This window comes from Vulpes lagopus, chromosome 21 (genome assembly GCF_018345385.1).
Source record: "Vulpes lagopus strain Blue_001 chromosome 21, ASM1834538v1, whole genome shotgun sequence".
In the NCBI taxonomy this organism is placed as follows: domain Eukaryota; kingdom Metazoa; phylum Chordata; class Mammalia; order Carnivora; family Canidae; genus Vulpes; species Vulpes lagopus.
Window position 1 is genome coordinate 30,393,039 of NC_054844.1, and position 144,179 is coordinate 30,537,217.

At 35.2% G+C, this 144,179-nt stretch overlaps 1 long non-coding RNA gene across 1 annotated transcript; it reads right to left on the reverse strand.

Moving 5' to 3' along the window:
* Positions 1–25,071: 25,071 nt before the first annotated feature.
* On the reverse strand, positions 25,072–110,642 carry LOC121480101. Its single transcript, XR_005984895.1, has 4 exons — positions 110,493–110,642; positions 65,430–65,560; positions 26,807–26,869; positions 25,072–26,228 (listed from the first exon to the last, which is right to left on the reverse strand). It is a non-coding gene; the product is annotated as an uncharacterized LOC121480101 (long non-coding RNA).
* Positions 110,643–144,179: the final 33,537 nt, after the last annotated feature.

Sequence of the window (144,179 nt, forward strand, 5' to 3'; positions counted from 1 at the left end):
TTTACACTGAGACATGTCAACATACTTGGGTATGTTTTATTTACATCTCTATCCAACCTTCTGTTTAACATAGTTACTGAGTTTTTTTTTTTTTTAATTTCGAGGATATATTTATTTTTAGAAATTCTAATTGATTTTTGTTAAACTAATTATTTAACTACTTATGCATCTTTGTAAGAGTTAAAGCAGCTGATTTGAGATCCATATGCTCTTTTTACTTGAGCGAATGCTCACAAAGGGAAAAAAAAGAAGGTAGATGACTCAATCTAATCTTGTCAAATGGACCTCTTGGTAACTAGATTAATGATGTTTGCCAAAAGAGAGAGACCTTATTTATTGAATGTCCTTAGTAGAATGTTCTTGGCTAAGAGATTACTTATAGCAAACAAATCCAGAATCTATGATTCATGAATCCCTGGAGAAAGTTAATATGGAATAAAATTCATTGGAGCATAAAAATTGGTAATATTTCATTATTTAAAAGTACTTTGTGCTGTAGAGAAAACCTTCTAAACCTCACTTGGTGATCTCCTGTATGATTGTAAGACAGAGTCTACATCCAATGCACGATGGAAGGACTGTGGGAATCATACAAGATGTCCTAGACAGAGATGTCTCTCTGTATTATGTTTCTTTTCCTGGTTGCCTGTTTCTTTAATAAAGCTTGATACTGGGTAATCAGTCTGATTTGATAATCCAATTTTGTATTTCAGCTTACCTCAGTATTTTCTTTTATTTTATAAACGTTTCATGCATACTTTATCTTAAAGTTTCTTTTGTATTGTTTGTGATATTGTGATTTATAATAAGATGCATATTTGGTCTTCATCCTGGCAAGATCTTAAGACCCTTGGAACTTCCTAAGTGATAAAGTGCATCTAGAAGGATTTCCTCTTTATTCATAGTAAGCACCTTTCAACCAAATCTGAGTTCATGTTAATGAGATGATTTTTGGAAAATTTTTAGATAAGCACTGAATGAGAGCTGGTTGCCAGGAAAACTAACCATGTGATGAAAGGGTTGGAACTTCCAGTTCTACCACTCTGGGAAGGAGAGTGGGACTAGAGGTTGAATTACTCCCCATTGGTCAATGATGAATGAAACATGCCTGTGCAATGAAGCCTCCATAAAAAAAATCTTAAAGGGTAGAGTTCAGAGAATTTCCAGTTGGCTGAATACATGAGGTACTAGAAGGATGGCATTCCTGGAGAGTGTGTGAAAGTTCCATATCCCTTCCCAAATATCTTGGCCTGTACACTTCTTCCATATGGCTACTTATTTGTATTCTTTGAAATAAAAGTAGTAAGTAAGCCATTTTCCTGAGTTTTGTGAGCCCTTCTAGCAAATGATTAAACCCAAGGAGGAGGTTGTGGGAATATTTGATTTATAGGTAGTTAGTCTGAAGCACAGGTAAAATAGATTAGTGTCTGAAGTCTGGGAAAGAAGATGGAAAGATCCATCTTGTGGATCTGATCTGAATCCTTAACCTGGGGGATCTGGTCAGAATTTGACTAAATTGTAGAACATTTAGCCAGGTTCTGCCAAAAAGTTGGAAAATTGATTGGTGTTGTGAGGAAACCCATACATTAGGAGTATAGAGTATTCCATGTAGCATGTAAACAAAAAATAGAGGAATTTTCCCTTTAAATGTTGTTTTTGATGTTATAAAGTTATAATGCTACTCTTCTTGTGTGGATAATTTTCTGAAGCACTGTGTCATATTTGTGCATAAGCCAAGCAAATCTTTACTAAATAGAGAGATAAACAGTTTATGATTTCTTAGATACACCAAAAGTATAATCCATAAAAGAAAAAAAGATAAATTGTTTTTATCAAAACCAACAACCTTTGTATTTCAAAAGCTACCATTATGAAAATGAAGACAAAGACAAACCACACATTGCAGAAGATATTTGCAACTGATATATCTGATAAAGGACAATGCACCCAAAATATAATAGAAGACAAACAAAATGGCCAAACTATTTAAGGGATATTTTACTACAGAAGATGTTTGAATGGCAATAAGCAAGTTAAACAATATTCAGCATCATTAGCAATTACAGAAATTAATTAAACTAAAATTGCAGCAAGATACCACCAAAATGTCTCTAATCAAAAAGACAAAATACCAAGTGTTGGTTAGGATATGGAGAAACTGCATCCCTTATACGAGATGGCCAGGAAAGTAGGATGATACAGTCACTTTGGAAAAGGATTTGACAATTTCTTAAAAAGGTAAACATAAACCTACCATATGATGCAACAATTTCACTTCTAGGAATTTATTGAAGAGAAACAAAAACAAATACAAATATATGGCCAGGAACGTTCATAGCAGTATTTTTCATAATATTCCCAAACTGGGAACAATCTAAATGTCCATCAAGCAGTGAGTGAATAAACAAATGCGGTATAGCTATACAATCGAAGAGTATTTTATAATAAAGAAGGAACAAACTGCTGACATGTGCTACAGCATTATGCTAAGCATTATGAAAAAAGACAAATGCATAAAGACTACATAATGCATGATTCCTTTTATATGAAATGATCAGAAAAGGCAAATTTATAGAAACAGGAAGCAAATCAATGCTTGCCTTGGCCTTGGGAAGCTAGGATCCCTGCTTCCTTTCTCGCTCTCTTTTTTCTGCACGTGAGTAGCAGCCTGTGAGGCCAGCTGTGGGACATCTTGCTCCTTTCACTTAATAGGCTTGTAGGTATTTTCTTATTAGTGTGGACACAGAGTTGCTGTGTTCTTTTTGTTTTGCCTATCGAGGTATAACTTATATACGAGAAAACACACCCATAGTGTGGATTAAGTGCAAATAGCACAAAGAACATTTTAAGTGATGGAAATGTTCGAAAACTGGATAGCACAGATGGTTGCACAAGTCAATACATTTTCTAAAACTCACTGAATTGTGTACTTCCAATGGGGAATTTTATGGTATATAAATTGTATCCCAATAAAGCTGTTAGAAATGTTTGAAAAAAAATTTCTAATTTGATGGGCTAACGGACAAAATCATACGGTACGAACATAAATCACTGCCTAGGGGATGCTGTTTCCTCAGAGAAACTCTTAAATAAAAGCAGTGATTCTTTGAGAAACCAAAGCTGAGGATTTGCTCTTCAGGTTCAGTAGGATAAATTGGATTTTTTTCTTTTGTATTACATCTAGAAGTTTTTAAATCAAATTGACCTATTCACATTCATTAAAATTATATTACACTGAATTATGGACAAAAGCTAAAGTAAGGAAATACAGTTTCACTTACAAATGACAAAATATAAGAATCCTTTGTATTATAAACTGCTTTCCAATTTGTCTTTGCCATAAATAGTCAATTAACCAAGTGTATAGTGCTGAATATGAAATAGCAGATAGCATTTTTGGATTATATTCAGCGTGTAATAAAGATATATTTTATTGCATGTAGCTCTTTAGTAACTTCCATATGGTTTATGGCTTCCTACCATCCAATGTACCATCTCTTTGAAGCACTCATTTTATGGACTAAAGCAGTTTATGGTTATACACAAAATAATTTCTAATAGAGTAGCACCGTATGTGCAGTGCTTTCAGTTACATTTTAAGCATCAATTCATTTGTGTTTATTCCTTACACGTTTGGCATATAAGCCTTCTCTTCCTGCCATTATTCTTAATTATATAAAATAGCTTTTTTCCTGCCAATTCTTTTAGTTTCCTCCGATGCCGGCATGTCAGTTACTTGATTGCTAAAGATTGTAAGGTTCAAGCAAGTTCAGATCTTGCTGTAGATGCATCCCAAAGGATGTGCGTTTGTGTTTGTCCATTATTTCCCATATTCTTAAAACATTGGCTTCAGAATTGGAAGTTCTGAAGCTAAAGAAAACTAATCTTTCATTTAACAATTTAGTAATTTTAGTAATTTCTTATAGATATTTAACAGTTGCCTTAAAAGTAAATTTAAATAGTAATAGATGTATTGACATAAAATGACCTTGTATATTATATATTAAATACATACATATACATTCATATATATGTACATATGTAATACTATATATATATATACATATAAAACACACATTTATATACACAGATAATAGGCACTATTTAGCCAGAGCACCATTATTAGAGTTTCAATTCTTATTTTAAAAAGAATTATGGTACCATTTAATCAGTTCTATTTCTAGAAAGATCTATATGTAAACTAAAGCCAATGTACCAGGTTGTTAACTCCATTTATTCATTCCAAAATTCATTTTTCCCCAGTAGTATATATGGAGTTCTTATTATCTAGAGATTGCATCAGAAACACAGACATAAGTTGGATCTCATTCTTCCATCTAGAAGTTTTTTGTCTACCAGAGGAGACAAATGTACAAATATATTTATGTGTTAATATGTTATAGATTATGTGATATGTTAGGGGAACATAAGGAAAACCTAATAGAAGATTGCTTCTCTCATTATGTAACCCCTTTAGGGTTACAACATATGAGCAAAAGCTAGTAAGTGTAAGATAGCATGAAGAGGTTGAGAATAAGGGTAGTTAAGTAGCCAAATTTGGGAATTGGGAATAGAAGTTAATGTAAGCTAATAACTAGGTTAAGAAATGTTTTAAATGTCAAACTGAAGCATTGCATTAATCTGCTGAGCAGTGGGGAGACAGTAATTCATCTAAAAATGGAGAGTAACCAAATCTAATCTGTATGTAACATATAATTCCCAAGAATCCTATTTTTTTTTTTGCCTATAAAACTAGATTACATACCCACTCTGTATCCAATTCTTTAGACATAATCCTCCATTTGGTGCTGGAACTGCTTCCTAAAAGAGTCCTGCAGTTCTTTCCTAAACTGTTGTCTGCTAAGGTTCGAGAAGAAGCCCTAAGATTCATTATTTGTCAATCACTGTTCTGCTTTAGCTAACTAAGGGCAGAGGTGTCCCTGCTGAAACCTCACTTTCCCTTCAGCTCTACAGGGCATGTCACTGACCGCGCAGTGACTTCGGTTTGGGGCTAATAGAGGTACTGCACAGAAACAAAATCACAACCCCTTGAAGCAATGGCATTGAGCGTTTGTAGACCCAAATGCAATGCCAAAATCCCATCCTCCCTTTCTGCCTTTTTCCAGTGCTGTCTCCATGTAGCCAGAAGGAATGTATAATCACCAGGAAGAAAAACCCTTGTAGGCAGCTCTATGCTCAGAGTCCTGACTTCATTATCTCACCTCTTAGTCCAAGGTTAGCTTTATTAGCCTTTCCCAGGCGAATATCTCTCCAGGATATCTTTCCAGAATATATTCTGAAATTCAGCTTTTTCCTTTTAGGGAAACTCTTCATCCTTACCTCTCTGAGACAGATAAAACAGTAACAGAATTAATAGAAGTTTACAATCTAGCTTATTTGATATTAAGTAATAAAAATTGCTATCTCATTCTTATCTCCAGAGATCATTGATTTTGCATATTTTCTCCAACCTCTCTCATTTAAATATACATATCCATGCATAAATAAACACACAACAAATATTTTTTTTGCCAAACTTGAATCATTAATCTGCAACTTGCTTTTTTTCTATCTAGCAGTTTAGCGAAAAATATTTATATGTATATGTGTATATATACACACATACGTCATTCTTTTAAGTGGCTGCTAAGTATTCCAATATATTGATATGCCAATTTAAATTTAAATCTGACCTTATTGATGGGCATTTATTGTTTCCAAATATTCTGCTTTTATTTATAGTGTTTCCATAAGCAAACTTAATTTGTATTTAAATCTATTCATGCTATAATTTCTCTAGACTTATTTTTGAGATATGGAATTGCTTGCTCAAAGGATAGGCATATTGAATATTTGAATACAATGTTACCAATTGATTCTTCCATAATCGCTATATAAATTGCTTATTTTCTAACATTCCAATAAACACTGGATGTTATTAGCCTTTCATATTTTGTTTAAATTGACTTTTTTTTCACTATAGTCAAGCTGATCACCTTTTCATATTTTATTGGCCATATGAACTATAATTTATGATATTTGCATATGTTCATTCAAGTTGTCTTTTTAATTTTTTTTATAAAAGTGCTTTATATAAAAATAGTGACCAATTATCTGTTATTACATAGGAGAGTTTTATGTATAATAGCTGAAAGCTATATTCAGCCCACTGGCAATTTCTCCCTTTCTCTTATTTACTTCTTACTTTGTAGTGAATATCATTAAACTGTGTGTATATTTTGTGAGTGTAGTTGAATAGCCAAATACCAGTCTTATTCTCTATGATGACAGAGTTTTGTTTCTTGTTTAAGAAAGACCTCAGCATGAGATTCTAAAGAAAATCGTCTACTTTATTTCCTGGTTAAGTCATGATTTCTGTTCCACTTTTAGATCATTAAACTGAAAATTATTACATATATATTAGAAAATATTTTATTTGTATTTTTTTTAAACGGTTATGTAGCATTTTATTATGATTTTCCTGAGGCCTGGGAATCAAAGAAAAGAAAGAAAGTTTGCCCATTAATGAGGAGTTGTACATATACAGACACAGCTGAAATGGTGGGGAAATGGGAATGATTATATGGAAGACAGATTGCCAAAAGGTATAACAGAAAATTACCAAAATTTGGTTGAAAATTACCAAAGTGATAGCAAACCTGTAATGAGTGCTTATTTTGTGCCTGGCTGTGTATTAAGCATTTTTCGTTCATTTTAAAGAACTTCCCAATGACTCTATAAACCAGAATCTACAGATGTCCAAAAAAGAAATTGAAATTTTAAGAGATGAAATAATGTATCCAGGTCTTACTGAGCATAACGATCATACCTTAACCAATATGGCATTGGGTTTCTGGACATGGAAGTTTGTCTGACTGAATGAGTTTCTCTCATTAGGACAAAGGTCTAGGTGGAGGGGTGGTGAGTACAGCAAGGCTGTACTTGAAATCATGCTAATTCAGGCTTGTGGGGATTTATGTGCTCAGAGAATGGGAGAGCTGCTGGTTAAAAATCAACAAGAAAGAATGGACAAACTATTTCAATGTGCCAATATACATATTAAAAATTCACAAAAGTCTCCATCTTTTTGTCTCTATTAGCAATCTAATAGAACTGGAGCAGTAAAACTGAAATACCTGTTGGGGGTCAACATTGCTATCTGCTATCTGCTGAGGAATCCCTTCAAAAAAAAAAGGTGGAAAAAAGTTGTCGAAGGTGTTCTAATACAGGCTGGAGAAATTAGTGATGGAGTGCCGAGAGAGATAGAAATAAACAATATAATATAATAGTATGAAGAACGTCTCCACGGATGGTAGGAAAGTCATGGACAGATGGAGGAATGGGGAGCATGGTGGAGTAGCCTGGAGGGTACCTCCACATATACGTAAGACATAGTGGACAGATGCAAATACAAAGTGAAGGCAACATTCAGAGTGTCAAGATAACAGCTGGGAATACATGTGGAATCAAGGGAGAAGGCAATATTGTCCCCGCTAGGGTAGAGGTTAAGAGTTCGAAAACTTGTCCCAGTTAGTGATATGATAAAGTCAGAGTTCAAGAAATCTGTGGTCAGTGTACACCTGATCTGGCCCATAAATAATTAGTGAAGAGCAAGATCACCTGTTTTTTTTCTAAAAACTTTTGACCATCTAAGATCTATTGCACAGAATGAGTATTGTACATTATATTATTTTCAAAATTAAAGGTTTTGAAAGGTTTAATGTCAAATTATGACATTGCCAGTGATTTTAATAGGCCTTTCAAAGCACCCAGGAAATTGGCCCACTATTTTTACCTTTCTCTGTTTTCCAAAGAGCTAGCATTCCCGTCAGGGTTATTTCCAAAAATAAGCCCACAAGCAATACCTTACTGCCTTTCACTTCTCCTACCTTCAGACAGCAAAGGTTTAACTGTCTCCTCTGTATCTTTCAAAAGAGTAAAGAACACATCCAGAAAAATCTTACCAATATTGTAAGTGCTATTATCTACGGTATAGAGATGGACATAGCATTATCAAATAGATGTAAAATAAAACATGGAATTTAGTTAAATAAATGTCTGTAATTTAAGAAACTAACAAAATATTGTATAAGACATTTACCATTTGCATACATTATCACTGCATACAATTTTGCAAGAAATCTATTATCAAACAGCCAAAAAACTACGTAACAAGAAAGGGCCATGAGAAGTAATTGTTTTTATTATAGCAAGAAAAAAATATATAAAAATCTACCTCAGTCACTTAAACTGATTGTGAATACTAACTTATGAAATACCCCTTAGAAAATGTATATGTATATTTTTCAGTGTGTAGATAAAATAAAAAAAAATATCAGGGCTAGGAGAACCAGAGGATGTCGTTTTGTGCCACCTCTTTGCTTAGAAAGTGTTAACTGTTCTGACTTCCTAGCAGAAGCATTAGTATTAGCATATGTTAGTGAAAAAGCAGTCTTAGCAGTGATCAGCAAAGCAGGCAGGCTTCTCCACCCTGTTCTATCCCAAACTCAAGTTAACTGACTTTTATAAAAGTCAGTTAACCTCCCAGAGAGGCTTAAACTCAATCTCTTTGTCTGTTTCAAAAACAAAAAATGGCTTTACCTGTAAGGCTGTGTTTTGTCTTCTCTGGTTTCCATAGCAATCTTACTCAAGTTCTGTAGATTTTAATTGTGGAACATTTTTCTCAGCTGGTGGAGTTGGAAAATGTAACTTAGTTTCTGGTAGCTAAACAATTTTTATTCCTGTCAGTAAAGGAGAAGTATAAAAAAATTACCTGTACAGATCAATATTTATTTAGTTACATCAATATCTTTTTAAAATGAAAATGTGGCATTCAAAAATGAAAATTTAGTATTTGGTCAATCCATTAGAAATATAAAATATTGTTTTAAGGCTTTCAAAAGTAAAATTATCTGCTGCCTAAATTTTACCAAAAACACACTTCATAAAAGTTATATTTAAGTGTGATTTTTTTTTAATGATCATGCTATTTATATTTGAGGTAGTCGAAGTTCTGTGTTAATATAAAGGCAGATACCAGACTACTATCTTATCCTGTTATCCACAGAATCACCTTCAATAAATTGAAATTCATAATATTTGTCATTTATCAAGTACCATATACCAGAAACTATGACAGGTACCTTCTGATATTCCCTAACATAGGTATCACTATGAAACGTGTATTACAGATAAAAAAACTGAGGCTAGTATTAATTTTGCCCAAGGTCACACAGATCATAAGTCTGGGAATCAGAATGCAAACCCAGTACTGGGTGCTTTTAAGCCCATACTTTAACCACTACACCATATTTCCCTTCAAAAAAACAAACAAAAATATTTTTAATTCTATATACTTATTGTAAATCCCACATAATAAGTTTGTTTTTTAATTTAGCAAGAAGAAAAACATTTATTTATTCTAAGGGATTTTATGCTTCATTTAATAAGATAATAATGACTAACATTTTTTTTAAACACTGTGTGCCCACGAGTATTCTAAGTAATTTCCTCATTAACTCATTTAATCTTCATGGTTATTTAAGGAGGTATGTATGCATGTATGTATTATTATTATTATATATGTGGAAGATGAAGTTAATAACCTACTTAGTTATACTTATATGAAAAAATATTTGAAAATGTCATGGCAAACACATCATAAGAAATATAATAATAAATGACAAACCCAGAAAATATATCTGTAATTCATGAAGAGGATTGATGTCTATAATATATAAGAACATCTAAAACCTCACTCATGATTTTAAAAAGAAAAAATGAAAAAAGAAAAAATATATTGAGATGCTATTTCTCAAGACATCATACACTCAAGAATCTAAATGGTTGACACTTAACCTGTTGGTGAAACAAACACTCTAGTGCAATGATTATGGGAATGCAAGATTGCACGATTCCTATGAAATGGAATTTGGCAATATATAGAAAATGTACACATATACTTACTCTGTGAGTATGCAATTTTACTTGTAGGTATCTGAGAGAGGGAAAAAGAGAGAGAGAGAGAGAGAGAGAGAGAGAATGAAGAAAAGAAAACCAGTACTATTAGAAGTAGTTTGTTGATGATCAAATAGGCAATAGGAAAGACTCTTTCTGGGGATCCCTGGGTGGCTCAATGGTTTAACACCTGCCTTTGGACCAGGGGTGGTCCTGAAGTGACGGGATTGAGTCCCGCATCGGGCTCCCTGCATGGGGCCTGCTTCTCCCTCTGACTGTGTCTCTGACTCTCTATGTCTCTCATGATAAATAAACTCGTTAAAAAAAATTTAAAAAGAATAATCATTATAAAAAAAAAGACTTTTCAAAAAATTTGATGGGGAACAAGAGAAAAACCAGTAGCTTTGAGGATAAGGGAAAGAGTTTCAGCAGAGAATGAGAATATGTGATAAAAAGAAAAGAGATTATTCATTCATCAAGACTCCAAAGGAATAGGAAAGATCGGGGGTCAAAATAACTATGGGCAAGTAGAATAAAAGAACATAAACCCAAGAGTGCGTGCTGTGTGCATCATGTGTATAAAGTTAAAAAGAAAAAAAAATTAAATCTATGCTGTTAGAAATTAGGATAGTGATTACCATTGACAAAGGAGCAGTAACTGGGCTGGAGAATGAGAGGGATTTCTGAAATGCTGGGAATGTTCTGCTTCTTAACATGTAGGCTGATTATATAAGGGTGTTCATCTTGTAAAAACTTAGCTGTACAAGTATGACTTCTACTCTTTTCTGTATTTATGTTACAGTTCAATTTTAAAAGACCTCTGAATATTAGGAAGGAGTATTACAATTTAAATGGTGGGGCAAAGGGATGCCTGGGTGGCTCAGTTGGTTAAGTGTCTGACTCTTGGTTTTGGCTCAGGTCATGATCTTGCACTCATGGGATCTATCTAGCACTTCCTCAGACTCTGCACTCAACAGGGAGTCTGCTTTAGATTCTTTCTCCCTCTCCTTCTGCTTCTCTGCCTCCCACCCTCAGAGATCAGCTGTTGTATGAACTCTCATTCTCTCTTAAATAAATAAGTAATTTTTTAAAAAATTGGGACAAAAATGTAGAGAAAGTGAGAGGTAAATTGGATGTGACCTTGAGGGAGGTTTTCATCTATGGATTTTATTTGTAGGGAGATTTTGTTTATGGCTTTTATTTGTAAGAGAGAAGGCAAGTCATTTATTAAGATTTAGAGGACAGCTGGGGTTAGAGACTGGAATGCCAGAGTAGAGGTGGGGAAGGGTGCTGAATAGATGAGTTAAAGCTAATAGATTCTCCAACAGCAATGAAATCTCAAATTCAATGAATTAATAATTTCATACCTTATATCTTTCCAGTTAAGATTTGTACAAAAAGAAAAAAAAAAGATTTGTACAAAAAGGGCAGCCTGGGTGGCTCAGTGATTTAGTGCCACCTTCAGCTGAGGGCGTGATTCCTGGAGTCCTGGGATCAAGTCCCACATCAGGGTCCCTGCATGGAGCCTGCTTCTCCCTCTATCTGTGTCTGTATCTCTCTCTCTCTCTCTCTCTCTCTCTCTCTCTGTCTCTCATGAATAAATAAATAAAATCTTAAAAAAAAAGATTTGTACAAAAAGATGAACCTTATCTAAAGAAATTTTAAAAAACCAAAATCATGAAACAGTTTATATAATTGCTCTATTATATTTGAAAATATGACTATGAGCTCCTGATGACCTAAATTTAAAAGTTATAATGGTCATTTTCATGATTTCATTGTTCATGAGCAGAATACACACACATTTCTCAGGGACAACAACTCATAGCATTTCATTCTGATGGATATTTCTTATGTAAGCTTATATATAGGGATCCAAAGTGGAATGATGACTATATCCTCAAATGTATCCTTAAAAAATATACTATTCTGAGTTTCATAAAACTATGAGAGCTAAGGACACTTTGTCAAAAGCCAATAAAAACAATGAGTAAGATTGTGGAATGGAATATATTTATAAATGTTCAGGTTTCTAACAGTCCAGCTTAGTCTAGGGGTGAAAATCTGAATATATAGAATAATGTGTGCTTTCATGTTCTAAAAACAGACTTCCAGGCTTTTTATGAGTCAGAAAGTAATATATTTGTGACTTAACATATAGGCAGATTTTCTTTTTCATTTACAAGTCACCCGTATGTTTGATGACCAAACAAGCAGATGGCATTATTCCAAAGATATTTTGGGGAAAGCTAAATGATCTAAACAACATGCTGCTTGAACAATGACTGTGTTTTCCCATAGATAAGGGACTAAGAATGCCTACAAGGAAAATTGGAATTTAAAAAAAATATCTGTATTTTCTCTAGTCTTGTGAAGAACACAAGTTCATAACAGAACTAGTTGGAAAAGTTATGCCTCATTTTCCCCCTAGAATTCACCATCTAGAAGGGCTCAGTTAGAGAAAGTACATCTATGTTTACTTGGTATTGAGGAAGCTGGATAGGTAGCTATGGGAATAAAAGACGTAGAGGTGTTGGTAATGAGGGTGGTTTTAATGATGAACTATTGGGGCCATTTAGATCTTGTTGTAATCATAAGAGACTGAGAGCCTCTGAGAAAGATCAGAGAATTGATAGGTTCACTAGTGGCACAATAATGAAGGGAATATAAATATTCAGGCCCAAATAATGATGGCAATATCTTTTCGTACATCCACAATGATGCCTTGCATCATGTCTGAAAGAGGCCATATTGTATTAATTTAATAACTAATTTGATATTTATTGTTTTAAATATTTGTTATTCAGAATCTGGAAATCAAATGATTCCCTTTAGAGAAAGTCCAAATAATCTGAATTAGGATTTGTCTTAGAACATTTTGTGAAGGTCGGGGCACCCAGGTGGCTCAGTTGGATCAATATCCAACTCTTGATTTAGGCTCAGGTGGTGATCTCAGGGTTGTGGAAAGGAGCCCATTGTTAGGCTCCCCACTCAGTAAGGCGTCTGCCCATCTCCTTCTCCCTCCGCCACTTCCCTTGCTCACACTCTCTTTAAAATACATTTTTCAAAATAAAATTAAATTGAAAAAAAGAACATTATGTGAAGGCTAGACTGCAAAATGCAGGTTTTATCTCTAAGTTATAGAGCCAGTCTCTATATAACTTTGTCAAATTGTATAATATAGAACAAGCAATAATCAATTTAATATGCATCTGGATATTGGATAGACACCTTAAACATACATGGTCAAAATCCTGTTCCACCTAATGCCCATCTTGATTTCCCTTCTTGATTTTGCATCCTATTTAATCTTCCTTCTTGGAAGATTACATATTTCCACTCACTAGTATGACACTTGCAGTGTCTTCCTGTGGCAGGATTATACTTTTCCACCCAATTTATTTAGCAATAAAATGAAAGCATAAATTGACCTTTGCCAGTCTAAGAAGCCACCAATCCTCTTGTTCTCCTTCCTCTGTCACAAGAAAGTCATGACCTAAATAATGGCCATTCCTTCCTCTGGATGCCTGAGTGAAGAAGATACCAATTTTCTCCCATTAGTTTATTTAAAAGATCTATAATTGGTCTAAATAAAATACTATAATGCTCTATTCTGGATGTTATAATATATGTAGCTATAATATACATGAAAATAATAGCACAAATAATAGAGGATGAGATAAATGGAACAATATAACCACCAAATTCTTATATTCGATCCTTACATTTGATGTGTAATAATACAATAGCAAATCTACAGACTCTGATAAGTTAAAGATAGATATATATTGCAATCTATAGAGCAACCATTCAAAAAATAAGGCAAAGAATACAGCTAAAGTACCAGTAGAAGAATTAAAATAAAATATGAAAAATTTGATTAATTCAAATGAAGAGAGGAAAGGAGAATACTGAGTAGACGCCATACACAAAATAATTCATATTCAAAATGATAATAATAATAATAATTCATACTGGATGACTGCATTTATATGAGGTGATATAAAAGAAAATACTAAACAGTGGTTGAAAAAAAATCATTAAATGTGTTGCTCCTTATGAGAGCAGAGCCAGAGGAAAATTTCTGGAAAATGATGAAAATATTCTATATGCCTCTATGAGGACAGGGCACATGGGTGCGTGCATTTGTCGAAGTCATTCGATGTGCACTTAAGATTAGTGCATTTTACTGAATTGAAACTTGATACCTCAAAAAAGAACTATAAACAATACCGAACTTCAGGTAATAGCTTTTCATTTTGCGGTGATTAACAGTTTGGAATTAACAACCTGGTAACTATTTTCTGTGCTGTCTGGGCTTGAGCAAATGCAAAAACAATGGGATTAATAAGAGCCAAGTTTCTCATTATCAGAGAAGATAGGAACATAGAAAGAGGTCTGACAGACTGCAGATACACTACCTAGATACCCCTTTAAGAAAAAAATTAGCTACCCAGAAATGATGGATGTTACCAGCAGCCAGCCTAGCTGCAGAGAGCCACCTTGCTTGAAGTCACTCCTTTGTCCAAGTAGACCATATACAGTGACTGATGGAGGTGAGTATCTGAAGGCTAATCTTCTTGATCTGATGGGGACAATTTTCACAGACAGTATTTGTTCCAGAGGTCCTCTCTGTGTTGATTGGCATCATTGCCTGAGGCAAGGCATCACAACTGGACTTCTCCTTTTATTCAAACTTACACAGGAGCCTTCCTTTCACAGGTGTGAATTATTAAAAAAATATTTTGTACCCAGTAGTAATGAAATCACTTAGAGGCCAGATCGTGATTTCTAAAAAACAGTTTATAATAAGAGGAGCCAGGTCTCTGCAGAGAAATAGCCGACTCTAGGGTTGTGGTAGGAAAAGTATAAGATGAGCTTAGAACATCTTACAGCAGAAATATAGGATGTGCTTAAGTGTTGGTGGGGCCACTGCAAAAGAACAGAGGAACTTTGAAGGAATTTGAAGGAATTTTTACTAGAATATTAAAATATATAATAATAATTGTAATATATTGAATGAAATAAGATTCTGTGGGTCAAGTGGATCATAAGTAAAGGGGACAGATGGGAAGCTATAAAATAGAATGAAATAGAATGAAACTTATAAACATAGAATTATTGGTGGAGTTAGAAAATCATCAATGGATCCTAAAAGTAGTAGGTTGAAATTTTGATGAGGGATATTATATGTATATAGTCTCAATGTATTTCCCCACTAAATATATAGGCAAAAAAAAAAAAAAATAGAAGGAAGGAAGGAGAAAACAATGTATTGGAATCCCACATGATGAGTATTCAGTTACTATGAAAATTATGTTAACATCTTAAATATATATATATTTAAGATTTTTTTATTTATTCATGAGAGACAGAGAGAGAGAGATGCAGAGACACAGGCAGAGGGAGAAGCAGGCTCCATGCAGGGAGCCCGACGTGGGACTCGATCCTGGGTCTCCAGGATCAGGCCCTGGACTGAAGGCGGCGCTAAACCGCTGAGTCACCCGCGGTGCCCTCTCCACTAGATATTAATTAAAGACAGGAAAGCAGTTACTTTAGTTTGGTATTACTAAACTAAAGCAGTTTACTAAGCAGTAAAGCAGTTTACTTTAGTATTAATTCATGATATTAATTTTGATTACTTGGTTGAGGGGTGTACACTTGGTCTACACCCCTCAACCAAGTAATCAAAATTAATATCATGAATATTGAGACTAACTCAAGCATGTGTCATTTAATGTGATGGCCTGAGAAGGACATATGTTACTTTTATTTATATTTTTCCCCAAAGTGTATAATCTGAATTTAGTCATGTGGAATCATGAAACAAATTCAAATTGACAGGAGTTCTACAAAAACAATTGAACTATAGTCTTCAAAATACTAAGGTTAAAAAAGATAAAGCAAAGGCAGAGAAACTTTCTAATTAAATGAAACTAAAGAATATGGCAGCTAAATGCAATGCATGAGAAAAAATAGTCATAAGTAATAGGTGAAATTTGATTATGGAATGTGGATTAAGAATATACTGTATCATTTTAAATTTCCTAAATTTGAAATTACACTAAAGTCCCTTTCCCTCAGGAAATACAATCTGAATTATTTAGGGTTATTGGGGCACCTCAGGAAATACAATCTGAATTATTTAGGGTTATTGGGGCACAATGTCCAGAAAGTAAATGAATAAATACACACTCTCTGTATGTATGTGTCTATAGACATTATAGAAAGAATGAGACAGTAAATGTGCCAAATTTTCCAATTGGTAAATTTGGTAAATAGTATAATAGAGTTTATATTAAAATAAAATGTTACGAATATAAATTTTCATTTATTTAAAATATTCCATATTCCAATAGTTAACATAATTTTCTTTTTTTTTTTGTTAACATAGTTTTCATAGTAACCGACTACTCATCATGTGGGATTCCAATACATTGTTTTCTCCTTCCTTCCTTCCTTCCTTCCTTCCTTCCTTCCTTCCTTCCTTTTTTTTTTTTTTTTTTGCCAACCACTGTCCCATGTACCTTATGGTTGTCCCTCTAATTACCTAATTACAGTATTGTGATACAGAAATTACCATTCACATTTTACAGGTGAGAAAATTTACATTTAGAAAGGTTTGTCCAACATGAAACATCTAGCATATGGTATAGGGAAACACAAACCTGTGTTTAATTAAAAACTTCAGTGTGATGAGCACTGGGTGTTATATGCAACTGATGAATTATTGAAAACTATATCTGAAACTAATGATTTACTATATGTTTGATAAGTGAATTTAAATTTAAAAAATCAGTTTTACAATTATGCCACAGTAAGTATATGATTGCCATGGATGAATATGCCACAGAGGGGATAAATAAAAAAAAAAAAAAAAAAAAAACCTTCTTACTCTTACCCTCCAAAATGACTTTGGAATAAACTGAATCTTCTGCCTTTGAAGATATCTTTTCCATTCAGCCATAAGTACTAGTTCCAAACTTGGTGCTACACCTCAAGAAATCCTTCCATTAGCCCATTTGATTTCATTTAAATTTAATTGTAAAATTTATTTTTAACTTTCGTGTTTTGAAATAATCACATTCTTACAGAAAAAAAATACAAGTATGAAGAATATTTTTTTCTAAACTATTTGCAAGAAAGTTGTCAAGATATTTACTATAGTTATTAGACATAAGATACTCATCTTTGTCAGGAATATCACAGAACTGATGCTGTGCTCTTCTCATTGCATTCTATCAGGTGCATATGATTTTAATTCTGCTCCATTAATGGTGATGTTCAGTTTGGTCATTTGAATACAATGGTGTCCACCATGCTTCTCCACTTAAAATCACTCTTTTTTCTCTTTGAAATTATTAAGTTTATTGGGGGCAACAACTTTGAAGTTAAGTTAAAATCCTATTCTTCATCAAACTCCCCTTTCTTCTTTTATTAATTCATAAATATATGGGTATCTGGTTTCCTATTTTATTTCATGAGTCATAATGCATTACTATCATTATATATTTTGATGCTAAAGTTATCTTTTGTGGGTAGAAGGAGCCCATTCCAGCTAGCTTGTCTTTTCTTTTGATATAAAGCATTAATTCTTTAGCATATTTGCTTTCTGACAGATATTCCTGGTTCATCTTGTACTTCTCTTCCTCAGTCCTAGAATTGGCCATTATTTAAGAAGTCTTGCTTCCTTTTATGAAAGAATTCCATATGGTAACCCACATCTGAGTATTAGATATGCACATTGCTATTTGTTAGGTGTCATTACTCTCAAGCCTTTTATGTAGACAAAGCTAGGAAATATATGTATGCACACATCTATGAATGTATATTTTCACAGACACATTTACATTCCATAGTGATTTTTATTGTCATTAGTATTGGTGAAAACCATTAATTTATAATGATTCCTGCCATTACAATCCATCACTAAAGGGTTCACTCTATTTTTCTTCTATTTCAGATTTAAATTCCTTTTTCTGACAGTGAGAACCCTGGTTTATATATTCTTTGCAATACTTATTCAACCAGTTCCCTTGTAGGTAACCAATCTTCCATCTTCATTATCACCTTGTCCTCCATGCAGATGTCCTCCTCACCGCACTTAGGTTTCAACACCTGTGTCTTTACACTCAAGTGCAGACCCTTTCCTCACCATATTTGGAGTCTGACATTCTGTGCTTGGTTACCCCCGTGCGTAGATGCTCTCCTCACCCTGCCTAGACTCCACCACCCCATTCCAGTCTTTGCAGATGTCCTACTTACCGTGGTTAGTCTCTGACACTGCATGAAAACTGCTTCTTTGAGGATATGCCCTTATGAACCCACATAGACTTTAACAGGCTGTCCCTCTGCATGGAGTTCTGATGCCTCATACTGAGTTCCCCTAACCATACTCTCCTCTCTCCATGTGGGCTCAACATACCTTTCTAGGCCGTACTTGTCACAGTGACACCACATCATCCCATTAGGGAAACTCTTGTTTTACTACCTTTTCAATCAGCTGGCATTCTAACACTCTACTTATGAACATAATCCTCAATATACTTGGTCCCTGATACTTTATTCTAAGCAGCCTTCGTATGCAGACATCCTATTCACCCTGCTTGGACTTTTCTTGCCTCTCTAAGTCTTTGATACCTTGTACGAGGGTCTATCCTAAGCCGGTCTTCCTCATTGTGCTTGGGCTCAGACATCGTGTTCTGAGCAACCTTGATTCTCCTCCCTCTTCAACCCCTACAAACATCTGCTGTGCGCTGTCTCCCGTAATGATTTTAAGAATGAATTATTTAGAAAGGAAAGATAAGGGGAAGGAAAGCAAGTGAAGGGAAGAGGGGGAAATCAGAGGGTGAAAAAAGAGCAAGAGGAAGAAGAGAAATAATTCCAATATATTTTAAAGTATTAAAGATTTTCATACTCAAAAATATGTCCAAGTATTGTTACCATTTTAAACCATGGGTTAAAATAATAAAGCGTTGTAACTAAAATTTTTTAAAAGCTAAATGGAATAAATCTTTATATTTCTAAATCTAATTCCTGGAGGTTTCTACCAGTATACATAAGCTGGACTCTCTTGCCCAATTCCACACTTAAAGCAGCCTCTTTCCACCCTTCTAAGCTCAGTTCCATTTCCTGGCATCTTGCCATTCTCCATGAAAAGAATGAAAAGAGAAGACATTCTCTCTCTCTCTCTCTCTCTCTCTCTCTCTCTCTCTCTCTCTCCCCCCACCTTTTTCCTAAAGAACAGGCCCTAGGCAGGTTGCGACCCTTACACCAAGGTAGAAAGAAAAGGATGAGAAAAATATCTCCTAGTTTTTTCCCATACAATAAAAGGCTCTGGGCACTTTTCTTCTGTGGCTGTTGGGAAACAAGCTGAAGCAAGAGTCAAATACACATACGTAGCTACTAGAGGCCAAGTGACCTTGTTTACCCTGAAAGACTTGAAATTTGACTAAATGATTTCCTAACTTCTTTCTCATGGGTTTGATGCAATAGAAAGATTTATCTCCTCTCAGACACTCAAAGTAGATAGCAAGTGCCAGAACTTAGAGAACTCAGTCTCCAAATTGTATGAGCCAGATTCTTCTATGCCTTCTTGAGAGTAAGTAATCATATCTTATATGTAACAGAAATAATATTATTAGGGTTGTATTAAAATATACTCTCATAAAGGAAAACATCGTTTATAGAGTGCTTGAACGTGAAGAAAGTTGATATAAACTATTTATTTTGTTTAATATAAATGTGCTCTTGAATGCACATCAGTAACCACAGTAAAGGAAATTTTATACCATAATTAATTTTTATCTTTCTCTCTCAAAATGTATTTGCCTTTGATGAGTAAACGCTTCTGTTTTCAACATCAAATTTTAACACCTTGAAGTATATGTTTGCCTATACTATATGTATGTATATATATATAGAGAGAGAGAGAGAAAAGAGAGAAAGAGCTGAGTCCAGAAATATGAAAAAATGCAAAATTATTTTCTGAACAATTATAGTTTCATAAATGCTACTTTATTCCTTTAATAAAAATGTTTTGTAAGTAATGATCATCTACTTATTTGCAGTGTACATAAATCTGAATGTTAAATTATTTGATTCAGTAAAAGTAAGGTATTGAATTGTCATGAATTTTTTTTAAAGATTTTATATTTTTTATTTAGAGAGAGAGTGAGAGAGAGAAAGAGCATGATCAGTTGGGAGGGATTGAGAGAGAGAAGGAGCAGACTCCTTACTGAGCAGGGAGCCCGACATGGGACTCAGACCCAGGACCCTGAGATCATGGCCTGATCTGAAGGTGGACACTTAACCCCCTAAACCACCAGGGGCCAAACTGTCATGGAATTTTAGGTTTAGCCAAATCTTGGAGATCCAATTCTAGCCATTCAAAAAGCAAACCTAAAACAGAGTAAACCACAGCATTTTTCATCATGGGGCTACTTTGTATCTTCTGATGTCTTTTTTTTTTTTTTTTTTTTATTTATTTATTTATTTATTTATTTAGGAGAGAGAGTATGTGAGCAGGGGAAGGGGCAGAAGGAGGAAGAAAGAAAGGGAATCTCCAGCAGACTCTCCACTGAGCATGAGGTCATGACCTGAACGAAATTAGGAGTCGGAGCTTAACCAACTGAGCCACCCAGACACCCCAAAGTTCTTGATGTCTTTAAGTAAGTTCTTGAAATAACTGCTTGCTTAAATGAAAAACTGAATGTATCCCTATTCACAGATAAGTGCATAGATTCTCCTCTGTCTTACTTGAGTAAATATGACATTTGACAGTAATCCTCATCCAAATAATACCACTACAAGATTATGACTATATATTGATATTAATCATTAATAATGGAGAAGGACAATAACAAATTTTTATTAAAGTTGCAGTCACATTTCACAGATCTTTCTCTCTTTTCAAAGCAAGTCAGGAAAACTCTAATCCTGAGATTAAGTGAAGTTCATCAGAGAAAGGTATCTCCTGTCTCTGGGTTGAAGTTTGAAAGCTTGTTGAGAAAAAGGACCTTTACTTTCTACATAGGGCAAGGTATAAATCAGATGCTGAATAGTAAATGAATAGGTTGAATGAAGAACTCATGAGCTAGAAACAGTAATCTTGGGTTGTCTTTGTATTTTTATGGGAATGTGACAGTAGACTGAGGTTGTTGTCACTAGCCACTGTCTTTTTCTGCCTTTTGTTTATTTGTTTTTTTATTTTCCAGTGCTTTAACACATTTGGAAATTAAAGTCTGTGTTCTAACATGTGCAGTCAGGGCCAAGGATTTATTATTGAATAAATAATTTGATTGTAGATGTGGTACATTCGGGCATAAAGAGCACATTGAGACTCTTTAGGATTATATAGCCTACAGACTGCATCTGCACAGCCTATGCAATGTATGAATACAGAACAGGGAAGATTTCCCAGATGTCTTAGGGAGTAATTCTGCCAAACTCTAAAAATGGCTACATGGGTCATTTTACAATTACCCAACTCAAAACAAAAATAAATTCACAAGATGCAAAACAATGACCTTCCTTTCTCCTTGTTTCTTCCTTTCTCCTTATTTTCTATTGAGAAGAAAGTTGGGCAGTTACATATGTATATATATATATATATATATACCTTGCCTTTTATTATTCTTGTGACAACCTTAGTATGTTAGTAGACAAGTCTCTCTCAGTGACAAAGTATGGAAACTAGAATAAATACAATTTGGGAGAGGTGGGAGACGATGGCATCTTTTATAACAAATAATAGGAAATTCAAGATATAAGGTGACTCAAGACTCTATGAACTCAAATAATATCATCAGATCTTTCTCTTCCTCTCTTCCAGCTTCCATTCCTCATTCCCTCCTGAAGTTTCTTAAGTCTGTTTTTGCCTGGGTGTTTCCTTCATTCTTTACCACAATATGTGGGCTTCCCCCAGGCAGTTTGAACAAAGTAAGTGGAGCCACAGAAAACAGGATAATGGAACCACCAAATTTATCAGTCCTAAGGGAAAGAAAATATATCTTTCCCAACACCTGACTGAAAGTTCCACAGGTGTCTGAGTGAATTCTATGCTTCATAGGTTTATTTTTGGGCCAGTCATTGTGGAAAGGAGAATGCAGAATATTTAAATGCACAAACCATCTTCCATTACCAAGGAGTTAAATTTGCAGTGAGGAAGGACAGTTTCCACAAATCAAGTTGTAGGCTGTTGCCAAAACAGAGTGGGAAGATAAAAACAGGAATCTATAACTACATTCCTCCCATTAGTTGCCCACTCTTTTTCCATTCACATAATTCCACAAAGGTTCTTTTCTTATATTAAAAAAACACAAAAAGAAAGCCAACCCAGTCTTATCTCCAATGAGAAAAAAGCCATATTCCATTATAGCTTCCAGAAGCATATCCAGGATATTTGGAAGATAGTTTCCTTTCCTTGAGACCCAGATGGTCTTGCTATAACCAATTATAAAAATATCAATTTATCTACCCCTGATATCTGCAGCAATTAGTGGTAACAAACCCCACAGAATATCCTTAATAAAATCCCTTCCGTGCAATTGGACAGAGATGATGTAAGGAAATATGGCACTGAAGCCAGTCCTGTGGTCTCTTTTTCTTGCAGCCATAGTTTTGCCTCCTATTGGACCTTATCCATTGTCCTCTACGTTTACCTGTGAGAGGAATGTTGAAAAAGACTCCTCTGCTGAGGTCTGCCCAGTCTTAGTATTCTGTTGCTTTTTAGGGTAAATTCTGAAGCCTAGTTATTGACTTAGGAATTAGAGAGTAAAAGCCTTCTAACTGCCTGAGTGGAAATTCTCTATGACTTTCTTTCCTAATCCAAAGTGAGATGAAGTGACATGAGTCATTCATGAATGACAAAGGTCCACTCAATTCTCCATATTTTCTCCCCACTGCATTTTGAGATGCAATCTTCATTGCCCTGGATCCTTGCATAATTGCTATGAACCCAGGTTTCTGCTGACTCATGTTCAACATGTAAGATCATCAAGAAATGAATCTTTACTTAATAAGCTCCTGATCCTTGGGAGATTGTTTCTTTTTATGGCATAACCTAGGCTATTGTAACTGATTTGAAGTGTGTTAATATAAAAAAAGAGGGTGATCACATTAAGAGGACAAAATTAAACCTGTCCATAAAAAAAGTAATTCATGAATTCAACTTTACTGAAATTTAAAGACTTCTGTTCTCTGATAGACACTATTAGGAGAAAGAAAAGACAAATTACAGACCAGAAGAAATTTGTAATTCCTATATCTGATAAATAACTTGTATCTGAAATATATAGAGAACTCTCAAAATTCAATGATAAGAAAACAACCCAATATAAAAATGGTTAAAGATGTGAGTAGATATATCATCAAAGAAGATACATAGACAGCAAGTGAACACATAAAAGAATGCTCAATATCTTAGCCAATAGGAAAATTCAAATTATAACAAAATGAGAACATCATATCTTTAATAGAATGGCTAAAATTAAAAAGGCTGACCATGCCAAGCATTGGTGAGGAGGTAGAGGAGTCTCACTTCTAGGTATATTTAACCAAGAAAAATGAAATCATATTTCCATAAAAAGACTCAAGTGTGAATGTTCACGGCAGCTCTATAAAAAATGTTCATGTTGGTCAACCAGTGAACAGACCTTAGAATATCCATACAACAGACTGTCACTTAGCAATTAAAAGAAAGAACAATTGATAACTGCAACAATATGGATTAATTTCAAAATACTTATTCTGACTAAAAGAAACCAGAGCAAACAAAAAAATCACATAATGTGTGATTCCATTTATGTAAAATTCTAGAAAGTGCCAATTATAACAGGATACAGAGCAATGGTTTCCTGGAGACAGGAAGGGTAGGAGCACACAGGGACAAGCGAGAGATGCCAAAAAGTCATGAGTAAGCTTTTCAAAATGATGAATATGTTCATTATCTTGAATTTGGAGATGATTTCAATGATATATTCATGCCAAAACTTATCAGTTTGAACACTTTAAACACATGCTGTTTATTATATGTCAATTATGCCTCAGTAAATTTCATCCAACTATACACTTTTTTAAAGGAGTGAACTTTACTGAATGCAAATTATACTTCAAAAAAAGTATGTCACCTGAACATGAAAGCAATTATATATAAGTAATGAAAGAGTAATTTAAAATAGTAAAAGAAAAAAAGTGTTTAGAGGTTACCTAATAAAGTTGCTACTTCTGGACCTGGCAAACCACTTCACTGTTAGTCACATTGGCTTTCTGGTATAAAACTTGGTTTACCTGTTCCTAAGGAGTAAACAATGGTCATTTCTTTTATAAAGTGTTTGGATTAAGAAAAACACCCACAAACCAACACATTCTTTATCCTATGTTAAAATAAAAGTACAGATCTCAAAAGTGACCAGAAACTAGAAAAATCAGTTTTGTATCAGTTTTGGATATGCTCATGTTTGCTTCACAAAAGAGGGAAACAAAAACCATTTTCTCTTCCATTTCCAAGCATATGCTTTTTAATTCAAAGTGAAATCTATAGTTCATCACTATTCTGAGGACTTATCTGACTGCCGAGCTGATTGGTAGTTTCAATATCCAAGCATCGTTTGGTGAATGTATATAAAATAGCTTTGGGTTTTCTAACTAAAAGAAGAAAAAATAATGGAATGAGGAAGGATGGATCCTGTGAGGTATTTCCAAATTCACCACAGCTTTGTCATTCGGGTCACGATGCCAACCATAGCTCTTCAATCAAGTCTACTTGACTTAATGGAAATATGAATTAGACCAATTCCAGGAATCCAGATTTTTTCTGGGTGCCTTTGTGTTGGGAGAATTACCCGGTTTGAACTGAATCAAATTTAAATTAGCCTTATGATAAAAAAAACGTTATGAATTTATTTCCATATTCCAAATAAAATCACGTTATTCTTCTTAATTAACAATAATAATTATATTTTACCAGGCTTCAGTGTGAGGGAAAAGAGAATGAGACCATTTGCCGTGTTAACAATAGAGTGTATGGAAGGAATGCAGCTATAACACGGTCACAGGAAGAAAGGAAATTAGGTGAGCCGATAAAATATCCCTTATCCAGGGTTGACAAAAAGATTTTTATTTTGACCACAAGCTAGATGAAAATACTTATATTCTGGTTTTTAAACATAGTAAATACAAGAGTATTGCCTTTATTATCTGTAATAGTCTCGTCATTATACAAATTATAAAATATATACATTTTTGTGTATGTCAGTTATATCTATTTTGTAAAGCACATTTAAATGATCAGAGGCTGAATACTCTGAACTACATCTGAATTACATCTTTAGCAGAATTCTCAAAATTATTGTTTTGGAGCCACTGAAGGTCATAAAAAAATCACAATGAGGCAACTGGAAAAACAGCATCGGAGAACATCTTATCTTGCACTTTAACCCCAATTAATCCTCTTCACTTTCTTTTACTGTACATAATTATGAAACTATTTCCTGACTTCCTTTGACTCTACAATGGTTTCAATTCATAGACATAATTGAATCTTTCCTTAACTCTAAAAGGTCAATGACAGAGGTTTGCCTTAATATATTTTCAAAAGTATAGATCATGGCCAATTGGGAAAGTATTTTCTTTACAAATTACTCCTATGAAGGCAGTAGGAAAGGTTTGAAAACTTGCTTCTATTGTTTTTCTAACTCTTTGGTATTTTTGTATGCATTAAATTTCCTAGAAGACTGACTTTAGAATCATATTTTCAATTCTGTCTTCATTGTTGGATGGAGTTCCTAATCCCAATAATATCATAACTAGCTAGAGCTCTATAGAAACAAGACAGGGAATTTCCTTATCTCTGAAAAACTTGGAATGTACTACAAATTTAGTTCTTTTTGCATTCCCAATGACATAAAAAAGAATAGCACAAAGGAGAAAGAGACCCTTTGCATAACAACATCAAAAGTAGGCAAAATTTTCTGAATATCTTCTCATTTTCCTTCTGTTTCTTAAAACTAGAATCATACTTTAGCATAATGTTGTTAGATACTTATTGAATGATGTTTACAGGCCTGAATCTGGAAAAAAGTCTAGTGCTTTAGAACGTTCACCATTTATCATCAATATTTATGGTTCATAATTGCTGTTACTTATTCTCCTTCTTCTTTTTATTATTTTGATTCCATCTTTTTTGTTGAGCATTCTAACAGCCAAATAATGCTCCATGAATCCACCACACAGGATTGATTCACTTTATTTTCTCAAGGTCTTGTATGGTGCTGAAAACAAACAAAAAAACATGTATTAATGAATGCTTGGACAACATATTTATAGTTTTCATTTTGGTAGGAATCTCATCTAACTAAATCTTAATGAAATCTTAAGCTGAGAAATCTGTTAGGGAATCATTAACTTCTCAAAGGCAATGTTTTATTTATAATTACATGCAAAATATGAACTCAAATTAAACTGTAAATGATCTTTAAGTTTACTAACTTTACTTCCCCAAAAGAAAAAGTTCCTACTCATAGAATAACCAAGTTGTTTCCAAATAAGTCAAAACTCCCCTTTGGAAATTGGACTTGCCCAAACACGTAGAATCGCAGTGGAGTCAAAACGGGGTCTTAAGAACCTATAAGCTTTCTCTACAGAAATGACCAATGTCTTCACAAAAGGGACTTGAGGGGGGCACCCTCCTATAGGAATCTCTTCTGAGAAGAAGCCTAAGACCAGAAACCTCAACATTAGCATTTCACAGTACTCAAGCTGTGTACTCAAACAGGATTTTTGCTTAGGAGCTGAGGAATCTGTTAAGGAAACACTCCAGAGTATCAAAGGAGGAGGAGAAAACCCATACTTTGGCCTGCTTCTCAGCATCAGCTCTGCTTTTTCATTCTACTTTTCGGCGGCAAAATTCTTCCTACATGAGGGAGGAAAGGAAGAAAGTTACTTATAGAACATTCAGTGCTATGTCTGCTATGGTCATAGGTGGCTTTCAGGACCTGTTCCTCATGGAGGAGAAAGAGTATAGTCAGAGAGCAGCTGCCCTATGAAAAGGAGCAGCACCTTTTTTGTCACAAACTTTGAAGAAACTTAGCCCAGGTATTGAGGCTAACAGGCTCAACACAGCTACATATTCTACATGCATCTGTACTTTGCTTAAATAGCAAGATGTTGCACAAAGCAATAATGTATTTTGTGTATTTATTGCATAAAATGCTCTCTGTTTACTTCCATAAATCACCACTCACTGTGGCTATCCCAGAACTACCACTCACTTAGAACCATTAGATTAGAAGTAGCCATGGCCTTGGACAATTTTTCACAGCAGAACCAGAAAACAAGATACCACAGTCCCCTTGATATTTAAGCGTAGGGCAAGATAGGAAATATTTGGAAGAACATATTTTGTCTCACCTCCACCTAGACAGCATTCTCTAAGTGGAGGGAAAGGTTGGTAATGTAGAAAGAGTAAGATACTGGTATGATCTAGGGATCTCTGTGCCCCAGTCCTGACAGAGAGGCCATGGTATCATCTCCAGAAGTGTGTGCACATCTGAGAAGAGAATACTTTTGCTGGACTTTTTGTCTGAGACCATGGGGAGTAGGAGCCTTGAAGAAGTTTCCATCCCTCTGGGGATGGCTGTATAGGGAGTCAAGGATAGCCTCATCAAGTTTTCTCCCATATCACCCTTGACATGATATGGGAAAACAATGTAATTTTTCCATGCTCTTGAAAATGTTATGAAAGTGAGGTGAAAAGATCTGTGGACTTTGAAGAGGTTTCTCGATGATTAGAGAGCTGCTGCAGTGTAGAACAAGCAGCCAGAGACCGGCGGGCATATGGACACCTAGTGGATGTCAACAAAGAGAAAGAACTTTGCCCAAGGACCAGATGGGATTGTCAACCTCAACAGATACCAACACAAATACAAAGGACTGCCATGGAACAGACACCCTATCCACAGCTGCTGCCCCAAGAGTCTCTTAGAACATACATACTTTGGACAAGAGGCGAAAAGGAGGGCAAATCCAGAACTGATTGATAGTAAAATCTAAAAATTACTGGTTTTAACTTTCTACCAGTAACATAAACCATGTTCTCTGGCACTTCTAGTTTAAAAATATGTATATATCTGGCACAAACACATTTTTTATTACATTGGTGAGTACGTGGGAAATGAGGCAATTTCCAAGTACTCCTCCTCCACAAATTAAGATGTTTGTTAATACTTTTGGTGAAGAGATTATGAATCAAGAGAAATTGCTACAAAACCATTGCCAGAAGAGTAAGTTGGTAAGAACACTCAGGACAACAGTTGGCATCATTATATAAAGTTGGACATGTGTGCATCCTATGACTTAGTCCTCTTACACGAATACATCCCTGGAGAGAGCTTTTTAGAAAATCCATGTAAACATTATTCTTAATAACTCTAAACTGGTAAAAACCAAAATGATGATCATTAATGGTACACAATTTAGTATTTTTCACATAATATAATGTTAATAAAGCTCTTTCTATTCAGTAAAAGGCTTACAACTAGCATATAATCTAACTTAATTCAAATATATCATATTTATGGAAAAGTGTGCAACACATAAATATTCACTCCAATGAATTGTAGCAAAATGAATTCCTGGCCACCCAAATTAAGGAATAGAATACTGTCAGTACTACAGAATCTCCTTACCCACCCTCCCAAACATTCCTCCCCAAACATACTATTTTGATTGTTAATACCATAGCATAGTTTTGTTAAGGCTTATTTTGATACAGAAGAATATAAACAAAGAACTCCCATATGCCATTAACCTAGACACACTAAGTTTCTGAAAGAGTAATTGCTGGATCAAAGACAAATCCAAATACAGTTTTATCACATAAAGTCAAATTTCCTTCCTTAAGGGTTGCACCAAATTACATTCCTACCAGCAACTTATGGGAGTCCCGCTATCCTAAGCCTTGTGGAATAGAGTATATTGCCTGCTGGTCTTGAATTTTCGGCACTGTGATAGTTGAGAAATGGATCTTAGTGTTCTTTAATTTGCACTAAACCTGAACTTGAACACCATCTTACATGTTTAAGGCCCTTTTTATATCATTATTTTCCATGATTTTTTTTCCTTTGTCCCATTTCTCTCTCAGGTTTCTGATCTTTTTTTCTCCTCAAGTTTTAAGAGTTCTTTTAGGACACCTGGGTGGCTCAGTGGTTGAACCCCTCCCTTCTGTCCAGGGAGTGATCCTGGGGTCCCAGAATCAAGTCCCACATTGGGCTCCCTGCATGAAGCCTGCTTCTCTGTTTGCCTATGTCTCTGTCTCTATCTTTGTCTCTGTCTCTCTCTCTCTCTCTGTGTGTCTCTCGTGAATGAATAAATAAAATATTTTTAAAAATAAGTTATTTTATATTAGTTTTAATATTTCTCTATCTCTTTTATATGTTGCGCTTATTTACTTCCAGTGTGTCAGTTGTTTTTCAGCTTGGCTTATGGCAGTGTTTTTGCCATGCAGAAGCATTTATTTTTCAATGTAGTTCAATTTAACAAACTTTTTACTAATATCGATTTTGAACCCTTGTTAACCTTTTTCACACCTATCTTTACCCCAGCCCCTCTTATAAAATTTCAGCCTTTTTATTCTGGTTTATATCACTTTTTGATCTGGAGTTTATTCTTATATATGGCGTGAGGTTTATCTATCTGATTTTTTTTTCTATTTTACAAATGGCCATATAGTTATCCAAGTATCACGTATTTAAATGCTCATTTTTACCCTAGTGATTTGCAATGCTAGTCTTAATATGTACTCAATTTCCATATTATAGGCTATCTTATTTCATTAGACTATGTCTCTTTCCTTATATGAATACCAAACATTTTTAAGCATAAATACCTTATAGTCTACTTCCATATCTGGCAGGACTGTTCCCTCTCATTTATTTTAATTTTCAGATTCCTAGCTATTCCTGCATATTTACTTTTATGTGTGGGTTTTATTTTTTTTAAGATTTTATTTATTTGGGCAGCCACGGTGGCTCAGCAGTTGAGTGTCTGCCTTTGGCTCAGGGTGTGATCCTGGAGTCCAGGGATAGAGTCCCACATCAGGCTCCCTGCATGGAGCCTGCTTCTGCCTCTGACTGTGTCTCTGCCTCTCTCTCTCTCTCTCTGTCTCATGAATAAATAAACAAAATCTTAAAATTTTAATAATTTTTATTTCTAAAAATAAAAAATAAAAAAAATAATTTTTATTTCTTTAATAAATAAACAAAATCTTAAAATCCCCATGCAGGGAGCCCAATGTGGGACTCTATCCCTGAACTCCAGGATCACGCCCTGAGCCAAAGGCAGAGGCTCAACCACTGAGCCACCCAGGTGTCCCTATGTGTGGGTTTTAGTATCAGCTTCTCTAACTGTACTAAAAAAAAAGTGGACAAATGTCTTTAAGGTGATAATTTTTTTCTAATTATTGCTTTAAAAAATATCCAGTTAGTGGTTGCCAGAGTGGAGGGAAGGAGAAAGATAGCTGGCCACAAAAGGACAGCACAAGGGATCCTTGTAATGGGACTGTTCAATATCCTATTTGTATAACTTGTAGACACACTAATCTACACATGTGACAAATCAGTTTGATCACTTTATTATTTTTCAGACATGTAATATTCATTTCTATTCTTCCACTCTTAACACAACTTTTTAGTTCTACGATTAAGTATATTAAGTGCATCAGTTCTTTCGCCAGTTCCCTAGCAGTCTGTCTGTCAGGTGAAGTACCTCCTCTACTAGGTATGTAGTAAGGGCTCACAGGTAAAATACCCCTTCAGTTCATGCATGTTCAAGATTGTGTTTCTGTATCTTCGATGCTTGAAACATATCCTGGTTAGATGTAGAGTCTGATTTCCTTTATTTCATTTCTGGAAATTGCCTCATTTTGTGTCGGCATCTTCTACTTAACCTTTTATTTCTGAGTTTTATCTATACTACCACAGGTAAAAATTCACTTCATTGAAAGGTATTATTGCATTTTGTGAATGTATCATTTTATTCATGGACACCTGGTTTGTTTCCAGCTTTGAACTATTATGAATAATGCAGCCTTGTACAATTTTCTACATATCTCTTAGTGCCTGGGTTTACACATTTTTTTGGTGTATGACTTCTTTATACAACTTTGCAACTTCTTTGTGATAAAGTATATATATATTCAATTTTAGGAACTGAAAAACTCTTTTTCAACGTGTTTGCACACATTGATAGTGGATAACAGCAGTGCACAAGAATTCTCTTTGTTTATATACTTACCAACACCTGTTTTCAGCTTTCTTGTGGGTAGTCAGAGGTCTCTCACGCAGCTTTAATATATATTTTCCTGATTCCTAATGAGAACAAACACTTTTCATACATTTATCGGTCATTCCAATTTCTCTTTGGTGAAAGGTCTGTTAAAATTGCATGCTCATTTTTTTATTAGGTTGATGGTCTTCTTAATTTTGTTTATTTATTACCATTTGGTACTTGTTTTATGGTTATTTTTTCTAGTTCTTCTCTGTTCCTTTCTTTTCTTGCACTCTTCTCATGGTTTGCTGGCTTCTTTCAGTGATATACTTGGATTCTTTTCTCTTTATTTTTTGCATATCAATTACTGGTTTCTGATTCGTGGTTACCATTGGGTTTATATATAACATCTTCTGCATGTAGCAGTCTATATTAAGTTGATTCACTTCCCTGTATCCTATTCAGCTTGTTTCCTGTTACTGTGTCCTCCAGGTCACAGGATTCACTCTTCTTTTTCTTCTAGTCTATTATTTATTCTTTCTAGTGTATTTTCAACTCCAGTTATTGAGTTCTTCATCTCTGACTGATTCTTTTTTTATGTTTTCTATCTCATTGATACAGATATCAAAGGGTCTCACCGAGGTCCTCCACTCATTTCTCAAGTCCAATAAGTATCTTTATGGCCATTACTTTAAATTCTCTATTAGGCATATTACTTATCTCCATTTCATTTAGCTCTCTTGCAGTGATTTTGACCTGTTTTATTTTTATCTGGGATATATTCCTCTGTCTCTTAATTTTGCCTAACTCTATGGGTTTGCTTCTATGTGTTAGGAAATCAGCTACATTTCCTGCTCTTGAAAGTAGTGGGCTTATGTGGTGCCTTGCAAAGCAGTGTTCCCGTTTACCAGAACCTAGTGCTTCAGAGGTGTTTCCTGTGGGTCCGTGCATCCTATTCTTGCAACTGAGTCATGTTTAACTTCAGTCCAGTCATCTGCAATGGCTCTCTCTGCCTGTTGTGGGCAGACCTTGGTCTCTGTATTTTTAGTGGACCAGTCCTGGTCTATCTTGGGCTTGAGTTATGTTAGACCAAGCATTTGCAAGAGCTCCAGTATCACTGAAATGCAAATGCTCTCCCTATGTTGCCCCTTGAGATTTTTTTTCTTAAAGATTTTATTTATTTATTCATGAGAGACACAGGGAGATAGAGACATAGAGGGAGAAGCAAGCTCCTCACAGGGAGCCTGATGCAGTACTCCATCCCTGGACTGGAATCCCTCTCTGAGCCAAAGGCAGACTCTCAACTGCTGAGCCACCAAGGTGTCCCCTCTTGAGAAATTTCGTTGGTGACTACGGCCCGAAGTCACACCAGATGTCTATCCCCAGCCCTACTGCTGAGGTCACAGTCAAAATGGCGTGTGTGGTTTTCTTCCCCCTCGCTGGGGCAGAAGTCAATTTGGGATGGTGTTATCAGGACTGCTTATATATTGGCAGGCTTGTGATACTGCTTTGGATGGACTCTTGCTGTGGATGTGTTGGAGGGTGTGAGTCTCCAGGAGAGCTCAGGGGTGGGACATGCAGTGTTAGCAAAGATAGCTCTGGTCTGCTGGAGGAGAAGACCTGAAGGCACTTTTGAAGTATTCTTTACAGAACTGGGTGGAGAGGTAGGTCTGCAGAAGAGTGTGGGGTGCAGGGAGGTGCTATTAGCAAGCTAGGTGGAGTGTTTTTGGGCTGCTCTGGTTCCCACAGGTGTTCTTGTATCTAGGCTGGGGCATGCAAGAAGGAAATGGCACCTTGCAGCACTTTTGTTCTTGGAGAAGTCTCCCAAAGATTCCTGTTCCTCCAGCACAATTTCTGAGATTAGTAAACAAACCTCCCTCTTGTTTACCCCAGGTATTTTTCAAACTGTTGTTTCTATGATGACTTCAGCAGTGCTAGTTATTATGCTGTCTCTTTAAGGGCATGAACTCAGTTTCCTCTTACCCTAGTTTTTAAAGTTTTAGATGTTAAGCCCCACTGATTTTACTAACTCAAGAAAGTAAGCATCTCTGTTTTTCAGAGCCAGATGTTATGGCAATTCATCTTTCCAGTGGGGTCATTTTCTGGATTAGTCACACTGATGTGGGTGTTATCTTAACATATTTCTAAGATGAGGCAAGCCTAGGGCCCTCCCTACCCTGTCATCTTTTCTGGAAGTTTTGATGTCATATCCTTTTAACTATTTGGGATAACTCACTGATGAAGTAATTTTGACTATTTTTTTAAGATGTTTGAGTCTTAGAGTATGACCAAAAAATAGTAAATTTTAGAAAACTGCATACAATATGTGACTTATATAAAGCTCAATAAGCACAGAGAATCAATACATAATTTAGGAATATATAATATTTTATAAAACAATAGCTGTATCTTAAAAGGAGAATATTAAAAATATCAAGACTGTGGTTACCTTGGAGTTACTGCCAAGGGAAGGAAAGGGGTACCCAGAAAGATGCAATATTCAGGACATTAAATTATTTAAGCATTCCTTTAATTATTAGTTTTATAATGTACATACATGTTCTACATATTTTTGGTGTGTATCAAATATTACATTATAAATATTTAAACGTGAGTAAATATTACTAGAGAATATTTGCCTCATCTTAAATGATTGAATTTTTTAAAAATTAAATTTGCTGATATTTTCAATAATTGATTAGGTTAAATTAAGGTTTTTAGCCATTGAGTGGAATCAAACCTCAAGATGCACATTCTACTCAGATAGGAAAGTAAAGCAAGTTGCACTTTCACACTCTAGAATTATTTTTTTAAGATTTTATTTATTTATTCACAAGAAACCCAGAGAGAGAGGCAGAGACATAGGCAGAGAGAGAAACAGGCTCCCTGTGGAGAGCCTGATGGGGGGGGCGGGGGACGGGACACTCAATCCCAAAACCCAGGGATCATACCCTGAGCTTAAGACAGATGGTCAACAAGGAGCCACCCAGGGGTCCCACACACTAGAATTTTTTTGGGGGGGATTTTCCTATTTGCTATCATTGCTTAATAGATGTTTAGTAAATATTGATTTAATAAATAAGGTAGTTGATTAAGTCATGACATGCCAGCATATTAGGTGAAAATGTGGACCCAAATAATGATTAAATATCCCCTAAAATGCAGGAGGGAGGATTTTAATTAACAAAGGAGAAAGGCAAAAACTTTTGCTAGAGAGACAGAAATTAATCTTATACAAGTGTGTGAAACTTTAAAATGTCCTTGCAAAGAGCAATATAAGGTCTTTGAAATATCTAGGGAGAGGAGCTCATTTGACAGTGAGGAAATTAGAATAATTCTAGGCATAGAATGTTGCCCAGTGACTTATTAAGCATTTTCCTCTTGATTTAAAAGATCAGCCAAATGCTAAAGTGCCTGATGGAACTTGGCCCAGCTTCCTAAAATTGCTAACGATTGATAGCCACCGTTTAAAAAAATACAGATTGTAACAGCATTAGAATAAAAACTGAAAAATTATTTCCTCACTCACAAAATCGAGACAAATGGCAAACATTTTCAGACATATCATTTGCCTAGGTATTTCTGAAGTTAAATGATAAATTTTTAACCTATGAGGAAAAGAAAGTAATGGTATAAATGAGCAAAATATACAAGACCATGGGTAATCTACCAGGAAAGAATCCATTGCAATAAGCAACTGGTTGTGGGAATCATAAAAAGATGGTGTGTGTGAAGTGCTATATCCATAGCTATAAGTCCTTTGAAGAAATCACTAAAGCTCTAACTAAAATAAATAGCTTTCAGGGATTCATCCCTTCACTTTAGGAGTGAAAAATATTTGAAATTGCAGAACAAAAGCTCATGCTATATCTAGGGGATTAAGGTTGTCCTGTCTACTACCAACTCCTCTACTTACTACAGTGAGTATCTTTGGTAAAATCTAATTCCTTTGTCAATTGCAATTATCTGTAAAATAGAAGAATTCTGCTCTAACTTTTTCAGAGTTGCTGTAAAGATCAAATGGAATATATTATACATATAAACATACACATTTTATATTTATATGTGTGTATATGTATATCTGCATATGTATGTACATATATATGTATGTATATATGTATATACACCTATACAACCATGTGAAAGGACCATATGTGATATATTAAAAATTATTCATCAAAATTTCTCATTTTTAAAAGATTTTATGTATGTATGTATGTATGTATGCATTTATTTGAGAGAAAGCAAGTGAGCAGAGAAGCAGAGGGAGAGAGAGAAAAAAAAAATCTCAAGTAAACTCCACACTGAGCATATAGCTCCACCCAGGGCTCAATCTCATGACCTGATATCATGACATGAGCCAAACCAAGAGTCAGATACACAACTGGCAAAGCCAATCAGGTGCCCCATTCATTAAAATTTCTGATAAGCTGTTACTGAGTCAGGTAACATTTTATTGACATTTTATTTTGTCAATAATTTTATTGACACATTTTATTTGCTTAAAGATAAGTTTTAAAGTCAAACAGATAAGCTTAAATCTGTCTCCCTCAGATACGTGAGTAGGTTAGTTACTAATATCTTTAGTCTCAATTTTCTGTCTATAAAATGGAGAATCTGCACAGACCCACTTCTCTGAAAGTCTATTAAATATTCTAAAAACAGGAGCATTTCATAACTTAGTTTTTGGAAAATGAACTAACACAAATCCATTCATCTTGAAAACCTGCCATGAACTGATGCGAGGCTATTTATAATCTTTACCTATACCACTTAGTGTTAATATGCAGACATTACACCATAGAAAGTATTGTATTTTATTAGGTAGTTCTGCTCTGGACCCTGCTAGAGGTGTTACATAATATATGATACAGGCTCTTGTATTACTTTTCTAAAATTCCCAAAACTCTCAACTCTAAGACATATCTGGCCCCTATGTGGACCTACATAGTACTTTCCTCGTCAGTGTTATGGGAATTATATGTTATGACATAATGTGTTAAGCTCCAGGTAAACTCTGAGGGTATCCTTAGATGGGGTCACATTGAGATCTAGGGAAGGAGGATTCAAAACTTCATTTTCCTTATTGCTGATAGAGAACATCAGATATCCTAAGTATTAAACCTGTTAGGATTTTAAATTTTTAAAAAAGCTGTTGAATTGGCTTATATACTTCTACCCAAACTTCTAATAAATACCCCACACTGTAAAAAAGACAAATCTGACATTCACTTATCTGTTTGTAGTCCTTCAAAGGCTTCCCATCGATCTTATAGTAAACACAGTAGTCCTTACTATGTGTGCAAGACCTTGCAGGGGCTTCCCCTCCATGCTGCAGCCCTCACTGCCTGTGCTCACCCAACCCTAGCCCTTTAGTCCCTCATGACTGCCTGTGCCTTCTCATCACAGGCCCTGGCACAGGGCTGTCCCCAGGGTTTGTAAGGCTGTTATTACTCTCCTCTACTCAGTTAATGTCTACTCATTCTTGCAGAGCTAGCCCAACTGTCACTGTCTACCACAAGCCCTCTAAGATTCTTCTATCTTTTAACTCAGACAAATCCCCCATCAAAACTCTCATAGCATCATAGTGCTATCCTTTGCAGCAGTTTCCCCACAGTTGTGATCTTACATTTGTGTGAACCATTGGTAAATTTCTATTTCCCCTTAGTATACTGTGAGGCCCTTAAGTTAGGTGCCGTTTTTTCCTTATTGTTATTATTTTTCAACAGTGTGCCTTTATTTATTTATTTTTATTTATTCATGATTTTATTTATTTATGATTTTATCTATTTATTCATGAGAATAAGCCCTAAAGATTATCAAAAAGACAAGAAATCATTATTAAGTGGTAAATGTAAATCTTCAATTGAGAGTGAAGAAAAGCAAGTGAATATAGCGGTGAAAAATTAAGGTTTTATAGCTACAAAATGCCCGCTAAGAATGTTAAGTGATTAGACATAACTGGTAGACACATAAACATTTCCTTGTTGGTTTTTCAATGTGTGCATTATATGCCACTAATTGAGAGAAATCCTCAGAGCAGTGTGGGCTTGCCAGGCCAAGCTACTGTCAGTGGTGAGGACCTGATACCTGCAGTCTTAGCTACTGAATTCCTGAGGGCAAGGCTGAGAAGTATTTTAGACATCCTTTGCCCTCTCTCAAGTGAGCACATGAGCTCGACTCCCTCTGTACACATTTTGCTATATATAAATCTAGCCTAACCTATGTGGCCAGCTTACAAGACTTTTTCCTTGGCTCTTGCTTTGAACTTTAGTAACCTGCTCTAATTATAGCGCTGAATTCCAGATTAATTGTTCCTGCTAACCCTGGTCCACTTTCTCTTATTCTAGAATGGTTCATTCTAAACTAAATAGGCTCCTACCTCTAGGGAGATGATTCTCCACTGGGTCCTTGCATTTCATCGGGGATAAGGACTAGGTAACAGAGGCATTGGTAGCCTTTGTTCCAGACTATTTTTTTTCAAGAATAGTTGTGTAGCTAATAGGCTTAGGAGACAGAAATAATATCCACCTTAGGAGCAGAAGCAGTTTTGTGTAATATTCAGCACAATAAAGATAATATTTTCCTCTGAAGTAAAGACAGGACAGGCTTACACGTGACCCATTATAAAAGATTTAAATTCCCAGCCTTGGAATTCCCAAATTGTGACATATACCCACTGTTGTGTACGATATCTATCTGGACTACTTTCCATCACTCCCATGGGACCCGGTAATAAAAGGAACAGATACAAACATGGAGCTCAAGTTGCTTGCTGCACTGAATAATAAAGTCCTTTGTCTTTGATGTAGGTGTCTTATATTTTCTGCCAGTATCTATGAAACTGGCAGGCTAACATGCCTACTTGCAAATAGGGTAAAAATCACAGATCCCTTACAGTTTTGTTCTGTTGTCCTACTCGGCTATCCTCCTGCTAGTAACAGTCACTGCTTCCTAGAGGTGCTCTTTGCTTATATCTTGAAATTAACAGTCTAAGAGTCAAGCTATTTTAGTTAAGGCCTAATAAGCCTTAGAAATTTGTGATTTGACCAAAGTCCATCCCTGAGGCTGTCCTTCCTGCTGGTCCATTTAGTTACTTTGCTTTCATCTTCCATTTTCAGCTGCAATTGGATTGATCACTTTCTCTCTACTAGTTGGCAATTTAAATTAAAATGGTGTTACATTATGCATATTCCCCGGTAGCTCACCTAATGGCCATAGCAGTGTGTTTTATGTCAGGGTGTCCTCAAGCATATGTGAAATGTGAACTCTCTTCTACATAGTAAGAGAGTAGTCTTATTTCTAGTTTAGCTGCATTGTCTACTAAAGCTGGCACAGTGAATGGTAAAATTAGATGTTTAATAAATGAATGAAAGAATGAATTAAATATCTAAATTTTTAATCATTAGAGATTAATTTTTGTGGTAAAGAAACATAAATTTAATCTACCCTCTTAACAAATTTTTAAGTGTATAGTATAGTATTGTTAAACTATATGCACTTTGTTGTACAGCACATCTCGAACTTTTTCATCTTGTGTTACTGAAACTCTGTACTTGTTAAACAGAAACTCCTCATTTCTCCCAACTCTGATCCCCTGGCAATCACTATCATTCTTTCTGTTTTTATAAATCTGACTACTCTAGGTAGTTCATATAAGTGGAATCATACAGTATTTATTTTTTTGTGTCTGGTTTATTTCACATATAATGTCCTCAAGGTTCATTTATGTTATAGGATATGATAAGATTTCTTTCTTTTCTAAGGCTGAATAATAATTCAATGTATGCATATACCACATTTTCTTTATCCATTCATCCAACAGTTATTTAGATAGCTTCTCTCTCTTGGCTATTTTGAATGATGATACAATAAACATAGGGGTGCAAATATCTACTCAAGATCCTGTTTTCAGTTCTTTCCAATAAATAACCAGAAGTAGAATTGCTGGATCATATGCTAATTCTGATAATTAATTTCAAGTAAATTTAATAACTGTACTTTCAATCTAATTAATTAATTATCAAGTTAATATTTTCATTTCTGGATTTCCTCTTATCAAAGTTCTTGAACCTATGAACTCCCATGCATTCTAGCTACAATTCAGTGAAGCATAGCTAGGTCTTTTTCTGACAGGTCCATCCCATCCTGGCAGAGCTAACTTTATACCTGCTGTGGAGCTCCAATGAGAAGACATCCCCTTACACTTTCTCCTCTGTATCGCATTCTTCCAGTTGCAAAGTACTCAGCTAGTTTGAGATCTCTACTTCATTAGACTTTCTCCCAGCCTTTAACTTGAATAATTTCCTCACTGTTAAGTATCCTCTCTTACAATGAAATAGAAAACTATATCTAAAACATCTTCACCATTTCCTGAAATTAGCCAGTAGAGCAGGTGGTTGCTTGTGACACAATCCTGGCATCTACTACATTTGGACTAAATTGAGGGATCTGTTTTATTGGTGCCTGTAATTTCTGGATCCAAAATCAATTTTGTTCTTTCCTCAACAAATATCCATATTTTCTATTTACTAGGCTTATGGGTCTTGAAAAGTTACATCTTAGACTTTGCTTGTATTTATCTAAGAGATAGTTCACTGATTATTAGAATTAGGAATGATTAGGTCCTTACTGAATACAGTATCAGAACTTTGTGCCCTCATCATACTGGTTGACATTTCTAAATCTTTCATTTGTTACCTTGGTTTTGTACCTCATTTCTAGGATTTTATAGTGGTTCTTAAAATTTTTTCTTTTCGTTTCAAATATTTTGACAATTCTATTTCAAAATCTAATGAAAGCTTTTGTCAATGAAAGCATTTGCATTGTGCTGCAGAAGAAACTTTAAAGTACCCAAGGAAGCCCAAAGCATCCCACAGAAGATAACTCACTTGCAAAATCTCTTAGGTGATTAAGGAAATCAGGATATCTGCATTTCTGGATGCCAGTATGATGGGTTCACTGGCTTTATCAGTAGGGTGAATAAGGTCACTGATAATTATACACTCTATTCATGGCTCATTTTTATTGAGCCTCATAAGCATATCTGGTAACTATTATGCCCTTATCGGTCATCCTTATTCTCTTTACTCTTCCTGGAGTTATCACATCTGCCACAAATATTAATGTGCCTAAAGTATAACTGGCAATGAGTGCCATGATACATTTGATGTTTGAGAAATAATGAAATGTCACTTCCATTATAGAATAATGTGGCATTTAATGGAGCTATGCAGAGTTATTTGCATTACTATTCCACTGTAATGATGTTGCTTGCAGTCACAGCTGACAAAAATATCACTGAATGTTAATTCAGATGAACTTTAAAGTCAGCCACATGGGGACTGACCTGAAACAAAAGTTTCTGGTCTTTGCCTTGAAAAGAGCCTGCCCTTAAGGGTATCATTAAAGGTTTGCCCTAACCTCTCAAGCTTCAAATTTGGAAAGGTATGTAAGGAGGGAGGGAGATGGAGAAATAGCATAGAGCACATGCATGCACATGCCTGTAGAGCTGTTGGTTTGCTTCAAGCTGAAGATGTGACCATGACCCTTATTAGTTGGTATGAGTCTAAGCAACCACAGTACTGATTGAGATGTTAATTAGACTAGTGTAGAATGTATTCATGGGAGTGTAGGTTTTGCTGGAAAAAAAATTATGATTTCAAATAGAAGCTTCTCAAAAATCTCCTCAAGCACACGTGCTTTTAAATATAAAAGGAGCAAAGCTTTCCTATTTTTTACAGGTTCATAACAATTGGCTAGAAATATCTTCTCTATTGCTCATCTTCTCCATATTCAGAAATATTTATTCAAACTAGAATGTATTATCAATATAGGTGCTTTCAGTCCAATAATGTGTAATACATACTGAAGAACAGCAAAAAATAAAGTACTTACTTTTGCTGTTATTCTACAAGGAATTACACTTTTTTAAACACTTGTGTGTTTAAGACTCTGCTTAACTAAAAGATAGCTGACACCTACTCCAATTACCCTCCTCTAGGCAACTTTGGCCATGTTCATTGTTCTTTTTGATTCCCAAAGTTAGATTCATAATGTTAATATTAAAATCCCATTATAAATATCTTACTAAATTTCCATTTCAAAGTTCTCCACCCAATATAAAAAATAGTGAAAGGGAATATAAAGGAAGGGAAAAGAAATGTTGGGAAATATCAGAAAGGGAGACAGAACATAAAGACTCCTAACTCTGGGAAACGAACTAGGGGTGGTGGATGCGGAGGAGGGCGGGGGGTGGAGGGGAATGGGTGACGGGCACTGAGGCGGACACTTGACGGGATGAGCACTGGGTGTTTTTCTGTATGTTGGTAAATTGAACACCAATAAAAATTACTTAAAAAAAAAACAAACAAACAAAGTTCTCCACCCAAAAGAGATATTGAATAATAAAAAATGTAATCTGTAAAAGAACGCTTTCAAATATTCAACAATTTACTTTCAAATATCAAATAATTCATGAAAAAAATAAAATCAGATAGTCAAACAGATACTTTAGCTTAGCCCTCTGATCCTTCAGCCTTTCCATTTCTGTTCATCTTTAATGCCAATGACCTTTGCTTTTAGTCTACCTTAGCCTCTGCTATTGGCCACGTCCTAGAGTTTCTCAACATGAGAAACTGCTACAATTAAAATCCTGAATTAAAATATGTCAAATTTGTCTGTGTATCCAACCCCTCCAAAGTTCTTGCTCACACCCTTGTGTTACAGCTGGTTTCTCCACTTTGTGATGTCCAATACATTGGTCCCATTTTACATCAATTACCATTTTGACTGTACTTCCCTTTTGCTAGGGTTAGACTCTCTGGTCTATCATTAAAACCAATCCCTTGGAAACAACCTTCACTCCCTTGCATATCTCTACTCTTGCCATAGATATCAAACCATAGTCTAATCCTGAAGGAACTCAAATACCTGCCTTCTCTTGTCTACATCTAAAGGGCTACACGTTGCTTGGGGAGAAAAAAAAATCACAGAGCCAAGCAGACTGGTTTCACAATAAATTCATTATCATCATTTGTAAATGCATACCATATTGCAGAAATAGGCTTAAATTTTCAAAAACCAGGACAGTTTTTTCCTGCATGCTCCTTTCTTCTAAAATCTAGTGTTTTCTCTGTCTTCCTCTCAGCTGACTTTGCCTCACAATTTAACAGTCTTTTCAAAAAATCAAATTAAGTGCATTATTTATATTTTCCTCCTTTTGAAACCATTGTAAGATAATTACAAATAAAGCTTAAAAGTTACCAGAGGTGTAAAAAGAACATCAGAGATTATTACAATTTTGGAAGATAAACAGTGGATAATTGAGCAATAAGTGACTTAGTAGAGAAAGTTCTCTGCTACAGAAAAGGTTTAGAGGAAGATGACAAGAAGAAAGCATATTTTCAGCCCAAGAAAGATTCATAAATCGGTGGCCGAAATTACATGCGAGTTGAGAAACTAGGCTGGGTAGAAAGCAGGAGAATTGGTTGAATTTCGGTAAATTCAATAAAGAGGCATTTTGATACACAGATGCCACACAATACAAAGAGAGATGACCATCCGTCTCTCACACCAGTAGGGAACAGGAGATTTAAATTGGCAAGATTGTAAAATTGGAACACTAGACACAAATTAATGTACTATTCTAAAAAGAGGAGAGATCCCATGAAAATCCAAAAATTAAATGGTGAAATTTGCCAGCTCCGTTCCTGTTCTCTGTTTCCAGAACATTTGCCACCAAGTTTTAACACCCAGACAAAAAACTTGGAAAATCTCTGAAAGTAAAATGGTCTTAGAGAAAAGAAATTTATTCCTTAAAATTCACTAACGAATGTGATCTCTATCATACAGTAAAGCTACCAGTCAACTAGACAACCCACAAACCCAAAGCTCCCAAATAGCTTTTCTCGTGTATTCATCTTTGTATTGAGCGCTACATATCACCAGACTTTGAGAAACATAGTGTCAGAGATTAAAACACTACAAGTAAAAACAAAATGGACACAGAATGAAACAAATGGAGAAAATAAAGCAAATACGCAAGTGATAATAATTTAAATTATGTAATTAATATGATAGAAATAAAAGCTATATTGCATCCATGACACAAGACAAAATCCTTTTTTAAAAAAATATTTTTTAAAAGAGCTGAGGAAATGGGGATAAAAGGCATAGAATAACAAAGCATAACATAATGCATAAACTTGTTGAGTCACTGTGTTGTACACCTGGAACTGATAGGATGTTGTGTGTCAATTATACTCAAATAAAGGGGAAATTTTTTAAAAAGAGCAAAGGGAAATTAGGATGCTATAAACAAAATAAAAACATTTTAGAAGTACTGAAAGACACTTGAGAAGATATCTTTGAAAATTGAGTAAAGTAAAAAATAGAAAGGAGAAGTACATTTGAGGAATAATAGGGAAAGTCAAATATATTACTGTAAATGCAGTTCCATAAAAAGAGAACAAAATTGAAAGAAGGAAATTAACCAAAAAAACTCACAGATATTTCCTATAACTAGAGAACACGCTATTCTAGGTTCATAGAGCCTACAGTGGGCCTTGCTTAGTGGCTAAAAAAAATATTATTGAAAAAAAGAACATCATCATTACATTTCAAGTCCTGTAGATGCACGAAAAATTCTAAAAGTTTATATATGGAGAAAAGAATAACAATTTATGAAGAAGGATCATAAGTCCAAATGAAATTAGAATTCTCAATAGAAACTTCAGATAATAGATGACAATGAAAGAAAAATATTTTCCAGTATACAATTTGAAATCCAGGCATTGAAAACAATTTTTTCAAGAAAGGCAATTTCTCATGAGTATTGTAGAACTGTTTTGTAATAATTTTAATTTAATAAAGGAAATGGAAAGGAAATAGAATCTATTAGCCAAAACCCTCTCAGTTCCTCACTAAATCTTCAGAAAGTTTTAACTTACCTCTATTTTTTTTCCTTTCTGGTTATAGCTGATGACGTGTTTCTTCTTCTGTAAAAGGCCAACTATCAAGCAACAGAATTATCTATTATCTTTCTTCTGTATCACCAATCCCTTCAACTTTATTAGGTCTTTTCGATAAGCACAGGAACATTGTAATAAATAATATCCTGAAATTTCATTAGGTAAACTATTTTAAATCTTACTGAATTCCTTATTGTCTAGTTTCATTCTCCTCTCTGCTTACATATACAACCAAATTTTTTGAAAGAAATACTCATGCACTCTACCTCTATTTTCCCTCAATCTTTAGTTATTTTTATTATTGATTTATTAAGTCTTAATTTAAATTCTGGTTAGTTAACATGCAGTGTATTATTAGTTTCAGGTGTACAAAATATAGCGATTCAACACTTCCACACAATGCCTGGTGCTCATCACAAGTGCACTCCCTAATCCACATCATCTATTTCATTCATCTACCTGCCCAACCCCCCTCTGGTAACCATCAATTTGTTCTCTATAGTTCAGTCCATTTCTTGGTTTGCTTCTCTCTCTCTTTTTGCCCCTTGGCTTGTTTGTTCATTTCTTAAATTCCACATATTAATGAGATCATATGGTATTTGTCTTTCCATAACCAACTTATTTCACATGCATAAACTTTCTAGGTCCATCCATGTCATTGCAAATGGCAAAATTTTATTATTTTTTATTGCTGAGTAATATTCCATGTGTGTATGTTTTGTGTGTGTGTGTGTGTATAGCACCTCTTCTTTTTTTTATAATAAATTCATTTTTATTGGTGTTCAATTTACCAACATACAGAATAACACCCAGTGCTCATCCTGTCAAGTGTCCCCCTCAGTGCCCGTCACCCATTCACCCTCACCCCCTGCGCTCCTCCCCTTCCACCACCCCTAGTTAGTTTCCCAGAGTTAGGAGTCTTCATGTTCTGTCTCCCTTTCTGATATTTCCCACACATTTCTTCTCCCTTCCCTTCTATTCCCTTTCACTATTATTTATATTCCCCAAATGAATGAGAACATGCACTGTTTGTCCTTCTCCAATTGACTTACTTCACTCAGCATAATCCCCTCCAGTTCCATCCACGTTGAAGCAAATGGTGGGTATTTGTCCTTTCTAATGGCTGAGGAATATTCCATTGTATACACAAACCACATCTTCTTTATCCATTCATCTGTCGATGGACACCGAGGCTCCTTCCACAGTTTGGCTATTGTGGACCTTGCTGATAGAAACATCGGGGTGCAGGTGTCCCGACGTTTCATTGCATCTCTATCTTTGGGGTAAATCCCCAGCAGTGCAATTGCTGGGTCATAGGGTAGCTCTATTTTTAACTCTTGGAGGAACCTCTAGCACAGTTTTCCAGAGTGGCTGCACCAGTTCACATTCCCACCAACAGTGTAAGAGGGTTCCCTTTTCTCCGCATCCTCTCCAACATTTGTGGTTTCCTGCCTTGTTAATTTTCCCCATTCTCACTGGTGTGAGGTGGTATCTCATTGTGGTTTTGATTTGTATTTCCCTGATGGCAAGTGATGCAGAGCATTTTCTCATGTATAGCACCTCTTCTTTATCCATTCATCAGTTGATGGATACTTGGGCTGTTTCCATAATTTGGCTACTGTTGATAATGCTGCTACTATCAATATTGGGGTGCATGCATCCCTTTGAATAAATATAGTAGTGCAATTGCTGGATTGTAGGGTATGTAACTTACTTTGCTGGGTTTTTTTTCTTTCATGAATTGATGTTATATGTTGTCAAATGCTATTTCTTGTTTTGTTTTTAGTTTCTATATCATTTATTTCTACTCTTTATTACTTCCTTCTTTCTGCTGGCTATAGGCTTCATTTGTTGTTCTTTTTAGGTGTAAGGTTATTTTGCTTATTTGAGATTTTTCTTGCTTCTTAAGGTAAGCCTGTATTGTTATATACTTCCCATTTACTATCACTTTTGCTGCATCCCAAACGTTGTGGGCCATTGTGTTTTCATTTTCATTTGTCTCCATGTATTTTTTATTTCTGTTTTGATTTCCTGCTTAACCCATTCATTGCTTAGTAGCGTGTTGTGTAATCTCCATGTATTTGTGGTCTCTCCCAATCTTTTCTTGTGGTTGATTTCTGATTTCAGAAGTTGTGGTCAGAAAAGGCACATGGTATAATTTCAGTCTTTTTTATATTTGTCGAAGCCTAGAATGTAATCTACTCTGGATAATGTTCCATGTGCACTCGAAAAGAATATGTATTCTGTTGTTTTAGGATGGAGTGTTCTGAATATACCTCATCCAGTGTGTCCTTCAAAGCTATTGTTTCCTTGTTGATTTTCTGTTTCACAATCTGTCCATTGATATGAGTTGTTAAAGTCTCCTACTATTAAGGTATTATCAATGAGTATTTTTATGTTTGTTATTAAACGCTTTATGTATTTGAGTGCTCCCATGTTGGGGTCAGAAATATTCATAATTATTAGATCTTCTTGTTGGATCATCCTCTTTATGTATATATAGTGCCTTTCTTCATCTTTTGTTATTAGTCTTTGGTTTAAAATCTAGTTCGTCTGATATAAGTATGGCTACTCCAACTTTCTTTTGACATCTATTTATGTAATAGGTCTTGTTTCTTTTTTATCCATTCTGATACCGTGTCCATGTCTTTTGACTGGAGTATTTAGTCCATTTACATTCAAAATAATTATTGATTGATATGTATTTAGTGCCATTTTATCACTTGCTTTGTTGTTTCAGGAGATTTCTCTGTCACTCTGTCTCTCCTTTGCATTCAGAGATCCCTTTAATATTTCTTTCAGGGTTGGTTAGGGGTCACAAACTTTAGTTCTTAGTTGGGAAACTCTTTATCTATTCTGAATTAAAACCTTGCTGGATAGAATATTTTTGGCTGCAGATTTTCCCCATTCAGCACTTTGAATTTATCACGCCACTCTCTTCTGGCTTACCTAGTTTCTGTTTGGAAATCTGTAGCTTGCCTTATTGGTCTTTCCTTGTAAGTTCAGAACTTCTTTTGTCTGCTGCTTTTGAGAGTTTTTTTCTTTATCATTATATTTTGCAAACTTAATTACAATATGTCTTGGTGATGGCTTGCTTTGGTTGATTTTGATGGGGGTTCTTTGTGCAATCTGGATCTAGATGGCTGGTTGCTTCTCCAGATTAGGGAAGTTTTCAGCTAGGATTTCCTCAAATAAATTTTCTGCCAACTTTTCTCTCTTTATTTCTTCTGAGAATCTAAAATACAAATGTTATTATGTTTGATAGAGTCACTGAATTCCCCAAGTCTATTCTTATGTTCCATAGTTCTTTCTCTCTTTCATTCAGCTTCATTATTTTCCATTATTTTGTCTTCTATACCACTTATTAATTCCTCTGCTTCTTCCATCCTTGTATTTATTGCATCAAGCTTGATTCCAATTTCAGTTTTTACATTTTGCATTTCAAACTGATATCTTTTTAACTATTTTATCTCTGTAGTAAGAGTCTCCGTGAAGTCTTCTATTCTTTTCTCAAGCTCAGCGAGTATCCTCATGATTGGTGCCTTAAATTCTCCATCTGGAATGATACTTACATCAGTTTTGCCTACATCTTTGGCCATGGCCTTATCTTATTCTTTCATTTGAAATGAATTCCTCTGTCTTGGCATTTTGTGAAAGTCTCTGCATTCTTTTTTGTGTTAGGAAAACCAGTTATATGCTCCTGAAACTGGCCATATGAAGAAGTCATGTGGTGCCCAAGGCCTGGTGTTTCAAGATGTGTCTCTGGTGTGTGCTGCATGCACTGTGCTGTTGTGTTTTGACTGCTCTATCCTTCAGGCACTGGGGAAGAGAACAGAAAAATACTCTCCACCTGGGAGAAGGACAGGTAATAAGGGTTTAAAACCACAGCAGAATGGTGTAATTTTAAGGGCATCCTTGAGGATATTCCTAATGCATGTCTTAACCTGTCAGCAACATAATCTTAGTAAGACTAAAGATAGGGAATAGACAGCAATCAAGCATGAGGCTCCTTTTAAAATCTGCAAGTGTGTTATTGAGTATGTTCTGGTTATAGCTTTTTTCTCTGGAATTTCCTTGCTATGGGTATATGGTGGGAAAAAATTTTGATTTTATTTTCTAAACTTTGGAATACCAAACTCTCTCTCCAGCAACAAGTAACATTTCACTAATACTGTTATTAAAATACTAAGCCTTTACCATTTACTCAGGAGTGGCAGTATCCTTATAATCCATAAGCTTCAGGGGGGAAAAGTGAACAGAAATAATAAATTCTATAAATTGCCTTTATCTCCTGTTCATTCATCTTTATTATGCTTTAGCTTCTGCCTAGTTTATCTGACCTTGTTCACTTTTTCCTTCACCCACCAGACTTCAATCATGCTGGCCTCTTTTGGTTTCTCATTCTCAGAAGCTTTTTCCTACCTGAGGATCTTTGTATATAATCTTGCTGAAATGTTACCCTGCTTGTTGATATGATAATAACAACCAAGAGATTAATGGCAGCCTCTTGTTGAAATGTTACCCTCCTCTATTCACAGGCCTAAGTAAGCACTTTTTTTCTAGGTGTGTCAACTTGTATTAGGTATAGCACAATAGACTAATAGTATAATGGTGGTACACAAGTCAATTTCAACTCCATTGTAAAAAATTAAAAGACAAAACTATTTTGTCTTTAGCCATAACTACAATTTTAATGGATACACAATATAAAAATATGTAAATTGTGAATCAATAACCTAAAGAATATGTATGAGGAGAAGTAAAAGTATAGATTTCCTGTATCATCCAAGTTCAGATGCTAGCATAAAATAAAATGTTATAACTACAAAATATTTTATGTAAGACTCATAGTAAACACACATTAAAAGCCTGTAGCAGATACACAAACTATAAAGAGGAAGGAATCCAGGCATACCACTGTAGAAAAATCATCAAATCACACACACACACACATACACACACACACACACATAACAGCAAGAGAGGAAAAAAGAGGGCAGCCCCGGTAGTGCAGCGGTTTAGTGCTGCCTGCAGCCCAGGGTGTGATCCTGAGGACCTGGGATCGAGTCCCATGTCGGGCTCCCTGCGTGGAGCCTGCTTCTCCCTCTGCCTGTATCTCTGCCTTCTCTCTCTGTGTCTCTATGAATAAATAAATAAAATCTTTAAAAAAGAGAGAGAGAGGAAAAAGGAATCAAAGGAACTACAAAAGAGTGAGAAACAGTTAACAAAATTAGAGTAATAAATCTTTACCTATCAACAATTACTTCAAATATAAATGAATCAAACCCCAATCAAAAGACATAGAATGCCACATGAATTAAGAACAACAAAAACAAGAACCAACTGTATGCTGACTACAACAGACTTGCCTTAGCTTTCAGGACACACATAGGCTGAATGTGAAAGTTTGGTAAAAGCTATTCTATGTGAGTGATAACCAAAAAAATGAAGTAGCTGTTCTTGTATTAGACAAAAGGAACTAAGTCAAAAATTGTCACAACTGTGAAAGAGGTCAATTTAACAAAGGACTGTAACAATTATAAGTATATATTCACCCAACACTGGAGCCCCTAAGTATATAAAGCAATTACTAATAGATCTAAAGGGAGAAACAGTAATACAATAATAATAGGGGACTATTACCCCATTTTCAACATTGAATAGTTCATCTAGACAGAAAATCAACAAGGAAACAGCAGATTTGAAGAAATGCATAGTCTAAATGGACCTAACAGCCATACAAAGTACATTCCATCCAACAGCAGCAAAATCCATATTTTTCTCAGGTGCACATGGAATATTCACCAGGATAGATCATATGTTGGGCTACAAAGAAAAGACTTAAGAAAATTAAGACAATTGGAATATCAAGTATCTTTCTTAGCAAAATGTTATAAGACTAAAAATCAATAGTAGGAGGACAATTGAGCAATTCACAAATACATGGAAATAAAATATTCCCAAGAAGCCAACTGATAGAGAAGAAATCAAAAGAGAAATCAAATACGTATCTTGAGTTGAACAAAAAATGCAAATATAACAAAATTTATAGGATATAGCAAAGGCAATTCTAAGAGGAAAGTTCATAACAATAAAGCAATTTAAAGGTCTCAAACAATCTAACTTTATACCTTGAGAAATTACAAGTAGGACAAACTAAGCCCAAATTTAACAGAAGTAAAGAAACATTAAAAATCATAGCAGAAATAATTGAAATAGAGCCTGCAAAAACAATAGAAGAGAGCAACAAAATAAGAGCTGTTAGTTGAATAGATAAAACTCTGTAACTACACCAATAGCAAGATGCTAATTGGAATATATATGCCATGTAGGAAAAAGGCTTTAATCTTAGAATTCTAAAATGCCAATCAGGCATAACATTATGGTGTTTTGAAGCGTTAGCTCTTCGTTATCTACGATGAATTTTTTTTTTCACCTGATCTCTGAGCACATGTTCAGGTTTCTCTGTGTACACAGAAATACATGACCTGTATAATGCCTGCCAGTTATTCCTAGCTGAAATGTCTCCTCACAATACCTTTCTGTTCTTCTCAGAAAATAAATTCCTGGAAATGGAAGACCAAATAAATCCCCTTTAACAATTTTCCTTTAAGGCTGAAGCATAGCTAAACTTACTAGGCCAAGGCCTAGTTTCACACTTTCTTGGATTTCACCTTAAGATGAAGGCAAACCTTGGTTCATCCCACCAGTCTGGTAGGAATGAAGGAAGACAGTACACCATGAAATGAATAATGTTTGATCTTTTTCCTTCTCATGCATTTCTCAAAGATTTTTTTTCCACAATAGTGTGGGTGTCTTGTGTCATTTTGTTATTCATTAATTTATTTGATTAATAATATCAATATGCCAGGCATTGGTACCAGGTACCAGAGATACAGTGGTAAGCAAAACCATTGTCTCTGTCGTTCTAGAGCACAGAGACAGAGAAAGAGAAAGACATAGTTGAATAGTAATACAGGTCTCCATGGAAATTACACTTGTGAGAATGCTAGGAAGGACTCCCCAGGCTAACTGGACTCCTAAGCACAAACCCTGATCCTTTTTTGAAGTGAAGCCTGTGTTAGGAATTAAGGAACAATAGAGGATTCAGGGTGCATATGGGGTAGGTTCAGGGACTATGTGCAGATATATGTTGGGAACACAGAAAGCAGAGGGAATGGATGATAAAGAAATATGCCTTTGCGATAGGAGTCAGGTGGTTTATCAAAGATTGGAAGAATTTATATTTCCAAGGTGATTAATAAGTTAGTACTTTGCACTAAGATATTTAAAAATCAATTTGGCAAATGATATCATTGCCAAATCAATCTGTATCCCGAAGGTTGAGGCCAGTGGGATGTGGAGCTATGAAGAGATGAGAAATGGTAAATAAATTTTCAGAGCCAGATTGGGCACTTTGTGATTTGAGACAACCTGTGTTTCCAAAGGAGACAATTCAACCTTCTGTGTGAGAATGAATGACATTTTGAGCCAACCCCAACAAGGGGGCCTCTAGTGATCATCACAGAGAGAACAGATTGTTTAGAAAAGAAACTCTGGCCAAGGAGAATTTCATCAAGAGGAGCCTTAGGGTAAAATTGTGCCAACAGTTTAATAAAAACAAACCTGTTTGGTGGAAGGTGGGGGAGAAGGAAGAATGGACTCAGTTGTACTCACTAGTAATTCATCATCTTACTTTAAATTAACTAGTTGAAATGCCCATTAAAATTTTATGAACTTGTACTCCTTTTAGAATCCTTGGACTGATTTTTTTTATTGTACTGTTTTCCATTCGATAAAAGAACACAGTAAGATCTCAGTAAGCATTTGTTGATAGATGTAAATATTATATTTGCATTTCAAATTATTACTGCTATTCTTATTTTTGCATTTTGTTTGGCAAACTAGAGGATGTAGAAGAATCATATTGTAAAATACATAATTCATGCCTTAAGAAAACAGGATGGAGAAGATTACAGAGCATTAAAGATGAAAGTCTGAGGGGAAAGATTGAATATATATTTGGATTCGGTAATGAATGACTTACGTATGGTATTTGCAACTTATTTTTCTTTTTCAAAAAATGGAAATACAAATATTGGGGCTCCTGGGTGACTCAGTCAGGCATCTGCCTTGAGCTTAGGTCATGATTCCAGAGTCCTGGGATCAAGCCCTGCATCGGGCGCCCGGCTCAGGGAACCTGCTTCTCCCTCTCCCCCTGTCCCCTGCTCATACTCTCTCTTTCTCTCTCTCTCCTTTCTTTCTCCCTCTCAGTTCTCTCAATTGCAAATTAATGAATTCTTAAAAAATACAAATATTTATCCATGCTTTGGCAGAAACATTCAGATTTAAGTTGCCCATGTATTTGCTAGGCTATTACTGGAAAGTTCTCACCAAATAAGGTGTAAATGTCAACTGAAGTCATCATATCCCTTGATACCATAAATAAAATTCACAATCTCCATCTCACATCTCTTGAGAAGTCCCATATCCTCTACAGCATTTCAGTGAATTCCAAGGCTTTCTCTTTTCTCGGCCACCTCTTGTGTTTTCCCTTCCACAGAATTTTTAGTCTCATTTCAACTTCTAGTGATGCTGCCGTTTTACCTCGTCCACATTAACCCAGACGTGGAACATGTATACATTTCAGAACTCAAAGAATACTCGATATGACGTATGTAGAAAATTCCAACTCCAGTTCTCAGGCTGCTCATCTGAACTACTTCCTTGCCTTCACACCCCACATTTGGTCCATTAGCAAAACCTATGAGCTCTACTTTCTGAATATACTCAAACTTTGTCCATTTTCAAACACTCCTTCTGCCACTCTGGTTCCAGCCCTCTTCCTTCCTCTTTCTTTGCCTTTGCTTTCAATTTATTCTCAACCAGCAGCCAGATGGATCCTATATAAACATAACCTGTCACATTGCTGCTCAAAATCCTCCAATGGCTTTCAGCAGCCTATAGGCCTCTGTGTGATCTGATTCCCAATTACCTCTGTGACAGCCTCCTAATCTTCAACCCATCATTTGCCAACTCCAGATTTACTGACCTACACTTTGTTTCTTGAAGACCTCAAGCACATCGCAACCTCAGGCTTTGTATTTGCTGTTTTCTCTGCCCAAAATGCTCTTCCCTCCAATTCCTTGATGGCTAGTTTCCTCATTCCTGGAAATAAAGTTTATCTCTGCAGCTAGCCCTCTCCTCCTGACATTAAATAAAATGTAGCCACCTCAACAAACATTTGATGCCAGAACACTCTCAGTGTTCAATGTGTCTCTCTTCTTTTTCTTTCTTCCTCATCCCTTTTTTCATTCTCATCCCCCAATTTTTCAGAACAGCAGAATATCTCGATTTGCCCTCTTTTTTCAAATCATGCTTTGATATCCGAACTTTCTTTAAAAAAAAAAAAAAAAGATTGATTTATCCATTTGACAGAGATAGGGAGGGAGCTCTAGCACAAGCAGGGGCTGCTGCAGAGGGAGAGGGAGAAGCAGACTCCCCACTGAGCAGGGAGCCCTAGATGCTGGGCTTGCTCCCAGGACCCTGGGATCATGACCTGAGCCAAAGGCAGATGCTCAACCAATTGAGTCCCAAGCATCCAGAGATCTGAACTTTCTTATAATATGCAGCCTGTCAAGCTGAAATTTAGCAAAATAAGAGATTATTCAATTAGGAGAACAAGTCAAAACTTTTTTTAAAGATTTTATTTATTTATTCATGAGAGACACAAAGAGAGAGGCAGACACAGGCAGAGGGAGAAGCAGGCTCCATGCAGGGAGCAATGTGGGACTCGATCCCGGGACTCCAGGATCAGGCCCTGGGCTGAAGGCAGGTGTCAAACCACTGAACCACCCAGGGATCCCTGAACAAGTCAAAACTTGAAGTCAGTTGTGATTTTGAGCTCTCTCTTCCTCTCCCTTCCCCTTTCTCTGGCTCTTTGCCTTTTGCCACTGTGGTGCTAGGAAGCTGGAATTTAAGAACTAGACTATTATAGGAGCAAGGAGGAAAAGAGAAATGTCAGGGTGTTTTTCCTCTGGCTCTTCTTACTGTTGTGTGATTTGGAAGTGGCTACCTCCCTTTATAACTATTATCTTTCTAAGGATTTTTCCTTTTTCAACTTGTCTCTGACAAAAGCTTTTCCTTCCCAAACCCCTTCAGGCCCAAGGTTGGGGTGATGCCCACCTGTGCTAGAGCCTGAATGCCCTAACAGCTCCCACTGGTTCCCTTAACTTTGATTAAATAAATTAATAATCATTTGGTAAATCCATGATAACATAAAATGATAGCATCTTAGTTATTTATAAATTAAATATAATTAGTAATTGAAATATTAGTAAGATTAAAATTACAATATGTGTCAATAGACTTTAACCAGTTAAATGACATGAAATTTTTAACCAGTTAAGTGACATAAAATTTTCAGATTGGGTATTAAAAAATCCTTATCTATCTTCTTTACAAAAGACACAGTTAAAAATTTTTTTGAAAGATTGAAGGAATAGAAAATGGCATATATTGTGAAATAAATCCAGAGTAGCTATATTAGTCCTAAGACAAGATAGGTATAAAAAATTTACTACATAATGATAAAGGATTCAATTCATTGAGAAGTTATAGGTCTACAATAGTTTTATCTAAAATCCTTGAGGCAAATATATTTAAAAATTTAGAAGTTGCAGTTTTACAGGTGCTTCAAATTCCAAATATGGTGATTAATTGAACCAGCTGTATTTACTAGAAGGATTTAATAGAACTGACAAACACGAGAAAGAAAGGACAAAGGCAAAGGAATTAGCTAAGAATAACATGGATTAACAGAAAAGCTTAGAAGAGATTTCTCCATCTCAGAAAGAAAAAGAAATGGGAAAAATAGATCACTTAAATGCATCATAGGAGCCTCAAAGCAAGCCTCTAAATACATATGTTTTATGAATATCCTGGAAATAGCTTAATTACATATGTAAGTCATACCTCCACTTCTTTGTTTTTCTACTTTGGTTCATTAGCTGATTTGGGCATCAAATGGAGAATTGAGTTCATTATACTCCTCAGTTTATGGCATATATTAATCTTTAGGTAGGAAAAGTTCCCTCTCTTGCCTGATTATTTTATTTTCTTCTATTTCCATTTTTTTCATGCTTAATCTTCTTACCACTAGAGATAATCATCTTAATTTTTGAAAATATTCATCTTTTTATGTGATTATGTTCTTGGAAAATGACTGCTGCTACTTTATGTTCATGTATCTTTAATTTACCTAAATGATACTATTATACATATCATTCTGTTTCTTAGAAACAGAAACAGATTATTTAGCAGAGTTGAGATAACCAGTAGCCCCAAGAAAGAAAAAAAAAAAAAAAACCACTGGAGGGAATTGTCATCTGGTTAATTTACTTCCCCTGATGTCTGACTAAACTTCTTACAGTTGAGTCCTTTGTAGATCTGTATTCAATAAAAACAAAATTTTACTTTTATTTAAGTTTGCTTAATAAGTTTCTCTTTCTTGCTGCAAAAGTAAATCCCAAACAAGGAAAGGAAGTATGATTAATTTTGTTATCTTTTATTCTGAGTACTTACACACTGTGGCTATTAAAGTGATAGATGAAAATTGGCTCCCTCTTTGCACAGTGAATATATAAGAAATAATTAATAGAAGGCAAAGTAAGACAATAACACATTGTTAACTGCGAGCTACTTGGTCTGGTAGGCCCTAAGATGCTTTAATAAACAAACATTTCTCTGGAGTAAGGATGTAATTGAATCTTCAATATACCAAAGAACTAAACAGGTTAGTCTTCTCTGGGGAAGTCTCAGATGAGGGAAATAATGGCTAATTCCCTATCTACATTCAAAAAGTATTTCCTTATGAAAACTACAGATTTGCTGGCATGAAAGACCTTGGAGAAAATACCACATGTCCAAATATCCCTTTTTTAGGATAGTTTCGTAACTGTAGAGTAATGATATGTATTCATCTTGGATATATTAGAGTGACAAAATGTTGGAATTAGGGAATTGCAGAGAATAGTGAATAACTGAAACATTTTTCTAAGAAACTACAGAAGTAACTTCTTAGAGACACATAAACATACTGTAAAGCAATACTAAAGACAAAGGTGAGCTTAAATGGGAAATAGGTCATTTGTAGCATTTCCAGTCTTGATCTTTCTCAAGTATTGTTTGAAAGCTTGGGTAGAAGAAAACAGGCAGATTCGAAGGTTGAGATTTAACTAGGAGGCAAAGATCAACTGGCCGGTTAGCTCAGTTGGTTAGAGCGTGGTGCTAATAGCTAGGAGGCAAGGGCCCTCGGGGCACTGGCACTACACTGGTTGGAGTGGTTGGTGGGGTGTGTGGTCCAAGCTAGATAGAATAAGAGTCCAGGACCTAAGTGTTGAGAAGGCAATAGAGGAGTAAAGATCATAGGACTTGTTGGAGTCAAATTGGAATAAGGAAGTGATATGGCTAAAAATAAAAGGTTAGTTTTTCACTTTTCAAATACAGATTAGTTGTTAGTGATGACAAGGTCGAGAGTGTGTCTATGAGCATAAGCTACTATAGTAGAGTGGAGGTGAATGCTTTTGGAGTCACATAACTTGAACCTAGAGTGTGGATAGATAATTAACTGCTTTACCATGTATAGAATTTGAGAATAGAAATGAACAATGTGAACTGAGGTGCATGTGAAGTCATTAATGAACAGATGTACATAGTTTTGGTGATACGTTCATATATGATAGCAATGCTGAAGAATACCAGAAGTATGACTAAATAACCTAAATGGAAAAGAAGTAGTATTATTTATATTACAGTAGAGGAGTATTGGTTTCATGCCAGTATTAGAAATTTGATAATAGAGCCCTATTTACCTTATGCACGCCTTTGCGTAAATCCTTTGGCCCTGCCATCACATATTGTACCAAAGTCTGGACAGAAAACTAGTTATGGACTTTGGAAGCTAGTTTCTCTTTTTATAATTTTGGTCATAGATCATTTTAGCGTTTCCTTGCATGTCTGTTGCTTTCTAGATTACACTACTAGAGCTTACTGCAGTCTTGAACACCAGCTTTGCCTATCACCAATTTTTAAAGCAAAAACCATTGTCATGCTTTACTGAAACTTTTGTTGTTCTCCCTTGCATTAACAGGCTACCTTAAATATCAGATTCTCCTTACCTTCAACAGCAAGATGAAGAATTAAAGGAGGTTAAATAGTGCTCATATTCACAAAGCTCCATTGCTATGTGCCCTCGCCAGTCTATATTCATACTGCATCATCTTGCTTTCTCAATGTATGGGTAGAAATAAGAAACAACAAAAACACTGTTTAAAGGTAGCTCAGAACTTTTGCAACTCTGTGTTAAACTTCAAAATGACAGATAAAGCAGATATTTTCCTCCAGAGTGTGGTGGCTAACAGATGTGGGCACTTATATGATTTCTGCCCTTATTCTGTATCTCTCTTTCTCGATTTCTCTTTCTCTCTCCCCCAGCCCTACACACACACACACACACACACACACACACACATTCTCTCTCTCTCTCTCTCTCTCTCTCTTTCTCAATAGTATATCCCAGACTTTGACACTCACACATAACATATACATGTAGTAGAAACCAGGAATTTCAGATTCTGACTTTAAGGACCAGTAGTAATATGCATCATGGAGAATCCAAGCTGGATATGGGGAGTAGATAAACACATAGCAGAACAAGAGAGTGTGATCCTGTCTAATGACATTCAGGTTCAAAACTTAAATTTTTTTTGTCTGAAAATAAATCCCTACCCTGTCTATTTGGGTTGTCAGATCGCTGTCAGATATCCGTTTGCAGCCTCAGTAAATATGGAAAATTATAAAAAATTCCAATGAATCTCTTCTTTATTAGATATGTACTTGCTCAATTTCCTTTTTTTAAAAAAGATTTTATTTATTTATTCATGAGAGACACAGAGAGAGAGAGGCATAGACACAGGCAGAGGGAGAAGCAGACTCCATGCAGGAAGCCTGATGTGGGACTTGATCCCAGGACTCCAGGATCACGCCCTAGGCCAAAGACAGGTGCCAAACTGCTGAGCCACCCAGGGATCCCCTCAATTTGCTTTTAAATGTCATAAATGCCACAAACATTTGATAATCATACATTATCTAAGTATGAATAAAGTAAATGGATTATGCAGTAGAAATTCACAAATGGAAATCTAACATAAAAATCATAGACCAGGGGTGCCTAGGTGGCTCAATCAGTTTGGCATCTGACTCTTGATCTCAGCTTGGGTCTTGGTCTCAGGATTATGAGTTCAAGCCCCATGTTGGGCTCCATCCTGGGGGTGGGGCTTGCTTTAAAAAAAGTCATAGACCAGTGTTTTTCAAAGTGTGGTCTTCAAATTATGCTAGTTCCTAACCCAGGATTGAGCCCCACGCCACATCAGGCTCCCTGCTCTGCAGGGAGTCTGCTTCTCCTTTTCCTTTTGCCCCACCCCCTGCTCCTTCTCTCTCTCTCTCTCTCTCTCTCTTGCTCACTCTCTCAAATAAATAAATAAAAATCCTTAAAAAAAGAATTTCAGAAGCAATATCAAACAGCCTTATTACAAATAAAAAATATGAATTTGTATAAGCACAAGTAAATCTGAGATTGTGAGGGCTTTTCTTTTTTATACAAACAGTGGGAAAAGTTGAATGTAGTAAAGATGACAATATCTTAAATCTAGATTGTATTTGATCAATGATTCTTTTGCTCTAGTCCAGAAAGCTGAAAAATATGAAGTTTTGTCTACAATAATTAGAAGAATTGAAGGCTTCCTATCAATGAAAAATAAAAACAGTCACTTTTGATAAACAATTAACTTTTTAAGGAAAAATTCAAATTATCAATATTTAGTATAAATTGGATGAGTTTGTGTGAAGCAACACAAATTAGAAGCATCATTCAAAATTTTATTTTATGAGCCAATTATACTCATAGAGTGAAGCCTGAAGACTAAAGAGTAAATAATAAGTAACAATAGCCAGTGGCAAAGCAAAACAAACCACATACAAAATATCTCTATTGGGATCCCTGGGTGGCGCAGCGGTTTGGCGCCTGCCTTTGGCCCAGGGCGCGATCCTGGAGACTCGGGATCGAATCCCGCGTCGGGCTCCCAGTGCATGGAGTCTGCTTCTCCCTCTGCCTGTGTCTCTGCCTCTCTCTCTCTGTGTGTGACTATCATAAATAAATAAAAAAAGAGAGAATTAGGAAATCTCTTGATCTTTTAAAAAAAAATATCTCTATTATATAATAAAATGGCATCTCATTTTTATCAGTAATTTAACTTGGATCATCAAATTATTTCATGGTTTTCCAGCAGATATTTTAATTTGTAGATGTGAGGTCCTTAATATGTAATGTTTACCTAATATGTGTGGTGCTTACATGAGAGTTAAGTCCATGATATCTTTTCCTATTTATTTGTAATATCCATTGCTAGGGAAGCTCTTTTTTTTTTTTTTTTTTTTTTTTCATTTAGTTAATGGTTACTTTGGGTGTCATGATGTAAAATGAACTGAGATTACACATAATCATCATCATTTATTCAAGTGGAAGAAAAATGTTTCTCATAAGATTGAACTTCAATGCCATTCAATGCTTGATTTATCCAAAGTGAACAAAAATGACTCAATATGCCTCTCATATTGGTCCGTGGGAAAAATCTGATGTTCTGAAATTAAGGTTGATTCCTTTGGAGAACAATTGATTTTTCTTCTAGCAAGACCATGGTCAAAGTAACTTCCAGCCTACTCTAAATTTTTAACCTGGGATTCTGAAAAACATTAAGGAGAGAATCTGGACTGCAAATTAATGTGAGGATTGATTTATGTTTCATATTCTCAATAGTTTTTGTTTCACCTTTGCTAAGCATATATGTAAGGTTCAAAGAGAGTTGATATACCAAAAAAAAAAAAAAAGGTGTTTTTTTTTTTTTTAAGATTTTATTTATCCATTTATGAGAGACAGAGAAAGAGTCAGAGACAGAGGTAGAGGTAGAGGGGGGAGCAGGCTTCCCACAAGGAGTCCAGGATCCTGGACCCCAGGATCACGCCCTGAGCCATAGGCAGAGGCTCAATCATTGAGCCCTAGGCATCCCCCTAAAAATGTTTTTAATTAAAAAAATTTAAAACTTAAAAAATATTTTAGAAAGACAGCTGATTTACCTAGCAGTCTCTTAGAAGTGGGGGTGTGGATGGGGAGTATTCATTATTGATATTCCCTGACATAATGGGGTCTTTGGGATTCCAGATATTTAGTGAGAGCTTCTTCTTTTGGACTTTAGGCTGAGATTTTTCTCCTGTTTCCAGGAGGATATAAAAAGTAGAGTTCAACCTATGATAGATTCATTTGAATCTTAAATTTAAAGACACTTGCAGAATGAAAGTGAGAGGATGGAGAAACATTTATGTAATCACGTAAATTGATGTCAAAAGAAAGCCAGAGTAGCAATACTTATATTAAACAAACTAGAATTTAAACCAGAGTGTAATAAGAGATGAAGTAGGGGACTATCCAACATGAATATCTAACAATTATGAATATTTATGCCCCTGACTTGAGAGCACCCAATATATAAAGTAATTAATAACCACATAAAGATACTCACTGATAATAATACGATAATAGGAGAGGACTATAACACCCCGTTTACAGCAATGGACAGATCACCTAAGCAGAAAATCAACAAGAAAGCAATGGCTTTGAATGACACACTGGACCAGATGGACTTAACACATATATTCAGAACATTCATCATAAAGAAGCAGAATACACATTCTTTTCAAGGGCACATGGGACATTCTCCAGAATAGATCACTTACTAGGTCACAAATTAGACTTCACACAAGTACAAAAAGAATGAAATCATACCATGCAACTTTTCTAGTCACACTCCTATAAAACTCGAAGTCAACCATAAGAAATAATTGAGAAAGACCACAAATTCCTGGAGGTTACACAGAATGCTACTAAAAAATGGATAGGTCAACTAGAAAATCAAAGAAGAAATTTTTAAAATACATAGGAAAAAATGAAAACATAGCGGCCCAAAACCTTCGGTATGCAGCAAAATTGGATATAAGAAGGAAGTACATAACAATACAGGCCTATCTTAAGAAGCAAGAGAAATGTCAAGTAAATAACTTAATATTACACCTGAAGGAGCTAGTAAAAGAACAACAAATAAAGCCTAAAGCCAGTAGAAGGAAAATACTAAAGATTAGGGCAGGAATAAATGATATAGGCACTAAAACAAAATAAAGCAATAGAACAGATAATGAAACTGGGAGCTGGTTTTAAAAAAAATTAATAAAAATTGATAAACCCCTAGCCAGACTTATCAAAAAGAAAAGAGAGGAGTGTCTGGTTGGCTCAGTTGGTGGAGCATAGGACTTTTAATCTCAGGGTTCGAGCCCCATGTTGAGTACGAAGATTACTTAAAAATAAAATCTTTTTTTAAAAAATGAAAAAAAGTGCCAAATAAATAAAATCACAAATGAGAGAGGAGAAATAACAACCAATGCCACAGAAATACAAACAATTATAAAAAAAAATCTTATGAAAAACTATATGCCAACAAATGGAATGATCTGGAAGAAATGGATAAATTCCTAGAGACATAAACTACCAAAACTGAAATGAGAAGAAATAGAAAACTTGAACAGACTGATAACCAGCAATGAAATGGAATCAGTAATCAAAAATCTCCTAACAAACAAATGTCTATGGCCAGATGGCTTCACAGGTGAATATGCCAAACATTTAAACAACAGTTAATATGTATTCTTCTCAAACTATTTCCAAAAAAAAAAAAAAAAGGAAAGGAAGGAAAACTTCCAAATTCATTCTATGAGGCCAGAATTACCCTAATACCAAAACTGAACAAAGACTACACTAAGAACTACAGGCTAATATCCCTGATGAACATGGATGTAAAAATTCTCAACAAGGTCCTAGCACCTTAAATCCAACACTACAATAAAAGAATTATTCACCATGATCAGGTGGGATTTATTCCTGGGCTGCAGAGGTGGTTCAGTATTTGCAAATCAATCAATGCAATACACCACATTAATAAAAGAAAAGAACCATATGATCCTTTCAATAGATGCAGAAAAAGCATTTGACAAAATGCAGCATGATTAAAAAAAAATAGTAAAAACCTTCAAGAAGATAGGGTTAGAGGAAACATACCTCAACATAATAAAGACCATATTTGAAAAACCCACAGCTGATATCATCTTCAATGGGGGAAAAACAGAGTTTTTCCTCTGTGGTCAAGAACAAGACAGAGATGTCCACTTTCACCACTGTTTTTTAGCATAGTGCTAGAAGTCCTAGCCACAGCAATCAGACAACACAAAGAAATAAAAGGCACCCAAATTGGCAAAGAAGAAGTCAAACTTTCACTATTTGTAGATGACATGATACTACAGATAGTAAACACAAAAGACTTCACCAAAAAATTGCTAGAACTGGTACACGAATTTAACAAAGTCTCAGGATACAAAATCAATGTACAGAAATCCTTTGCATTTCTATACACCAATAATGAAGATGCAGAAAGATAAATTAAATAATCAACCTCATTTACAATTACACCAAAAACAATGAGATACATAGGAATAAACCTAGCCAAAGACATAAAAGATCAGGGCACCTAGGTGGCTCAGTGGTTGAATACATGCCCTCGGCTCAGGTCGTTATCCCAGGGTCCTGGAATTGAGTCCGCATTGGGCTCCCCACAGAAAGTCTGCTTCTCCCTCTCCCTATGTCTCTGCCTCTCTCTCTGTATCTATCATGAGTAAATAAATAAAATCTTTAATAATAAAAAAAATACATAAAAGATCTGTACTCTGAAAAACCATAAAATACAGATGAAAATTGAAGATGACACAAAGAAATGTAAAAATATTCCATGCTCATAGATTAGAACAAATATCGTTAAAATGTCTATATTACCCAAAGCAATCTACACATTTAATGCAATCTCTATCAAAATGCCACCAGTATTTTTTACAGAGCTAGAACAAGCAATCTTAAAATTTGTAAGGAACCACAAATGACTCTGAATAGCCAAAGCAACCTTTGGGGGGGAAGAAAAAAAAGCAAAGGTGAAGGCATCACGATTACAGACCTCAAGTTATATTACAAAGCTGTAGTCATAAAAACAGTATGGTACTGGCACAAAAATAGACACATAGATCAATGGAACAGAATACAAAACTTGGAAATACACCCAAAACTAAATGGTCAATTAATCTTTGACAAAACAGGAAAGATCCAATGGGGGAAAAAAACAGTCTCCTCAATAAATGGTGCTGGAAAAACTGAACAGTAACATACAGAAGAATGAAGCTGGACTATTTTTTTACAACACAAAAATAAATTCAAAATGGGTTAATGACCTAAATGTGAGATCTGAAACCATAAAAATTCTAGAGGGGAACACAGGCAATAACTTCTTTGACATTAGCCATACCAACTTCTTACTAGATATATCTCCTGAGGCAAGGGCAACAAAAGCAAAAATCAACTATTGGGACTTCACCCAAATAAAATTTTTACACAGTGAAGGAAACAATCAACAAAAACTAAAGGAATGGAAAACTACAGAATGGAGAAGATATTTGCAAATGATACATCTGATAAAGGGCCAGTATCTAAGATCTATAAAGAACTTACCAAACTCAGCCCCAAAAATCAATCCAGTTAGAAATGGGCAAAAGACATGAACAGACATTTTCCTAAAGGAGATATACAGATGGCAACAAACACATTCAAAAATGCTCAATATCACTCCCACTAGGGAAATAAAAACCAAAACTACAATAAGATATAACCTCATACATGTCAAAATGTCTGAAATTAACAATGCAGGAAACAACAGATGTTGAGAAGGATGTGCAGGAAGGGGAAATCTCTTACACTGTTGGTGGGAATGCAAACTGGTACAGCCACTCTGGAAAAGAGTAACTCAAAAAATTAAAAATAGAACTACCCTATGACCCAGCAATTGCACTACTAGGTATTTACCCAAAGGAAACAAAAATATTAATTCAAAGTGATACATGCCTCCTGATGAATATAGAAGCATTAACAACAATAGCCAAATTATGGAAAAAGCCCAAATGTCTCTTGACTGAAGAATGGATAAAGAAGATGGAATATTACTCAGGCATGAAAAAGAATGAAATCATGTCTTTTGTAACAATGTGAATGGATCTAGAGAGTATAAAGTTGAGCAAATAAGTCAGAGAAAAATATGATATGATTTTACACATATGTATAATTCAAGAAAGAAAACAAACAAACATAGTGTGTGGGGGGGAAGAAAGGCAAACCAGGAAACAGACTCTTAGCTATAGAGAGCAAAGTGAGGGTTGCTGGAGGGGAGGTGGGAAAAGGGATGGATTAAATGGGTAATGGGGATTAAGAAAGGCACTTGTGATTAGCATACAGGGTTGTATGAAGTATATGGAAGTTTCTACACCTGAAACTAATATTACACTGTATATTAACTATCTGGAATTTAAACAAACACTTGAAAAAAAAAAAGTGAAGTTCAAATTAGCTTGTTTCTTCAAAGGACCCCAGTGTGAAGCTGGCAGACTGCTCCCATTAACTTTGTAGTATACAGCCTAAGTAAGTAGGTAAAAAAGAAGTTCAAATCTCCATATTGAATGGTGAGATGGCAAAACCAAGCTAGGTAGCCTTTAGTTAAGAAGAACCAGAAAAGCTGAAGTCCAGAAATGGTAGCTAGCTAATACAAACTGTCAAAACCTACATTCCTCTCAGTAAAACATAAGGTAACTTTTACCTGTGGTGCCAGAACCTACATTATAATATGGTTTGAGCCTTTGAGATCTTTGATAATCTAGAAGGTTATTGAATCAATTTTTTACTAATGTTCATAATATGTGCTACATATGATTTATAGAGCCTACCAGCATATCTTGTAGATGTGCCCAATTGAGGAACTACAATTGGAGAAAAGGAGTGGAAGAGCTAGAGCACAATGTTAAGTCCTGATTATCTTTGCTTTTCAAAATCAGACAAGATAATTAAGTGCAACAAAAACCTTACAGCCTTTGCTAGAATTTCTCAGTAGATGACCTGCACACCAGATACATTAGAATTAACAAGTGCCAACCATAAATTTCCTGGCCCTTACTACCCGATAAACTAAATCAAAATCTCTGCAGGCTTACCTGGTATACATTAGTGTTTGAAAGCCACTGCTGATTGAACAACAATCATTCATTCATTTGCTAATGCATTCATCTGTGCCTTCAGTTAACAGATTTTTGGAATGCCCACTGCAGCAAGGAATTGCATGTCACTGAAGAGAAATCAGAATTAAGACATTGTGACTGGCTAGTCCGGTTTATATTTTAACAGAGGATTTATATATAAACATATAAACATTTATATATAAATGTTTATAAAAACATTTATATATAAACATATAAACATTTATATATAAATGTTTATATATTTAACATTTCTATAAAAATGAATTTAATACTGTTAAAAGTCTAGAACACATAGAATTCTGTAAATCCTGGAAAGTGTTTTGACATGAGATATTTCATTTTAACCTTGTAATATCTCAATCGCTACTTCTAATGTTGTGCTCATTAAGCTGTATACTACTTCATCAATGTTTGCATACCCATGAGACCATTAAGTCCCCAAGAGTAGGGGCCTGAATTTATTCACCTGGATATCTCTTGAACAATGAACAGTAGGGCACACACAACCAAATGTGAAGTTTGTTAAACTAAGATGTATTATTATGCCTTATAGTACAGGCAACTTTAATATGTTGAAAAATTCTCCAATTCCACAACTTTCTAAAGATCCATTTCCTTATTCTGTTTGTGTCCTCATATGTCTTCCTAAAATTATTTTGGTATCAACTTTATTCAAATCCAATCATCTTTTGACCATTTAACAGATTGTATACACTGTTTTAAGTGCTTGAGATAATTAAATAAATGACACACTCTGTTTAGAAGGGTGTTGTGTGCTAGTGAGGGAAACAGACACATTAATTAATATTATTCAATAAGAAAATCCCTATGATAAATTATAGTAAACAACACTTTAAAAACAAAAGCAGGGAACAATCATTTAAACCCATGGGAGGATGTCAAGGTATATTTCATTATTTTGTTTAATTTTAATGCTTATTTAATTTATTTTTAACATTTTTTTCAGTATCTCTTTATGAATGTGTATATATACATATATATACAAGTTTATATAAAGAGGACCATATTATATATGCTCTTTCAGTAGAGACATGATTCTATAAATAACTTTTTCTTTATTTTCTATCATCCTCTTACAGTCATTCCAAGATAACCAGTGTTAATTAAATTCCATGCTTTTGTTTTTAAGGGATAGATTTCCAGCAGTGGGATTGCCAGATTGAAGGGTATATGTGGTGTTAAAACAAAAATTGCACCAGACAAAGCTAATCAGACACTGAAAACTTTATTCAAAGCTATTGCAATAGGGGAGAGAGAACACAACTTAAGTCCACTCAATTCTGCTGAAACAAAAGGAGCGTTTAAGAGCTGGGATGGGACTACAGAAATCACAAGCCATCTATGTTTGCTCATTAGCTTTACCCAAAGGAAAAGTACACAGTCCTCCTATCTTCATGACAGGAGATAACTTTACAACTTGAAGGAAGGCAGCCACTGAAATTACATTCCTACCATCCACAGAGATTAGGGGGAAAGGGTACTATCTTCCCAGATGAGTACATTTCAAAAGAATGGCTCCTAGATCCTTGAGAAAGATAGCCCTGGGTTGTAAAACTGACAAAAGACTTTTGAAAAAATTTACACCTCAAAGGGGCAGAGAAAGATTTACAGTTACAAGCTTTCCAAATTAAATACTCTAAGAGAATAGGGCCCTCAGTGGTTAGGACATCTGGATTCTATAAGGGCCACAGTGAAAAGGAGATCAGGGGCCAGGAGACAGGAAGAAATCTGTCAAAAGTTCAATCAAGCTGAGGGAAACATTAGGCCATTTTAGCCAGTAGATTTGATTTTATTGGCTATCACCAGATTGATTATTTTTATCAAAGGTCTATAACAATTCACATTTTACCATTTCCCCACCTTCTCAACATTAGAAATACAACTAATTTTATGTCCTTACATTGTGATTGGTAAAAAAAGGAACATTTTATTTTTGTTTGGACTTTTATTTCCCTGACTACTAAGAAGACTAAATATCTTTTAGCCATTAATTAGATGCTTCTTGTAAATTTCATATCTTTCCATTTTTCTTCATTTTGATTGGCCTGTCTTTTTATTTTCATTGTTAATATTTTTAATCTTATTTGTTTATGGACTTTTATTATCTTTGCTATATAACTACTTATTTGTGATTCATTTTGGTTAAAACATTTTTTTAAAAAGATTTGCTCTATTTATTCATGAAAGACACACAGAGAGAGAGAGAGAGAGAGAGAGAGGAAGAGACACAGGCAGAGGGAGAAGCAGCCTCCATGCAGGCAGCCCAACATGGGACTCGATCCCAGGTCTCCAGGATCATGCCCTGGGCTGAAGGTTGGTGCTAAACCACTGAGCCACCTGGACTGCCTGGTTAAACATTTTTTTTTTTTGACTGATTGCCTGGAGCCAGGTTGAGGGGAAAGGATTAACTGCAAAAGAACAAGAGGAACCTTTTTGGGATGATGTAATGTACTATATCTTAGTTGTGGTGAGGCTTACATGAGTTTGTATATTTGTCAAAACTCTTCAAACTATACACTTAAACTGCTAAATTATATATAAATGATACCTCCATAAAGTTGGGGGAGGGGAATTAGAAAAAAATCCTTAACACATAGAACAATTAAGGTTTGTGTATTTCATTGTATGCAAATTTTATACATCAAAAGAAAACCCTAGCAATATTGAATTCTAATTAACAATTTACATACTGAAATATTTAGGGGATATGTTGCCTTCAAGTTCTTTTGAAATGCATTAAAAATATAAAATGAATTAATGGATAGATAAAGGGAAAGATAGATATGACAAAACAAATGTTTTATCATTTATATAAATGATAGATGTTGATATAATAATTGTTAATTGTAGGTCTAAGTAGGAGTATATGACTGTTTTGCAAAAACTTTCATAATAAATATATATAATAAAAATATATCCTGAACACCTAAGTTGCTATATAGTATACTAAAATTTCTTATAAGACTTTACTGCTTTAGGCAGAATTATAAGATCACCCTCAAGATTCCTAGCCCCTGACATACCCTCATCTTTTTCCATTTATTCAATCAAACAGGAATCTAGTTGCTTTGAGAAGGGACTTTGTAGATGTAATTAGCATCTCAAATCAGGTAAGTTTCAGATAGGAAAATTATCCTCAGTGAGGCTAGTCCCTTTTCAGGCTCTTTCTGGCTCCAGTATTGATTGGTCCAGTTGTTATGCAATATAATGAGGACTCATTGTTCTGCTTCACCATTTTTGGTATATTGGCTTGATCTTGTAAGAGGATTAAAGTAGAAGACATAGCAGAGCAAACTCAGTTTCCCTCTCCTCTCTTTTCTCCTTGTCTCCTACCTCTTTTCTTCTTTCAGTCTTTATATATTTAGTTACTTCCCTCCCTCTCCTGAAGGTTAACTGATAATAATATGTAACAATAATTATAATAACTTATAAAAGCAGCTCTCAAAAGCATCCTTCTTGGAATTCACCAATGATCTCAAGCAAGAGGCATTAAAGAAGAAGGTGAGAGGGAGACTGAGAATCTCCAATCAGTCCAGTGAATACTGCTACCTGACCAAATCCACCAGACCCATGCCTCTTCTTCTCAGCCCATAAAACTATAATCCCACTTTGACTTGTGAAGTCAGCCACTCTTCAGATGCTCCCTCATGCTCATTAGATGAATAAAGTGTCTGAACTCTATTTGAGTCACTTAAACTTTTTTGTTTTCACTGATACTGTTTAGGCTTATCACTTTATAGCTGCAAGATGGTTGCCACATTTTCTGGAAGGGCATGAAGTAACAATGTCTAAGGACAGAGGATGTTTTCCTCCTGTGTTTATTTTAAGGAAGAAACTTTATCTGAGAGACTGAGTCATACTTATCCCTCAGATCCCAGTGGCCAAGACTGAATCACATTCTGAAATCCTACTTCAATGGAAGCTAGCAAGGTGACTATTCAATATTTTTAGCTGCTCTATTGGGAGGTAAGTAAACAAGAAAGAAATCCTGAGAATGGGAGGAATGGCTGTAAGGTATGTAGCCAGAAGTACACAGCGCCACATTTTTCCAAAATGTTATTGAATATGTCATATCATTTCAAGTTAGTATGTTCAATTTTTCAAGTGCACAGACACAATTTTATGACACTCTTTCCTAATATTTTGATTACAATTAGAGGAGTTTTCAAGTAAAGCCAAACTATTTCAACATACTTTAAATAACAGATTATTTTCCTGTTTGAAAATCGGCTTGAAGAAAGGCTCTTCATAAGAAATTTAAATGCTGGCATATAGCTGCTTGAGCAAAATAATCAGCATCAATACAAACAAAACATGTTATCAAAAGTGAAACAAAATGGTTAACTTGTACATTAATATCATTAACAGTAAGGGCCGTGTGCTAGCCCTGAAACCAAACTAGGAAACCAGAACAGTCTCCCCCTTTGTGTCTTCTATTGTTTGAGGATGTGTTTCTGTTCAGGTCAATATGCATCATAGGTACCTTGCTAGTGAAATAAGCAGTGTTGCTAAGCAACAGGTGAAAAAAATGATGTTAGAGAAAGCCATCTCTTTAAAGCAATAGCTGTCAAGAGAGCAGTCGCTAAGTGTCATTTAACATACATGAAAATTGAACCTTGTGATCATCTGCAGTTCAGTGTGTCAAGCTGCTCTGCACTGCTAACGTTTTTAAAGTTGAATGAAAGGTAATCAAGAGGATGAAATGTGGACCCTTCCATCATGCTGTAGGTAGCTCCAAGAGGACAGCCGATCAATGATTCCCACATGTTGATGTATTCTGAGATGTAAGTTGCCAATCAGTAATCATATTCTTGGTTTCTCCCCCCAATGTCGCCTCTTCCTGTTTCTTCTTTTGGGCCATATTTGAAAAACATGTATCTGATAAAGAACTGGTATTTGGAATATATAAAGAACTCACAGAACTGAAGAAGGAAACAAACAACCCAATTTAAAAATAGGCAAAAGATTTTAATAAATATTTCACCGAAGAAGATTAAAACTTTAAAAGTAGATGGCAAATGAATATATGAAAAGAAGTGCAACATCAATAATTAGAGAAATCCAAACTGAAACCATAGTGACATACCTCTTCACATCTATAGCAATGGCTAAATAAACCAAAACAAAACAGTCAAAAAACTCCAAACATGGAAGTACCAAAAATTGCTGAAGGTATAGAGTAACTGTAAATTTCATACATTTTGGTAGAATGTAAAATGGTACCATCATTAGGGAAACCAGTTTAGGAGTTTTCTTATAAAGTTAAACATACACTTAACAAACAACTCAGTAATTCTGCTCCCAGATATTACTCAAAAGAAATAAAATTGTATGTCCTCCCAAGAACATGCGTGTAAATATTTCTAACTGGTTTTATTCTTAACATTCCAAAAAATGGAAATACTTCAAATATCTATCAACTGCTACGTGGAAAAACAAACTCATAAATGCATACAACAGAATCCTACTCAGAAACTCAAAAGAACACATCATCAATATTTGCAACAATACAGATGAATCTCCAATGCATTGCACCAAATGTAAAAAAGCCCCCCCAAAAATCCTCATATTATATACTTCATGGCAGTGGCAGTTTGGAAAAGTCAAAACCGCAAGAGACAGAAAACCAATCAATAGTTGCCAGGTACTGAGAGTGAAGGGAAGTGATTGTCTAAAAGGGGGATGAGAGAGCTTTCAGTGGTGATAGAAGTGTTCTATATGTTGATTGTGATGGTGATTATGTGACTGTGTGTATTTTTTCAAAATCCATAAACACTACACTTCAAAAGGATGAATTTACTTACTGCAACGATATTATACCTTAATAATTCTGACTTCTGACTCCATAAAATGACAAGAACAAAACTCAGTTACTTAAAATCATTTACCCTCATAAATCTGTAGGTCATCGGGGAGATTTTGCCTCAGGTTGATATTACTAAGAGGGTTCTGCTCCTTATTGCTCTCTCTCGGGACCATTGGGCTGTCTGGGGCATGATTCTTCTTGTGCATTCATAAGGTTTTCCAACATCTCACTGACTAAATAAAACACTTGGAGAGCCCAAAATCAAGAAGAGATCAAACTACTGAAACTCCACTCTGCCCTGTATCTTCCTATCCCTGAAAGAGTAGAGAATTAAATCCAATTCAAAAATACTGTACTACTCAAAACAGGTTGGTCATGCACAATTTTAAGGAGCTTTTGGTGAATCAGGGTTATGGAAAATTAGGGGAAGGTGACATTAGCTACTTCCCACAAACACCTCAGCAGGTTATAATGAAAGCAAATTTCAGAACAAATTTTACCACATACCAACATTTATGGAATGAATATTCTTTAGAAGAAGGAACAAAATGGTTACATAACCTGTTCTGTCAGTTTGATAAATGCCCATTTTTCTCTCTCTCTTTTTGGATACTGATCTGATCTTGCACGAATAGTTGAGGCAAATATAACTATATTCTAGATGCAAAATTCTATGCACTGAAAGGCAGCTTATAATTACTGTGAGCCAACCAAAATCCTCCATGCCAATAGATGGAGAAAGAATTCTTTCAGAATCAAAGTCTCTAGCACCCTTCTCAAGCACCTAAACTACCAGGTTTGCTAGGTGCATATATCCTGCTCAATTAATGTGGAGAGTGTGTCTAAAATGTTTGAGCTAATCTTCTTATCTTTATTTTCACTGTTTTCATCAATGAGATCCCATTTCTAACATTCATTATGCGAATTAGCAAACCACTAACTAATTTCAGCTGTAAATCCCTGTATCAAAAATTCAATTGTTGAGTGCCTTAAATAATGCAGTACATGTACTTCAGAAGTAGCTGCTTCTAAAATGGAGCTGTTCTGATTAAAAAGGATAAGTGACAATGCCAAAGATGTGAATCCTTGATTACAGCAATTGACAGCACCTAATATGTAGATTGCCTGACACTAATTAATACATATACATAGTCATCACAGTGACTATGCCGCAGTATTTAACACAAATTGCCCAGGGGAAATGTTTAAGTGTTTATGACAACATTATTCAAAAATATCTATATGCCCAAAGGAGAGTGGGTAAATAAAATTAAAATTATGCAATATTCCAATAATAGAATACTACAAAACAAGAAATATACATAAAAACATTGATGAATTCCACAAATGTTATGTTGAGTGAAATAAACCAGACATAAGAGAGTACACACTACTTCTCTGGTTCCACTTCTAGAGAGTTCAAAAATTGGCAAAGCTAATGTATGGTAATAAACCTTCTCCCCCTTGCGGTCAGGCTGGAGTAGTATTGATCCCAACAAGAATGAGAAAACTTGCAGGGTGTTGGAGATTTTCTCTATCTGAATGGGACTGACTGCATTAAGGGTGTATACATATGTAAAAAATCATTAAGCAATAGACGAATGATCTGTGCCCTATATGCACCTCATTGTATACATTTTATACCTGAACTGAAACATGAGAAACCCCAAAATTTTTAAAGTAAACTATAACCATAATATTGGTATAAAACCTCATTCTAGTTTCAGTGGACCTAAATATGGGCAGTAAATTATTATTTACTCTGAATGGTAAATGAGATAGAGAAGTATCTAATTATTACTTCAGAGCTACACTCTGGAATTCACAGGAATTCTGGAAAGTTTTTCTCATCATCCATGCACCAAGACTCCTGTTCACCTCTGCCTCATGCTTGGATTCATTTCTCTCTGATGACCTGTTAAGTACCAATATAGATGTAGACCTCTTGGTAGCTATACCTCCATCCCCAAACCTCTTCCCTATTAGAATTGGTTACTTCAAACTCTGCGTTCTTGTATTGATTTTTCTTAAATTTGACAGGCTAATTATTTTATGTGAGATAATTTTTTTCATAGTGCTTCCTCCCTCAAAAGATTTATGGAGGTCTAGAATTGTGTCCGATGTGGCATTTTTATTACCAGAAACAAAGAATGCCTGCACGTAACAGGACCTGTTTGTGTGTATTTAAAGGAGTAATTTATTCTCACACTTTCAGAAGCTCACAGAAAGGGTCTTCAAGGTTATGAGTCCACCCTCTGGGATCTATGGTGAGGAAGAACCGAGCTTTACTTTGGTTATCAATATTTTCATTGTATCAGGGTAGGAGTCAATAGGCTATTTCTTTGTCTGTAGTGGATCTGTGCAATTTTTGGTTTTACTGTTACTGTCTAACATCAGACAAGCTTCATCAACTGCCTGAAGAACAGCAAGGACCTTCTAATTAGTTTCTCTGTATCTGGTTTATCCCCAATTCCCCGACTCCTCATAAGCTCTACGAACCACTTTTTTTAATCCTTTTTTTTTAATTTTTTAAAGATTATTTATTTATTTATTCATAGAGATGCAGAGAGAGAGAGAGGCAGAGACACAGGCAGAGGGAGAAGCAGGTTCCATGCAGAGAGCCCGACGTGGGACTTGATACAGGGTCACCAGGATCACACCCTGGGCTGCAGGCGGCGCCAAACCGCTGCGCCACAGGGGCTGCCCTACAAACCACTTTTAACCACAACAGACCAAAGGATCTTTCCATAGTGCTAGCTGAGCATCCTGGCCTAAGTGACCTTCCTTTTTATTCTCAGAACTGTGCTCATAATAACATAATTTCTTGTTTGCACATCTATCATCAGCAATACACCATAATTCAGGTGAAGGACTTTGTTTTCCTTAATTTTCTTTACCTAGCACCTAGGACAGGCTAATATAGAGTAGGTGTTCATGAATTAAATGAATAAATAAAAAGCCTTTATATATTCCATGTACATTCAGTCCCACTGATCAGAAGATCTTTACAGAAAAGTCTGCTGAACCCCTTCTACATCATTTAGGCTCTTTAGTATATGTGTGTGTGTATACGTATAAAATATTTTCCATGTATTAAAACATATATGTAATTGGATCTGAACTTTTCATTTGTTAGTACAATTTTATCAATTATTTCTGTGTCACTTTGTATTCAGAGTTTGTTCTTCTAAATATATTAGAAACTTTTGGGGGGGGGAACAATTTATCTATTGTGCCTTGTTACATATTCTTATATACATATCATACATAGTAAAATACTATATTCAATAATCACATATAACTGTGATAATTACTATAACTTAACAAAAGCTTACTTTTGTTCCAAATTTGACCAATTGCTGTTAAAGTTTAATTTACAAAATTAAATGTAAAGTTCCATAAAACAGCAGAAGTTTATACCTACTATGTGCAGCCCCTTCTAATCTACCAGGTGATTCCCCAAAGCCCCACACAGACCCAAAATAGGACATACAAAATGTCATCTTTTCCCACAAGGATCTCATAATTTAAAGAAGAAAACAGCCAACCACAAAGTGATTTAATATGGAGGAGTGGACATCTGGGTGTCATGTTCTCATTTCCATGCTAGTGGATTGTTTGATGGTTGATTTATCACAGAGGTTGAAACTACATTGAGACTGAATGACTCTCCTTATAAACAAGAAAATGAAAATGGAATATGATGAAGTTGGTTTGTAGAAAGAAACAACTATTCTTATAACTTAAAGTTTTTCCATTTTTCCATGGCACATGTAATTCAGTACCACAACCCAGGTAAGAGTAATGAAATGTTTGCAAAGCACATTGAGTTACTTGAAAATAAGGATTGCATGACCATAAGGCATGATGAAGAACACAAAAACACCAGAAAAGGTATTTCTAAAATCTAATTTCAGGAAAAATACTGTTCTTTCATTATCTTAATGAAACTTGAGTAGCCCCTGTGATCTCAGTGCCAAGCCAGCTTTTTCCAAAAATGAAATGTTTCTTTGCCTTAGCTGTATTCTTCAAAATGATTTGGGAGAGGGCAAGTTAGTCAGTAACTTATCACTACAGAGGAAGAAAAGGAGAAGCCACAGAATGTCCTGACTGAAAGAAATGGATGACATAGCATCTTCTTAAACATTTTCTACTCATAAAAGAAACATTTCACAGTATATGTCAAACAACAGATAAAAGTTTGGAAACAAAAATAACATTTAGTTCTTCAAAAATAGCCATAGATCTTTGATCAAATTCTACAGCAACCATTCCACAGAATTTTGTTAGAATTGCGCTTCATTTAGAATTGCACATTTGCTGTCATATATTTTCACATACCCAACACATACACATTTTAAAAGGAGGGAATTCACTCTGAATAATGCCTCCCTTCTCATCCTTTTGCTTTGACATTTCAATTTCTGGGTGATTTCCAAAACAGAAAATGTTTATTTGGCTCTGCCAAGAGACACAAATAGTTAAAGTAAAGAGCACCTAACTACTTTCAATAGTAAGCAGGGTTCGTTAGCAAGTATTGTCTTGCTTAATCTCCTTGGGCTTGGAGGTACACGTCTGCCAATGCACCTCTTACCTTTGAGGATCCTTAAATACTCTGGTGCAACCAAGGCAGTTGTCCAGTCATCCTATCTCAAAGTCAGAAGCAAACATTGACGAAAAACTAAATCATTTCCAAATGTTATCCTTGGCTACTCACAAATGCAACAACAAAACTTCACTTAAACTGGTCTTTCATCACAGGTGAAATTTCACTTTAAGAATGTGAAAGTATGTAGCATTGAGGCCACATAAATAGGATCAGTGCATCAGAGCCTTGGGTGAGAGAATCCTCACTCAGTAACCTTCCTTTGGGTAAATCTACACAGAATGTCTGTGAGCCTTTCTTTCTCTGCATCACCCTTTTAATGGTTTGCCTCTCCCACCATCTATTCTGGGACTCAGAACCTCAAGATCTAAACCTACCAGAACTCAGAGGTTGAGTGGAAGCTGTTAGTTTCATTATTAGCTTCAGCATTTGTTTCCTGGGCAAACCTGGGCAAATTACTTAACTTCTCTGTGTCTCAGTTTCCTTATTGGCAAACTAAGAATTGCACATATAGGTATATAAGCAGTGGCTAACAGTACAGGTGCTGAGCTAAACTGCTTGAATTGATATCCCGGCTCTGGTATTTACTAGTTTAGTTACTGTGAATAAGTTGCTTAACCTCTGGGTGCTTTAAAATTTTTCCCCATGTGTGATAGATCATAGCAATCTTTATGAAATAGAAATATTTCAAATATTTCATTAATCTGTAAATGTTAAACATACCAGGAGTATTTGATAAATATTAGCTATTATTATCATTATTGTTATTTTTGTTGGAATTTCTGAGGGGACTGCCAGAAAACAGAGTTATTTATCAATAACTTATTAAAAAGATTCAAAATGAAACAGAGTAAGCATAGAGGGCAAAATATTATCTTTCTTACTGACTTTTGGCTTGAACTGTAGAATTATGCTGATTTACATTCCCCCTCGTCTTGCCCCATAGCAGCTTCCATTTGAGGCAGCCCCAGAAGACATGGAAGGATTTATACTCTCAGTAGCCAAAGCACTTTCGAGAAAAGAAGAGAATGCAGCTGAAGAAAGACAGCCCAGTTACTCTCCCCAGATGCAGAATATGGAAAGAGGGGAGGAGAAACCCTCAGTTGGAATGCTTCAGCTCCATTCACAGGCAGGAAACCAGAGGAGGAAGTTTTCCCAAATAACATTCCCTTCATCATCTACCACCCCTAGCACGAAGGATTTGCTCTTTTTAGAGGCATCCAGAACCAGGGCTCTTACCTCTTCCTCTAAATATTTTTTTTTCTTTTTGATATCCATGTGTATTAATTAAAAACTATGGAGTTTAAATGTTTCTGTCCCTTAGCCATGTGTCAAATCCCTTTTTATCATGTATGCTTGCCAGCAGAAACTGGACTGGGGGTTTTATAGCATCATTTAAAAATAATTATTTCACATATGGTTACTGTCTTTCTTATGTCAGGCAAACAATTTGCCTTCTGCACTGCTGAAATAGGGATGTGGTCATAAATAGGAGTTCAGGCTGTTGGGAAAAAGGCTTTGCACTCACTGTGTTAACAAATGCCATGGATAGAGTTCACTTTGAGAGAGAAATAGTAAAACCAGTATGGAACATCTGAAACATGACAATGTAGATCAAAAGAAAGGGACATTCACTAGCAATGAAAATCTAAAAATAAGTTAGGATAACAATTCCATTTACAATAGCATCCAGAAGAACAAAACACTTAGGAAAAATTGAATAAAAGGAGTGCAAGTCATGCTCATGGAAAATTATAAAATATCAGAAGAAATTAAAGAAGAGCTAACTAAATGGAAAGATACCTTATAGCTATGGATTGAAACATTGAATTTTTTTAAGATGGCAATACTCACCAAATTGTCTATAGGTTAAACACAATTATCAAAATCCTAGTTTTTTTTTTTAACAGAAATTGAACAGCTAAACCCAAGATTCACATGGAAATTAAGGAACCCAGAATAGCCAACACAATATTTAAAAAGATGATCAAATTGGAAGGACTCATAATGCTAAATTTTGAATCTTATTATAAAGCTACAATAACAAAGACAGTATGTTCTGGCATAAGGGTAGACAAAGAGATCAATGGAATAGAACTGAAAGCCCAAAAGTAAGCCCTTACATTGTGGCCAATTATTTTTCAACAAAGTTATTAAGAAGATTTAACAGGAAAGAAGCAGCCTTTTCAGAAACTAGTTCTGGAACAATTTGCTATCCACATGAGAAAAGATGAATTTGGACAAGACAAATAACCCAATTAAATATGGGTAAAAGATTTGAATAGATATCTCTCCAAAGAAAATATACAAATGGCCAATAAGCACTTGAAAAGATGCTGCATCATTATCCAGGAAATGCGAATTGAAACCTGAATAAGGGGCACCAGAATAAAGGTCTCCTTCAGCTCAGGTCTCGATCTCAAGGCCCTGGTATCCAGCCCTGTGTCAGGCTCCTCACTTAGCAAGGAGTCTTCTTCTCCCTCTTCCTCTGCCCAGATGCCCCTGCTCATTCTCTCTTTCTCTCTCTCAAATAAATAAATAAAATATTTTTTTAAAAACCCATAATAAGATGCCATTTCTTACCAACTAGGATAGCTATAATTAAAAAGTGTTCTTGTTATCTAACAAGAATATGGAAGAAATGGAACTCTCATACATTGCTGTGAGAAAGGAAAGGGTTCTGCCACTTTGGAAAACAATTTAGTAGTTTCTTAAAATGTTAAATATTGAGTTACTGTATGACCCAGCAAAATGTTGGTCCATACAAATAAACATGGGAATATTTGCAGCAATATTATTTAAAATAACTAAAACCTAGAAACAATCCAAATGTTCATCAACTAGATAAACAATATTTGAATATCTATATGATGGAATGATATTTGGTAATAAAAAAGAACAAAGTATTTGTGCATGCTAAAACATGGATGAACCTCAAAAACAGTATGCTTAGTGAAAGAAGTCAGACACAAAAGAACACAAATTGTATTATTCCATTTATATAAAATGTCCAAAAAAGGCAAATATATGTATATATATATATAGAGAGAGAGAGAGAGAGAGAGAAAGTAGATTAGTATTTTTATAGGACTGTGAGTAGGAATGGGGAATGATTGGAGTATGAAATCTCTTTGTGGAGAGATGAAAATATTCCAGAATATGGTAGTGTTTGTAAAACTCTTTACATACAATAAAATTCATTGAATTGTGCAGTTAAAATATATGAACTTTATGGTATACAAATTGTGTCTTATTCAAGCTGTTCCAAAAAAGAAAAGAACATTTTTTTTCTGGACTAAGAGTGAAGCATTCTCTCAAAAAAATATATCCTACATGTTTCACATTTGCTAAGTGATTATAAAGCAATGTCATATTTAGGATTTAAATTAATCTTTACAATTTCATAAAGTGGAAATTTTTATTTCTCTTTCACAGAAGAAACCGACTCAGAGAAGTCCATTTATCCACTATGATTTTACAGTGGATGGGGAACAACAAATCCAAATGCAATGTTTGTTTTTTTAATTCCAAATAATCCACTATTTTGTTAGTGAAGTTGTTGCACTACAGATTGTCTCAAGTATGTTCAAGGGCTCAAATGCAGTAGAAGTTTATTTCTTCCCCATGAGAGATTTCAAAGCAAGCATCCCTAGTCAGGAATTAGGAGATCCAGACTCCTTTCATTTTGTGGCTCAACCATTTTCTAGGACTTCATCATCATCTCATTTACTGGCAACAGAGGAAAGAGGGCATGGAGGGTTTTTTTAAAAGAAGACTTTTCCTTGGAAGACACACTTTATCTCCTCACATTCTGTTGGCTAGAATTTCAGTCATACTTAAATGCAAGGGTAGCTAGAAGTGTAGACTCTTGTGGATCCTGAAAGAAGAGGTGAATGGGTTTTGGTGAACAGCTAGCAATCTCTGCCACAGAAATGTAACCTTTAAGAAAAAGTGTTACTTGTGATCTGAAATGGCAAGTTGAAAGTCAAACTTGTCAAATGCATTCTCATATCCTTGTAGAATTAACTAAGGATATGATTTTTCTATAAAGAAGCAATCAGAAAAAAACCTAAACCTTCACTCTGAGTTTCTAACTTTGCTTATTAAGAACACAATACAAATCATGTTCCTTTTTTTAATTGCCTGGGTAACCAGGAATTATATGGTTCTAAGTTGACAGTATTCAAGCATTGACTGAATCATCATTTAATCGGTTCATACTTCAGTTCTGTCATTTATTGCTATGCAATTTGGACATGTTATTTAATACTTCTGAATTTCAGATTCTCCATCTGCAGAAATGGAATAATAGACCTAACCTGTCAAGGGTTATCAGAAAAAATGAACATACCTAGAACATTAGCTGATGTGTCAGACACTTCACAAGTATTATTTTATCATTAGCTTTACCCTATAAGGTCCTTTAAGACACTGTTAGTCTATGGTTTGGTGATGAAAGACCTAAAACAATTTAATTTCTTTTATTTCTTCAGTGTATTCTTTTTCAGACACATTTTACTAAGATGCATAGCAATAATAATAATATATGCTTTCCTTCCTCGCACTCCTCCTGAGTAATTAACTCAATGTGTATTTCGTTCTGCACATTCCAAAATGATAGTTTTTAATCATATCAAGTCCAGAAAAAAAGAAAAAAAGTCACATATGAGTCTTGCTGAAAAGACTGACAAATGATCATGTGAACACAACTTTTCCATTAAGATAGTTCTCCGGCTGGTAGATATGGGCACTCTTTCTGAGTTTCTCATAGTTTGCAGACAGGTCCTCTCCTTTATTTCATGATGCAAGAAAGGAAGAGTATATTAGCTTTCTATGCTACAGCTTTCACTGGCTTCACCTTTCTCCCAAGAAAAATGTCAGAAAGAAATCTTTTCTTTCCATTGAATAAATTGACAGGAGCAGAGGTAATGAAATGCAGCTTCCTTTTAGAAAAGGAGAGATGATAATAGATATCTCTGGAAAAGTTTTCCTTTCTTTTTTTTTAATTTGGTTTTCTAAAAATTCTTTTTGTTTTGTTTTTTAATATTTTATTTAAATTCAATTTTCGAATATATAGTATAATATTCTGGGGGTTATCCCATCAAGTGCCCTCCTTAGTGCCTATCACCCAGCTACTCTAGCCCACCACCCACCTCCCCTTCTGCAACCCTTTGATTGTTTCCCAGAGTTAGGAGTCTCTCATGGTTTATCTTTCTAATTTTTCCCCACTCAGTTTCCCTCCTTTCCCTTATAATCCCTTTCACTATTTCTTGTATTCCACAAATGAGCCGGCCCCGGCTGCCACCAGCTGTCCTCATGACTACCTTCAAGTGCCTGGCTCTGTTGTGAGAAGCTCTTGATGTTCTTTGGGATCGTGGAATGAGGAGGGAGGTATAATCTCTTGCCCAGGCATAGCCTTACCCTACATTTCCCCCAGTTTGTCATCCATCCCTCCACCTCCAGCTCATTGTCTCTTTCCTCTAGACTCTTCATGTTCAAATAAGCAGACTTCATGGGATATTGAAGATGGCATAACCCTCACCACCTAAACTGATACATACTCCAGTTACCGAAGATCCACTGTCTTTGCAAGTCTATGTGGTAGGAATGCAGGTCATTCCCAGACACTACTTCTCTTAACTAAAATCTCTCCTATTGTATAGACTTCAGCAGCATCAAAAGTGTCCACCAGCATTGTGACCCCACAATTTTCTGATTGAGTTGCACCTAAATTTTCTCACGTAGCACAGGTAAGAGAGCTCTAATTCCTTGGAAGGGGAAAGAAGTCAAATGCCATTCTTTCTCACTCCTGGTGAGGAAAGCAGGAAAGAGATCATTCCCACGTTAAAAAAATCTCTCTCCAGGAAGACAAAGATTTCCTCTGGCCCTGCTGATAACCCATCTTTAGAGAGCAGGGAAGACATGATTAAAGAAAAGTGTTTCCATATAGGTTTTGTAATTTTGCAGTGGGCATGCTAACAAGGGACATTTGAAATAGCATGTAGCACCTTTTTTTCTTTTGCCTCCTTAGATTAATTATGCTTATGACCCTCAATCAAATGGACTCAAAGTCAAAGGGGAACATAAGAATCCCTGTGTTGATATCTCAGTATTACCATGGACACTTAGTATTTTACCACATTTTCCCTAACCTGAATTTGTCAACTTATAAAGGGCAGTACAATCCATATAGTCATCGAAGTTAGAGGTTAAATGCTTAAGGAAGATGGAAGTTAAATAAATTAATGCATCAGCAAATACAATTAAAATGAGGTCTATCAACAGGATCAGGTGTTAGGAGACATAGAATAGTGGTACCTACTTAGCCTGAGATGAAGGGAGAGTCCCTGAGGAAGTGTCATTTGATCTGAACATGGAGTTAATAAGGCAAGTGGACTAAAGGAGGAGAACTCTGAGATCTTAGGCAGGCAGCCAACACCATGACAATGAATGTAAAGAAAACCAAAGAGACAAGTAAGAAGTGAAGAGAGGACTTTGAGATAAAACTCTAGAGATGGGAAGGGAATCATAAGATCTACTTGGCCCTATTGAGGCTTTTGGACTGTAATCAAAGAACAATAGGATTCTATCAAGGTGTCAACAATGCCCTCAAGCAGGAAAGTGACATGGTAAAGTTTGCTTTTCAAGAAGCTCACTGTGGCCAATGTGTCAGTGTCAGTAAAGGTTTAAGAGGAGAGTAAAAATCAAAGTAGGGTGACCAGTGAGTAGGCTATAATAGCAATTATTAACTTAATTAATAACAATTAGAACAAGAAATTTAAATTCATTCTAATAAAATTTTCTATGTTCTATTCATTATACCAATACCATGGGCTATTTGGAACACAACTATAAAAGTATACATAATACTGAATTTATTTTATTTCTTCAATCAAGAAATATTTTTCATATTACTATGTAGCAAGCATTATGCAGAAAATCACTAAGGTAAATGACTATAAGGTTCTGCTTGGGAAAAAAGGTCTTAGGTTACTGAAAGACTTAGACATGTACAAAACTAATTGAAAAATAATGTGACTATCTTGACAAAATAAGTAATTGATATGGGAGAGAGTGAAGAAAGAGTAATATTGATCCATCTTTCATACCTTTCATTGGTAAAATCTTTTTGAAAAATAAATCAATGATGGAATTTTTCCATTATGGTACATTTTTACAGGAAAGATTATTCTTTGCATACTATGGTTATCATTTGCTGGTTCCATAGTGGTTACTAGGGATGAGGAGCATGAGTTCATGTGTACATGAGTAGTCATTTTGTGAGGTGTCTATTCTGCTTCTTTATAAAGCCAATGTTGTTCACTTTAATCGGTCATGAATAAAATAAAACATTCTACAATTGCTATTAAAACTTGAAGACTGCCTTTTTCATAAAGATTTATTTATATATTTTTATCTTCTGGGCAAAGTTAAATCATATAAACATAAATCTTTTTAAATATAATTTGTTATTTACACTTATCTCTGCCTTGTAAGATAGGAGAGTTATAGACAGAAAAGTAGCCTGGATATAGAGCCCTAGAGTATGCTAACACAGAGGTGAAGCCATGAAGAACGTCATAGGAACAGCCATGAAGAGCAGAAAGGTAGTAGGAAAATCAGGAGAACATAATGTTCTTGAAACCAAGAGAAGAAAATGTTCCCAGAAGGAGGAATTGGTAAACCGAGTCAGGTGGTACTAAAAAGTGAAGATGAAAAAGAGTAATGACTGCTGCTTGCCCATGTGTCCATGGCAAGGACACATTGTGATACTGGGAAGAAGAGGCAGTATGAGTTGTGACTAGTGCGAACTGACCTAATCAAAGAGGTAAAGAAGTGGAGAGCCTATTGGAAAAGTGTTCAAAAAATTTCCTGTAAATGTAGAATGGAGAAAAATGAAGCCAAAGAGAGAAATGGTATGGGAGAGCATTTTCCCCCAAAAAGAGATTCAAAAGCATATTTGTAAAGAAACGATAAGGAAGAAGATAAAGGGAAGTAGAGGGGGAGGAGGAGAGAGGAAACATTTATTAACTACTTACTATGCCCTGGGCACTATTCTGAGAATTTTACAGGCATTAATTAATATCATCCTAATTACATCCTACAATCCTATGACGTACATAATATTAATAACACATTTTGTAGACGATGAAACTGAAAGAGAAATTTGGCAAATGCTCTACAAAACTATTAGTTCAGCTAATTGGTCTACACAGCTAGAAATAAAGGGAAGCGATGCTCAATCAAGGCAGGTTCTACCTAGAGCCCACCCCTGAGCCACTATGTTATATCCTTTTGTAGAAAAGGGGGAAGTGAATCATTCAAGAAAGAGAGAATACCAAACTGTTGACAGAGAGTTTAATCAATTAAAATCTTTGCAGAAGTGACTAAGTAAAAGATACAGGGCATCAGTCATGGGGTTGCCCTGTAGGGTGAACAAGGTTCCCATATTTTACAGGAACCCAAGAGCTAGTAGAGAAAATATGCTGAAATGCAGGTAGGATTGTAGATAGAACCCAAAGAATTTCGGATCAATTTTTTTCAATACAAATTTGGAACATAATTGAAGAGGGAGGAGGAGTGGGGAGTGATGTGTTAGGGAGAAAAGAGTAGAAGAAAATGACATAGTATCATTGCCTTCTTAAAGATAACTTTACTACAAGATATCCGATCCTCAATGGAGAATATACATAGATAATAAAAACAAGAATAAAATAATTATTTCTAATCCAGCCATCTGGAGAAAACCACTACTAATTTTCATTTTTATTTCCATGTATTGTATTATAACTGAACGGTGCAAAGGTTTTTGTAACCTGCCTTCCTTGTGTAACAATGACTGTTTTCTCTTGCCAATAAGTATCTTTCACTATTCTTCTAAGTATCCTTCTATCATTAATAAAGCTGTTCCATTGTGCTGGTGTACATTATTCAGTCAATTCAGTTCTGGGTGTTTAGATTCTTTCCAGTCTTTTGCTATTAGAAACAGTGAAACAGTGAACATCTTTATAGGTAAAGAGCAATGATCCTTTTGATAATGGGAAAGTGAACGTACTAGGAAGTGTAATAGGATTTTTTGACTCAATAATGCATGCACTTAAGTTTATGATCAGGAATTTTAAAAATATTTTATGTATTTATTTGAGAGAGAGCAAGCACAAGTAAGGGTGAAAGACAGGGAGAGGGAGAAGCAGACCCCCTACTGAGCAGAGAGCCTGATGTGGGGCTCCATCCCCGGACCCCGACAGCATGACCTGAGCCAAATGCACATGCTTAGCTGATTGAGCCACCCAGGCATCCCTATGATCATGAATTTAAACAAAACATAAGTAGCAGCTCTGAACGTATCTTCTGCAATGCTCAGCTCCTCAATATACACACAGAGTAGGCAGATAGTTTGGTGTAATTTGAACTGCTGTTTAGTTAGATGAGGGTATCAAAGAAAAAGAGAGGAGGGAATAGAGGGTGTAAAATGAGGTGATTATGATACACTGTAGATGCTACACTGAATAAAGACGTAAGTGAATTTATGCGATGAGTAGGAAAAACAATGGAAGAGTCAAGTTGGTGGAGGTCTTAATAAGACAGACAAGTGGCCAGAAAGCAGGCAGATAGGTTAGTAGGAAAGCAGGTGGTAGTGAGAGTAGGAAGTTCAAGTAGGAATTCTGAGGGACAGTGCCCCGTAGCATGTAGTACATAAGAACACAGATTTCAAAGCCAGAATGCCTTGGCAAATCCCAACACAGTCATTTAACACTCGTCACTCATCTTTGTGTTTCTGCTTCCACATTTGTAATATGAAGATAATAATGGTATCCAGAACAGAGAGATATTGGCAATAAAGGAATCAGTATATTAAGTGGCCTAGAATATTACCTGGCAACTAGTAGATACAGTGTAAATGTTAGATGCTATTAATATTATTGAGGATAAGTCCAGCACCCATGAACTTTTGTTAAAAAGAGTGTTTAAGAAAATACTGAAATTTTACCATGCAAGATTTCATTTAGCCCTTTATTTCATTTCCTTGAATATTTGATCAATTCTATATTTCTAGTTAATATATTTAGAAAAAATAATATATTTAGAGATTGATTGTGGTGATTTTTAATAATGCAAGCAACTTCCCTTCATGAAAAATCCTTCACTGATCTTTCAACTCTTAATTGAAACAGGTTTGAATTTTATGGGCATTTCTCCAGTGAGATTCTTAGATTTTACTTTCTGCCTCCTCTTCATTGATTCTATAGGTCCAGTAAATGTTCCTAAAGGTAAACAACAAAACTGAAGAATTGAAGTGAAGGAAAACACGTAGTCTGAATAATCATATAGCAGAAGAAAAAAATATTGTTTTATTTTTCTTTCCAGGGCATTTTAAATGCTAATATTCTTTAACATTTATCTTTCCAGCATCTCCTAACAACAGATAATAGTCTAAATAGCAAGACTACACACTAGATCTGAAATTTATTTTTCTAAATACTTGATATTAGTTTTCTTTGCCAATTACTCTATGAAATAGACATATGCTTGTTTTTGCTTTTAATGAATTTGAGAAATAACTGAGTATCTATATATACTAAGTATTAGAGCTACAATGAATAGAATGTCATATAATTAGTAAAAAAGTGATAGGCACGGGGCATTTTGTAGTGGTGGAAAGTGAAGCACAGTACTAGTGAAACAGCAGGACAATTCAGGTTTTGAAGTCTGGCAACTTAGCCATCTGTGCATTTAACCCCTATTCTATACTGCCTCCTGGCGAATAGCAGAGCCATTTCATTGCATAATTTTAGAGTTATCATTGCCATTGAAGTCCGTGTAAATGATATTTCCCAGGAAATATTTTATATTACACAAAATATTTTTCATAGTTCTTAGGTCATGTTACAACAATAACATTAGCTCTTTTTGAAATGATGAGAAAAAAAGTTATCAGTAATATAATTTTTAATAAGGACAAGGATGATTTTCACTGCTAATAATAATGATAGAATGAGAGGCACCTGGGTAGCTCAGTCAGTTAAGCATCCAACTCTTGATTTCAGCTCAAGTCATGATCTCAGAGTCAAGAGATGGGCTCCATCTCCATGTGGAGCCTGATTGGGATTCTCTCTCACCCTCTTCCTCTGCCCCTCCCCAGTTTGTGCATGCTATCTATCTTTCTCTCTCAAATAATGATGATGGTGATGATGATGATGGAATGCCATTGCTCTGAATGGTTAGTTTACCTAGAATAGTAAAAGAAAATTTTAAAGGAAATGTTTCAATAGACAATGAACATTATTTATAGCTGAATCCAAGTAAAAGAGTGTGCTGCTTCTGCTGAGTAACACAAGAATATCTTCTCAATGCTCATAATGTGCTCCAAAACTCCACATTTTGCTTTTTATTTCTGCTAAATAATTCCTGGAAAGAATTCTAAAATTACTAAATATTCATTTTCATCTTGTGTTCTGATCCCAAGTTCATAAAAAGAAAGATTTAACCAAAAATATTCCAATCACATCAAATGCCTTCTATTCTGTCTTTAATATTCATAAAGGCAGACTGATCTCTGACCTGATTCTTGCATTGATCCAATAGGCATCAGAGAAACCAATGTTCATAAAAATCATATGATGGAAGACATTTCAACCTGATACTGAATTTAGTGAATACCATTTGGGGCTTCTTTTCACCTTTCTCTGACTCACCAAGCATTCCTGGAGAAAGAATTGAAGTAGGAGAAGGAAGGTGAATATTAGCTTCATACATTGGTAGATGAATGAAGATTGTTGATATTACATTCTAATTATAGCCACATCAAAATTCAGGAAAAGAATAGAAAAGAAAAGCCCTCTGGTTCTCAATTTCAAAATGTGTTTCTTTGGAAATATAATTCGCTCTTAAACTCTTCTATATGCTATCTTTACCTTTTAAATTTTCATCTCTAATAGTTGTATGTACTGACCACTTACTAAGTGCTTATAACAATATGCTGAGCAATTTGCAAACATAATTTATTGAATATCTTTAGCCACAGTGTAGTTTTCAAAGCATTTCCTAAAACATAATCATATTTGATTCTGGCTGCAATCTTGTTAAAGTGGAAAAATAATTATTATAATTTCACAAAGGAAATGGAGACAGAAAAATCTAGTGATTTGTTCTAGGTCACACATTTGTAAGCAGCAGAGGTGAGAATCAAGCTGTCTTCTCAACTCTCAAGTAGTTTCAACATAGGAAGAGGCAAGATCTTTCATTTCCAAAACAAAAGTTTAAATTACATTATTTTAATTAGATTTTATTTATTTCTTTCTTTTAGAGAGAGAGCAAAGGGGGGCAGAGGGAGATGGAGAGAGAGAATTTCAAGCACTCGATACTGAGCACAGAGCCCAACTATGGGGCTCCATCTCACAACTCTGAGATCATGACCTGAGCCAAAAACAAGTCAGAGGCTTAACCAACTGAGCCGTCCAGGTACGCTTAAATTACATTATTTTTAAGACCTTTCTGTTTCTTATATACTTTATATATCCAAAAGTATATTCTTGCAAGGATACAGATAGTACTCTAGACATTAGAGCCGTATGCTTTTCATTTTGTATGCCATACGTTTTTATTGTTCTTCATAAAGGTAACTGGAACAATAGCTACGTAGATTTAGAGCTATTTATCTTAGATTTTCACATTTCTCTCTCCCATTGCACATAATTTTGTTAATAGAATATTGACTTATCAAGTATTTAGACTGTAAACTATGAAGATGGAAACCATGAGAATATTTTATTCACCGTTTTATTCCCATGATAAAGCACAGTGCCTGGCACCTGATAGACATTCAATTAATATTTAATTAATTTCGGTCAAAGTAATTTAATTTCATAAAAGGGATAGCAAGTGATAGTGGGGAACATGGGAATGTATTTGCTATGAATCCCTATCAGCAGTACCTATGTATTTAAAGGCTCATAGAAGTGGATTAATCAGTCTTCATTATCTACTTTTCATTTGATCTATTATTAAACTTAGGAACTGAGTTGACTCGGCTTAGCACCTGTTGTGGGAAAACAGTGTCAAAAGCTCTGATTTACAAAAAAATCAGATCAACAAAAATAATTGTGTGATAAGAATTATTAATTCATTTAATAAATATCTATGAGTGACTATTATGGACTGAGAAGACTCAGAGGTAAACAAAATCCCTTGCTTCATGAAGTGTAGAATCTGGTAATAGAGGCAGATATTAAACCTATAAAGTAATGAATGTGTAACAGATCAGTCAGAGACAAATGTAGGAAGAATTCTAAAGCAGGAGAAGGGAACAAATAATGATTTGAGGGGTGTAGTGGAGGGCTACGTAGCCAGGTTGTTCAGAGGCATCCTCTTCTGGGAGTAGGTAAGGATGTTTCCATTAGCAGAAGTTCTCAGTGGGGAGACAGAAGAGAGGTGAGGTTTGGAGTGGAATGATAACACTGGTGCCAATGCAGCAAATGATGTGTGGTGTCCAATTCAAGGTGCACACTCTTGGTTTCCACTCTCTCCCCCATGGAGCTGAGAACTAATGGCTGAAAACAATGGTGTCCTCTGTGAATTCAAGTTAGTAATCATTAACTTACTCTTATTTCTTAGAAAAAGGCAAGTGTGCACAATGTTTCTTTCCATGCATATGACTCATCTCCTGCACTCCGATCAACTTACTTTAATTATAATAGCTTTTTGTGGAGTGCATGAAAGAAGTAAAGAGATTCACATAGCTCCAAAAGTTTTATCCAATGGTTTGGGTCAGGACTCTTTTTTTTTTTTTTTTTTTCCAAATTGACAGATAACAATGTGTCTTTGTATACCTGGTAATTTTCAATTGGATGCCACATATTGAGGATTTTTAAAAAGTGCTGAATATTCTTGAGTTAAAAAAAACACTTTAAACTTTCCACTAGGGTGCAATGAAGTTACTTGGAAACAGCTTTACCTTTTAAGGCTTGGTTTCAAACACTGTTATGTGGACTAGAACAACTGTTAGTCTTGGGCTAATTACACTCCACTACTGAGGCAATAACCTTCTAAGTACCTGATACTTCATGTATTATGATGTTTTTTCTACTCTTGCTAGTGAGAAACAAACAATTCCAGGCTCTATTAAGCTCCAGGGATTATTGTGCTTTCTTTTTAAATGGCTTTTTCTCCCACCTTGAATAATTCCTCACAAATACATGCTGGTCAGTATTCAGCTGATGATTCAAAGGGCAACCTCTACCGTTCTCTGTGGCTCTCTTTCTGTGCTGATTCTCTCTCTGTGGCATTCTGCTCTGTGTGGTCCACCCACCTGGACACCCCCATATACCCAATCCTATCACATCAACTTAGGAAACCTATTTAGGCTCTCTCTGAGTCCTCTCCCAGTGCTGTGGCTAGAAATACCTCTAAGAAGAAAAGCCCCAAGAAGGAAAAAGGAGGGGGGACAATTGTGGGAAGTTTCCTCTCTCCTGTGATTATTTTTGTGCACTGCCTGCTTGTGCAATGTCTGAAAACCACTATTTCATATCTTTTAGTTATTTAAGATAGAAGGGTTAATCTAGTTCCTTTTATTCCATTTTGGCCAGAAGTAGAAGTTGGCTTCCAAAGTTTTCAGATTGTATTTAGGAAGAAGAATTATTAGCAGATTAAATGAGGTGAAATGATTGTGTTGACCACAGTTAAAATGTAAGACTAGAATGATCATTTGGAAGAAAAGAAAACAAAATCAATCAATCAATCAATCAACGACAAAAAAGAATGATCATTTGGAATTAGGTTTTGGAGAGTCTTAAGCCCTGGTTTATGGGGCTTTGACTCAATATTTAAGTAGAGGGAAGCCAATCACGGCTTGAATAGGAAAGTATCATGACAAAAGCAATGATTTAGAAGGAATCACTTATTAGTAACACCTGGAATGGCATACATGTAGTGTGTGTATATGTGTGGGTATGTAACACAATATTATAAAAACCCAGACACATAGGATACTTACTTACATAGCACATACCTAACAACATGAAAACAAAAATACAAACAGGGTAACATAAATAATCCCCCACAGAATCAGGATTGCTGGCTGTGGGCAAGGATGTGGAGAATAAAAGAAACTTGAGGGGCATCTCTCCCAGAGATTTGGTTCATTTCTTTTCAATCAAAAGAGAGCTCAGATAAGAAACTGGTCACAACAGTAAACTATTTATAAGAGACAGGTTTCTGGCTCATGTTTTCCAACAATATAGATGGTATTAAATATTACAAAACCACATATTATAATTTTTTAAACAGTTGAAGGAGTCTACAAAATGATAAGTAGGTTTCTAAATACTGGACATAATTATAGCCAATCAAATTTGCATTTCATTTTAACCATGATATGAGTGTCTGATCTGCCATTTCCTGGTGTTCTCCACTCATTAATTCACTTTAAGGAGGATTGATTAAAAGGTGAAACCTAATCTCTGTAGGCAGTTCAAATCGACAATATATACATTCTGTGTGAAGAAAATATGTGAAGCAATGAAAGCACTCATAGCTAAAAAGTTAATTTTAAGTTTTTTCTAAGTTGATTCTGTAGCCCCAACATGAGGCCAAAGAACATAGGGATATCAGTCCCTCTGTTTAAAATAGACCTGGTATAGTCTATGTCTATTCTTGCCATGGATGAATCTTTCAGGAAATACATGAACATTTAAAACAGGAACTTCCACAGAAGAGAGAGAAATTCCAACTACAGAGACAGAGATTCTTAAATTAGTAATAATAATAATAATAAAAGCTAATGTTTATTAATGAATACCACATGCAAGGCACTGTGCTATGATGCCATTTCTCATATTTGGTCATATTATATCCTCACTCTATGAGACAGGCACAGTTTCTTAACCTCTCTAGTTTCAATATATACACCTATAACATTCAGGTAAAAATAAAACACTCTTTTAAATATCATCCTGGGAATTAGAAGATTTAGTCTCACATAAACCTTTGGAACAATTATAGTATATAATAAATATTTAATAAGTGTTACCCCTAAATATTATTATCCTCCACTTTACAGTTACGGAAAGTAAGGCAAAAAAAATTAAAATAAGTTGCCCTAGAAAGGGATCTGAGTCGTCTGGGGGAAAAATGCCCACTGCATAGCTCATTGGCAGATAGTAATCAATTAATTAGTGTTTACCTTGAATCCCTGGGGATAAAAGTGATGGCCTCTGAGGGTTGAGGGGTGCAGTAGGGTGGGCTGCACTTCAAGTTCAGTATGCTGCAGCTTGGGGAAGACAGTCCTTCAGTGGCCTAAGATTCAGTGTGTCTTCATTTTCAAGTCACAGTCAGGTGAAGACACAGCTCATCCTGCCATAGTAAAGTCACAAAATGCACTGCAGTGGGAAGCCCCAGTCCTCCTTCCGCAGTCTGGGAGGGAATGGAGGTCATGTTTTACAGCTACCTGATTTGAGCCTTGGCACTCTTTCCCTAGTATGCATGAGATTCTATGGCATGTGAACAGAATGGACTGGGTTTCAGAACAATTTATAGTGACTTTATCAATTCTAATATTTGAATACCATTTAGTGCTTCAAATATGATATATCCTTACCTCTGCCTTAATTTTTCTTTTTCCCACAGAAAGAAAGAACTCAAAAGCAATTTCCCAGAGAAGATGGAACATGAAAAGCATTGAAATAATCTCAACATCATCTGTTGCTGTACTTTGTACTTTAGATCCTAGTAGGGACTCAAGTTTTTTGTCTATTTGGTCTTCCTTGTGGGATAAGAATTTGAGGAAGGAGATATCTCTGCCTCAGGATCGCTACATTGAGAATCACTCACAAGAGACCTCAACCAACATAAATCTCTTTGCAATGAGCTCTAATCCAGAGAATGGAACTCTATAACAAGGTCAGAAGGTTGATTCAACAGCCTTGAACTCAATGACCCTGTATATTTCCCCAGGGAATGTTAAGTTTTGTACTGGGGGGTGGGAACACTGTTTAAAATTACTTTCCTCTAAATGTAGGAGGCAATTTAGCTGACCTTAGGCTTTTAAAAACTTATTCTAATATACTATTCATCTTTCAAGCATTTTCCTTAAAAATTTTACCTATTACATTTCACTTTTTAAAAGACTAGCAAACTGAATTTATTCATGTTTTATCTTGCTGTTTTATTCTGTTTCTTAAATATCATTTTCTTTAATTTGTTTTTAAAATCTTCCAGATGGTGATATTTTTCATCTCTTATTCTTAGCTTGTTTTCCAAATTTTCTCTTCATCTCATTTTTTGATCATTTTATCTTTCAGATTAAATGAGCCAACTGACATACTTTTTGTGTAATTTCATCGTTTGCTTCCCCGTGATTTTTTTAAACAAATTTATACATTTTTCCATGTTATTAAGTTTACTATATCTAACTCTCATTCATCAACTCATATCAACTAGTAGTACATTCTCTTCACTAATCACATTTTTTTAGTTTTAAACATTTTGTTTATGTATTCCCTAAGTATACCACAGCTTACTTTCTTCAGTCATTAGTGACTGAAAGTAGGAAAGAGTCAAAATAAAAATTTATGCTCTCTTTTATAGAATGTCAAGACTGATTTCATGTTTATGCTTCATAATAGCTCTACAAAGCAGAGACTAAGTTAATATTCATTCACCCTGTTATTTAATTCACACAATCCAAAAGTCAAATTAACCCACAAGAGAAAAGTAAACCTAGATCCCACATCAGCTACAACAAAGAGGGTTTGAATTTTCCCAGAAAATTCTATGGAGAGGTAATTAAATAAAGATAATTTGAATAGTAAATTGAATATTTTGCATACTTTAGGTTTGCAGTATATGTCAGTGTCTATCCATTTCTATGTCTTTATATAGAACTTATATAAAATATAATACTTTTCCAATACCAAGAAGAAATCTGATAAATGTTTTGGGATTAATATTTGACTGAAAGATTCCCAAGCAGGAGGTATTAGTTATTTGAGTATAATTCTCACTGGACACTAAATACTTGGTAACAGGACAAAATTAGTTATTTGTACTTAGAGGTAGAGACATACTGACCAGTGCATCTTAGGGTTTACTTCATATGACTTCCAGGGCTAGTAGCCTATTGTTAAAAATATTTAAAATCCAAAAATTTATCTCTGAAAATGCTTCCAAAGATATATGGGTCAGGAGACTTTGTACATGAAGTTTAATGAACAAAGATATGCTCATTCCTTCATATACTGTTTATGGCTGCTTTGTGGCTATAATGTCAGAAAATTGTAAAGAAAGATTAAATATTAATGAACCCAAACCCCTGTTCTATAATGTGTAGTGAAGCTAAGGAGGGAAATAGAAGGGGGGTGTTTATTACAATAATGATGGCTTTGTGAAAGCTCACCTGTTGTTCTATTCTATAAGATACATAGAAAAGTATCTTAAATGAAGACAAATAAAGGTGTAAAAGCCTTGTCCTTCATACTAGTGGTTGTGAAAATCAAATTAAATAATGCACATGAAAAAACTTTATCAACCAACAAATGCTACAAACATAAGAGTTTATAACCATTTGGCTAGGAAAAAAAAAAGAGGGAAGTAAGAATAACCAAAATGATTTTGAGAATGATAATAAATTCAGAAGGATAACAGGTTTGGAGAAAAAGGTTAAAGCTGATGACAACCTCATAAAAAGTAGACGTTGATATATTCATTCTTCAATGTTTCAATTAACATATCACTAAGGTGGGGACAAACCCTGGGTTAGAGCACAATTCTGACTTCTAAGCCAGTACATTTTCCCCTTTACAGTTCCTTTATATCATACTAGCCCGTATTTAAAGAACAAAGAAGAAAAGTTATTATCAATGACAATCCCACTAGATCCAGGTTAAAGACTGGGCATACAGTAGAACAGAGAGTATCATTCAGCCTTAGGGATTTCCATTTGCCAATGAATTTGACACCAAGTCTAGAAAGAGAAGAATCCAACCAAACATTACTATTTGTAAGACAAGAAAAACAGGCTTTATGTTACTTTAGAAAATTCTGTCCTATAATATTGCTGAAGGTGATACAATGAAATCATACTTTTACCAAGGAAGTTAGATTTTAAACACACCAGAAATTTTGTTTTGATCAGATATATGAAACATGAAGACAAGAGTTGGAATATTTATTTTTTAAAGCCTGGAGATTCTAAAGCATAGACATACTGTGTAAGCAAAAACCCCATCATATTTCTTAATCTAGTCCAGATGTCTGAAAACTACAATTCCTACAGGCCAAATTTGGTTTGCTACCAGATTTGCACATAAAGTTTAATGAACAAAGATATGCTCCTTCCTTCACATACTGTTTATGGCTATTTTGTGGCTATAATGGCAGAGTAGCTATGACAAAGATGGTATTGCTCACAAAGCGTAAATTATTCAGTATCTGGCCCTTTATAGAAAAAAATTTGCTGAGTACTGGTCTAGACAATTTTTAGCCATGAATGAAGAAAGAATAACTATTCATTATAGATCTATTATGTGTAATGCATTGTGCCTGGTAATGTATATCTCTAGTTCTGCCCATATTTCTTTATTTAATTCTCACAACCATCCTGTGTAATAAAGCTTACTGTCTAAACTCCATAGATGAGGAAATTTATATTCAAAAGTCTAAGTAAAACTAACCTAAGATTATATTGTAGTCAGTAAGAGATTAAGGATTCACATGTCTTTGTTATTGTTGTTATTATTTGTTTGTTTTAATCTTCATAGGTGATGGTCTTTGTTTTGTTTTTGTTTTTTGGTTTTGGTTTTTGGTTTTTGGTTTTTTGGTGATGGTCTTTGTACTAAGCTACACTATCTCCCAGAAATTCATGTTTACTAAAAACCAACTTCATAAACTGAGTCATGTATGAGTATGTATATGTATGTGGAGGAAATAAAATATCAGATACAGAAGAAGAAAGAGTCACTAAACTTAAAGACTGATCGATAGACATTACTCACTCTGAAGAACCAAACAAGAAAAGCATTGAAAACAAAGTATCATTAATATGTAGGATAGTATTATGCAGTCTAACATATGTGTTATTAGAGTCAAGAATAAAAAGGGGATAGAAAATATACTTGAAGCAGGCTGAAAAGTTGCCCAAGTTTACTAAGAAAAATACCAACTTATAAATCTAAGAAGTATAAATATAAAGAAAAATACCCTTATGTATATCTGTCAACTACTAAGCCCATTGTCAAACAGCTAAAACCCAAAGATTAAGACAAAATTTTGAAAGCAGAAATGGTACATTGCATACGGGGGGGAAACCATGCAAATGGCAGATCTTCTATGAGAAATAATATAGGTTCAGAAGATAACAGAATGTCATCAATAAAATGAAATGTGAAGCGGGGAATTATAACAAGACTTTTATATGCAGTGAAAATATCCTTAAACTAACATGGAAAATTTAAGACATTTTTCAGATAGAAAATTGAAAGAATTTTTTACTTAACAGGTCTGTAGTGAGGAAAGTATGAAAGACTTATTGTTGCTGAAGTGGATACACATTCTATGGAAACTTGATGTGCATGATGGGATAAAAAATACTAAAACTAATTAATTTATGAGTAAATATAAAAACTATATTTTTCTTCTTAATTTCTTTAAAAGCCTAGTGGAGTGGCTATCTAAGACAAAAATTCTAACAATCATCATAGGGCTTCTAATATATTATAGTAATATATTTGACAATATCACAATGTATGGGGTTAAAGCAAACTATACAATAGCTAGATTCTTATATTTCTTGTGAACTCAATATCTGTGAATATCAACTCTTAGGTTCATCATGAAAAGTTAAGAATGTGTATTGCAATCCCTAGAGCAACCAACAAAATATGAAAGAGAGGTAAAGTTGAAAATCCAAAAGAGAAATTACTATGGAATACTAATTAACATTAGATTTACAAGATGACAAAAAAGGAGGACTAGATGATTAAAAAAATTGAACAGATGCCTTTTTTGTGTGAGCAGATGGAATAAATAAAAGATAAGCAACAAAATAATAGTTCTAAATCTAAATGAATCAATAATTACATTATATGTTAATGAATTTAAAACTCCCAATTGTAAGGGAAAGATTATCAATCTGAATAAAAAAAACAAAACACAGAATTATGGATATCTACAACTAGTGCCTTGTTTTAGAAGACAGGCATAACTCAAGTACAAAAAAAACAAACTAATGATAAGAAAAGAATAATAAAAAAGTATGTCTTTTACATAATGCAAAAATTCTCAAAAAAGTATTAACAATCAAGTAATATGTTATATCAACTAGGATTTATTCAGGAATTCAAAGCTGTTTTAACTTCCAAACACTGAATTAAGAAAATATGTGGTATTACCAGAATAAAGGAGAAAAATAAATATAATATTATCAACAACTAAAGAAAAAAATTTGGTAAAAAAGCAACAAAAAAATATGTTTTTTAAAGATTTTATTTATTCATTCATGAGAGATACAGAGAGAGAGGCAGAAACGTAGACAGAGGAAAAAGCAGACTCCTTGCAGGGAGCCCTATGTGGGACTTGATCCCCGGACCTGGGATGGCTCCTTGAGCCAAAGGCAGGCACTCAACCACTGAGCCACCAGGCATGTATACAATGGAATATTACTCAGCCATTAGAAACGACAAATAACCACCATTTGCTTCAACATGGATGGAACTGGAGGGTATTATGCTGAGTGAAATAAGTCAATCAGAGAAGGACAAACATATATGGTCTCATTCATTTGGGGAATATAAAAAACAGTGACAGGGAATAAGGGGGAAAGGAGAAAAAAATGAATGGGAAATATCAGAAAGGGAGACAGAACATGAGAGACTCCTAACTCTGAGAAACGAACAAGGGGTGGTGGAAGAGGAGGTGGGCAGGGGGGTGGTGGGAGTGACTGGATAGCGGGTGGTGAGAGGGGCACTTGATGGGATGAGCACTGGGTGTTATTCTATATGTTGGCAAATTGAACACCAATAAAAAATAAATTTACGAAAAAAATAAAACAGATGCTACCACAAGAGAAAATAAAAGTATTTTTATAAAATTCTCAGAAAATTCAAAATAAAAGAGAAATTTCCCAGCCTAATTAAAAATATTCATGACAAAAAAAAAATTCATGACAAACCTATAGCTAATGTCATATTAATGATAAAATACTCAAAACATTGTTTTTAGAACAGCGCCAAAGCAAAGATCACCATTTCATTACTTAGCATTCAGTATTGTCCTGAGAGGGATAGTCAAAGTGAATGTAACTAGGAAAAAAATTAAAATTAAAATGAATAGAAGACATAAAACTTGGAAAGGAAGGAGTAAACTTTTCTCTGTTCACAAAAGCTGTTATTAAATATGTAGGGAAATCTTAGGCATGGGTTAATAGATATTTTCTATAAAGAGCCAGATAGTAAATATTGTGTGTTGTCCAGGCCTCATGGGTTCTATTGAACTTAACTCTTGTGCAGATAACATAGAAAGTATGTAAGTGAATGAGTATGTCCATGTTCCAATAAAACTTTATTTACAAAATCAGTGAGCCAGATTTGTTATATATGCCATATTTTGTCAACTCCTGATCTAAGAAATCTACAAAGCAGCTATTGAATCTACTAAGTACATCTGTCAAGTTTACAGATTACAAGAATTGAATTAAACTTCATTGTATTTCAGTATGATAGCAGGAAACAACTAAAAATGAAGTAAAAATTCCCATTAAGGATATCACTAAAACTATAAAATACACAGGAATACATTTTTAAAAAAGTGAAAGATGTCTGCATTGAAAAGTACAAAACACTGCAGAAATGGAGACTATATTTCCTAGGCTGTGCCTTTGATTCTTGTGATTATTCATTCCAAAAGTGGAAGTCTATATCTCCTACTCCCTTTCACCCATTTTGCCCACCGCCCCCCACTCCTCACCCTAGCAGCCAACAGTTTGTTCTCTGTATTTATGGATCTGCTTCTGCTTTTGTTTGTTTGTTTATTCATTTGTTTTGCAATAGTGCTGTACGATGACAGACGGTAGCACACTTGTGAATATAGCATGATGTAGAAACGTGTAGAAATATTATATTGTACACCCAAAACTAATGTAACATTGTGTCAACTATATCAAAAAACAAAGCAAAATGACAAATGAAGTTATACTATTTATCAAATGAATAAGTATTTCTAAGATATCATTTCTCCCCAAACTTATTTATAAATTCATTGTACTGGTAAACATAAATCCAGCGACATTTTAGAACATAGAAATGAACAAGCTATTTCTAAAACTTTCTTATTGAAACTTAATGAGCTTAGAACAGCCAAAATAATATTTTTTAAAAAGAATGTAATTAGAGACTTTATACTACCTGACTTTAAGAATTACTATAAAACTTCATTAATCAAGACAGTACAATACTGGCATAGGATAGTAGACAAAGGGAACAGAATAAAGAGCCCAGAGATAGACCCACCTACATGTAACCAAATGATTTTTGCCTAAATCCCCTAAGCAATTCAATGGAGGAAATTAAAATCTTTTAACAAATGGTATTGGCACACTTTCACAATATAGAATAAAAAGACCCCCCAATCCTTACCTCACAGTGTGTTCAAACATTGTCTAGATGACTTACATGTCTAAACTTAGAAGGTAAATATTTAATGCTTCCACAATAAAATGTAGGACATTATCCTTATGATGTGGAGATAAGCAAAGGTTTTTTTTTGGACAGACACAAAAAAAGCAGTAACCATAAAATAAAAACAATAAACAAATTAGAGTGTCAAAATTACAAACATCTGTCTATCAAAGGACACCATTAAGAATGTAAATAAACAAGGCATGGATTAGGAGAAAATATTTACACGACATAAATCTGACAAAGGATTTATATTTAGAACTCATATGTAATGGGAAGGTTTTTTTTTTTAAGCTAATGCATTGAATACCCAGTTCACAAAAGAAAATATTTGAATGTAATTTAGTAAGTACATAAAAATACTTAATATCAATCAGCAGGGAAATAAAAATTACCCCACAATGAAATGCCATAAGACATACTGGAAGAGCTAAAATTAAAAATACTGACAATATCAAGAAATGAGATTGTAAAGCAACTCATGCACTGCCAGTAGGAGCGTAAAATGTTAAAATAATTTTGGAGAAATATTTGGCAATTTTTTTTATTTTGGCAATTTCTAATAAACTTAAATATATATGACTTAGCAATTCTACTCCTAAGTGTGCACACCTCCCCACCCTTCACCTCCCAAACGAAAACATATGCTTTATATCAGCCTTACAGCAAACTACCCAAATATTGGGAAGGATTTTTAAAATATGGTATATCCATGCAGTGGAATATTAGTTGCTATAAAAAATAATGAACTACTACGCTAATATGCATAAGCACAAGTTTAAATTTTATGGATAGATTGAGCAAAATGAAGTCAAATCCAAAGAGTACAAACTGCAATTTCATCGGCATGAAGTTCCCGAATAGGCAAAATTAATATGTGGTGGGAAAAAAAATCAGAAAGGAGGATGAGGAAACTTTTTAGGGCAAAGAAAATATTCTATATCTTGATAGGATGTGGGTTTCACAAGTGTGCTCATCTGTCAAAACCAATCAAATTGGACACATAAAATTTGTGCATTTTACTGTATGCAAACATTTACAGATACAAAAAAGAACTGGCAATAATATGGCCTCCAGTTTAAGTTTTAGTGTTTACAATGATATTCTACACAAATATAGAAAGGGCAAATAATGGAATACTAAACTCTGTGGTTTGGGAGTGGAATTGTATCAGTGTGTAGTCATGATTTCTAATATATCAAATATAGAATTATATAAAAAATGTGTAGAAAAACACCTTTCTTAGTTTTAATTTAAATTCCAGTTAGTTAACATACAGTATAATATTAGTTTCAGGTGTACAATTTAGTGAGTCAACACTTCCCTGCATCACCCTGTGCTCATCACAATAAGCGTGCTCCATCATCCCCACTACCTATTTAACCCATCTCCCCACCCACCTCCCCTCTGGTAACCATCACTCTGTTCTCTATAGTTTTTTGTTTTTTTTTTTATGTATATGCTTTATAATACTTTTTTTTTAATTTTTTATTTATTTATGATAGTCACAGAGAGAGAGAGAGAGGCAGAGACACAGGCAGAGGGAGAAGCAGGCCCCATGCACCGGGAGCCTGATGTGGGATTCAATCCTGGGTCTCCAGGATCACGCCCTAGGCCAAAGGCAGGCGCTAAACCGCTGCGCCACCCAGGGATCCCTCTGTTCTCTATAGTTAAGAGTCTATTTCTTGGCTTGCCTCTCTCTCTCTTTTTTTTCCCTTTGCTCATTTGTTTTGTTTCTGAAATTCCACATACAGGTGAAATCATTTGGTATTTGTCTTTCTCTGACTGACTCTTCTCACTTAGCATAACACACTCTAGCGCCATCCATGTTGTTGCAAATGGCAAGATTTCATTCTTTTTATGGCTGAGTAATATAGATATATATATTGATATGTGTATATATATCTCATAACTTCTAACAAAGTAGATTTAGAGGGAACATACCTCAACATAATAAAGGTCATATGTGAAAAACCCACAGCTAATGGGGAAAAACTGAGACCATCCCTCTACAGTCAGGAACAAGACAGGGATGTCCAGTGTCACCACTGTTATTTAACATAGTACTAGAAGTCCTAGCCACAGCAATCAGACAACAAAGAACAACTTTCTATATTTATCTTTTTCTTAGTTCTATCTAAAAGAAATGGCATACCAGTTTCAATGAGCATACCTAAATACCATTTAGTTTCTAAATACCATTCTCTATTAAAAGGAACCAAAACTACTTGAAGGATTGAGGCAGGAGAAATATGAATTGAGTCTGGAACATTCTGTTACAGCAGAAGGTAAAGAAGTGCACACACACAAAAAAAATGATGAGGCCATCATAAAGGGATACAGAAGGGATTCCCACTGGCCAGATCCTGAGGAATTTGAACATGAAGATAAATAATAGCTGCAAAAATATAAATCCTTTAATAGAATAAGAAGTAATTAATTAACCCAAATATATAAATAAGGTAAATAAGTAAATAACTAGGAAGAAGAGAAATCTCTTCTTTACAGTGGAATGAATATTAACAAATACCTAATATCCAATAAAGTTGGAAAATCATCAGTGGATGATAAAACTAGTGAGTGAAAATTTGATTACACAAAGGAAACTTGCATCATCTCAAAGTATCTCCATACATATCATTTATTAATAAAGATGAGAAAATAAGAAATTTATAATGGAGAAGCCTGACAATAACAATTTCACTAAGAAATCAAAACTAATATAATCAAAATTGGGAGAAACTGACATCATAAGCCTCCTTACATGATGCATGGAGAAGAACCTTAAGCCTTACTTCAGTGATATCCTTGATCAAATAAAAAAAAGTATAATCTGATTCTAAGGAAATATCAGACAATGATCAGAGACATGCCACAGTGTCCTATACATTTCAAAAATATTGAGGTCATAGAGACAAAGAAAGGCTGAAGAACTATTCCACAATAAAGTAGACTAAAGAGATTTGATAATTACACGTAATCTATGATCCTGATTGGAATTCTTTGAAGAAACAAAAATGCCAAAAAGAACATTACTGGGACAATTGAACAAAACTGAACATGGACTCTGGAGTAGATGATAGTAAAGTATTATTGTTAAATTTCCTGATTATGATAACTATACTCCAGTTATTTTAGAGAATGTCAAATTTTTAAGGAAAAACACACTAAGATAATTAGGGATAAAAGTGTATGGCATCTCCAAATGGCTCTCAAAGTTTAAAAATGCTGAAAGATAGACATGAAGAAAGAAAATTATAAAGCAACTGAGACAATATGTAAACTATTGACAAATCTGGGAGTTCCTTGTACTATTCTTGTAGCTTCCTTGCAAGTTAGAAATGACATGAAAATAATAAGCTACCTAAGAAGGGCTTCACTCCTTTGTAGCTACTGGAAGCACGTATTAAATGATTATTTTTAAGGTATCTGCCAAGCTCCAACTTTTGCTTTTCTCTGTGGTCCTGCCCCCAAGTCCAATGGGGAGAATTTCTGGCTGCCCAGTTTGCCCTGTACAGGACCTATCTTGGTTACCACTGACTGAATCTACTGAAGACACCTGACCTATACTGTCACTATAATTTTTTTTCGCCAGGAATTTTAAAATGATTTACTTGAGAAGAAATGAATGTCCTTTTGTTCTCAACAGTTGCTTTTTCCCAGAGTAGTTCAGTCCCTCTCCTTCCACCCTACTCATAAAACCTTGCACGCAAATTGCTCCTATCCCCAGAATTTGTTTGCTTTGTCTTATCCCTCCATGGTGTACATTTCCTAGAGAGACTTTGTCCCTGCAAGGGTGAGACTTGTATTTCGGAGAGGACTTAATTTAGGAGGGAAAGTTGCAGGAGCCCATTTGGCCTTAAATCCAACCCACATCCTCCAATCCAGTCTTCCTAGGAATAAGGCTGATATTTTTGTCTTCATCTGTCTGATTCCTACATCTCTAAAATTGGTTCAGAACCCATAGGGGGAAAGGCGTGTGATTAATTATCACCCTCCAACTGCAACAACTGCCAAGCAATCTCTGCAGGGTGACTGGAAAAGCAGAGAAAAGCAACCTACAGGAAAAGAGATGACGCAGACTCGATAAGCATTGATGAATAGCTTGTTGATTTCTTTTTCTAGTTCCTTCTTCAATTCCACTTATATTTATCTCTCTTCTTGGATTCCAAAGGATACAATATTTCTTTAGAATAAATCTTCCTTTGGGACTTAGACTAGGATCTAAAGAGTGTGAAATAATGCCAGGTTTTATTTTTCCTGCCAGTATGGGGCATTCTTAGATTTATATTTTTGTAAATTTGACAGTAATGGATATTTTACTTATTGATTGCTAGAAAACCTGGTCTCATATTCTTCTAAGAGACATTTAAACTTCAGGACCACTGAGAAAGAAAGGCACCATTTGGGGCAGGCTGATCATAAGCTTGTACTTCAGTGTGCAAATCCTCAGTATCAGCGTCAGAAATGAAGAGAAGAAACAGAAATGCCAATCAAGGAAAGCTGCAGATTTCACTACTGATGGTGAGATCAGAACCCTTTGTCTTGTTCCACTGTCCTGAGTTCTAAAAGTCAAGGTGGAAGGAATATACTTCAAACAGGCCTGAATAGCCTTCATACAATGACAGTACTAGGGGGTGATTTTAGCAGAGAGATGATAAAGTGATTGAAAATTAGTTAAGAATGTGAAATAGGGAACTGGCTGACATTTAGCCATATTTAATGTCTTATTGAGTCAGTTCTGTGATTGCCTTGGCTGAGTTAAAGGACATAAAATCACTTCAACTGATGAGATTAGCCTCCCTGGTTTTAAATAGAGAATTAACATTCAGGCCTTCTTTAGGCCTCTTAGATGTGTCAGAAAAGTAAGGTCATAGGGCAAACTGCTACCTCAAAAATTGGGAGACAGGTAGGTATAGAGCATCACAGCTTACTGAAGCAGAAACCTATGAACTGAAGGCTCCACAAGAATCAATGCTGGGATAGGAAAACCTGAACTATAATTGTCAAATTGCTGACAGCTCAGTGTAGACAAGTCTGGGAATTAAAAACCCTGGGAGGGCCCAATCAGACAAGGATTCACACTTTTGTGAGCTCTATTTCCAGGAGCTCTATCAGGTCCTCATAGTGAAAATCAGAGAAAAATCCTCTAGTGCTAATGGCAGGGGAAAGGAAAAAGAAACTATTACAAATATGTCCAGGATGTCCTTCAGGAGATGAATGGATAAATAAACTGTAGCACATCCAGAAAATGAAAAATTTTTAGTGCTAAAAGGAAAATGAAAAAAGAAATAGTATTCACTGCTAAAGAGAGATGAGCTACTAAACCATAAAAGACCTGGAGGAAACTTAGATGCTCATTATTAAGTGAAAGAAGCCAATCTGAAAAGGCTACATATGGTGTGATTTCAACGATATAACATTCTGGAAAAGTTAACAAGTTTAGTGGCTGCCATGGCTTAGAGAGGAGGGAGAGATGAACAAGCAAAACACAGAGGACTTTGAGGGAGCTAAACTAATCTGTATGATACTACAGTGGTGGATGCATGTCATTATACATATTTCAATTCCCATGGAATGTACAACACTAACAGTGAACCTTAATGTAAACTGGACTTTGGGTAGTGCTGTACCAATGTAGATTCATCAATGAAAATAAATGTACCACTGTGGTATGGAATATCAACAGTAGTGGAGCTAGTGGTATACGGGGACTTGAAGATATATGGGAACCCTCTTCATTTTCCATTCAATTCGCAGTGAACCTAAAAGTCCTCTAAAATATAATGTTTATTAATTTATAAAATGAAAACAGAATTCAAAAAAGTTCAAGTAGTTAAACAGTCATTTGTTCAAGCAAGAGTGATTGGTATTCATTTAATATAATCACAAAAAAGATGGCGGCAGAAAATAATGTTCCCGGGTTAGATGTGCCTGATTGGAGAATGGAGTGTTTTCTATTTGAGGTGTAACCAAGTCTCCTTTCTGTTACATGTAAGACAGCTGGTACAAATCCATGCAGAAATTTCTTGCCTGTGGCAATGCCAAAAATTGCTCCAATTTTATAATCTCTACAATGATAAACTTGATGTTTCTAGTTTACAGTCTACATTCTCAAGGACAAGACTGTTATCAAATAGTCAATATTGACCTACACAAAAATCTTTCCATCTTTTTTTTTTTTCTTGAAGAATGGAAAAGCTACACACTTGGAAGGAACCACCACACTTGACTCATTGCATCACCACACTTGGCTCATTGATTAGCTGTGCTGGCTCTATTGTACATGATTCTGAAAGAAACTATCACCCCATGAACACAATCCCAGTGAAGGGAAACCTCACTGCATATTTCTAGAGTATCAGTGGGGAGCTTTTGTGTCCCTAGGGCATCCATTCTAGATTAAAACCTACAGGCAAACACACCATGTTGAGAGACCCCAGCATATGAGGGAAATATCACAAATAGGTGGTTCATGTAGTAGATCTCTCTTTGGTGAACCAAGGGATTATTCAACTGAAGAGGTTCCTTTCTATAAGACCCAAATCTCTAGGGTAAAAATCATATTTTTATTTCATGGTTTTCCTTCAATCTGAAACCCATATAAATCTAGACACATATAAATACTAGGCCCATAAACGCCACATTTGGGTTGTCTCCAACACATTGCCAGTATCAGAATAAGAAAGAAACTATTTTCTGTGGTACTTGAAATTCTTGAGTTAAGGACCCCCAAAGAGGGAGTACTTCATATCCAGGTATTGAGATATTTCAACCTAATGAAGTTAGTTATTATTCCTGAACACCTCTTAGGTTGTAACTTGCCTGAAAGTTTAACTTGGGTCAGGTGAAGTGAAGCAGAAATGTATTTATCGATTAGCAAATTTCCTTCTTCCCCTATACCCAGCTCTCTGACTCTCTCAGCAATAAGGTAAAAATGTTATGCTATTTACCATAGGCTTTCCCAGGAAAGAGAGAATCTGCTTAATGAATGTTGGGTAACAGTTTGGTTTGAATAGATTGCCTAAGCAAGAATCAATCACTTAATTTTTCCTTTAAGTTAGGAGAGACTTAAAGGAAAATTGGCCTGTTGCCCCCAGATATGTAGAACAATTACTTCCTTCCCCCATCTCAGATGCCTCACTGCCAAGCATGATGGCCTCAATAGTGAGCTAAGTGAAAACTCCTAACTCCCTTTCTGAATGATTATCAGATAGATGGGATATATTTTAATCTAAGACAGGTATTTATGACAGGAATAGGGTTTCCCCAGATGTTCTAATTAGAACTAATTCTCCACTTGTTTTTGTCTAAAAGTTGGACAGTAAATTTCCCGAGAAGCCTCAAATTTTGTTTTACTCAGATTCTGGTAGTTCCATAGAAATGCGATGTGCATCTTGTAGAAATATGATTCAAAGTTTTTTTTTAAGTTAATCCAATGATATTTTAAAACTCAACATACACACATAAATACACACATACACATGTGATATTGCAAATTGAACCTACTAGAAGTCCATTAATATTGGATAAACTCATGTTGGGTCTGATTCAACTTAAATCTTTCCTGTCAACTCAGTTTAATTGATGGTTTCCTGATAATAAAATGAGTTTTAAATATTATGATTTATGATTATTGATCTGGATGATAAAAGATTTGTTTTCATATTTTGTGAACAAAATAGATGAACATTTTGGAGACTAAAACTGAGATAAGATTACAACTGTTCTCTGTAATTTTTTATTACAAATGTTCTGTTCATCCAAACAGTATTACAAACTTAATTTTATATATGTAAAATATCACACTAGTGCTTCACACCATGCTTCTTTAGATATATGAGATATGAGTATAGAGTGATATACATCCTAGAGTAGTTATAAAATGAAAGTAATAGTTGTATTATTTGAATATCTTTGCTTTCAGGGCAATTCCCAAGTCTGTTATTTTATTTATTTCTTAGAATAAGGTAAGATTCCCAGTCTCATTTTATAGGTCATGGAAATGACAAAAATGTACTGACTAGGTCGCTAATAGATTGAAGTGAAAGCACAGGTTTTCAAATACTTCCCCAGGGACTATTCCATCTAGTCACTTGAAAAATTGACTTTCTAAAATAATTAGAGTCACAGAACTTAAATCCTCCCCCAGGGACCAAAGTTTCTGAAAACTAACTAGAGTTTTTGCCCTCTCTGGCAGCATTAACTTTTAATAGATCATGAAAGTTCTCCAGCCCATCTGCAAAAATGCTTCTGAAAAAGAAGCATTAACCACATAATCAATTTGTGGAACGGAGAGACGATGATGAGCTGAAGAGAAGAGAGAGAAGGGTAAGAGAAATACTTTTAGTAAATAAGTAAAATTTAGTAAATATTTTAGTAAAATAAGGTCATTTATCTTCATTTATCTTGTAATAACATCTTGATTTACTGAAAGGGATGAGTTTGGGGTTGGGGTGTCAAGATTAGGGGGAAGGGAGGTAAGTGTGAATTACAGTGGTCAATCTAGAAATCATAGCTGCCTGATGAGAAAACACTGACTTCTGCAATACTACCGTAAAATTATGAACTGTACAGTGTTGTCACATAGGCTCTAATTCATGCTAAAAGCTCAAATCACTGTTATCTCAAAGGGTAGAACTGAGATTTGATGGTGGGTCTAGAGTGAGCATTAAAAACGGGTTCCTGACTCCCAAATATTGGCCATATTGCATTGTCTTTCTCATCACTGAAGTAATATGAAATATTAATAAATACTGGGAAATGGTAAGTATGTCTGCTTTGTAGGAAAATATGTTTATTGTACAAAATAACAACTTCTAAAAATTGAAGACATTCACCTTCAAAGAGAGGCAACAAGTTTATTAAATACATCTGGGGACTCAGTGTAGGTACTTAATCTCCATTATTAAAGACAGAGAAACCATACTTTAAAAACTACTACATTTCTTCGGGTTTCTAGAGAGGAAGAAAAGGTGCTAGATATGTTTCAAAAATCACATTGAGAGTGACTGATATGAGGGATTCATAGCACTCTATTTACCAGTTAGGAGGAAACACAAATGATGCCTATTATATGTTTCTTTATTTTAGTAGGAATGATATAATAACTCTAAAAATAATCATTTCTTTCAAAAAGCAGGCCAGTACTTGGAATTTCCAAGCACATTAGTTTCAGATAACAACTACTAAGGCCAAGTACTCAGGCTTAAGTCTCCTCTTGAATAGTGAATTTTTCATTTCACAGAGTTATAGTTTGGTTAGTGCTGTAGTGAATATCCAGTGAAGCCTTGAAAAATCCCTCGTAACTGATTATCCTTATTCTCTCTAAAAAAAAAAAAAAAAAAAAAAACTATTAAGCAATAAACAATGGCTTTTATCCCAAGATGACCCATTTTAATTTCTGACATCTACAAATATCACTTATTTTATATTGAGTCAATTATCTACCTCCTTATATCTACCCATCGGTTTATCTTCATTTATATGATTCAATATGTATATATATAAATAAATTTGTTACACGTATATCTTGTTCCTAAATCCATGCTTTTGAATTTAAAATATATTGTGAACACCTTTCCATGTCAACATGATAGAAATATTTCACCCTTTGAAGTGAATCCAGAGTATTCCATGATTTGAGTATGTTGGTTTATGTAATGAAACCTCTCTTTTTTTTTATCTTTATATATTTTTTAAAAGATTTTATTTACTTATTCATGAGAGACACAGAGAGGCAGAGACACAGGCAGTGGGAGAAGCAGGCTCCATGCAGGAAGCCCGACGTGGGACATCATCCTGGGACTCCAGGATCACAACCTGGGCTGAAGGCAGGCACTAAACCACCGAGCCACCCAGGGTTCCCTAATGAAAACCCTCTTGATAGATGTTTAGATTGTTCCCCTTTTTCCCTTTTGTTTTGTTTTGCTTTATTTCTTTCTTTCTATACTTACATAACTATTTTTTACATTGATGCTTCTGAGACTCTTTGGTCAAGACTTTGGTATTAGAAGTTATTATTTTAAAAAAAAAGCTGCCAGTGTATATCTATGAAGAATGCAATGACCACTAACACAGTTTGATGCCACTGCCTTGATTAGTGGTAAGGTGTTAGCTATTTTATACATCTAGAGTTCTCATTTATCAAACAAGAATTTGTAAATTATCCAGCAGAGACCCCTGTTTGAATGAAATGCCCAAAGAGGGACACAGGATGTGGCAACTTTCCTGTGGAAACTAGATGTCAAGTTACTAGGGCTTTCTATGCATTGCTCTACTTACTTACAGTGATATACCTTTGATCTGTCCTATTTTACCTCTAGAAGTTTGCCTTGCATCTGGAAAACAAGGTAATTTTCCTAGACTTCTCCAAATATTTAGTCTAATCAGCTAAAAGATATCACTACTAGCCTACCTCTTAGCTGCTCTTGCCTTAGGTTTCATGCATTTACTCTGTTCCAGCTAGACTCTGAACATGGCTCTTATCTAGCACTGCAGCTTAATTTTCAACTTGACTGCTCAGGGTTAAGTTGACCACTGGTCAGGGAATCGAGCAGAACTACTTGCATTTTCAAACATGTAAGAAATAAATTTACCAAAATTTTAAATGTGTGTCAAACTGTTTTACTTTACCTAAAGTTCATTGTTAAGATTAAATGTTTTATGAAAAATGTCTATTTTTCTTAAAGTATTGTTTTTCCTTCTCCAGTTGAGTTCTTAAAACGTGTCTCATAGATCTTACGTCTAGTAACTTTTTCCCTCTTCTGTGAACTACCTCTTCATACCAAGTACTACTGTAGTAAAAGCCAGACTGTTATATTTAGAACCCCCAGGAACTGCTGAGGTTTCCCTTATCTAGATAAGCAGTTTCCCTTCTGAAGCTTTATTGAGCACAGTTTCACTCATATTCCCCTTACCTTTCTATGTAGGTGTAGAGGACATTTTCTGGGCTCAAGTCACCTTCCTAGGACATCTCAGTTCTAGCAGGGACTCCTATATGGGCTCCACCTGCATATCAGAATGCCATAGGAGTCTAGCAGGGACTCCTATATGGGCTCCACCTGCATATCAGAATGCCATTGGAAAAAGAGCAAATAGATGTGACATTCCAGAGGAGGAATCAATCATTCACTAATCCACCAGATAGTAAATCTTTGACCAATAAATATTACACATAAAACACTAAGCTGCATTTTGTAAGAAAAGTTGAGGAAAGATATGGTTCCTTTCCATAAGGACCTTACAATTTATTGTCAGAAAAATATGTATACTTTTGCAGGTAAATATATCGATGTGTGTTTGGCTAAGCCAAATAGAAAAAGCAAAGAGTACCCACAGAAATAAACACTTATGAGCAAGTAAATACTAATAAACTAATTAGCCATTCATAACACATAGGTTCAGAGGTGATAGAGAGGGGAAGTTTCCAGATGAAGTCACCATTTGACTTCTTTGACCCCCCCACTCCCAATGATCACAAAATCTCTTGAGCTGGGCCATATATAGTTAGTTCTCCTTGGACCCTTCTCCCAGCAATATCCCTGGTTTTTTGTTTGTTTGTTTGTTTGTTTGTTTGTTTGTTTGTTTGTTTTTAATGAGGGAGAGGGAAAGAGAATGTCAAGTAGACTCTCTGCTGAGTGTGGACCCTGACTCAGGGCTTGATCTCAGGACTCTGAGATCATAACCTGAGCTAAAACCAAGAGTCAGCTGCTTAACCTACTGCACCACCAAGGTACCCAGGCAGTAATATTCTCAAGGGAAGATGCAAGAAACTCCTGTTCTCTAGTTCCTTTTTCTCAACATCCCTGCCCTTTTTTTAAAAAAAGATATTTATTTATTTATTTATTTATTTATTTATTTATTTATTTATTTAAGAGGGAGAGAAAGAAAGTACAAGCAGGAGGAGGGGCAGAGAGAGAATTAGACTCACCATCGAGCAGGCAGCCCAACATGGGGCTCAATCCCAGGACCCTGGGATCATGACTTGAGCTGAAGGCAGACACTTAACCAACTGAGCCACCCAGGAGCCCATCATCCCTGCTCTTGATCCTCAATATTTTACCTCATGAATGGGAAAAAGAGTCAAAGAATAGCAAACTCAGGAAAGACCTGGAAGGAAACTTTTTTTCCTAAAGCCTAGCACAAAACTTACCTATGAGGACTACACAGCCTTCTCAGGGCCAGGAGTCCCCCCAAAGTAAAGAATGAGAGGGAGTAATCTTAACTTTTTTTTTTTTAATTAGAATGTGCTACTTACGTATACAAGAGGATCTTTGTCAGGAATGTATATTATATAGTATTCTGTTAAAATAGATATAATTTACACTAAAAGATTAAAATATTACATTCTAGTTATTAATGAAAGCAATTTGAAAGATTTAATCATACCAGTAATAAATGCATTATAAATGTATTATCAGTATAACCAGTGTTATACAACCATTTTATTTTTGATTAGAAACTTTTAAAAAATATTATAGATAAAAAATATTTTTAAATTTACATTTATTTATTTATTAATTTTTAAGTAATCTCCACACCCAACATGGGACTCAAACTCTCGACCCTGAGATCAAGAGTCACATGCTCTTCCAACTGAGCCAGCCAGGTGCCCCACTTTAGAAACTTTTATTCATATATAGTTATTCTCTACCAAGGCGAAAGTTCAAAGGAAATTGATAAATTACAGCTGGAGGATTAATATCAGTAAGCTTAAATGACTTCCCTTTAATGGAAATAAATAGCAAAGGAACTCTAGAAAACAATGGATGATATTGAGGTCCATTTATAAAGAACTCTATTTATTGTTAGAGGTGAAAAGATTCAAGAAACTGCTTTCCAGCTCTAATTCCTGATTGTCACTTTAAAGGAGTTGAATTCATTGAGATATTGACATTTTTTTCTAGAGGTATTTCCCAGTTTCCTCTGTATGTCAAACTTTTATGTGATGAAGTAATTATGAAATCAATAACATTGGGATGTTTAGATAAAAGTAGAATTACAAATAGGCAGGTCATATTTAATTCAAAGGATGTCAAGGGCCTCAAACACTTTTTGATTCACCATCAGAACTTTAGAGAACTTGCTAGAATTTGAAGTTCCATAATACAGGATCTAGGATCTGACAAATTAAATTTGTCCAGTTGAGTCTGTCACTGATGAACTGAATAACTTTGGGCAGGTTATGTAACCTTCCTGAGTCACAGTTTTATCATCTGCAATGAGGGACTCATATTAATATCTACCTCAGAGGTGGTATCAAATTGAGTAATATATATGGTGCAGGGCCCTAGGAACCACCTGAGGCAGAATTCAAAGGTGACCCCCAATGCCTCTCACCCTCGTGTGATCCTCTTGCCTTGAATGTGAGCAGAACCTGTGAATGTGATGCGGTATTACTCCCTAGATTGCATTAAGTTGCAAGGCAAAGGATTTTGCTGATGTCATTCAAGTTACTAAAAGCACTCTCCTTCCCAAATTTAAGATTATATCTCGGTAAGTCAATCATTAACCCTCACTGCAGACTTGAAGGGTCAGAGTTCTGTCCCACCCAGCCTGGACCCAAACATTTTTACTGAGCTAAGTGCGGTGCCAGTTTTCTCTGGGCATGCTCCAGAAGTCTCATCTCTTCCTTTCCTTCTCCTCCCAGATTTGCTCAGCTGGCCAGCTGCTATTTCTCCAATGCCTTCTCTCTTTCCTTCCTTCCTTCCTTCCTTCCTTCCTTCCTTCCTTCCTTCCTTCCTTCCTTCCTTCCCTCCTTCCTTTCTTTTTTTTGAGAAAGAGAAAGAGGACACATGAGTGGGAGTGAGGGCAGCTGGTAGAGGGGCAAAGGGTGAAGGAGAATCTGAAGCAGACTGGAGCCCTCTCTCATGACAGTGAGATCATGATGAGCGGAAAACAAGAATTGGATGCTTACCCAATGGAGCCACCCAGACACCCCACCCCCTCCTCTCCCTTTCTTTGGAAGTACTGCATACTTGCTTTTATCAATTGATTTCAGCTGTTAGGCTTCCCTCCTATTACTCCTCATCAAGTGTCACTATGATTTTCTTAGAAACTTCTTGAAATCAGCTGATTCTGGAGAGACTTATGGATAAAATCACTTGTGGACAGTTAGCTGCCATAGCAACTACAAATGCAGCAGCCACACCACGACTTTATTTAGCTTTAGCTTGGCTCAGGCAATAAACAAAAAATCAAATTTTATCTGTGATCATGGTGAAGTGACACCAGAGAAGGCATCAAGATACATGTTTTTTTACTACCAAAATTTTCTCATCCCTCACAGAAAATGAGAAAGTCATTTTTGCATATATGCGATTGAAATTTAAAATGAAATTAAAGTTTAATCAATTTAAATGTAAAATGAAATGTTCATATTTCTAAAAAGTGTTTAAAAATGTCTTTGTCTCCTGATCTATTCCATGAATTTAGGAACTTATCCCAAGAAAATAATCTGAAATATCCCCAAATACTTCCATACCAAGTTTTCATCACTGTTGCCTATAAGCAAAAACTTGGGGAGTAACCTAAATGTCTTCATCTGAATACTGCTTAATACTTATTAAAATCTATGCTCGGGGACACCTGGTGGCTCAGTCGGTTAAGTGTCCACCCTTGGGCTCAGGTCATGATCTCAGGGTCCTGGACTCAAGCATCAGACTCCCTGCTCAATGGGGAGACTGCTTCTCCCTCTCCCTCTCCCTCTATCCCTCATCCCCTCACTCATGCTGTCTCTCTCTCTCAAATAAATAAAGCATTTTAAAAAAACCTATGCATTAAAATATGTGAATGTAGTTTTTCTTTATAAAAAAAAATTTATGAACACGGGATTGAATATAATGTGTGAAGTTTTAAAATGTTGGTTATGGAGCAGTAAATGTAGTATTACCCCAATTTTATAAAATAAAAACATACATATGTTTTTGCCACACATAGAAGCTGGAAATGAGAGAGAAGGAAAGAAAGACTCTGTTAGCTAAGAAAAGCAAATAGCCAGCATTTTGCGTTGTCCTCTGGGGAATAGCAAAATCCTCCGTGGAAATCAATTGTTGCAAACTTGGTATTTAAGCAAAGATTAAAAAATGTTCTTTGTGAAGAATAAGGCACTAAAGCAACAAGCAGATATCCCAGTGGAAACTGCATAAACAATTGAGGACCAGCAAACTGAGAGAAGAAAAATTAAACTGTGGGCTTTTGCTATACAAAGAGCTACCACAAATTCTTTACTGAGGAGGAACAATGCTAATATAAAAACTGTACTGTGTAATATCATCATTATTTCATAAATATTTATGTATACATCAATAGCTTGGTAAAATGCATGTGCATGCAATTCTTGGGCCAGGCAAGGCTTTGGGTGCTGGTCTGATGTATGGCATTGTGTACGCTGTACAGAGCTGAGCTGGGAACCACAGGTCTGACACAGTCACTGCAATCTTGGGCTAATGCCTGTTCCAGTTCATCAAAGAATAAAATCTCATAGGAAGGGACTAAACTTGAAATCAAAACACCAAAATCTGAGTCCTGGCTTTTTTATTCATCTATAAAATATAAAACAAAAATCCTTTAGTACTATGAACTGCAAATCTATATTATCAGAATAATAACATCTACTGTATTTATCTGTTAGGGTTATTATACAATAAATAAGAAAATATGCATTAAAGGGATTTATAATAAATTAATTGCTTTGGAAATATAAATTCTTGTTTTAGGCCTCAGTTTCAATGTTATAAAATCCTGTACTTGAGCTGCATTGTTAAGTTCCTAACCTTATGTCAAACCCACATGGTATTAAGACTAGATCTAGATAAAACTACAGAAAGATGATCAGATCAAAGCTATGCTTTTCAGCTTCTTGGCTAAACACAAAGATGTGAGTGGGAGTGGAAGCTGGAGTGCCAATGAAATATGAGACATGAGACCAACTTCTTAGTGAGCCCAGAGTCAGGCTTTCATAATTATGGTGCCATGGCTGCATTCCAAGTTGTACTTGACCTACTTGGAGCTAATAAATCTTGATGTGTTAATTTGGTATTCGATCCTGGTCATATCCTAACTTTTACTACAAAGGCTGTATTCTGGTTTTTCCAACCTCCATCCCCAGCTCACCCTGCTCATTTGGGTTTTATTACATGGCCCAGAACTGATCATGGGCAGTGACTTCTGTCAAAGTACATCGCAGTATGGACAAAATGGACCAACATCCAGACCAAATGCATAAAACTTCATGGGTCAAAAGATTTTTATAAGAAATGTCTTATCTATAAAATGGCATTATTTATGTGACAGCATTTGCAAAGAGATTTCATTTCTGCCTCTGCAACTGCAGCCTTGCTTTGGCTTATTTATATTTTTATTAATATATGCTTTTGTACATTTACATGGACCCAAGCCACGAGCCATAGATGAATTTCCAGCAACATGGTCACTGCACCTTAATAGCTAAAGGGACCGACAATAGAATTTTACTTTTGTTTCCAACTCAGCTCTGGTTTGTGTAACCCCTGGGTTTTGTTGGCCATGATTTTCAAGACCCTACCTTTTTCACTTGCCAACTACCTTAACATTCTCTAACCCTATTATAAATAGCATTTTGTGAGCTCTTAAAAAAAACAAGTAGGGGTGCCTAGTCGGTTAAGTGTCTGCCTTCAGTTCAGTCACAATCCCAGACTCCTGGGATCAAGCCTCGCATCATGCACTATGCTCAGTGAGGAGTCTGCTTCTCTCTCTCTCCCTCTCTGCTCTCTCTCTTCCTTTTTCAAAAAAAAAAAGAAAAGAAAAGAAAAGAAAAGAAGAAAAGAAAAGAAAAGAAAAGAAAAGAAAAGAAAAGAAAAGAAAAGAAAAGAAAAGAAAAAAGAAAAGAAAATAAAAGAAAAGAAAAAGAAAGAAGCATATAAATAAAATCTTCTAGTAGAATCTAAATTATATAAGGTGACTGGTTACATAGTGCCTGAGCAACATGCTCTTTTAACTCTATCATTTGATCACAAAATATGGCTGACAAAATTTTGATCAGGGCACAGAATTAGGTACGGCAATCACACAGAGGCATGATGTTAGCCATTGGGTCAAGGAAAATGTGTGACTTCAAAGACTACTCAAAGATCCATTTCTCTCTAGCTACCCACCCCAGGAAAACTAGTCCAACTACAAGATTTAAGAAAAGGTAAGGATAGCCTGACAAGTAACACTGTGCCACAGACCATACGATTTGGCTGCAAACTCCTTACAAGTGACCAAATACCCCTGAAGCTGGAGAGATGCAATGTAATGATATTTAGTTACTTAGATCCTCTTCCTTTGATTAATCAAATTAACATTTTGAATATTTGCTTAATAACAGTTTCAGCTTACCTCATGTTTAAAGCCTTCACAAATGTCAACACATCATAAATACTGCAGGTGCAGCTATAAAACAAACATGTAAATTTAGGTGATGTTAATATTTATCCTATAAAAAATTAATGGGCACATTCATGAGCAATTCACGAGGGTAATATATATATTTCTAATAAGATTTCTTTGTTACACAGCTGGTTAGACTCTCTATTTTACTTATTTGTGATGTGGTTTTGCATTCAGTAGAGTACTATTTTCTGACTCCATATTTAGATAATATTATCACAGTACTTATGAGTGGTTTGAAGAACAAAATGAAACAAAAAGTGACTATCATTATAGGTTGTAAACAATATGCTTTCGTGTTATTTCAAGGGAAAGAATCAGACATGATTTTGCCAGTTTTGCCAGCTATGTACACTCAGGCTCTTTTAAAACCTTTTGGGGTCACCTGGGTGGCTCAGTCAGTTAAATAGGTCATGATCCCAGAGTCCTGAAATCAAGAGCCCTGCTGACAGGGAGACTGCTTCTCTCTCTCCTCCCCACTGCTTGTATTCCCTTAAATAAATAAATAAATAAATAAATAAATAAATAAATAAATATCTTTAGGGGGAAAAACGCCTTTTGTAATCCTGGCATTCATTTAGAATTGTATATTTTACAAGCACAATTAAGAAAAATTATATTATATTCTTTCCCCCTTGAGCTCAACTCTCAGATAATAAGGAGGGCAGATCAGGGTCCTTGACCCCTTACAAGGAGGGCCCTTGTGGTTGCACATGAGTTATGAGAACTGGCACAATCTTTACCGATAAACAAGAAGAGGCTCTTGGCTGAAACCAGTCCAGGGTGGAGAAGTCTGACCCATCCATAGGCATTTTCCTAAGATGATGATCATGACCCCAAATGGGAGAGTATTTCTTTCTATCATGATATCTCAAATAATTACAGAAAATCATGTGTTGTAGCCACAAGTGTACTTACAATAACTTACGTCTCACTGAATGTGTGTAGTTACGGATGGGACAGTATTTTATAAGAGTGAGAGTTTGTTTCCTCTTAAGAAAACAGGAGAAAAAGCTGTTAAATCTTATCAGGCTCAAAAACAAAAAGAAAGAAAGAAGAAAGAAAGAAAGAAAGAAAGAAAGAAAGAAAGAAAGAAAGAAAGAAAGAAAGAAAGAAAAAGAGGTATTATCTCTTTTTTTTATATATTTTATTTAAAGTCAATTTGCCAACATATAGCATAACATCCAGTGCTCATCTCATAATGTGTGATGCCCATCACCTAGTTATCCTTAATGCCCATCACCTAGTTATCCCTTCCTCCCCCTCACCTCCCCCTTCTGCAACCCTTGGTTCCCCAGAGGTATTATTTCTTTTAAAATAAACTTTCTTTTGGCCTTTCCAATTCTATTCTGTTTTTCTCTAGGTGTATCTTTATTAATTTAATTTCTTTTCACTATCACCAAATAATGCCTTCCCAGGTGCCTACCTTTTGGGAAGTAATTACTGTTGCCCTTTGTTTTCTAGGCATGGCAAGCCACAGTGAATGGAGGTGACAGTGAGGCCCTGGCTGGTCTGAATATTGCCTGACACGAGGGCAGGTTAGCTAGGTCACAGTGACTACACAGACTCCCTAGGGCTATGCCACAGTTAAGGAAGATGTTTATAAGGAGCGAGTGTCTTCTTATGAAAAGAAAACAGAAGCAAGAAGAATGAAGTAAATTTCCCCCATCATAGGCTCTCAGCCAGTTTCTAAAATCTCTTGTCAAGTTTATAAATATAATTGTTAAGTGCCTGGTAAGAGTGGCAGACAAAATACCAATGTCCAGGATCAAAGAATCCTTTCTGAAAAAAGAGAAAAATAGAATTGTACTAATGGTGCCAAGTCAAGGGCAGGAAAACAAGTTATTTTTCCCTTGAAAATGTAAGCCCATTTTTGTAAAATTTCTTCCTTAGAGCCATAATTAGCCAAAAGTATTATCCTATAACAGAGGATATACTGTCTGACTGTTCCGTGCTGAAGTATGTCAGTATGTGTGTACCATACAGAGGAATCCTACACTCCTACTGTGAGAAGAGTTGGAATTCATGTTATGTGGAAGTTGAGCAGGACTCTGACCCCAGGCATTTATTTCTACTGATTCTCACTGATGATGCCCTATTTCAGGATATTAAAACTAAACTCGAACAATTTTAATTTATAATTAATTATGTTCAGCTGTCTTTACAATTAATAGCTGTTCTAGACCTGCTGACCTAACCTTTGGAAATTGGCTGCACGACTCTCCTTAAAAGTTTGGCTTTCATACCGCTGAACTAAGGTTCATTTGTACTAGCTAATTAGGAATTTTAATTTTGTTTTAATTAAAACATGTCAGGTCATGTGTTAGATGTTCACACAATAATAAAAACCTAGATTATAGGTATTATCCACAGTATCTTCTCCCAAAAGCATGATGGAGGAGACATCATCTAATAAGGGAATAGTAGATATACCAATGAGGTTGGATTTATACATCTGTGTGCCATATTGCATATAGCCTCTTTTTCTTTTCCTGTTCTATATTGTGATGGTGGGAAGGATCCTATATTCCTTTCAATTTTTCCAACTTACTGTACTCCTTTAACTGATTTTCCAGGGCAAGCAACATGTTTCATTGCTATCTTACAATATTTTCATGCTCATGAAACATAGTCCTTGACTGTGCATAGCACGGGCCCTCCTCCGTTGGCAACTGATAGATTCTCAGAGAGGGGGAAAGAGTTTTAACGCAGCTCTCTTTTCCTTGAGGGCTGAAAAAGAAAAGAAAAGAAAACAGATGCTAATGTATTATGTGAGGGCGTAAACACTACCATTTTTCCAGGGAAACAAGAACATTGCTAATGAGAGCGATTAACATTTCAGAACTGACTGCAGGCATTTAACTATGTAGACAACATTTCTACTAAATTTTAGAATTCATATATTTTAAGTAATTGTAAATTTGCCACTTCGATTTTTATTGCTAATTCCTTGCAAATACTCTAGCACAGTGGGATCTGAATTTGACTTTATGGCTTCACGTTGCTGTTCTTTTTTATTAAGTTAGAGGGATAGGTGAGTAGAAAACGTGTTTTATGTTGGGCCAAGGAAAAGTATTGAAAATAAAACAATTCTTTTTCTCCTTCCCTATTTAAGTAAATCTGATCAGAAAATAATACATTTCTTCCTTAAAACCTCAGTTCCTACATATAATGTGATTAAGAACTTTGTATCAATCTTGGGTAAGGTTTTAGAGATCTGCCTGTTAGGAGTTGAATTATGTCCCCTCAGAATTCATATGTTGATACCTTATTTTGAGAAAGAGTCTTTATGAAGAGAATTTAGTTAAAATGAGGTCAATAGGATGGATCCTAATTCAATATGACTGATGTCTTTTTGAAAAGGGGGAAATTTGAACACAGAAACATGTGTAGAAAGACAATATAAAATGACTTACAAAGAAGACAGCCATCTCTAGGCCAAGGGCAGGAGCCTGGAACATACCCTTCCCTCACAGCCTTCAAGAAGAACCACCCATTTGGACTGCTAGCCTCTAGAACTGTGGGACAATACATTTCTATTGCTTAGGGCACCAATATGTTGTACTTTCATACTGCCGTCCTGGCAAACTAATATATTGCCTAAAAACCTTTGTGAGAGGCCGAAAAATGGCCTCCAAAAGAGGTCACATCCTGATCCACACCCTAATCCTCATCCTAATCTATGAATATGTAAAATTGCATGGCAAATTTCAAAGGTAATTAAAGTTGCCGATGTAACTAAGTATACTGATCAGATGGACTTAAGATAGGGAGGTTTCCCTGAATTATCCATGTGATCACAATGCAAATACAGGGTCTCACATGTGGATAAGGGAGGAAGTGAAAATATAATGTGATATAATAAAAACTCAACCCGCTTCTGACTTTGAAGTTGGGAGAAGGAAGCCATGAGCCAAAGAATGGGAGTGGTCTCTAGAAATGACTTTTCCTCTAGAACCTCCAGAGGGAGTACAACCCTGCTGTGTCCTTGGCTTTAGCCCAGAGAAACTGATTTCAGACTCCTGACCTCTGGAACTATAAGAAAAATAATGTGAGTTATTTTAAGGCACCAAGTTTGTCACAATTTGTTACAACAACAATAGAAAACTAACACAAACTTTATCTAATGTCAAAAATTCAACTCCGTATTTTACCACCCTAGACACTATTCACCCTAGTCGCTCACTGCTAGGGTGTTCATATGATTCTTTTGCTAGAAAATGTTCTAGTAGACTGACAAAAAAGGAGCCCCATGACTAAAATGTGTATAATGAGTTTGTAAAGCTTTTTTCTAAGTTTTCTGGAGACATTCTTAGTGATCTATAAATATCCAAGTACTAGGCCACCTTCCCTGTGCCTACTTCAAGCCACAATTAAATTTATCCCCAAGTAATCTTCCCCCAGGCCATCGAGAATTAAGATCATGGAATAGTTGGCAGTGCTTTCTTCATAATCAAATACAAGCAAGTTTGGTAATTTAACATTTTCTTTGTCTTCGAGTCTTACCCTGTCTCTTTTTAAAGAAACAGCAATAATAATTTTGATCTTCCAAAAAACAAAATAATGAAGAAACACAAAAAGAAAAATCACATCATCAGTGGTAATGTATTTGTTCTTTTTTATTTTTTTAATTTTTAAATATTTTCATTTATTTATCCATGAGAGACACAGAGAGAGAGAGGCAGAGTCACAGGCAGAGGGAGAAGCAGGCCCCTTGCTGGGGGAGCCTGATGCAGGACTCAATCCCTGAACCCCGAGTTCATACCCTGAGCCGAAGGCAGATGCTCAACCACTGAGCCACCCAGGTGCCCCGTGTATTTTTTCTTTGAATCAAGTTCCATTCACGGAAGAATTTATTAATGGTTCGGACTGCATCAGAGTATATGTAAACATTGGATAGGTCATTGGACTTGACCCATAGGTCCCTTACAAACAAGTAATTCAATAATTATGATTCTTTGTTGATGTAGATCAAAGCTAATGTACAGAATCAGTCTGCATTCCTACAATAAAATTGATTCTAAAATCAGAAAAGCAAGACTTTATTGCATTTGAAGATTCGAAGTTAGGCTCAGTAGCACTTCATTTACCTGGCATGCTTGCAGATTTGTTTTAAGGATAAAATAGGAAATATTTCCTAAAGTTGGGCACAATAAATGACACGGGAAAACCCTTAATTAAATGCCTGGTCATGTATTTAATTGCAAAATCTTTTTACTTCAAAAATAAGTTACAAAAAATAATTCCTCAGAATAGGAATTTGATGAATGAGAAGTAATAATTGCTTCACAATTCAGAGATAGTGATGGGGGAACCAGGCTAGCTGAGGACAAAACACAGCTGATATATCACAAACAACCACAACCTGGGTTGGAATATGTGTGGTATTTCTCAGGAAGCTTCCAGTTGTCTTAATGTTAATTCCTTGCTAGAGGGAAAAACAATCTTTAACTTGACAACGGCAAGGCCTCCAGTATCTTGTAGATCCTCCTTAGCATATGAAAATCCTTTTGAAATCTCCCTTTTGCTTACCTCCCCCAACTCCTGGTTATATAATCAGCCACTCCTCACAAGCCCAGGGCAGCATCTCCACCTTCCGGTGGATCCTGTCCCCGTGCTTTAATAAAATCACCATTTTGCACCAAAGACGTCTCAAGAAGTCTTTCTTGGTCATCGGCTCTGGACCTCACCTATATTCCAAAACTTCATCAATAATACTGTGGCCGTTTACTCATTTAAAAAAATGTTGCTCAACTCTCCAAGGAGGTGATTGTAACATGGATACCTTTTGGAAAATAAAATATTCAGCCAAGAGTCAAAGCAATCTTATTTAAAGTTGTTTCTTGCCCTCAATACAACCCTTTTCTTAGCGACACCTGCTGATTTTTTTTTAACAACATTCAAAAATATACTCTTTATTTCACATTGATACCCATTTAAAAGTTTAAAATAGTGCTTTACATCCTGCTTCTACGAAGTCCTAAGAGCCAGGCTCTTTCGTGAGAGTCTTTTGGGAGGGGGGGCAGGGGCATGTGAGCAACATGGGTGGCCTTCCTGTGCCCTCCCTTTTAATCAGACAGCTCAGCTTTCTCTAATTACATGCTGGGTTTCACATTTGGTTGGAATAAAGGTTTGGGTACCACTGTCTTAGTTTATCCCAATAAAAATTATATCCATATAGATCATATTGATAAAAATATTTCAACTATGTCATAGATTGATGGTCTCTCACAGGTACATGGCTAGCCAGGATAAAGACTTTGCAAATAGGTGTAGTCACATGACTAATTTGTCACTAACAGAATGCAGCTAGAAGTGGCATATAATGTATCTGGACCATGTCCTTCACAGGAGGGGGTGTGTCCCTGACAACCCAAGTTCTAACATGGCTGCTGCTTGGAACAAGGATATGATTTTTGGAGATGTCTTTATTTTGAGACTTTACAATGAAGGCCATACCACCAAGGAAATTTGGGAGTAGTCTGTATACACAGATACTGTTAATGCCACCATAATAGCCTTGAATTATCTAAAATGCAGATTTTAATGAGAAAGAGAAACAACCTTTCATCGTGTCTGAGCCACTGTCATTTTGGGTTTCTGTTACATGCGTCCAACCCTAAATAAAATACCATCTTATGGGGTTTTATGATATTATCACTAAAGACTATTAAATCCAACTGAATTTTTATAACTGGATACATAAATCATATCTTATACTTCTTGCTATTCATTTATTTATGGGCTTAGAAAGATAGCAGTTGTATGAAAAACCTAGACATCTCCTTTACACACCAATTATTTTCCTATCAATGCAAATAAATTAAAAGAATATTGTGGCTTCCATAATATGCTGTATTTAGTAAAATTAAGAGCTATCGTCTCAGTTTACAAAAAAAAAAAAAAAAAAAGAGGTGTGTATTACACAATACTGCTTTCAGTTTAACTGCAGTCACAAGAATATTCCAAGGTAAAACAAAATTAACTACCCTAAAGATAACCATCTAAAGTACAAGCATATTTACAGCCCAAGCTTACAGTCTTTTAAATAACAATAAATGTTCCTAAAAGCTTTTGAAGTTAACATTTTATTCATTTAAGTCAAAAAATACCATTACCCTGAATAATCAGTTGAAATTCGTAAACAATAATAAAGTGACTTGTCTAGCTAGATTAGTCAGTGAATAGGAAGGAATGTTCATGATTCACTATTCAAAGGGAAACAAAAACAAAAATGACTTTGAGAAAAATAGACTTTTAATAGTCATAAGAATGGAGTATTTGTGTTGTCATTTAAGAAATATTAAAGAAATTTAAAGATGGAATATAGTAATATAATAGATTTCTGCACCAAGGACTCAGTACTGGTAAGACAGACCAGAGAATGAAAGAGAGGCCTCTTCTGAAATTTCAGCAAGGATAGGGTTTTGTTATCCTAGGGATGAATCTAAGGAAACCATAAATAAAGATCTCGAGGGAATAATAATACAGAAGGACTGAACTGAGATGAAAATCAAGCTGTCTAGGCCAAGTAGGATAGGAAGTCTAGGTGATAGGAAACCAGCAGAGGTTGCTCTAGGCAACTGGTTTATCATTAGCAGAGAGTTATAGCAGAGAGATAAGTGGTCCCGGATGAGAACGAGGCTAGTTGAGTTGAGACAGGCAGAATTGAGATAGCAGGCAGAAATATTGTTAGTGGGAGCAAGAGAAATTAAGCAAAATTTCAGTTACTATGAATTTGGGATACAGGAAAAGAACCAAATTCACCAAAGGCATCTCGATACCATGGTCAAAGATAAGTGAACTACAAGTGGAGTACTCAATGATTAGCCATGACCTACTGTTTATATATATCTCCTAGCCTAGGAATAGGACTTGACCTTGGGAAAGGAGGGAAACAGGCTCAGCCTAAAGAGATTTCAGGAAAGAAACCAAACAATACTGTTTTCTTCTAAAGTCCTACAACACAATGGAAGTAATATGGCCCCATAAGATGGGAAACAAAATGTGAATGAAGTTTGTAATCAAGAGTGATTAGGGAGCACCTGTGAGGTGACAATGGGATTCAAATGAATACCAATTAGAAGAGGGGAGAAATAAGGTAGGATGGAGTAAAGAGTGGTGATGGCAGAGGCTCGGTGTCATCCTGGATTTTAGGCAAAGTCAGTCAAGGGAATCAAAAGATCCGCAATCAAGAAAGCATGTCTTAAAGAACAACACTGTTTGAGGCAGCTGAGGAGGCAAATACAAAAATGGATCATGACAACACAGAGACAATGAAGCTCAAAAAATAAATTTTTATAATTTTTAATATTTTAAAATATTTATATGTAAAGGGAAAAATTTTATTTAAAGCCAAATTGTTGTTGTTTAAGACCTTTAAGACCGTAACTCACAGCAGAGAAACAAATCTCTAGTACTCTTCTGTTTGCAAAAACTGGTTGGAGAGAAAAGGTAAGATCTAGAGAAAGTACTGTATTGTTTAGTCTCCGGGCATGCAAATGAAGATGCTGATAATTCTGAGGTGAAAGGTAAGGAAAATTGGGGTGTACTGCCAATTAAAAGGGGAACAGTATATATGTATTTGTTATCATCATCATTATCTCAGTGTCTGGGAGTCCACAATAAAGAGAAGATACAATTACACAGGCTTTCTGGCTTTTCAACCTACCAGAAACACTTTAGCTTCTGGGTATTTGCTCTTGTTGTCTTTGCTGTGAGGAATGCAAAGATATCCACCCACTATGACTTGCATTTTATCTCCTTCCGATCTCTAAACAAATGTTATCTTCTCATTGAGACCTCTGTCACTTTATTTAAAACTGATTCCTCCATAAATTTAAGAAACATACAGGGGGGAAAAAAAGACAAACAAAAACAAACACAAACCAGACCCAACTATAGAGAACAAACTGATGGTTACCAGAGGGGAGGTAGGTCAAATAGGTGTAAAGGATTAAGACGGCACTTATCCTGAGCGCCGAGTAACATGTAGAACTGTTGAATCACTACATTGTACACCTGAAACTAATGTAACAATGTATGTTAACTGTACTGGAATTTTTTTTTTAATTAATTCTTTCAGATACACACAACTCTATTGCACCCCTGTAGTGAATTAAAGGGTGGCCCTCCAAAAGCTATGTCTGTCCAGAACCTGTAAATTTTCTTTTCTTTTCTTTTTAGGAGGGGGGGAGGGGCAGAGAGAGAGGGGGAGAGAGAGAGAATCATAAGGAGGCTCCATGCCCAGCATGAAGCTGGATGCAGGGCTCTACCTCACGACTCTGAGATCATGACCTGAGTTGAAATCAAGAGACAGATGCCTAACTGATTGAGCCACTCAGGGGCCCCCAACACCTGTGAATTTTGATCTTATTTGGAAAAAAGGACTTTGCAGATGTAATTAAAGATGTTGAGAGGAAATCATCCTGTATTTAGGGTGGGTCTAAATCCAGTACCAGCTGTTCTTATGAAAGAAAGGCAAAAGGAGAATTGAGGCACTGAGCCAGGAGAGGATGCCATGAGAATAGGGAAACAGACACTGGAGCTATGCTGCCACCAGCTAAGGAATGCCTGGTGCCAACAGAAACTGGGAAGAAGCACACAGGATTATCCCCTGCAAGCCCTGCAAGCTCCTTGAAGGAGCCTTGATTTTGGACTCTAGCCTCCAGAACCATGAGAGAATACAATTTTGTTTTAAGACACCAAGTTGATAGTAATGTGTAATGACAGCCCTGGAAAATTAATACATGGTCTTTATCAGCAGCTGATTCATGATGTGTTTCACTTCTTTTCTGTTATATTGCCTGTCTTTCTCCACTAGAATGCAAGCTCCAGTGGAGCAGAGGTTTCTTGGGGGGGGGGGGGGGGGGATGGCCATATCCCTAGTTCCCTAGAACTGATGTTTTCACATACTACACATTTAAGAAATATAAGTGATTCAATATTTAAATAGATGAAAACTGGGGTGAGTTCCACATTTGGATCTTTGTGGAAGAGAGAAAGCAGAATGCCCTACATAATGCTCCTGCGCCTCCAGAGTCTAAAGAAATTAGAAGGATGAAGAACATGATCTGAACTCTGAATTGTACAAGCTTTGCCCACACAAATTGTTGTGAAGTGTTTAAAAGCACATTTTTTTTCTGGATTGTGGCATCTAGTGTTAACAGGTCCTTGCTCTATCCAGAGAGTAATATTTTAAGTAAATTTCAGTCTTTCCAACTAAAGAGGCAGAGGTTCATAAAACATCCCACACTGCAGTGCAGGTGAAGAATGCCATGGCTGTGATCAGAATAGTTAGATTAAAAACCTTTACATAGGTAGCCCCAGTGGTGCAGTGGTTTAGCGCCACCTTCAACCCAGAGCCTGATCCTGGAGACCCGGGATTGAGTCCCACGTCAGGCTCCCTGCATGGAGCCTGCTTCTCCCACTGCCTGTGTCTCTGCCTCTCTCTCTCTCTCTCTCTCTCTCTCTCTCTGTGTGTCTTTCATGAATAAATAAATAAAATCTTAAAAAAAAAACGTTTACATATACAAAAATATGCAGCTGTAGATGCTAATGAAAAATAGCGTCTGGCAGTATTGTATTCTTAAACAACAACTGACAATATAGCAATGCCTATGAAATATGACCTGAAACATGTTTTCCTTTTCATCCAGCAAGTTCATTTTTCAGAAATCATAATGTATGTGCCCAAATATTCAATTGCAAAGATAATTACCACAATGCTATTTACAATAGGAAAGAAAAGAAAGTAAACTAAGTGTTCAAAAATAATGGTTATTTAAATGACTTTCAACATGCCCATTAAAGATGTCATAGAACTATGTGTTTTGAAAAGGAAGGAGATTCGTGATATATTAAGTGATAAACAAGGGTACAGAACAGAATACAGAGTGGCTTTAAGATTTTATGTACAAGAAGATCCATTAAAAATCTGAAAGATACATACAGTATGGGTGGTTCTTATCTTCTCTTTATCTGAATTTTTATAATGCATATGTGCTACTTTCAAAGCAAAGGGGAAAATGATTTATTTATAAAATGAATCCAGCTTATGAAATTCTGTGTTTAAAATTTTATATTTCATTTACATAAAAAGATTAATAACTTTTTGTTGATACTATCAAATCGGTGATCTTTCTTAATGTCACCAGCAAGGCATTAGGGTATATCACATAAAAAAGAAAAAACGTGTATCTGGGTGGCTCAGTCTGTTAAGCATCTGCCTTCGGCTCAGGTCATGATCCAGGGTCCTGGGATTGAGCCCCACATTGGGCTCCCTACTCTGCTGGGAGTCTGCTTCTCCCTCTGTCCTTCCCCCTTGTTCGTGATCTCTCTCATCCTCTCTCTCTCTCTCTCTCTCTCTCAAATAAATACATAAAATATTTTTTAAAATAAAAGAAAAAACAGGGAAGCCCAGGTGGCTCAGAGGCTTAGGGCCGCCTTTATTTAGCCCAGGGCCTGATCCTGGAGACCAGGGATCGAGACCCACATCAGGCTCCTTGCATAGAGCCTGTTTCTCCCTCTGCCTGTCCCCCCCTCTCTCTGTGTCTCTCATGAATAAATAAATAGAACATTTTTAAAAAATAAAAAAAGAAAAAGAAAAGAAAAAACAGAACTTAGATGTTTAGAAAAAAAGGAAAAGGAAAACTAAAAGTGGATCAGAGTAGAATCACTTTCTTTAGTCACTCCTTGGCAAAGAGATTTCATAATTTAGAATGAAGAGAGATTATAATTCCTATCAGAACCCACATAATGATTATGTAGTTGGTTGTGTACAGTTACATTCAAGCTGACTATACAATAATGTAGATTTGGTCACCATTTCATATGGTCTTTACTATCTTCATAAAGTCCTCAGTTATAAAATCTTTTCTTATTAGGTCTCAGGTAGGTAACTAAGTTAAGTAAACTCTAACCAACTTTGTGTCAAGATTCTGTCTTCTAGAAAGGAAAATCAAGGTACACATTTTTCCCTACAGAATAAGAACCTATTAAATTAGTCTTCACTCGGCCTGGGTTTGAAACCTAAATAAAAAGAACTACTAACTCAGACAACTGCAGGAGCATTTCAAAGTGGATTATCAATCAGAAAAAAAAAAAAAAAAATTCAAAATTTTAAGAAGCTTTTGCTTCTTAAACCCAGTACCTTCCAGTTTCCATTCTTTTTATAAATGGCAGTAGAAACCAATTGACAGAAATGCCTACTTATAAAGAAGTTGGGTGTTGATTACTGAGTATTAATAACGTGTGCAGGAGAAGAGGCAGTCCTTTCAATGAAAAAGTTCCCTGAAGGTGAAGAAAATAACCTAGAAAAATAGGTGTCCTTTTGTTCTGCCCTGTGAAGGAATATAAATCCATAATATTTTCCTCCTTGTTCCCCCACCTCATGTCGCAATTCTAGTTCAAGATGTTTCCCACCCCATTAAAAACTACCCTTCTTGGGTAAAGGGTTTTTCTTTTAACCAAGGTATATTTTTGACAAACTGAGATAATTAATCAACCAGTTCATGCCAAGTTATAAAATTTCTAATGGACTTCCTCTCAGGTCATGTTGCCTTCTAAGTCACAAAATCACTTCACTTATTTCACTTAACAGTACGTGAAATTAAATTACTGAGGATAGACCAGAATTAGTACAATTTGTATGGGAACAAGGCTTTTATTCAACCTCAAAATATCCCATTAATCTATTATACCACTTCTAGATAGGGTTGGCTATGCTTGTGGGTTGACCCTTTGTCCTCGTGAGACATCCTCTTACTTCACCATTTAGGTTTTTGCATTAGAGACAACATACATGCAAAGAAGCTTTCTTGTAGATAAGTCTATAAACTTTGTTTAGCTTCCCCGAAAATAAATTGTAGGGAAAAAAAAAAAAAGATACTTCTAAGTTCTGATTCTTTTTGAAAAAAATTAAGTCTTTCTAACACAAGTTGGAAAGATTAGAAAAGAGAAAAAGAGAATATACCTTTGAAAGCTTCAAATAATGAGAATAAAAAACACTAAATGAGTCTAAGGACATTTGAGGTAAAAAAATGTCTTTAATTAGTTATCATTCCACCAAATGTGACTTCACATTTTTTTTAAGGCCATTAAATTAGCCTTTATTAGAATATTGTAGCAATGTATTTTGAAGAAGGCAGCCCCACAAAATAAGGATTTTAAATTACCTCCTAATCCATTTCTAACTGCATGGATAGGAAAACTAGGGTTGGAGCTGAGGTGGGGATCAGCGTACCCCATCTCCATGTCAACACATGAGGATACCCTCCTACCTGCACGGGGATGCTAAGTGCACAGCACACTCATAACAGCTTCTGCCTGGCCTTGTGGAACCGGTATTTAAGGAGTGGGAGAACCCAAAATGAAACACAGTGTGACTTCACATTTTTAACAGTGACTTTTTATATTCACTCTTTTAAACATAAATCTGAATTACTTGAAAGGAAAATCTTTGGTTTATTTCTAAATATTTCTAAATAGGAGACTACGATGAATAATGTGCCAGCCTCAAGTCTTTCAGGAACTACTGGTAAAGCAGGACACGTTGTATTTTTATTTACTAAAATACTAAACTAGTTAATAGCAAATGAGTCTTTTTCCTATTGAATTAAATTTTTTTCACTCTCTTTTTATACTTGATACAGCTTATCTTGGGAAATTAGGTTTACTGCTGAACTAGAATACAGGACTGGAAATAATGGGGTTGTTGACTAATTCAATGATCAGAACCCAGGTCAGCTAATAAGAGCCAATAAAGTGATTTCTGGATCTATATGGCAGCCACTGCCCCAGATCCCTTTTTGATTGGTGCAAATGGAAAGATATTTGTAAAATAACTGAGTACATTGGTAACATTCCTTAGTTCTGAATAAGGATAACATTCTAATCTAATCTCTAGAGGATTAAATAAAAATAAATCTAAAAAGCATGCAGCGCATTTAAAATCTCCCTAAGTGTTAGTTATTATTATCATCTCTATATAAAAGTAAATGAGGAAACAGAAGGAATAAATGAGTTTCTGATTGATGAAGATGACATGTTTACCAGTTACAGGAAAAAAGACACATGCTCAAATGTATCTTCTCTAACAGAATTGACTTTGAATTGCAAAGAGCAAAACAAACAATGAAAGGAAGTAATACATGTTATGGGTAATAATATAATAATAAGGACTAGATGGTCAATGGATTCAAGTATCTAGGTCCTAGTTAACATTATAACAGACTGGGGGGAAATTTTACATATCATTCAGGAACATTTATATTCAAAGAAATCACATAGTTTTTGGAAGATTGGTAATGGGAAAGTTTTCCAATTTCCAAAAGCAAGGAATGGGTAACTACTGGAAATGACTGATGAGGTATCTATTTTTGGTAAAATTGTGGAATTACATATTAAATAAATGAGAAAACAAGGTGATTGCCAAGAGGTATCATTGCTTATCTAAAGTAAATCATAGTAAAAATACTTTTCTTGATAGTATTGCTTTATTCATTTATTAGGGAAAGTTAAAGAGAAATATACGATTACTTTAATGAAATAGTAATTAAAAATTTCATAGATATATTTGACTTAAAATGACATCAAACACCGAAGCTATTTTTTAATGGCTATATACCAAATTTAATGAGCTCTTCAGTTACCTGCTATAAGAGTCTATCGTTGGCCATCTAGCTGCATAACAATTTTCTCAATGCCCCAATGAAGATATTAAATGAACCCAAATAATCAATCAATTTAGTTAAAATATGTATTTAATACATATAAGTCAGACATTATTATAAGTGCTGGGGAGCTGGATAGCAGTGAACAAAATATAGACTTTTTAATAAACTCTTTTATCATGGAGCATACATTATGTTTGAGAGAGAAAAAACAAACAAGGAATTCATATATAAAAAGTCAAATAATTCATTTTTTAAAATAATAGAGTGTGATGGTGAGTGGAAGTTTATAAAGTGTGATCAAAGATGAAACGTTTTATACAAAAGTAATCAGTGGAGACCTAAATGCCATAAAGCCAAAAGGATAGTAACAGATTTTAGGTTCTATATTATCCTGGAAGAGTAAAAAACTGTTAAATATGATTACAATAAATACATAGTACTACATTTTTGTTTTAAAAACATTCATTTCCCTGGCACCTAGGTAGCTCAGTTGGCTCAGCATCTGCCTGGGACCCTGGGATCAAGCCCCAAGTTGGGCTCCCTGCTCAGCAGGGTGCCTGATTCTCCCTCTCCCTCTGCCTCTTCCCTGATTGTGCTGTCTCTCAACAATTAAATAAAATTCTTAAATCTTTTTAAAAATCCATTGCTTAAGTAAATGATGAGGAAAATTTTGCTTTCTAGCAACTCACATGATAAAGATATACGGTATTAGTTAACTACAAGTGTAATATAATTTAAAAAATAGAGTATAGATAGCAAAAAAAAAAAAAAACCTATCACATTAGCTTGTTTCCAACAACAGAAGAATGGTGTTCTCTCAGGAAACTAAGTTGTCCAGCCTCAGGGGATAGAGGCAGATCATGGAGGCTGAAAGATTCTGGAGCCAGACTGCCTGAGTTCAATTTCTGGCTTTCCAATATGACCTGGGAAAACCGCCTAATAACCCTGCAGGTCCGTTTTCCTCATCTGTAAAACACAGGCCACCAATCACTTATGCGAAATTATAAAATCCAAAAATTTTCAAAACTGAAAACTTTTAATTTTCAAGGAAACTCATCCGGCAGCAAGAACAAAGCTGAGCTGATGTTGGTTATTTATAGCCACATTTTCCCATGTTGTTTGAACATGTTTAAGTCTCTCCATTGGAATGTTAATATGTTTGATTATGGAGTGCCTCCCCAAAACCTTCTAGCTATTGCACAATCTACAATATATGCACTATATTATCTTTGTGAAACTTGAAAAACTCTAATTTTCAAAACACATTTGGCCCCAAGGATTTCAGGATAAGGATTACACATCTAGTACCTATTATTCCCACAGGATTAAATGAATTTATGAACGAAGCATGCAGTGCAATGTTTGGCACATATGAAGTACTTAATATATGTTAGCTACTATTGCTACAAATATTCCTTTGTTTTCTGAGTCCCTTATACTCAGCAAAAAAAGGGAGTGAAAAAAAGTCCTTATTTTTTTACACAAAAAGTGATACCTTTGAATGCTGGTACATTTAAACTGTTTTATAATCAAGAATTTTCACTGGTGCTTTTATAAAATGTTCTAACTTACTACAGATCTTATTAGTCTTAATTTATAATGGTTGAGAAGTGTTAAAGAAAATGATTTTCATGGAAAATGTCTAAGCCATCTTTTGTGTATGAACAGAAGCAAATAGTAAGAGCTTATAATTAAAACGGATACATTTCAAAATACATTTCCACCCAAGGTAAGAAGCAAAGTAGGTGACAAAATCTAGTGTGTTTCTGTGAAATATGTTGTTGTGTTCTTTGAAATTCTAAGAATTGTAATTCCTAGAGAATATGATTTTTTGCAGGTTATATTAACTTTAGAGTAACTATTTTTATATGCGGTCCACAAAAAGAACCTGGTATTTAAAGTAGAAATGATGCTTGTAAATCTTCTACTCCTTGTGTAGACAACTCATTCATCCATTTCACAAAGTTCACAGGAGAGTATACATTCTAAACACTTTTTAGCATTCTTGTATATTGTAAACTATTTTATATAAAAAGGTTATTATTGGTCATAGGGAAAAACGGAATTCTAAGACCTGGAGGAGGAGCAGGCTAATGTGAGACAATGTCTGACTGACTGAATGACTGACTGGCTGAATGAATGAATGAAAAGCTGTAGCTTTTTGCTGAGTATGAAGTTCCTTTAGAAGATCCAGTTGAAGACTACTGATAGAAACCTCATTTCCTTCATGTTTTCCTGAAAGATAGATTAGTAAAAAGCAATGCTATTTTGTCTCCTCACTTCTCCTCCCTCAACTATTTCTCTGTGTGTGTGAGGAAACAATTTATCTGTATGCCAAGTTAGAGAGGGTTTAATATCCACTGGGTTAAGTTAATAGGGTGGGCAGATAAATCAGAATTTAATGAAGATTTTTCTCTTTTCTCTCTGCTCCTCTGTTCCATGGAATACGAGACAGGTCATGGCTTTTTCTTCTAACCTGAGGGCAGGAAGTGTGCATGTATTTGTGTGTGTAGAAGACAAGTCCAAAAGAAGAAAAAAGACTGGGAACATTGCCACATTCTCCAGCTAGAAATTACTAGAAATATTGAAACCAAAGTCAGAATTGTATTTTCATTTCCGCATGGATCCTTAAGTTTTTTTCTCTTGCTTGCCCTCAAACCCACAGGTGAAAACAATAAAAAAGGAGGACAGTTATTAGATTACTCCAACATCAAGACATATATCCAATGGGGAGCTGGAGGTACAGCTGTGCTATCTAAAGAGATAGATGTTTGAGATTGGCAAGTAAACTGTCGTTGATCCTACAGGAGTGGACCGATCACTTAGCGTCATATGGGTTTAAGGAGGAGCAGACTTCTGAGGCTAGAACTTTGGAAACCACAGATGACAAAGGAAAGAACAAAGAATGGGCAGTCTGTTCATGGTGATGAAATGAAACAGATTTCTAAGAGGAAAGCAAAAGGGTGTTTTATTTTGGAAATCAAAATCAAAGTATTTCAAGAAAGAGAGTTGTCAAAGGCATCAAACCTTGCATGGCATAGGAGAGCACACTTACTGGATGATTATCCCACAACAAAGAATAATTCCATTTTATTCATGCTGACTTGGTCATGAATGTTTGACTTATCTATAGCAAAGTGTCCAGGTTCAGAAAAAAATGGGGCATACACTTTCCTGGGTACGGCCAACTAAAAAAAGACGAAGATTTTTTAGAAACTTTAGAAAATATTTTAGAAATTTTAGAATTTTTTTAAAGAAATTTTTAGAAAGCTTGACCCAGTAAACAAAATGGCCTTGAGTTTGTCTGGGGGGAAGGATAATTAGAAATGTCAAAAAGTAGGAACTTCTAGGTAATTGATCTAACATTAAAATACTTAGAGAACAACAACAAATGCTTTACGCATGTATAAGAACAGGAGACAATTAAATAATTATTGTTACTAATAAGTGTGATACTCTTGTGTCTGTAAAGTTTTAGGCATAGGAAAATTTGGGGATAATATGTAAAGAAAGTACTTTTGTTTGTCTCATTTACGACTGCTTATTTGTTGAATCTGTTCAACATATTTATGATAACTAAAAGCTATTTGTAGCCTTCTATAATGGACCTGTATAGAAAAAAAAAAAAAAAGAGAGAGAGAGAGAGAGAGATTCCTTTTGTACCCTCAAGCATATAGAATTACCTTTGCAAATAAGAGACTGAATATACAAGCAGACAAAGGCCAGACCACATATAAAAATAAAACTCTAATCCACTGTATTCACTAACCAGCCCAGGAAATCAACCTGCTCTTTAAGTAAGACTTCTTGAAAATCAGATCACCATCTCTAGTAAACAGTCTAGGAAACCTAATAGTAATCCCTGCAAAAGCCCAAAGAACCAAGACTTGATTACTAACTGACAGCTTCCCAATTTTTGCCCCTACTTCCAAATGAGGGCCAACCAGCAAAGGTCAAATACATCCCCAAACCAATCACGTGGGATGCTTTATTTCTAGGGACACTGCCTATACCTTCCATATACCAATACCCTTCAATCTGGGCAAACCTGAAGACGTTTTTTTTTTCAGCTGTAAAGCTTCCTCTCCCCTCTACCTGCCTTTGAATCTCCACCAAAGGAACAAGACTGACTCACTTGCAAGCTCAGAATAAATAGCTTTGGCTTGTTCTCATTTGGAGGGTCTTTGTTTATTTTCACACAGATAAGACTAAATAAAATGCAAGTATTTGATCTGATGACTATTGGATGTCATTTATTAGTGAATTTTTCTTATAAAGGAGATATTATAAAATATATCATGTTCTAAGTAAAAAGAAAAACAAAGTAATACAACTTGAAGCATCAAAACTATGTTTTGAATATTTCCCATCACCTTCATGCTGCACTTTTATTCTCCTTTCTATTCCAGAAGCAGTCATGTTAATGTATTTAACATGTATCTTTTTACTTGAATGTGTCCCATTAAAATATGTTGGAAAAAAAAAAAAAGACCAAGGTATCTTTTGTTTCAGTGCAAGGTTTTCTATACATCTTTTGATTTTTCTACTTTCACAATTTTATTCGTGTTTTTCTCAGGGTTAGAAATTCCTTTCTCTCAATTTCACTACGTGGTAAAATCTACATACCTTTCAAGGTACAGATCAAATACTATCTCCCCAATGAGAACTTCTCAGTCACTCATATTAAGAATGATCTCTAGTTCCTCTGAATTTCTGTAATGCTTGTTCCTCTTATTAAATATTTCCTTGTATTGACAGTGATATTGTTCCTAGTTTTCTCCTATTAGATGTAGTCCCTTGAGGGCTATACCACTACTAAGTGTTGAAAATATAATGATAAATTAGATAACTCACTAGTCTTTGATGAGCTCACACTCTAATGAAGTTACTTTTGTATATGGTCAGCTCCACAGGATCACAAAGGGTAGTAATGAGTCCTAACTGGCAGGAGTCTGAATGTGCTTTAAAAAAAAAAAAAAAAAGATAAATAGGGCAGCCCGGGTGGCTCAGCAGTTTAGCACTGCCTTCAGCTCAGGGCATGATCCTGGAGACCAGGAATTGAGTCTCAAGTTGGGTTCCCTGCATGGAGCCTGCTTCTCCCTCTATGTGTGTCTCTACCTCTCTCTCTCTCTCTCTCTCTCTCATGAATAAATAAGTAAAATCTTAAAAAAAAAAAAAAAGGGATAAATATAGGTTTCCTGCTTCGCCTACACCCATTGTATCCCGGCATCCTTTCCCTTACATCAAGGAGGCACTTTGAGTCAAGAACCCTGCTTCTCTCAGCCCTACAGAAACCTGGCCCCAGCTCAAGTAATTGGTTGGCCTTTCCAAGAAATTTACAATTTGGGAATAGATATGTAATCATTATCAATTAAACTGAAAGAATATGTTGCCTGTGGTAATTATTTTACCCAAAATACATAAGAAAAACAGAGCCCAATCTCTGAGACAGGCAATAATGAAACAGACATTCATGGGAAGAGAAGAAAGAGGCAGTTAGCTTCACGGAGAAGGAGAGAGAAGAAAAGAGTTTCCGTTCCAGGCCATTTCCAATTTCTGACCTGAGTCCTTCTGAGGTCTGCCTACATTTCTTGCCCATAGGTTCTGTTTGATAGTCTTGTGTGTTCTTGCATTAAATTAACAATTTTCCTGAAATACAGCTTAAGGGAGTCTCTATTACTGCATCCAAACAATCTCTAAGAGGATTATGTCTTAAAGGATAAATTACAATTGGCCAGATATGTAAAGGGACAGGGCAGGACTCTCCAACAAAGGGCAAAAATGACAGAAGATATAGAGATGAGAAGTTTATGTTTGAAAATTAGCAAGTAGATCACAGTAGTTAAAACATATGATGAGTGAAGGACATTACTGAATCCTCATTAAAAAAGTAAACTTAACTAATTATTAAGGAATTTGGACTTTATCACGACAGCAGTAGAAAAAAGACTGCTAAGTCACATTGTAACTTTAGATGACTTTTTTCTTCTTTATCCTGTTCCTCTAACAAATAATAATAATAATTATCATTAGCAATATTGACAGCTAACATTTCTATAGTACAATGTACTAAGCATGTTTTACCCAAATTGATTTCATTTTCATAGGAGTCCTGAGCTAGGGTCTATTATTATCTTCACTGTATCGATAAGAACCTCAAAACACAGAGATTCAGGAACTCACCCTATGCCACATAAAAAGTAATGAAGAGAGGCAGGATTCAAACCCAGGCAGCCTAATATCAGGGTTGATATATTAAACTACCCATGACATTGCTTTATCTCTCAGGGTTTTAGTTTCACCATTGTCGGTGTTTGTTCAAAGATTTAAAATCACCTATCAGAGAACCCACGACACATAAATGGTGTTGCTCAATGGACAGTGGCTTCTATTGATCCTTACTCCAAAGTTCTCCCAGAATTGAAGATCCAAATCCAATCAGTGTGCCTATATCTTTCATTCAGTTTAGCAACCTTAATATTTATTTGGCTACTAAATAGATGCAGACGTATTTAAAGGTATTTTTTATAGTTACTTTCAAAAATGTAAACATAAAAAAAGTCTTTTCTCTGTACAGGTATACATTCGAAGAGACCAGGACACAATTGGCATCGTTGGGGTCCTCTGCCGATCACAGTCTTTGCCCAGGGTTCATGTTCTCTTCTAGCTCACTGTTACGTTTCACTTATCTTTTCTCTCTACTCCATGACCCACTTCATCTCCCACACAGCCTCTTCCATTCATTCTCCCCATAAACTTATTTATTCACTCACATTGTCTACAGTGTAGCTTTCTATAGCTGTGTCTGCTTAAATTTCAGGCTTTGAGGATTTTTCATTCCCATTTCTCCCTTTGTATTTTTTTATTTTTATTTTATTTCTTATTCACTGTTATCTAAAACAGCTAAAACAAAACCACTTAACTACCAAATGCTCCACTGAAATTGATTCAAAAGTATTACCTAAAGTAATTATTCAAAAGTATTGAGAAAAGCTTTATAGCAAGAGTGGGAGGACTGGTGGTAAGAGACCACATGCGCGTGCGCACACACACACACACACACAGATATACATGCACAGTTTGGTCCACAAAACCGAATATAACCTTTTAAAACATCAGGTTCTATTTTAACTTGAATTAAATATTGCATCATCAAAGCCACAAGCTCTTCTTGGGAAATTAGAGCTAGTTTCTACCAGTTTCTAGGCATCCCTGAGAAGCAAAAATCCTAAAAGGATCATTGCCTTGAATTTAATATTCTTATGACTTGAATCATCCTGACAATGAGTTAGTAACTGCTAACTCATATTTGATAATTAATTACATATTTATTTCCCACAATAGCCCTAAAACATTTTTAAAAATAGGAACTTCCTATTAGCTATAAATGTTTTTCCTGACCCCAAAATTATCTTAACTCCTCTTAACCCACAAATATAATTGATATCAATATTGTCACAACCAACTGAGTAATAGTTAAGGCACTGCATCCAGAAGAGTATTGCCTTCATAAGCATGCTATACCTTATAGGAATATCATCAGAAGTTAATCTTTTGTACCAACTGTGATTAACATTGCCTAGGACTTAGTCCTCTACTAAGTTTCATAGCTAATGTAGGCAGAAGGAAAGCTAAATTGTCACAAATTTGAGTCTTTCTATAGGTCTTCCACTATATCCATAATGGTATAGAGTTGTTTAGCGTTCACAATTAATGACAAATTCTTTATCATATTATGATTGTTTCTGGCTCCATCATACCATTCAAGATAGTATACAGGGCTGCAGAAATTTTGATTAAATCCACAAAGCTGCAAATAACTATTCCACGATAGTATTATAGATAATCAAGGAGACTTAGGTCTGAAAGAAGCCCATATGGCACCTTGATCTAAAAACCCACGCTTATTATATCAATGGGCCAGGAGTGAAAAGATTCTATAGTTTATGAAGTTTACCTCAAGGTTAACTGCTATAGCTACCTACTCATTTGTATCTCCCTGAATAATAAATCTGTCCACCAGAAACTTTCTCTAGCAGTTTCCCTTATTCACATATTTGGATATATTGAATATTTCTGTCTACATTAGCTATCAAATTTCTACTCTGTCATGGAATGACACTAGGAACCAATAGCAGAAGAAAAACTTGGAAAATTCACAAATATGTGGAAATTGAACAACACACATTTGAACCAAAGGATCAAAAAAGAAGTCAAAAGAGAAATTGCAAACTATCTCAAACAAATGTAAATGAAAACACAACATGCCAAAACTTATAGGATACAATAAAGATAGTACTAAGAGGGAATTTATAGTGATGAACACCTATATTGAAAAAGAAGAAAGATCACGAATAAACAACTTACATTTATTTATACCTCGAAGAATTAGAAAAAACAACAACAACAATAACAACAAACCAAACCTAAATGTAGCAGAAGGAAGAGGGCAAACACATAATAGATCCATGGAATTAAAGAGACCCCAGAAATAAACGCATGTATACACTTGACTGATCTTTGACAAGAGTGCCAAGAATAAACAATGGTGAAAAGATGGTCTCTTCAACAAATGATGTTGGGCAAATGGATGTTGGGCAAAAAGAATGAAATTAGGGGGGACACCTGGGTGCCTCAGTGGTTGAGCGTCCGTCTTCAGCCCAGGGCGTAATCCTGGAGTCTCAGGATCAAGTCCCATGTCGGGCTCCCTGCATGGAGCCTGCTTCTTTCTCTGCCTGTGTCTCTTCCTCTCTCTTTGTGTCTCTCATGAATGAATAAATAAAATCTTTTTTTTAAAAAAGAATGAAATTAGGGTTCTTCAATGGGCATAAAGTTTCAGTTATACAAGACAACATAGTGTCTATAGTTAACAATATTATATTGTTCACTTAAAATTTTTGTTAAAAGGATGGATCCTACATTTAGTGTTCTTAACACACACCCCCAAACACACAAAGAACAAAAGGGCACAAAGAAATTTTTGGAAGTGATAAATGCACTTATTACCATAATTGTGTGCAGGTATATGTATATGCCACAATCATCAAATTGTATCATTGAATATGCACAGGTTTTAAAATATCAAATATACCTGCTACTTATCCCTGTAAAATATCAATCATAGCTGTTACAGAAAAAAGTATGAATCTACTGATTACACAATTGGGAGTAACATTTATTGGAGTTCTTATGTTCATCTTGAAACCAGATATGAATGAAACAGTGGTTATAAAGTGGTTACCCCCAAATAGGTATTCAAATGGCAATGCCCACTTGCTTGACCACAGAGTAAGTCACCAGTAACAACTTTGAGGTTGATATATACCAGGCAAATACCATCTGTATGATCCTGATTAGTCATCACTAAAGCAAACTATATATAGCAATATAAAATGGACTGTAGTATAAAAGTAGTATAAGATTATAAAAGGATACCTATCTAGGTAAAAACATGAAAGGCTATCTACTTTATTAGTCACCAAGGAAATGCTCTATGGCAATCTCACTAATACTTTGTACCAGCAGTTTTTAAATTTTAGTCTTTTTTAGTGGATTTAGAAAGAATAGCTTTACATTACTCATAAAGAATGTCAGTAGGGGCTCTCTAGGAACATACTCAACTCAAGAGCCAATTCAGTCATATATTTAAGAGAAGATTTTAAAGTAAAATTTAAATATAATTAGGTATAAATTCTTTCTCAAGATATCAAGCCTTGGAAAGAACATTTTAATAATCATTGTTTTAGGCATGTTGTCACTCTCCTATTTTATTTCAATTAGTTTCAGACCGGCAAGATGGTATCTTTTAGAAAAAATGATTCCTGAAGCACACAATATTGTACCAATGTAAGTTTTATATATCAATTAAGTCCTTTTAATTTCCACTTGGAATTCATGTTTTCTACCAGAAAGAATAGCAAATTGTTTCAGAGGCTCTCTCCTCTGAGAATCAATTTTGGAAGAAAAAGAAAAAAAAACCCCTCAATTTCACAAATCACAGAGCTCCACGACACAGTTCTTTCTGGAATGTGGAACTTCTTGTCATTAAGAGTAAATCTTTTAACTTCACATAATAAAGGCTATTCAGTTAGTATTAATGACCTGAACGTTTAAATGTAATTATTAACTCTGTCAACCTTCTCTCTAAAAAGCCATTTCTAAGCTGTGGTCGGCAGAATGATGACCCACCAAAGATGGTCATGCCCTAATGTCTAGGAACTATGAATATATTATGTTACATGGGCCAAAAGGACTTTGAAGACGTGACTGAGGTAACTGGACCGGAGACTGCATGCTTGATTATCAATGTGGACCCAATCTACTCACATGAATCCTTCAAAGTGGAGGGCATTCTCTGCCTAGGTTAGGAAGAGGAAATAGTACAAGATATTCAAGGTATAAAAAGTACTTGGCCCACCATTGCTGGCTTTGAATATTAAGGAAGGAGAATACAAGCCAAAGAATGTGGCAGCCTCTAGAAGCCGGTCCAGCGTTCAACTGACAACAGGAAAGGAAATGATAAGTCTTACAACTAAAAAGAAGTGAATTCAAACAGCAATTCAAATGACCAAGGAACTGGAACTTCTCTAGAGCCCCCAGAAAGGAACACAGGTCTGTTACCACTGTGATTTTAGTCCAGAGAAAACTATGCCAGACTTCTAACCTACTTGTGAACTGCAAGATTAAAAAATATATATATATAAAATATATATAATAATATATATATAAAATATATAATATATATTATAATATATAATATATATCATATATATAATATATAATATATAATATATAATATATAATATATAATATAATATATATAAATATAAATATATATATAAATAATATATATTATTATATAATATATATGATATATTTATATATATAATATTATATATTTTTAAATATAATTTATAATATAATTTATTAAATTAATATAATTTAATTTAATATAATATAATTATTAAATTAAATATAATTTAAATATAATTTATATTTATATATATATATAAATATATATATATATATTCTGTTAAGCTTCTAAATTTGTGGTAATTTGTTACAGCAGCAGTAGATAATACATGTAGTGCAATTTCTATCAATCTGAGTTAAGGAATTTCTCAGCCCATTCCTTTCCATAACTTAAAGATTCATTACTTTTTAATTAAAAAGTTCCCAGCCATTTGTTTAGGGGTAGCTTGAAGGGACCTCTCTGGTCTCCTACATTCTTTCATACTACTTTGCAAGAGAAGAGTTATTTATATATTTTACATAACTGAGCCATAAGAAAAGTCCAGGGCAATTCTTTAATTTTCTCTAGGAATTAATTTCTTCATTATTTTTAAAGAATATTTAATAAGCATTTTAAGATTTGCATACTGTTCTCTATGCTAGGAGTACAGCATTGAACACAATTTCTGTCACCTTAGAAATCACGTCATAGTATGGGAAGTTATGGGAGGGGAGTCTCAAATTTCAAACCAATCATCTAATAAACATATAATATATCAGGGATAATAAGTAAATAAAAATAAACCAGAGTTTAATCATTCAAAGTCACAGATGAAAATAGCCAGGACAATGAAATTGGAATTACTTAGGGAGGAACCGTGATCCCAAGATAATGGGCAAAACTGAATTGCTTTTGTTTCTCATTTTGTCCTCCCATCCCATAGCCTCAGACATGGATGCAGTTGCAGGAAGCATGTTGCAGAGAGGGGCAACTAAAGCTTCAGCTTTCTGTTTGGAGAAACCAAACTTCTCTGGGGCTCCCCAGAGAAGTAGAAAGGACCAGGTGAATCATGTAAGGAGCTTAGGAGACTGACTCTGTGAATTTGTTTACGTGGTCTGGGCTCACCCCTGTAATTCTTACATTTATTTAGGCAGAGATATAGAAACTTCACAGAGAAAAGATGACCATATAGAGGAAGAGCAGATGTGCGATACCTTAGACAACTTCCTAGGAACATCATTTGTTTTCTCTGTTTCCTAGGATTCCAGCTTCCAGGCAATCCCCAGAGGGTTTTCTTTTTTTTTTTTCTTTTCCACCATTTATCTTGTTATCAAAGATAGTTCAACTCTTCTTGCAAAACAAAAACAAAATATTGCATACTGGACACATACCTCACATTTTCTTTCGTACGGCTTTAGCCCACCCCCACTCCACCAAGAGACCAAAATAATAATAATAATAATAATAATAATAATAATAAGGCCCAACAACAGCACAAATAACTCAACCTGACCACATTCTCAGAAAATGACACTAGACGACACTACAAAACAGGAGTCACCTGCTTTATGTCCAGTGGTTTCTTCTCTATATCTTATAGTACAAAGCCATTAACCATCACTGAAAATGCCATGTGTCAAATCAAAACACAACTTCAACACGTGTCAGATCTCATGGGAGATGGAGAGTGTACTAGAAATTGGAAATTTTTAGCAGTATTTTTCTTTAAATACGTTCTGTCAAAGAAGCAACTCTTCTTTTAAATCAATGGCTATAGCAATAACAGA